The sequence below is a fragment of the Polyergus mexicanus genome, unplaced genomic scaffold, assembly GCF_030449975.1.
Source record: "Polyergus mexicanus isolate NDT 795.1 unplaced genomic scaffold, iyPolMexi1.0 SCAF_12, whole genome shotgun sequence".
Classification (NCBI taxonomy): domain Eukaryota; kingdom Metazoa; phylum Arthropoda; class Insecta; order Hymenoptera; family Formicidae; genus Polyergus; species Polyergus mexicanus.
The window spans coordinates 4,076,212-4,220,390 of NW_027223332.1; the positions used below are offsets into that span (position 1 = coordinate 4,076,212).

Below are 144,179 nucleotides of genomic sequence, written 5' to 3' on the forward strand. Positions count from 1 at the left end.
AGCGATCTCAGCTTTGTGGGCATAAAAACGTATATCCTCAATTTCCTTAACGTTGTACAAGAATTTTCGACTGAACTCACTTACTGACACGTAACTAAGACGTTCCGAACGAACAAAACTTGCGTACATAGCGATTTTAACAATGTATGCCGTGAAGCGGTTCTTCTCAATTTCCTTAATGTTGCACAAGAATTTTAGACAAATCTCACTTACTGACACGTAACTAAGACTTTCCGAACGAACAAAACTTGCGTACATAGCGATTTTAACATTGTATGCCGTGAAGCGGTTCTTCTCAATTTCCTTGATGTTGCATAAGAATTTTAGACAAATCTCACTTACTGACACGTAACTAAGACGTTCCGTACGAACAAAACTTGCGTACATAGCGATTTTAACAGTGTATGCCGTGAAGCGGTTCTTCTCAATTTCCTTGATGTTGCACAAGAATTTTCGACTAAACTCACTTACTGACACGTAACTAAGACGTTCCGAACAATCAAGACTTGCGTACATAGCGATCTCAGCTTTGTGCGCAGATCAACGTATATCCTCAATTTCTTTAACGTTGTACAAGAATTTTCGACTAAACTCACTTACTGACACGTAACTAAGACATTCCGAACGAACAAAACTTGCGTACATAGCGATTTTAACAGTGTATGCCGTGAAGCGGTTCTTATCAATTTCCTTGATGTTGCACAAGAATTTTCGACTAAACTCACTTACTGACACGTAACTAAGACGTTCCGAACAACCAAAACTTGCGTACATAGCGATTTTAACAATGTATGCCGTGAAGCGGTTCTTCTCAATTTCCTTAATGTTGCACAAGAATTTTAGACAAATCTCACTTACTGACACGTAACTAAGACTTTCCGAACGAACAAAACTTGCGTACATAGCGATTTTAACATTGTATGCCGTGAAGCGATTCTTCTCAATTTCCTTGATGTTGCATAAGAATTTTAGACAAATCTCACTTACTGACACGTGACTAAGACGTTCCGTACGAACAAAACTTGCGTACATATCGATTTTAACAGTGTATGCCGTGAAGCGGTTCTTCTCAATTTCCTTGATGTTGCACAAGAATTTTCGACTAAACTCACTTACTGACACGTAACTAAGACGTTCCGAACAACCAAAACTTGCGTACATAGCGATCTCAGCTTTGTGCGGAGATCAGCGTATATCCTCAATTTCTTTAACGTTGTACAAGAATTTTCGACTAAACTCACTTACTGACACGTAACTAAGACGTTCCGAACGAACAAAACTTGCGTACATAGCGATTTTAACAATGTATGCCGTGAAGCGGTTCTTCTCAATTTCCTTAATGTTGCACAAGAATTTTCGACTAAACTCACTTACTGTCACGTAACTAAGACGTTCCGAACGACCAAAACTTGCGTACATTGCGATCTCAGCTATGTGCGCAGAAAAACGTATATCCTCAATTTCTTTAACGTTGCACAAGAATTTTAGACAAATCTCACTTACTGACACGTAACTAAGACTTTCCGAACGAACAAAACTTGCGTACATAGCGATTTTAACATTGTATGCCGTGAAGCGGTTCTTCTCAATTTCCTTGATGTTGCATAAGAATTTTAGACAAATCTCACTTACTGACACGTAACTAAGACGTTCCGTACGAACAAAACTTGCGTACATAGCGATTTTAACAGTGTATGCCGTGAAGCGGTTCTTCTCAATTTCCTTGATGTTGCACAAGAATTTTCGACTAAACTCACTTACTGACACGTAACTAAGACGTTCCGAACAATCAAGACTTGCGTACATAGCGATCTCAGCTTTGTGCGCAGATCAACGTATATCCTCAATTTCTTTAACGTTGTACAAGAATTTTCGACTAAACTCACTTACTGACACGTAACTAAGACATTCCGAACGAACAAAACTTGCGTACATAGCGATTTTAACAGTGTATGCCGTGAAGCGGTTCTTATCAATTTCCTTGATGTTGCACAAGAATTTTCGACTAAACTCACTTACTGACACGTAACTAAGACGTTCCGAACAACCAAAACTTGCGTACATAGCGATTTTAACAATGTATGCCGTGAAGCGGTTCTTCTCAATTTCCTTAATGTTGCACAAGAATTTTAGACAAATCTCACTTACTGACACGTAACTAAGACTTTCCGAACGAACAAAACTTGCGTACATAGCGATTTTAACATTGTATGCCGTGAAGCGATTCTTCTCAATTTCCTTGATGTTGCATAAGAATTTTAGACAAATCTCACTTACTGACACGTGACTAAGACGTTCCGTACGAACAAAACTTGCGTACATATCGATTTTAACAGTGTATGCCGTGAAGCGGTTCTTCTCAATTTCCTTGATGTTGCACAAGAATTTTCGACTAAACTCACTTACTGACACGTAACTAAGACGTTCCGAACAACCAAAACTTGCGTACATAGCGATCTCAGCTTTGTGCGGAGATCAGCGTATATCCTCAATTTCTTTAACGTTGTACAAGAATTTTCGACTAAACTCACTTACTGACACGTAACTAAGACGTTCCGAACGAACAAAACTTGCGTACATAGCGATTTTAACAATGTATGCCGTGAAGCGGTTCTTCTCAATTTCCTTAATGTTGCACAAGAATTTTCGACTAAACTCACTTACTGTCACGTAACTAAGACGTTCCGAACGACCAAAACTTGCGTACATTGCGATCTCAGCTTTGTGCGCAGAAAAACGTATATCCTCAATTTCTTTAACGTTGTACAAGAATTTTCGACTAAACTCACTTACTGACACGTAACTAAGACGTTCCGAACGAACAAAACTCGCGTACAAAGCGATTTTAACAATGTATGCCCTGAAGCGGTTCTTCTCAATTTCCTTGATGTTGCACAAGGATTTTAGACAAATCTCACTTACTTACACGTAACTAAGACGTTCCGAACGAACAAAACTTGCGTACATAGCTATTTTAACAATGTATGCCGTGAAGCGGTTCTTCTTAATTTCCTTGATGTTGCACAAGAATTTTCGACTAAACTCACTTACTGACACGTAACTAAGACGTTCCGAACGAACAAAACTTGCGTACATAGCGATTTTAACAATGTATGCCGTGAAGCGGTTCTTCTTAATTTCATTGATGTTGCACAAGAATTTTAGACAAATCTCACTTACTGACACGTAACTAAGACGTTCCGAACGACCAAAACTTGCGTACATAGCGACCTCAGCTTTGTGGGCAGAAAAACGTATATCCTCAATTTCTTTAACGTTGCACAAGAATTTTAGACAAATCTCACTTACTGACACGTAACTAAGACGTTCCGTACGAACAAAACTTGCATACATAGCGATTTTAACAGTGTATGCCGTGATGCGGTTATTCTCAATTTCCTTAATGTTGCACAAGAATTTTCGACTAAACTCACTTACTGTCACGTAACTAAGACGTTCCGAACGACCAAAACTTGCGTGCATTGCGATCTCAGCTTTGTGCGCAGAAACACGTATATCCTCAATTTCTTTAACGTTGTACAAGAATTTTCGACTAAACTCACTTACTGACACGTAACTAAGACGTTCCGAACGAACAAAACTTGCGTACATAGCGATTTTAACAATGTATGCCGTGAAGCGGTTCTTCTCAATTTCCTTAATGTTGCACAAGAATTTTAGACAAATCTCACTTACTGACACGTAACTAAGACTTTCCGAACGAACAAAACTTGCGTACATAGCGATTTTAACATTGTATGCCGTGAAGCGATTCTTCTCAATTTCCTTGATGTTGCATAAGAATTTTAGACAAATCTCACTTACTGACACGTAACTAAGACGTTCCGTACGAACAAAAATTGCGTACATAGTGATTTTAACAGTGTATGCCGTGAAGCGGTTCTTCTCAATTTCCTTGATGTTGCACAAGAATTTCCGACTAAACTCACTTACTGACACGTAACTAAGACGTTCCGAACGACCAAAACTTGCGTACATAGCGATCTCAGCTTTGTGGGCATAAAAACGTATATCCTCAATTTCCTTAACGTTGTACAAGAATTTTCGACTGAACTCACTTACTGACACGTAACTAAGACGTTCCGAACGAACAAAACTTGCGTACATAGCGATTTTAACAATGTATGCCGTGAAGCGGTTCTTCTCAATTTCCTTAATGTTGCACAAGAATTTTAGACAAATCTCACTTACTGACACGTAACTAAGACTTTCCGAACGAACAAAACTTGCGTACATAGCGATTTTAACATTGTATGCCGTGTAGCGGTTCTTCTCAATTTCCTTGATGTTGCATAAGAATTTTAGACAAATCTCACTTACTGACACGTAACTAAGACGTTCCGTACGAACAAAACTTGCGTACATAGCGATTTTAACAGTGTATGCCGTGAAGCGGTTCTTCTCAATTTCCTTGATGTTGCACAAGAATTTTCGACTAAACTCACTTACTGACACGTAACTAAGACGTTCCGAACAATCAAGACTTGCGTACATAGCGATCTCAGCTTTGTGCGCAGATCAACGTATATCCTCAATTTCTTTAACGTTGTACAAGAATTTTCGACTAAACTCACTTACTGACACGTAACTAAGACATTCCGAACGAACAAAACTTGCGTACATAGCGATTTTAACAATGTATGCCGTGAAGCGGTTCTTCTCAATTTCCTTGATGTTGCACAAGAATTTTCGACTAAACTCACTTACTGACACGTAACTAAGACGTTCCGAACAACCAAAACTTGCGTACATAGCGATCTCAGCTTTGTGCGGAGATCAGCGTATATCCTCAATTTCTTTAACGTTGTACAAGAATTTTCGACTAAACTCACTTACTGACACGTAACTAAGACGTTCCGAACGAACAAAACTTGCGTACATAGCGATTTTAACAATGTATGCCGTGAAGCGGTTCTTCTCAATTTCCTTAATGTTGCACAAGAATTTTCGACTAAACTCACTTACTGTCACGTAACTAAGACGTTCCGAACGACCAAAACTTGCGTACATTGCGATCTCAGCTATGTGCGCAGAAAAACGTATATCCTCAATTTCTTTAACGTTGCACAAGAATTTTAGACAAATCTCACTTACTGACACGTAACTAAGACTTTCCGAACGAACAAAACTTGCGTACATAGCGATTTTAACATTGTATGCCGTGAAGCGGTTCTTCTCAATTTCCTTGATGTTGCATAAGAATTTTAGACAAATCTCACTTACTGACACGTAACTAAGACGTTCCGTACGAACAAAACTTGCGTACATAGCGATTTTAACAGTGTATGCCGTGAAGCGGTTCTTCTCAATTTCCTTGATGTTGCACAAGAATTTTCGACTAAACTCACTTACTGACACGTAACTAAGACGTTCCGAACAATCAAGACTTGCGTACATAGCGATCTCAGCTTTGTGCGCAGATCAACGTATATCCTCAATTTCTTTAACGTTGTACAAGAATTTTCGACTAAACTCACTTACTGACACGTAACTAAGACATTCCGAACGAACAAAACTTGCGTACATAGCGATTTTAACAGTGTATGCCGTGAAGCGGTTCTTATCAATTTCCTTGATGTTGCACAAGAATTTTCGACTAAACTCACTTACTGACACGTAACTAAGACGTTCCGAACAACCAAAACTTGCGTACATAGCGATTTTAACAATGTATGCCGTGAAGCGGTTCTTCTCAATTTCCTTAATGTTGCACAAGAATTTTAGACAAATCTCACTTACTGACACGTAACTAAGACTTTCCGAACGAACAAAACTTGCGTACATAGCGATTTTAACATTGTATGCCGTGAAGCGATTCTTCTCAATTTCCTTGATGTTGCATAAGAATTTTAGACAAATCTCACTTACTGACACGTGACTAAGACGTTCCGTACGAACAAAACTTGCGTACATATCGATTTTAACAGTGTATGCCGTGAAGCGGTTCTTCTCAATTTCCTTGATGTTGCACAAGAATTTTCGACTAAACTCACTTACTGACACGTAACTAAGACGTTCCGAACAACCAAAACTTGCGTACATAGCGATCTCAGCTTTGTGCGGAGATCAGCGTATATCCTCAATTTCTTTAACGTTGTACAAGAATTTTCGACTAAACTCACTTACTGACACGTAACTAAGACGTTCCGAACGAACAAAACTTGCGTACATAGCGATTTTAACAATGTATGCCGTGAAGCGGTTCTTCTCAATTTCCTTAATGTTGCACAAGAATTTTCGACTAAACTCACTTACTGTCACGTAACTAAGACGTTCCGAACGACCAAAACTTGCGTACATTGCGATCTCAGCTTTGTGCGCAGAAAAACGTATATCCTCAATTTCTTTAACGTTGTACAAGAATTTTCGACTAAACTCACTTACTGACACGTAACTAAGACGTTCCGAACGAACAAAACTCGCGTACAAAGCGATTTTAACAATGTATGCCCTGAAGCGGTTCTTCTCAATTTCCTTGATGTTGCACAAGGATTTTAGACAAATCTCACTTACTTACACGTAACTAAGACGTTCCGAACGAACAAAACTTGCGTACATAGCTATTTTAACAATGTATGCCGTGAAGCGGTTCTTCTTAATTTCCTTGATGTTGCACAAGAATTTTCGACTAAACTCACTTACTGACACGTAACTAAGACGTTCCGAACGAACAAAACTTGCGTACATAGCGATTTTAACAATGTATGCCGTGAAGCGGTTCTTCTTAATTTCATTGATGTTGCACAAGAATTTTAGACAAATCTCACTTACTGACACGTAACTAAGACGTTCCGAACGACCAAAACTTGCGTACATAGCGACCTCAGCTTTGTGGGCAGAAAAACGTATATCCTCAATTTCTTTAACGTTGCACAAGAATTTTAGACAAATCTCACTTACTGACACGTAACTAAGACGTTCCGTACGAACAAAACTTGCATACATAGCGATTTTAACAGTGTATGCCGTGATGCGGTTATTCTCAATTTCCTTAATGTTGCACAAGAATTTTCGACTAAACTCACTTACTGTCACGTAACTAAGACGTTCCGAACGACCAAAACTTGCGTGCATTGCGATCTCAGCTTTGTGCGCAGAAACACGTATATCCTCAATTTCTTTAACGTTGTACAAGAATTTTCGACTAAACTCACTTACTGACACGTAACTAAGACGTTCCGAACGAACAAAACTTGCGTACATAGCGATTTTAACAATGTATGCCGTGAAGCGGTTCTTCTCAATTTCCTTAATGTTGCACAAGAATTTTAGACAAATCTCACTTACTGACACGTAACTAAGACTTTCCGAACGAACAAAACTTGCGTACATAGCGATTTTAACATTGTATGCCGTGAAGCGATTCTTCTCAATTTCCTTGATGTTGCATAAGAATTTTAGACAAATCTCACTTACTGACACGTAACTAAGACGTTCCGTACGAACAAAAATTGCGTACATAGTGATTTTAACAGTGTATGCCGTGAAGCGGTTCTTCTCAATTTCCTTGATGTTGCACAAGAATTTCCGACTAAACTCACTTACTGACACGTAACTAAGACGTTCCGAACGACCAAAACTTGCGTACATAGCGATCTCAGCTTTGTGGGCATAAAAACGTATATCCTCAATTTCCTTAACGTTGTACAAGAATTTTCGACTGAACTCACTTACTGACACGTAACTAAGACGTTCCGAACGAACAAAACTTGCGTACATAGCGATTTTAACAATGTATGCCGTGAAGCGGTTCTTCTCAATTTCCTTAATGTTGCACAAGAATTTTAGACAAATCTCACTTACTGACACGTAACTAAGACTTTCCGAACGAACAAAACTTGCGTACATAGCGATTTTAACATTGTATGCCGTGTAGCGGTTCTTCTCAATTTCCTTGATGTTGCATAAGAATTTTAGACAAATCTCACTTACTGACACGTAACTAAGACGTTCCGTACGAACAAAACTTGCGTACATAGCGATTTTAACAGTGTATGCCGTGAAGCGGTTCTTCTCAATTTCCTTGATGTTGCACAAGAATTTTCGACTAAACTCACTTACTGACACGTAACTAAGACGTTCCGAACAATCAAGACTTGCGTACATAGCGATCTCAGCTTTGTGCGCAGATCAACGTATATCCTCAATTTCTTTAACGTTGTACAAGAATTTTCGACTAAACTCACTTACTGACACGTAACTAAGACATTCCGAACGAACAAAACTTGCGTACATAGCGATTTTAACAATGTATGCCGTGAAGCGGTTCTTCTCAATTTCCTTAATGTTGCACAAGAATTTTCGACTAAACTCACTTACTGACATGTAACTAAGACATTCCGAACGAACAAAACTTGCGTACATAGCGATTTTAACATTGTATGCCGTGAAGCGGTTCTTCTCAATTTCCTTGATGTTGCACAAGAATTTTAGACAAATCTCACTTACTGTCACGTAACTAAGACGTTCCGTGTGAACAGAACTTGCGTACATAGCGATTTTAACAGTGTATGCCGTGAAGCGATTCTTATCAATTTCCTTGATGTTGCACAAGAATTTTCGACTAAACTCACTTACTGACACGTAACTAAGACGTTCCGAACGACCAAAACTTGCGTACATAGCGATCTCAGCTTTGTGCGCAGAAAAACGTATATCCCCAATTTCTTTAACGTTTTACAAGAATTTTCGACTAAACTCACTTACTGACACGTAACTAAGACGTTCCGAACGAACAAAACTTGCGTACATAGAGATTTTAACAATGTATGCCGTGAAGCGGTTCTTCTCAATTTCCTTAATGTTGCACAAGAATTTTCGACTAAACTCACTTACTGACACGTAACTAAGACGTTCCGAACGACCAAAACTTGCGTACATAGCGATCTCAGCATTGTGGGCAGAAAAACGTATATCCTCAATTTCTTTAACGTTGTACAAGAATTTTCGACTAAACTCACTTACTGACACGTAACTAAGACGTTCCGAACGAACAAAACTTGCGTACATAGCGATATTAACAATGTATGCCGTGAAGCGGTTCTTCTCAATTTCCTTAATGTTGCACAAGAATTTTCGACTAAACTCACTTACTGACACGTAACTAAGACGTTCCGAACGACCAAAACTTGCGTACATAGCGATCTCAGCTTTGTGCGCAGATCAACGTATATCCTCAATTTCGTTAATGTTGTACAAAAATTTTCGACTAAACTCACTTACTGACACGTAACTAAGACGTTCCGAATGACCAAAACTTGCGTACATTGCGATCTCAGCTTTGTGCGCAGAAAAACGTATATCCTCAATTTCTTTAACGTTGTACAAGAATTTTCGACTAAACTCACTTACTGACACGTAACTAAGACGTTCCGAACGAACAAAACTTGCGTACATAGCGATTTTAACAATGTATGCCGTGAAGCGGTTCTTCTCAATTTCCTTAATGTTGCACAAGAATTTTAGACAAATCTCACTTACTGACACGTAACTAAGACTTTCCGAACGAACAAAACTTGCGTACATAGCGATTATAACATTGTATGCCGTGAAGCGGTTCTTCTCAATTTCCTTGATGTTGCATAAGAATTTTAGACAAATCTCACTTACTGACACGTAACTAAGACGTTCCGTACGAACAAAACTTGCGTACATAGCGATTTTAACAGTGTATGCCGTGAAGCGGTTCTTCTCAATTTCCTTGATGTTGCACAAGAATTTTAAACAAATCTCACTTACTGACACGTAACCAAGACGTTCCGAACGACCAAAACTTGCGTACATAGCGATCTAAGCTTTGTGCGCAGATAAACATATATCCTCAATTTCTTTAACATTGTACAAGAATTTTCGACTAAACTCTCTTACTGACACGTAACTAAGACGTTCCGAACGAACAAAACTCGCGTACATAGCGATTTTAACAATGTATGCCCTGAAGCGGTTCTTCTCAATTTCCTTTATGTTGCACAAGAATTTTAGACAAATCTCACTTACTTACACGTAACTAAGACGTTCCGAACGAACAAACTTGCGTACATAGCTATTTTAACAATGTATGCCGTGAAGCGGTTCTTCTTAATTTCCTTGATGTTGCACAAGAATTTTCGACTAAACTCACTTACTGACACGTAACTAAGACGTTCCGAACGAACAAAACTTGCGTAAATAGCGATTTTAACAATGTATGCCGTGAAGCGGTTCTTCTTAATTTCCTTGATGTTGCACAAGAATTTTAGACAAATCTCACTTACTGACACGTAACTAAGACGTTCCGAACGACCAAAACTTGCGTACATAGCGACCTCAGCTTTGTGGGCAGAAAAACGTATATCTTCAATTTCTTTAACGTTGTACAAGAATTTTCGACTAAACTCACTTACTGACACGTAACTAAGACGTTCCGAACGAACAAAACTTGCGTACATAGCTATTTTAACTATGTATGCCGTGAAGCGGTTCTTCTTAATTTCCTTGATGTTGCACAAGAATTTTAGACAAATCTCACTTACTGACACGTAACTAAGATGTTCCGAACAACCAAAACTTGCGTACATAGCGATCTCAGCTTTGTGGGCAGAAAAACGTATATCCTCAATTTCCTTAACGTTGTACAAGAATTTTCGACTGAACTCACTTACTGACACGTAACTAAGACGTTCCGAACGAACAAAACTTGCGTACATAGCGATTTTAACAATGTATGCCGTGAAGCGTTTCTTCTCAATTTCCTTAATGTTGCATAAGAATTTTAGACAAATCTCACTTACTGACACGTAACTAAGACGTTCCGAACGAACAAAACTTGCGTACATAGCGATTTTAACAATGTATGCCGTGAAGCGGTTCTTCTCAATTTCCTTAATGTTGCATAAGAATTTTAAACAAATCTCACTTACTGACACGTAACTAAGACTTTCCGAACGAACAAAACTTGCGTACATAGCGATTTTAACATTGTATGCCGTGAAGCGGTTCTTCTCAATTTCCTTGATGTTGCATAAGAATTTTAGACAAATCTCACTTACTGACACGTAACTAAGACGTTCCGTACGAACAAAACTTGCGTACATAGCGATTTTAACAGTGTATGCCGTGAAGCGGTTCTTCTCAATTTCCTTGATGTTGCACAAGAATTTTCGACTAAACTCACTTACTGACACGTAACTAAGACGTTCCGAACAATCAAGACTTGCGTACATTGCGATCTCAGCTTTGTGCGCAGATCAACGTATATCCTCAATTTCTTTAACGTTGTACAAGAATTTTCGACTAAACTCACTTACTGACACGTAACTAAGACATTCCGAACGAACAAAACTTGCGTACATAGCGATTTTAACAATGTATGCCGTGAAGCGGTTCTTCTCAATTTCCTTAATGTTGCACAAGAATTTTCGACTAAACTCACTTACTGACATGTAACTAAGACATTCCGAACGAACAAAACTTGCGTACATAGCGATTTTAACAATGTATGCCGTGAAGCGGTTCTTCTCAATTTCCTTAATGTTGCACAAGAATTTTCGACTAAACTCACTTACTGACACGTAACTAAGACGTTCCGAACGACCAAAACTTGCGTACATAGCGATCTCAGCATTGTGGGCAGAAAAACGTATATCCTCAATTTCTTTAACGTTGTACAAGAATTTTCGACTAAACTCACTTACTGACACGTAACTAAGACGTTCCGAACGAACAAAACTTGCGTACATAGCGATATTAACAATGTATGCCGTGAAGCGGTTCTTCTCAATTTCCTTAATGTTGCACAAGAATTTTCGACTAAACTCACTTACTGACACGTAACTAAGACGTTCCGAACGACCAAAACTTGCGTACATAGCGATCTCAGCTTTGTGCGCAGATCAACGTATATCCTCAATTTCGTTAATGTTGTACAAAAATTTTCGACTAAACTCACTTACTGACACGTAACTAAGACGTTCCGAATGACCAAAACTTGCGTACATTGCGATCTCAGCTTTGTGCGCAGAAAAACGTATATCCTCAATTTCTTTAACGTTGTACAAGAATTTTCGACTAAACTCACTTACTGACACGTAACTAAGACGTTCCGAACGAACAAAACTTGCGTACATAGCGATTTTAACAATGTATGCCGTGAAGCGGTTCTTCTCAATTTCCTTAATGTTGCACAAGAATTTTAGACAAATCTCACTTACTGACACGTAACTAAGACTTTCCGAACGAACAAAACTTGCGTACATAGCGATTATAACATTGTATGCCGTGAAGCGGTTCTTCTCAATTTCCTTGATGTTGCATAAGAATTTTAGACAAATCTCACTTACTGACACGTAACTAAGACGTTCCGTACGAACAAAACTTGCGTACATAGCGATTTTAACAGTGTATGCCGTGAAGCGGTTCTTCTCAATTTCCTTGATGTTGCACAAGAATTTTAAACAAATCTCACTTACTGACACGTAACCAAGACGTTCCGAACGACCAAAACTTGCGTACATAGCGATCTAAGCTTTGTGCGCAGATAAACATATATCCTCAATTTCTTTAACATTGTACAAGAATTTTCGACTAAACTCTCTTACTGACACGTAACTAAGACGTTCCGAACGAACAAAACTCGCGTACATAGCGATTTTAACAATGTATGCCCTGAAGCGGTTCTTCTCAATTTCCTTTATGTTGCACAAGAATTTTAGACAAATCTCACTTACTTACACGTAACTAAGACGTTCCGAACGAACAAACTTGCGTACATAGCTATTTTAACAATGTATGCCGTGAAGCGGTTCTTCTTAATTTCCTTGATGTTGCACAAGAATTTTCGACTAAACTCACTTACTGACACGTAACTAAGACGTTCCGAACGAACAAAACTTGCGTAAATAGCGATTTTAACAATGTATGCCGTGAAGCGGTTCTTCTTAATTTCCTTGATGTTGCACAAGAATTTTAGACAAATCTCACTTACTGACACGTAACTAAGACGTTCCGAACGACCAAAACTTGCGTACATAGCGACCTCAGCTTTGTGGGCAGAAAAACGTATATCTTCAATTTCTTTAACGTTGTACAAGAATTTTCGACTAAACTCACTTACTGACACGTAACTAAGACGTTCCGAACGAACAAAACTTGCGTACATAGCTATTTTAACTATGTATGCCGTGAAGCGGTTCTTCTTAATTTCCTTGATGTTGCACAAGAATTTTAGACAAATCTCACTTACTGACACGTAACTAAGATGTTCCGAACAACCAAAACTTGCGTACATAGCGATCTCAGCTTTGTGGGCAGAAAAACGTATATCCTCAATTTCCTTAACGTTGTACAAGAATTTTCGACTGAACTCACTTACTGACACGTAACTAAGACGTTCCGAACGAACAAAACTTGCGTACATAGCGATTTTAACAATGTATGCCGTGAAGCGTTTCTTCTCAATTTCCTTAATGTTGCATAAGAATTTTAGACAAATCTCACTTACTGACACGTAACTAAGACGTTCCGAACGAACAAAACTTGCGTACATAGCGATTTTAACAATGTATGCCGTGAAGCGGTTCTTCTCAATTTCCTTAATGTTGCATAAGAATTTTAAACAAATCTCACTTACTGACACGTAACTAAGACTTTCCGAACGAACAAAACTTGCGTACATAGCGATTTTAACATTGTATGCCGTGAAGCGGTTCTTCTCAATTTCCTTGATGTTGCATAAGAATTTTAGACAAATCTCACTTACTGACACGTAACTAAGACGTTCCGTACGAACAAAACTTGCGTACATAGCGATTTTAACAGTGTATGCCGTGAAGCGGTTCTTCTCAATTTCCTTGATGTTGCACAAGAATTTTCGACTAAACTCACTTACTGACACGTAACTAAGACGTTCCGAACAATCAAGACTTGCGTACATTGCGATCTCAGCTTTGTGCGCAGATCAACGTATATCCTCAATTTCTTTAACGTTGTACAAGAATTTTCGACTAAACTCACTTACTGACACGTAACTAAGACATTCCGAACGAACAAAACTTGCGTACATAGCGATTTTAACAATGTATGCCGTGAAGCGGTTCTTCTCAATTTCCTTAATGTTGCACAAGAATTTTCGACTAAACTCACTTACTGACATGTAACTAAGACATTCCGAACGAACAAAACTTGCGTACATAGCGATTTTAACATTGTATGCCGTGAAGCGGTTCTTCTCAATTTCCTTGATGTTGCACAAGAATTTTAGACAAATCTCACTTACTGTCACGTAACTAAGACGTTCCGTGTGAACAGAACTTGCGTACATAGCGATTTTAACAGTGTATGCCGTGAAGCGGTTCTTATCAATTTCCTTGATGTTGCACAAGAATTTTCGACTAAACTCACTTACTGACACGTAACTAAGACGTTCCGAACGACCAAAACTTGCGTACATAGCGATCTCAGCTTTGTGCGCAGAAAAACGTATATCCCCAATTTCTTTAACGTTTTACAAGAATTTTCGACTAAACTCACTTACTGACACGTAACTAAGACGTTCCGAACGAACAAAACTTGCGTACATAGAGATTTTAACAATGTATGCCGTGAAGCGGTTCTTCTCAATTTCCTTAATGTTGCACAAGAATTTTCGACTAAACTCACTTACTGACACGTAACTAAGACGTTCCGAACGACCAAAACTTGCGTACATAGCGATATTAACAATGTATGCCGTGAAGCGGTTCTTCTCAATTTCCTTAATGTTGCACAAGAATTTTCGACTAAACTCACTTACTGACACGTAACTAAGACGTTCCGAACGACCAAAACTTGCGTACATAGCGATCTCAGCTTTGTGCGCAGATCAACGTATATCCTCAATTTCTTTAACGTTGTACAAGAATTTTCGACTAAACTCACTTACTGACACGTAACTAAGACATTCCGAACGAACAAAACTTGCGTACATAGCGATTTTAACAGTGTATGCCGTGAAGCGGTTCTTATCAATTTCCTTGATGTTGCACAAGAATTTTCGACTAAACTCACTTACTGACACGTAACTAAGACGTTCCGAACAACCAAAACTTGCGTACATAGCGATTTTAACAATGTATGCCGTGAAGCGGTTCTTCTCAATTTCCTTAATGTTGCACAAGAATTTTAGACAAATCTCACTTACTGACACGTAACTAAGACTTTCCGAACGAACAAAACTTGCGTACATAGCGATTTTAACATTGTATGCCGTGAAGCGATTCTTCTCAATTTCCTTGATGTTGCATAAGAATTTTAGACAAATCTCACTTACTGACACGTGACTAAGACGTTCCGTACGAACAAAACTTGCGTACATATCGATTTTAACAGTGTATGCCGTGAAGCGGTTCTTCTCAATTTCCTTGATGTTGCACAAGAATTTTCGACTAAACTCACTTACTGACACGTAACTAAGACGTTCCGAACAACCAAAACTTGCGTACATAGCGATCTCAGCTTTGTGCGGAGATCAGCGTATATCCTCAATTTCTTTAACGTTGTACAAGAATTTTCGACTAAACTCACTTACTGACACGTAACTAAGACGTTCCGAACGAACAAAACTTGCGTACATAGCGATTTTAACAATGTATGCCGTGAAGCGGTTCTTCTCAATTTCCTTAATGTTGCACAAGAATTTTCGACTAAACTCACTTACTGTCACGTAACTAAGACGTTCCGAACGACCAAAACTTGCGTACATTGCGATCTCAGCTTTGTGCGCAGAAAAACGTATATCCTCAATTTCTTTAACGTTGTACAAGAATTTTCGACTAAACTCACTTACTGACACGTAACTAAGACGTTCCGAACGAACAAAACTCGCGTACAAAGCGATTTTAACAATGTATGCCCTGAAACGGTTCTTCTCAATTTCCTTGATGTTGCACAAGGATTTTAGACAAATCTCACTTACTTACACGTAACTAAGACGTTCCGAACGAACAAAACTTGCGTACATAGCTATTTTAACAATGTATGCCGTGAAGCGGTTCTTCTTAATTTCCTTGATGTTGCACAAGAATTTTCGACTAAACTCACTTACTGACACGTAACTAAGACGTTCCGAACGAACAAAACTTGCGTACATAGCGATTTTAACAATGTATGCCGTGAAGCGGTTCTTCTTAATTTCATTGATGTTGCACAAGAATTTTAGACAAATCTCACTTACTGACACGTAACTAAGACGTTCCGAACGACCAAAACTTGCGTACATAGCGACCTCAGCTTTGTGGGCAGAAAAACGTATATCCTCAATTTCTTTAACGTTGCACAAGAATTTTAGACAAATCTCACTTACTGACACGTAACTAAGACGTTCCGTACGAACAAAACTTGCATACATAGCGATTTTAACAGTGTATGCCGTGATGCGGTTATTCTCAATTTCCTTAATGTTGCACAAGAATTTTCGACTAAACTCACTTACTGTCACGTAACTAAGACGTTCCGAACGACCAAAACTTGCGTGCATTGCGATCTCAGCTTTGTGCGCAGAAACACGTATATCCTCAATTTCTTTAACGTTGTACAAGAATTTTCGACTAAACTCACTTACTGACACGTAACTAAGACGTTCCGAACGAACAAAACTTGCGTACATAGCGATTTTAACAATGTATGCCGTGAAGCGGTTCTTCTCAATTTCCTTAATGTTGCACAAGAATTTTAGACAAATCTCACTTACTGACACGTAACTAAGACTTTCCGAACGAACAAAACTTGCGTACATAGCGATTTTAACATTGTATGCCGTGAAGCGATTCTTCTCAATTTCCTTGATGTTGCATAAGAATTTTAGACAAATCTCACTTACTGACACGTAACTAAGACGTTCCGTACGAACAAAAATTGCGTACATAGTGATTTTAACAGTGTATGCCGTGAAGCGGTTCTTCTCAATTTCCTTGATGTTGCACAAGAATTTCCGACTAAACTCACTTACTGACACGTAACTAAGACGTTCCGAACGACCAAAACTTGCGTACATAGCGATCTCAGCTTTGTGGGCATAAAAACGTATATCCTCAATTTCCTTAACGTTGTACAAGAATTTTCGACTGAACTCACTTACTGACACGTAACTAAGACGTTCCGAACGAACAAAACTTGCGTACATAGCGATTTTAACAATGTATGCCGTGAAGCGGTTCTTCTCAATTTCCTTAATGTTGCACAAGAATTTTAGACAAATCTCACTTACTGACACGTAACTAAGACTTTCCGAACGAACAAAACTTGCGTACATAGCGATTTTAACATTGTATGCCGTGTAGCGGTTCTTCTCAATTTCCTTGATGTTGCATAAGAATTTTAGACAAATCTCACTTACTGACACGTAACTAAGACGTTCCGTACGAACAAAACTTGCGTACATAGCGATTTTAACAGTGTATGCCGTGAAGCGGTTCTTCTCAATTTCCTTGATGTTGCACAAGAATTTTCGACTAAACTCACTTACTGACACGTAACTAAGACGTTCCGAACAATCAAGACTTGCGTACATAGCGATCTCAGCTTTGTGCGCAGATCAACGTATATCCTCAATTTCTTTAACGTTGTACAAGAATTTTCGACTAAACTCACTTACTGACACGTAACTAAGACATTCCGAACGAACAAAACTTGCGTACATAGCGATTTTAACAATGTATGCCGTGAAGCGGTTCTTCTCAATTTCCTTAATGTTGCACAAGAATTTTCGACTAAACTCACTTACTGACATGTAACTAAGACATTCCGAACGAACAAAACTTGCGTACATAGCGATTTTAACATTGTATGCCGTGAAGCGGTTCTTCTCAATTTCCTTGATGTTGCACAAGAATTTTAGACAAATCTCACTTACTGTCACGTAACTAAGACGTTCCGTGTGAACAGAACTTGCGTACATAGCGATTTTAACAGTGTATGCCGTGAAGCGATTCTTATCAATTTCCTTGATGTTGCACAAGAATTTTCGACTAAACTCACTTACTGACACGTAACTAAGACGTTCCGAACGACCAAAACTTGCGTACATAGCGATCTCAGCTTTGTGCGCAGAAAAACGTATATCCCCAATTTCTTTAACGTTTTACAAGAATTTTCGACTAAACTCACTTACTGACACGTAACTAAGACGTTCCGAACGAACAAAACTTGCGTAAATAGCGATTTTAACAATGTATGCCGTGAAGCGGTTCTTCTTAATTTCCTTGATGTTGCACAAGAATTTTAGACAAATCTCACTTACTGACACGTAACTAAGACGTTCCGAACGACCAAAACTTGCGTACATAGCGACCTCAGCTTTGTGGGCAGAAAAACGTATATCTTCAATTTCTTTAACGTTGTACAAGAATTTTCGACTAAACTCACTTACTGACACGTAACTAAGACGTTCCGAACGAACAAAACTTGCGTACATAGCTATTTTAACTATGTATGCCGTGAAGCGGTTCTTCTTAATTTCCTTGATGTTGCACAAGAATTTTAGACAAATCTCACTTACTGACACGTAACTAAGATGTTCCGAACAACCAAAACTTGCGTACATAGCGATCTCAGCTTTGTGGGCAGAAAAACGTATATCCTCAATTTCCTTAACGTTGTACAAGAATTTTCGACTGAACTCACTTACTGACACGTAACTAAGACGTTCCGAACGAACAAAACTTGCGTACATAGCGATTTTAACAATGTATGCCGTGAAGCGTTTCTTCTCAATTTCCTTAATGTTGCATAAGAATTTTAGACAAATCTCACTTACTGACACGTAACTAAGACGTTCCGAACGAACAAAACTTGCGTACATAGCGATTTTAACAATGTATGCCGTGAAGCGGTTCTTCTCAATTTCCTTAATGTTGCATAAGAATTTTAAACAAATCTCACTTACTGACACGTAACTAAGACTTTCCGAACGAACAAAACTTGCGTACATAGCGATTTTAACATTGTATGCCGTGAAGCGGTTCTTCTCAATTTCCTTGATGTTGCATAAGAATTTTAGACAAATCTCACTTACTGACACGTAACTAAGACGTTCCGTACGAACAAAACTTGCGTACATAGCGATTTTAACAGTGTATGCCGTGAAGCGGTTCTTCTCAATTTCCTTGATGTTGCACAAGAATTTTCGACTAAACTCACTTACTGACACGTAACTAAGACGTTCCGAACAATCAAGACTTGCGTACATTGCGATCTCAGCTTTGTGCGCAGATCAACGTATATCCTCAATTTCTTTAACGTTGTACAAGAATTTTCGACTAAACTCACTTACTGACACGTAACTAAGACATTCCGAACGAACAAAACTTGCGTACATAGCGATTTTAACAATGTATGCCGTGAAGCGGTTCTTCTCAATTTCCTTAATGTTGCACAAGAATTTTCGACTAAACTCACTTACTGACATGTAACTAAGACATTCCGAACGAACAAAACTTGCGTACATAGCGATTTTAACATTGTATGCCGTGAAGCGGTTCTTCTCAATTTCCTTGATGTTGCACAAGAATTTTAGACAAATCTCACTTACTGTCACGTAACTAAGACGTTCCGTGTGAACAGAACTTGCGTACATAGCGATTTTAACAGTGTATGCCGTGAAGCGGTTCTTATCAATTTCCTTGATGTTGCACAAGAATTTTCGACTAAACTCACTTACTGACACGTAACTAAGACGTTCCGAACGACCAAAACTTGCGTACATAGCGATCTCAGCTTTGTGCGCAGAAAAACGTATATCCCCAATTTCTTTAACGTTTTACAAGAATTTTCGACTAAACTCACTTACTGACACGTAACTAAGACGTTCCGAACGAACAAAACTTGCGTACATAGAGATTTTAACAATGTATGCCGTGAAGCGGTTCTTCTCAATTTCCTTAATGTTGCACAAGAATTTTCGACTAAACTCACTTACTGACACGTAACTAAGACGTTCCGAACGACCAAAACTTGCGTACATAGCGATATTAACAATGTATGCCGTGAAGCGGTTCTTCTCAATTTCCTTAATGTTGCACAAGAATTTTCGACTAAACTCACTTACTGACACGTAACTAAGACGTTCCGAACGACCAAAACTTGCGTACATAGCGATCTCAGCTTTGTGCGCAGATCAACGTATATCCTCAATTTCTTTAACGTTGTACAAGAATTTTCGACTAAACTCACTTACTGACACGTAACTAAGACATTCCGAACGAACAAAACTTGCGTACATAGCGATTTTAACAGTGTATGCCGTGAAGCGGTTCTTATCAATTTCCTTGATGTTGCACAAGAATTTTCGACTAAACTCACTTACTGACACGTAACTAAGACGTTCCGAACAACCAAAACTTGCGTACATAGCGATTTTAACAATGTATGCCGTGAAGCGGTTCTTCTCAATTTCCTTAATGTTGCACAAGAATTTTAGACAAATCTCACTTACTGACACGTAACTAAGACTTTCCGAACGAACAAAACTTGCGTACATAGCGATTTTAACATTGTATGCCGTGAAGCGATTCTTCTCAATTTCCTTGATGTTGCATAAGAATTTTAGACAAATCTCACTTACTGACACGTGACTAAGACGTTCCGTACGAACAAAACTTGCGTACATATCGATTTTAACAGTGTATGCCGTGAAGCGGTTCTTCTCAATTTCCTTGATGTTGCACAAGAATTTTCGACTAAACTCACTTACTGACACGTAACTAAGACGTTCCGAACAACCAAAACTTGCGTACATAGCGATCTCAGCTTTGTGCGGAGATCAGCGTATATCCTCAATTTCTTTAACGTTGTACAAGAATTTTCGACTAAACTCACTTACTGACACGTAACTAAGACGTTCCGAACGAACAAAACTTGCGTACATAGCGATTTTAACAATGTATGCCGTGAAGCGGTTCTTCTCAATTTCCTTAATGTTGCACAAGAATTTTCGACTAAACTCACTTACTGTCACGTAACTAAGACGTTCCGAACGACCAAAACTTGCGTACATTGCGATCTCAGCTTTGTGCGCAGAAAAACGTATATCCTCAATTTCTTTAACGTTGTACAAGAATTTTCGACTAAACTCACTTACTGACACGTAACTAAGACGTTCCGAACGAACAAAACTCGCGTACAAAGCGATTTTAACAATGTATGCCCTGAAACGGTTCTTCTCAATTTCCTTGATGTTGCACAAGGATTTTAGACAAATCTCACTTACTTACACGTAACTAAGACGTTCCGAACGAACAAAACTTGCGTACATAGCTATTTTAACAATGTATGCCGTGAAGCGGTTCTTCTTAATTTCCTTGATGTTGCACAAGAATTTTCGACTAAACTCACTTACTGACACGTAACTAAGACGTTCCGAACGAACAAAACTTGCGTACATAGCGATTTTAACAATGTATGCCGTGAAGCGGTTCTTCTTAATTTCATTGATGTTGCACAAGAATTTTAGACAAATCTCACTTACTGACACGTAACTAAGACGTTCCGAACGACCAAAACTTGCGTACATAGCGACCTCAGCTTTGTGGGCAGAAAAACGTATATCCTCAATTTCTTTAACGTTGCACAAGAATTTTAGACAAATCTCACTTACTGACACGTAACTAAGACGTTCCGTACGAACAAAACTTGCATACATAGCGATTTTAACAGTGTATGCCGTGATGCGGTTATTCTCAATTTCCTTAATGTTGCACAAGAATTTTCGACTAAACTCACTTACTGTCACGTAACTAAGACGTTCCGAACGACCAAAACTTGCGTGCATTGCGATCTCAGCTTTGTGCGCAGAAACACGTATATCCTCAATTTCTTTAACGTTGTACAAGAATTTTCGACTAAACTCACTTACTGACACGTAACTAAGACGTTCCGAACGAACAAAACTTGCGTACATAGCGATTTTAACAATGTATGCCGTGAAGCGGTTCTTCTCAATTTCCTTAATGTTGCACAAGAATTTTAGACAAATCTCACTTACTGACACGTAACTAAGACTTTCCGAACGAACAAAACTTGCGTACATAGCGATTTTAACATTGTATGCCGTGAAGCGATTCTTCTCAATTTCCTTGATGTTGCATAAGAATTTTAGACAAATCTCACTTACTGACACGTAACTAAGACGTTCCGTACGAACAAAAATTGCGTACATAGTGATTTTAACAGTGTATGCCGTGAAGCGGTTCTTCTCAATTTCCTTGATGTTGCACAAGAATTTCCGACTAAACTCACTTACTGACACGTAACTAAGACGTTCCGAACGACCAAAACTTGCGTACATAGCGATCTCAGCTTTGTGGGCATAAAAACGTATATCCTCAATTTCCTTAACGTTGTACAAGAATTTTCGACTGAACTCACTTACTGACACGTAACTAAGACGTTCCGAACGAACAAAACTTGCGTACATAGCGATTTTAACAATGTATGCCGTGAAGCGGTTCTTCTCAATTTCCTTAATGTTGCACAAGAATTTTAGACAAATCTCACTTACTGACACGTAACTAAGACTTTCCGAACGAACAAAACTTGCGTACATAGCGATTTTAACATTGTATGCCGTGTAGCGGTTCTTCTCAATTTCCTTGATGTTGCATAAGAATTTTAGACAAATCTCACTTACTGACACGTAACTAAGACGTTCCGTACGAACAAAACTTGCGTACATAGCGATTTTAACAGTGTATGCCGTGAAGCGGTTCTTCTCAATTTCCTTGATGTTGCACAAGAATTTTCGACTAAACTCACTTACTGACACGTAACTAAGACGTTCCGAACAATCAAGACTTGCGTACATAGCGATCTCAGCTTTGTGCGCAGATCAACGTATATCCTCAATTTCTTTAACGTTGTACAAGAATTTTCGACTAAACTCACTTACTGACACGTAACTAAGACATTCCGAACGAACAAAACTTGCGTACATAGCGATTTTAACAATGTATGCCGTGAAGCGGTTCTTCTCAATTTCCTTAATGTTGCACAAGAATTTTCGACTAAACTCACTTACTGACATGTAACTAAGACATTCCGAACGAACAAAACTTGCGTACATAGCGATTTTAACATTGTATGCCGTGAAGCGGTTCTTCTCAATTTCCTTGATGTTGCACAAGAATTTTAGACAAATCTCACTTACTGTCACGTAACTAAGACGTTCCGTGTGAACAGAACTTGCGTACATAGCGATTTTAACAGTGTATGCCGTGAAGCGATTCTTATCAATTTCCTTGATGTTGCACAAGAATTTTCGACTAAACTCACTTACTGACACGTAACTAAGACGTTCCGAACGACCAAAACTTGCGTACATAGCGATCTCAGCTTTGTGCGCAGAAAAACGTATATCCCCAATTTCTTTAACGTTTTACAAGAATTTTCGACTAAACTCACTTACTGACACGTAACTAAGACGTTCCGAACGAACAAAACTTGCGTACATAGAGATTTTAACAATGTATGCCGTGAAGCGGTTCTTCTCAATTTCCTTAATGTTGCACAAGAATTTTCGACTAAACTCACTTACTGACACGTAACTAAGACGTTCCGAACGACCAAAACTTGCGTACATAGCGATCTCAGCATTGTGGGCAGAAAAACGTATATCCTCAATTTCTTTAACGTTGTACAAGAATTTTCGACTAAACTCACTTACTGACACGTAACTAAGACGTTCCGAACGAACAAAACTTGCGTACATAGCGATATTAACAATGTATGCCGTGAAGCGGTTCTTCTCAATTTCCTTAATGTTGCACAAGAATTTTCGACTAAACTCACTTACTGACACGTAACTAAGACGTTCCGAACGACCAAAACTTGCGCACATAGCGATCTCAGCTTTGTGCGCAGATCAACGTATATCCTCAATTTCGTTAATGTTGTACAAAAATTTTCGACTAAACTCACTTACTGACACGTAACTAAGACGTTCCGAATGACCAAAACTTGCGTACATTGCGATCTCAGCTTTGTGCGCAGAAAAACGTATATCCTCAATTTCTTTAACGTTGTACAAGAATTTTCGACTAAACTCACTTACTGACACGTAACTAAGACGTTCCGAACGAACAAAACTTGCGTACATAGCGATTTTAACAATGTATGCCGTGAAGCGGTTCTTCTCAATTTCCTTAATGTTGCACAAGAATTTTAGACAAATCTCACTTACTGACACGTAACTAAGACTTTCCGAACGAACAAAACTTGCGTACATAGCGATTATAACATTGTATGCCGTGAAGCGGTTCTTCTCAATTTCCTTGATGTTGCATAAGAATTTTAGACAAATCTCACTTACTGACACGTAACTAAGACGTTCCGTACGAACAAAACTTGCGTACATAGCGATTTTAACAGTGTATGCCGTGAAGCGGTTCTTCTCAATTTCCTTGATGTTGCACAAGAATTTTAAACAAATCTCACTTACTGACACGTAACCAAGACGTTCCGAACGACCAAAACTTGCGTACATAGCGATCTAAGCTTTGTGCGCAGATAAACATATATCCTCAATTTCTTTAACATTGTACAAGAATTTTCGACTAAACTCTCTTACTGACACGTAACTAAGACGTTCCGAACGAACAAAACTCGCGTACATAGCGATTTTAACAATGTATGCCCTGAAGCGGTTCTTCTCAATTTCCTTTATGTTGCACAAGAATTTTAGACAAATCTCACTTACTTACACGTAACTAAGACGTTCCGAACGAACAAACTTGCGTACATAGCTATTTTAACAATTTATGCCGTGAAGCGGTTCTTCTTAATTTCCTTGATGTTGCACAAGAATTTTCGACTAAACTCACTTACTGACACGTAACTAAGACGTTCCGAACGAACAAAACTTGCGTAAATAGCGATTTTAACAATGTATGCCGTGAAGCGGTTCTTCTTAATTTCCTTGATGTTGCACAAGAATTTTAGACAAATCTCACTTACTGACACGTAACTAAGACGTTCCGAACGACCAAAACTTGCGTACATAGCGACCTCAGCTTTGTGGGCAGAAAAACGTATATCTTCAATTTCTTTAACGTTGTACAAGAATTTTCGACTAAACTCACTTACTGACACGTAACTAAGACGTTCCGAACGAACAAAACTTGCGTACATAGCTATTTTAACTATGTATGCCGTGAAGCGGTTCTTCTTAATTTCCTTGATGTTGCACAAGAATTTTAGACAAATCTCACTTACTGACACGTAACTAAGATGTTCCGAACAACCAAAACTTGCGTACATAGCGATCTCAGCTTTGTGGGCAGAAAAACGTATATCCTCAATTTCGTTAACGTTGTACAAGAATTTTCGACTGAACTCACTTACTGACACGTAACTAAGACGTTCCGAACGAACAAAACTTGCGTACATAGCGATTTTAACAATGTATGCCGTGAAGCGTTTCTTCTCAATTTCCTTAATGTTGCATAAGAATTTTAGACAAATCTCACTTACTGACACGTAACTAAGACGTTCCGAACGAACAAAACTTGCGTACATAGCGATTTTAACAATGTATGCCGTGAAGCGGTTCTTCTCAATTTCCTTAATGTTGCATAAGAATTTTAAACAAATCTCACTTACTGACACGTAACTAAGACTTTCCGAACGAACAAAACTTGCGTACATAGCGATTTTAACATTGTATGCCGTGAAGCGGTTCTTCTCAATTTCCTTGATGTTGCATAAGAATTTTAGACAAATCTCACTTACTGACACGTAACTAAGACGTTCCGTACGAACAAAACTTGCGTACATAGCGATTTTAACAGTGTATGCCGTGAAGCGGTTCTTCTCAATTTCCTTGATGTTGCACAAGAATTTTCGACTAAACTCACTTACTGACACGTAACTAAGACGTTCCGAACAATCAAGACTTGCGTACATAGCGATCTCAGCTTTGTGCGCAGATCAACGTATATCCTCAATTTCTTTAACGTTGTACAAGAATTTTCGACTAAACTCACTTACTGACACGTAACTAAGACATTCCGAACGAACAAAACTTGCGTACATAGCGATTTTAACAATGTATGCCGTGAAGCGGTTCTTCTCAATTTCCTTAATGTTGCACAAGAATTTTCGACTAAACTCACTTACTGACATGTAACTAAGACATTCCGAACGAACAAAACTTGCGTACATAGCGATTTTAACATTGTATGCCGTGAAGCGGTTCTTCTCAATTTCCTTGATGTTGCACAAGAATTTTAGACAAATCTCACTTACTGTCACGTAACTAAGACGTTCCGTGTGAACAGAACTTGCGTACATAGCGATTTTAACAGTGTATGCCGTGAAGCGGTTCTTATCAATTTCCTTGATGTTGCACAAGAATTTTCGACTAAACTCACTTACTGACACGTAACTAAGACGTTCCGAACGACCAAAACTTGCGTACATAGCGATCTCAGCTTTGTGCGCAGAAAAACGTATATCCCCAATTTCTTTAACGTTTTACAAGAATTTTCGACTAAACTCACTTACTGACACGTAACTAAGACGTTCCGAACGAACAAAACTTGCGTACATAGAGATTTTAACAATGTATGCCGTGAAGCGGTTCTTCTCAATTTCCTTAATGTTGCACAAGAATTTTCGACTAAACTCACTTACTGACACGTAACTAAGACGTTCCGAACGACCAAAACTTGCGTACATAGCGATCTCAGCATTGTGGGCAGAAAAACGTATATCCTCAATTTCTTTAACGTTGTACAAGAATTTTCGACTAAACTCACTTACTGACACGTAACTAAGACGTTCCGAACGAACAAAACTTGCGTACATAGCGATATTAACAATGTATGCCGTGAAGCGGTTCTTCTCAATTTCCTTAATGTTGCACAAGAATTTTCGACTAAACTCACTTACTGACACGTAACTAAGACGTTCCGAACGACCAAAACTTGCGTACATAGCGATCTCAGCTTTGTGCGCAGATCAACGTATATCCTCAATTTCGTTAATGTTGTACAAAAATTTTCGACTAAACTCACTTACTGACACGTAACTAAGACGTTCCGAATGACCAAAACTTGCGTACATTGCGATCTCAGCTTTGTGCGCAGAAAAACGTATATCCTCAATTTCTTTAACGTTGTACAAGAATTTTCGACTAAACTCACTTACTGACACGTAACTAAGACGTTCCGAACGAACAAAACTTGCGTACATAGCGATTTTAACAATGTATGCCGTGAAGCGGTTCTTCTCAATTTCCTTAATGTTGCACAAGAATTTTAGACAAATCTCACTTACTGACACGTAACTAAGACTTTCCGAACGAACAAAACTTGCGTACATAGCGATTTTAACATTGTATGCCGTGAAGCGGTTCTTCTCAATTTCCTTGATGTTGCATAAGAATTTTAGACAAATCTCACTTACTGACACGTAACTAAGACGTTCCGTACGAACAAAACTTGCGTACATAGCGATTTTAACAGTGTATGCCGTGAAGCGGTTCTTCTCAATTTCCTTGATGTTGCACAAGAATTTTAAACAAATCTCACTTACTGACACGTAACCAAGACGTTCCGAACGACCAAAACTTGCGTACATAGCGATCTAAGCTTTGTGCGCAGATAAACATATATCCTCAATTTCTTTAACATTGTACAAGAATTTTCGACTAAACTCTCTTACTGACACGTAACTAAGACGTTCCGAACGAACAAAACTCGCGTACATAGCGATTTTAACAATGTATGCCCTGAAGCGGTTCTTCTCAATTTCCTTTATGTTGTACAAGAATTTTAGACAAATCTCACTTACTTACACGTAACTAAGACGTTCCGAACGAACAAACTTGCGTACATAGCTATTTTAACAATGTATGCCGTGAAGCGGTTCTTCTTAATTTCCTTGATATTGCACAAGAATTTTCGACTAAACTCACTTACTGACACGTAACTAAGACGTTCCGAAAGAACAAAACTTGCGTAAATAGCGATTTTAACAATGTATGCCGTGAAGCGGTTCTTTTTAATTTCCTTGATGTTGCACAAGAATTTTAGACAAATCTCACTTACTGACACGTAACTAAGACGTTCCGAACGACCAAAACTTGCGTACATAGCGACCTCAGCTTTGTGGGCAGAAAAACGTATATCTTCAATTTCTTTAACGTTGTACAAGAATTTTCGACTAAACTCACTTACTGACACGTAACTAAGACGTTCCGAACGAACAAAACTTGCGTACATAGCTATTTTAACAATGTATGCCGTGAAGCGGTTCTTCTTAATTTCCTTGATGTTGCACAAGAATTTTAGACAAATCTCACTTACTGACACGTAACTAAGATGTTCCGAACAACCAAAACTTGCGTACATAGCGATCTCAGCTTTGTGGGCAGAAAAACGTATATCCTCAATTTCCTTAACGTTGTACAAGAATTTTCGACTGAACTCACTTACTGACACGTAACTAAGACGTTCCGAACGAACAAAACTTGCGTACATAGCGATTTTAACAATGTATGCCGTGAAGCAGTTCTTCTCAATTTCCTTAATGTTGCATAAGAATTTTAGACAAATCTCACTTACTGACACGTAACTAAGACGTTCCGAACAAACAAAACTTGCGTACATAGCGATTTTAACAATGTATGCCGTGAAGCGGTTCTTCTCAATTTCCTTAATGTTGCATAAGAATTTTAGACAAATCTCACTTACTGACACGTAACTAAGACTTTCCGAACGAACAAAACTTGCGTACATAGCGATTTTAACATTGTATGCCGTGAAGCGGTTCTTCTCAATTTCCTTGATGTTGCATAAGAATTTTAGACAAATCTCACTTACTGACACGTAACTAAGACGTTCCGTACGAACAAAACTTGCGTACATAGCGATTTTAACAGTGTATGCCGTGAAGCGGTTCTTCTCAATTTCCTTGATGTTGCACAAGAATTTTCGACTAAACTCACTTACTGACACGTAACTAAGACGTTCCGAACAATCAAGACTTGCGTACATAGCGATCTCAGCTTTGTGCGCAGATCAACGTATATCCTCAATTTCTTTAACGTTGTACAAGAATTTTCGACTAAACTCACTTACTGACACGTAACTAAGACATTCCGAACGAACAAAACTTGCGTACATAGCGATTTTAACAATGTATGCCGTGAAGCGGTTCTTCTCAATTTCCTTAATGTTGCACAAGAATTTTCGACTAAACTCACTTACTGACATGTAACTAAGACATTCCGAACGAACAAAACTTGCGTACATAGCGATTTTAACATTGTATGCCGTGAAGCGGTTCTTCTCAATTTCCTTGATGTTGCACAAGAATTTTAGACAAATCTCACTTACTGTCACGTAACTAAGACGTTCCGTGTGAACAGAACTTGCGTACATAGCGATTTTAACAGTGTATGCCGTGAAGCGGTTCTTATCAATTTCCTTGATGTTGCACAAGAATTTTCGACTAAACTCACTTACTGACACGTAACTAAGACGTTCCGAACGACCAAAACTTGCGTACATAGCGATCTCAGCTTTGTGCGCAGAAAAACGTATATCCCCAATTTCTTTAACGTTTTACAAGAATTTTCGACTAAACTCACTTACTGACACGTAACTAAGACGTTCCGAACGAACAAAACTTGCGTACATAGAGATTTTAACAATGTATGCCGTGAAGCGGTTCTTCTCAATTTCCTTAATGTTGCACAAGAATTTTCGACTAAACTCACTTACTGACACGTAACTAAGACGTTCCGAACGACCAAAACTTGCGTACATAGCGATCTCAGCATTGTGGGCAGAAAAACGTATATCCTCAATTTCTTTAACGTTGTACAAGAATTTTCGACTAAACTCACTTACTGACACGTAACTAAGACGTTCCGAACGAACAAAACTTGCGTACATAGCGATATTAACAATGTATGCCGTGAAGCGGTTCTTCTCAATTTCCTTAATGTTGCACAAGAATTTTCGACTAAACTCACTTACTGACACGTAACTAAGACGTTCCGAACGACCTAAACTTGCGTACATAGCGATCTCAGCTTTGTGCGCAGATCAACGTATATCCTCAATTTCGTTAATGTTGTACAAAAATTTTCGACTAAACTCACTTACTGACACGTAACTAAGACGTTCCGAATGACCAAAACTTGCGTACATTGCGATCTCAGCTTTGTGCGCAGAAAAACGTATATCCTCAATTTCTTTAACGTTGTACAAGAATTTTCGACTAAACTCACTTACTGACACGTAACTAAGACGTTCCGAACGAACAAAACTTGCGTACATAGCGATTTTAACAATGTATGCTGTGAAGCGGTTCTTCTCAATTTCCTTAATGTTGCACAAGAATTTTAGACAAATCTCACTTACTGACACGTAACTAAGACTTTCCGAACGAACAAAACTTGCGTACATAGCGATTTTAACATTGTATGCCGTGAAGCGGTTCTTCTCAATTTCCTTGATGTTGCATAAGAATTTTAGACAAATCTCACTTACTGACACGTAACTAAGACGTTCCGTACGAACAAAACTTGCGTACATAGCGATTTTAACAGTGTATGCCGTGAAGCGGTTCTTCTCAATTTCCTTGATGTTGCACAAGAATTTTAAACAAATCTCACTTACTGACACGTAACCAAGACGTTCCGAACGACCAAAACTTGCGTACATAGCGATCTAAGCTTTGTGCGCAGATAAACATATATCCTCAATTTCTTTAACATTGTACAAGAATTTTCGACTAAACTCTTTTACTGACACGTAACTAAGACGTTCCGAACGAACAAAACTCGCGTACATAGCGATTTTAACAATGTATGCCCTGAAGCGGTTCTTCTCAATTTCCTTTATGTTGCACAAGAATTTTAGACAAATCTCACTTACTTACACGTAACTAAGACGTTCCGAACGAACAAAATTGCGTACATAGCTATTTTAACAATGTATGCCGTGAAGCGGTTCTTCATAATTTCCTTGATGTTGCACAAGAATTTTCGACTAAACTCACTTACTGACACGTAACTAAGACGTTCCGAACGAACAAAACTTGCGTAAATAGCGATTGTAACAATGTATGCCGTGAAGCGGTTCTTCTTAATTTCCTTGATGTTGCACAAGAATTTTAGACAAATCTCACTTACTGACACGTAACTAAGACGTTCCGAACGACCAAAACTTGCGTACATAGCGACCTCAGCTTTGTGGGCAGAAAAACGTATATCTTCAATTTCTTTAACGTTGTACAAGAATTTTCGACTAAACTCACTTACTGACACGTAACTAAGACGTTCCGAACGAACAAAACTTGCGTACATAGCTATTTTAACAATGTATGCCGTGAAGCGGTTCTTCTTAATTTCCATGATGTTGCACAAGAATTTTAGACAAATCTCACTTACTGACACGTAACTAAGATGTTCCGAACAACCAAAACTTGCGTACATAGCGATCTCAGCTTTGTGGGCGGAAAAACGTATATCCTCAATTTCCTTAACGTTGTTCAAGAATTTTCGACTGAACTCACTTACTGACACGTAACTAAGACGTTCCGAACGAACAAAACTTGCGTACATAGCGATTTTAACAATGTATGCCGTGAAGCGGTTCTTCTCAATTTCCTTAATGTTGCATAAGAATTTTAGACAAATCTCACTTACTGACACGTAACTAAGACGTTCCGTACGAACAAAACTTGCGTACATAGCGATTTTAACAGTGTATGCCGTGAAGCGTTTCTTCTCAATTTCCTTGATGTTGCACAAGAATTTTCGACTAAACTCACTTACTGACACGTAACTAAGACGTTCCGAACAACCAAAACTTGCGTACATAGCGATCTCAGCTTTGTGCGCAGATCAACGTATATCCTCAATTTCGTTAATGTTGTACAAGAATTTTCGACTAAACTCACTTACTGACACGTAACTAAGACGTTCCGATCGACCAAAACTTGCGTACATTGCGATCTCAGCTTTGTGCGCTGAAAAACGTATATCCTCAATTTCTTTAACGTTGTACAAGAATTTTCGACTAAACTCACTTACTGACACTTAACTAAGACGTTCCGAACGACCAAAACTTGCGTACATAGTGATCTCAGCTTTGTGCGCAGATAAACGTATATCCTCAATTTCGTTAACGTTGTACAAGAATTTCCGACTAAACTCACTTACTGTCACGTAACTAAGACGTTCCGAACGACCAAAACTTGCGTGCATTGCGATCTCAGCTTTGTGCGCAGAAAAACGTATATCCTCAATTTATTTAACGTTGTACAAGAATTTTCGACTAAACTCACTTACTGACACGTAACTAAGACGTTCCGAACGACCAAAACTTGCGTACATAGCGATCTCAGCTTTGTGCGCAGAAAAACGTATATCCTCAATTTCTTTAACGTTGTACAAGAATTTTCGACTATACTCACTTACTGACACGTAACTAAGACGTTCCGAACGAACAAAACTTGCGTACATAGCGATTTTAACAATGTATGCCGTGAAGCGGTTCTTCTTAATTTCCTTGATGTTGCACAAGAATTTTAGACAAATCTCACTTACTGACACGTAACTAAGACGTTCCGTACGAACAAAACTTGCGTACATAGCGATTTAAACAGTGTATGCCGTGAAGTGGTTCTTCTCAATTTCCTTGATGCTGCACAAGAATTTTAGACAAATCTCACTTACTGACACGTAACTAAGACGTTCCGAACGAGCAAAACTTGCGTACATAGCTATTTTAACAATGTATGCCGTGAAGCGGTTCTTCTTAATTTCCTTGACGTTGCACAAGAATTTTCGACTAAACTCACTTACTGACACGTAAATAAGACGTTCCGAACGAACAAAACTTGCGTACATAGCGATTTTAACAATGTATGCCGTGAAGCGGTTCTTCTCAATTTCCTTGATGTTGCACAAGAATTTTCGACTAAACTCACTTACTGACACGTAACTAAGACGGTCCGAACAACCAAAACTTGCGTACATAGCGATCTCAGCTTTGTGCGCAGATCAACGTATATCCTCAATTTCGTTAATGTTGTACAAGAATTTTCGACTAAACTCACTTACTGACACGTAACTAAGACGTTCCGAACGACCAAAACTTGCGTACATTGCGATCTCAGCTTTGTGCGCAGAAAAACGTATATCCTCAATTTCTTTAACGTTGTACAAGAATTTTCGACTAAACTCACTTACTGACACGTAACTAAGGCGTTCCGAACGAACAAAACTTGCGTACATAGCGATTTTAACAATGTATGCCGTGAAGCGGTTCTTCTCAATTTCCTTAATGTTGCACAAGAATTTTAGACAAATCTCACTTACTGACACGTAACTAAGACTTTCCGAACGAACAAAACTTGCGTACATAGCGATTTTAACATTGTATGCCGTGAAGCGATTCTTCTCAATTTTTTTGATGTTGCATAAGAATTTTAGACAAATCTCTCACTTACTGACACGTAACTAAGACGTTCCGTACGAACAAAACTTGCGTACATAGCGATTTTAACATTGTATGCCGTGAAGCGATTCTTCTCAATTTCCTTGATGTTGCATAAGAATTTTAGTCAAATCTCTCACTTACTGACACGTAACTGAGACGTTCCGTACAAACAAAACTTGCGTACATAGCGATTTTAACAGTGTATGCCGTGAAGCGGTTCTTCTCAATTTCCTTGATGTTGCACAAGAATTTTCGACTAAACTCACTTACTGACACGTAACTAAGACGTTCCGAACGAACAAAACTTGCGTACATAGCGATTTTAACAATGTATGCCGTGAAGCGGTTCTTCTCAATTTCCTTAATGTTGCACAAGAATTTTAGACAAATCTCACTTACTGACACGTAACTAAGACTTTCCGAACGAACAAAACTTGCGTACATAGCGATTTTAACATTGTATGCCGTGAAGCGGTTCTTCTCAATTTCCTTGATGTTGCATAAAAATTTTAGACAAATCTCACTTACTGACACGTAACTAAGACGTTCCGTACGAACAAAACTTGCGTAAATAGCGATTTTAACAGTGTATGCCGTGAAGCGGTTCTTCTCAATTTCCTTGATGTTGCACAAGAATTTTAAACAAATCTCACTCACTGACACGTAACCAAGACGTTCCGAACGACCAAAACTTACGTACATAGCGATTTTAACAATGTATGCCGTGAAGCGGTTCTTCTCAATTTCCTTGATGTTGCATAAGAATTTTAGACAAATCTCATTTACTGACACGTAACTAAGACGTTCCGTACGAACAAAACTTGCGTACATAGCGATTTTAACAGTGTATGCCGTGAAGCGGTTCTTCTCAATTTCCTCGATGTTGCACAAGAATTTTAAACAAATCTCACTTACTGACACGTAACCAAGACGTTCCAAACGACCAAAACTTGCGTACATAGCGATTTTAACAATGTATGCCGTGAAGCGGTGCTTCTCAATTTCCTTAATGTTGCACAAGAATTTTCGACTAAACTCCCTTACTGACACGTAACTAAGACGTTCCGAACGAACAAAACTCGCGTACATAGCGATTTTAACAATGTATGCCCTGAAGCGGTTCTTCTCAATTTCCTTGATGTTGCACAAGAATTTTAAACAAATCTCACTTACTGACACGTAACTAAGGCGTTCCGAACGACCAAAACTTGCGTACATAACGATCTCAGCTTTGTGCGCAGATAAACGTATATCCTCAATTTCGTTAACGTTGTACAAGAATTTTCGACTAAACTCACTTACTGACACGTAACTAAGACGTTCCGAACGACCAAAACTTGCGTACATTGCGATCTCAGCTTTGTGCGCAGAAAAACGTATATCCTCAATTTCTTTAACGTTGTACAAGAATTTTCGACTAAACTCACTTACTGACACGTAACTAAGACTTTCCGAACGAACAAAACTTGCGTACATAGCGATTTTAACAATGTATGCCGTGAAGCGGTTCTTCTCAATTTCCTTAATGTTGCACAAGAATTTTAGACAAATCTCACTTACTGACACGTAACTAAGACGTTCCGAACGAACAAAACTTGCGTACATAGCGATTTTAACAATGTATGCCGTGAAGCGGTTCTTCTTAATTTCCTTGATGTTGCACAAGAATTTTAGCCAAATCTCACTTACTGACACGTAACTAAGACGTTCCGAACGACCAAAACTTGCGTACATAGCGACCTCAGCTTTGTGGGCAGAAAAACGTATATCCTCAATTTCTTTAACGTTGTACAAGAATTTTCGACTAAACTCACTTACTGACACGTAACTAAGACGTTCCGAACGACCAAAACTTGCGTACATAGCGATCTCAGCTTTGTGCGCAGAAAACGTATATCCTCAATTTCTTTAACGTTGTACTAGAATTTTCGACTAAACTCACTTACTGACACGTAACTAAGACGTTCCGAACGAACAAAACTTGCGTACATAGCGATTTTAACAATGTATGCCGTGAAGCGGTTCTTCTCAATTTCCTTAATGTTGCACAAGAATTTTCGACTAAACTCACTTACTGACACGTAACTAAGACGTTCCGAACGAACAAAACTTGCGTACATAGCGATTTTAACAATGTATGCCGTGAAGCGGTTCTTCTCAATTTCCTTAATGTTGCACAAGAATTTTAGACAAATCTCACTTACTGACACGTAACTAAGACGTTCCGAACGAACAAAACTTGCGTACATAGCGATCTCAGCTTTGTGCGCTGAAAAACATATATCCTCAATTTCCTTAATGTTGTACAAGAAATTTTGACTAAACTCACTTACTGACACGTAACTAAGACGTTCCGAACGAACAAGACTTGCGTACATAGCGATTTTAACATTGTATGCCGTGAAGCGGTTCTTCTCAATTTCCTTGATGTTGCACAAGAATTTTAGACAAATCTCACTTACAGTCACGTAACTAAGACGTTCCGTACGAACAAAACTTGCGTACATAGCGATTTTAACAGTGTATGCCGTGAAGCGGTTCTTCTCAATTTCCTTGATGTTGCACAAGAATTTTCGACTAAACTCACTTACTGACACGTAACTAAGACGTTCCGAACGAACAAAACTTGCGTACATAGCGATTTTAACATTGTATGCCGTGAAACGGTTCTTCTCAATTTCCTTGATGTTGCACAAGAATTTTAGACAAATCTCTCACTTACTGACACGTAACTGAGACGTTCCGTACGAACAAAACTTGCGTACATAGCGATTTTAACAGTGTATGCCGTGAAGCGGTTCTTCTCAATTTCCTTAATGTTGCACAAGAATTTTAGACAAATCTCACTTACTGACACGTAACTAAGACTTTCCGAACGAACAAAACTTGCGTACATAGCGATTTTAACATTGTATGCCGTGAAACGATTCTTCTCAATTTCCTTGATGTTGCATAAGAATTTTAGACAAATCTCTCACTTACTGACACGTAACTGAGACGTTCCGTACAAACAAAACTTGCGTACATAGCGATTTTAACAGTGTATGCCGTGAAGCGGTTCTTCTCAATTTCCTTGATGTTGCACAAGAATTTTCGACTAAACTCACTTACTGACACGTAACTAAGACGTTCCGAACGACCAAAACTTGCGTACATTGCGATCTCAGCTTTGTGCGCAGAAAAACGTATATCCTCAATTTCGTTAACGTTGTACAAGAATTTCCGACTAAACTCACTTACTGACACGTAACTAAGACGTTCCGAACGAACAAAACTTGCGTACATAGCGATTTTAACAATGTATGCCGTGAAGCGGTTCTTCTCAATTTCCTTAATGTTGCACAAGAATTTTCGACTAAACTCACTTACTGTCACGTAACTAAGACGTTCCGAACGACCAAAACTTGCGTGCATTGCGATCTCAGCATTGTGCGCAGAAAAACGTATATCCTCAACTTCTTTAACGTTGTACAAGAATTTTCGACTAAACTCACTTACTGACACGTAACTAAGACGTTCCGAACGAACAAAACTTGCGTACATAGCGATTTTAACAATGTATGCCGTGAAGCGGTTCTTCTCAATTTCCTTAATGTTGCACAAGAATTTTAGACAAATCTCACTTACTGACACGTAACTAAGACTTTCCGAACGAACAAAACTTGCGTACATAGCGATTTTAACATTGTATGCCGTGAAGCGATTCTTCTCAATTTCCTTGATGTTGCACAAGAATTTTAGACAAATCTCACTTACTGACACGTAACTAAGACTTTCCGAACGAACAAAACTTGCGTACATAGCGATTTTAACATTGTATGCCGTGAAGCGATTCTTCTCAATTTCCTTGATGTTGCATAAGAATTTTAGACAAATCTCTCACTTACTGACACGTAACTGAGACGTTCCGTACAAACAAAACTTGCGTACATAGCGATTTTAACAGTGTATGCCGTGAAGCGGTTCTTCTCAATTTCCTTGATGTTGCACAAGAATTTTCGACTAAACTCACTTACTGACACGTAACTAAGACGTTCCGAACGACCAAAACTTGCGTACATTGCGATCTCAGCTTTGTGCGCAGAAAAACGTATATCCTCAATTTCTTTAACATTGTACAAGAATTTTCGACTAAACTCTCTTACTGACACGTAACTAAGACGTTCCGAACGAACAAAACTCGCGGACATAGCGATTTTAACATTGTATGCCGTGAAGCGATTCTTCTCAATTTCCTTGATGTTGCATAAGAATTTTAGTCAAATCTCTCACTTACTGACACGTAACTGAGACGTTCCGTACAAACAAAACTTGCGTACATAGCGATTTTAACAGTGTATGCCGTGAAGCGGTTCTTCTCAATTTCCTTGATGTTGCACAAGAATTTTCGACTAAACTCACTTACTGACACGTAACTAAGACGTTCCGAACGACCAAAACTTGCGTACATTGCGATCTCAGCTTTGTGCGCAGAAAAACGTATATCCTCAATTTCGTTAACGTTGTACAAGAATTTCCGACTAAACTCACTTACTGTCACGTAACTAAGACGTTCCGAACGACCAAAACTTGCGTGCATTGCGATCTCAGCTTTGTGCGCAGAAAAACGTATATCCTCAATTTATTTAACGTTGTACAAGAATTTTCGACTAAACTCACTTACTGACACGTAACTAAGACGTTCCGAACGACCAAAACTTGCGTACATAGCGATCTCAGCTTTGTGCGCAGAAAAACGTATATCCTCAATTTCTTTAACGTTGTACAAGAATTTTCGACTATACTCACTTACTGACACGTAACTAAGACGTTCCGAACGAACAAAACTTGCGTACATAGCGATTTTAACAATGTATGCCGTGAAGCGGTTCTTCTTAATTTCCTTGATGTTGCACAAGAATTTTAGACAAATCTCACTTACTGACACGTAACTAAGACGTTCCGTACGAACAAAACTTGCGTACATAGCGATTTAAACAGTGTATGCCGTGAAGTGGTTCTTCTCAATTTCCTTGATGCTGCACAAGAATTTTAGACAAATCTCACTTACTGACACGTAACTAAGACGTTCCGAACGAGCAAAACTTGCGTACATAGCTATTTTAACAATGTATGCCGTGAAGCGGTTCTTCTTAATTTCCTTGACGTTGCACAAGAATTTTCGACTAAACTCACTTACTGACACGTAAATAAGACGTTCCGAACGAACAAAACTTGCGTACATAGCGATTTTAACAATGTATGCCGTGAAGCGGTTCTTCTCAATTTCCTTGATGTTGCACAAGAATTTTCGACTAAACTCACTTACTGACACGTAACTAAGACGGTCCGAACAACCAAAACTTGCGTACATAGCGATCTCAGCTTTGTGCGCAGATCAACGTATATCCTCAATTTCGTTAATGTTGTACAAGAATTTTCGACTAAACTCACTTACTGACACGTAACTAAGACGTTCCGAACGACCAAAACTTGCGTACATTGCGATCTCAGCTTTGTGCGCAGAAAAACGTATATCCTCAATTTCTTTAACGTTGTACAAGAATTTTCGACTAAACTCACTTACTGACACGTAACTAAGGCGTTCCGAACGAACAAAACTTGCGTACATAGCGATTTTAACAATGTATGCCGTGAAGCGGTTCTTCTCAATTTCCTTAATGTTGCACAAGAATTTTAGACAAATCTCACTTACTGACACGTAACTAAGACTTTCCGAACGAACAAAACTTGCGTACATAGCGATTTTAACATTGTATGCCGTGAAGCGATTCTTCTCAATTTTTTTGATGTTGCATAAGAATTTTAGACAAATCTCTCACTTACTGACACGTAACTAAGACGTTCCGTACGAACAAAACTTGCGTACATAGCGATTTTAACAGTGTATGCCGTGAAGGGGTTCTTCTCAATTTCCTTGATGTTGCACAAGAATTTTCGACTAAACTCACTTACTGACACGTAACTAAGACGTTCCGAACGACCAAAACTTGCGTACATAGCGATCTCAGCTTTGTGCGCAGAAAAACGTATATCCTCAATTTCTTTAACGTTGTACAAGAATTTTCGACTATACTCACTTACTGACACGTAACTAAGACGTTCCGAACGAACAAAACTTGCGTACATTGCGATCTCAGCTTTGTGCGCAGAAAAACGTATATCCTCAATTTCTTTAACGTTGTACAAGAATTTTCGACTAAACTCACTTACTGACACGTAACTAAGACTTTCCGAACGAACAAAACTTGCGTACATAGCGATTTTAACAATGTATGCCGTGAAGCGGTTCTTCTCAATTTCCTTAATGTTGCACAAGAATTTTAGACAAATCTCACTTACTGACACGTAACTAAGACGTTCCGAACGAACAAAACTTGCGTACATAGCGATTTTAACAATGTATGCCGTGAAGCGGTTCTTCTTAATTTCCTTGATGTTGCACAAGAATTTTAGCCAAATCTCACTTACTGACACGTAACTAAGACGTTCCGAACGACCAAAACTTGCGTACATAGCGACCTCAGCTTTGTGGGCAGAAAAACGTATATCCTCAATTTCTTTAACGTTGTACAAGAATTTTCGACTAAACTCACTTATTGACACGTAACTAAGACGTACCGAACGAACAAAACTTGCGTACATAGCGATTTTAACAATGTATGCCGTGAAACGGTTCTTCTCAATTTCCTTGATGTTGCGCAAGAATTTTAAACAAATCTCACTTACTGACACGTAACTAAGACGTTCCGAACGACCAAAACTTGCGTACATAGCGATCTCAGCTTTGTGCGCAGATAAACGTATATCCTCAATTTCGTTAACGTTGTACAAGAATTTTCGACTAAACTCACTTACTAACACGTAACTAAGACGTTCCGAACGACCAAAACTTGCGTACATAGCGATCTCAGCTTTGTGCGCAGAAAACGTATATCCTCAATTTCTTTAACGTTGTACTAGAATTTTCGACTAAACTCACTTACTGACACGTAACTAAGACGTTCCGAACGAACAAAACTTGCGTACATAGCGATTTTAACAATGTATGCCGTGAAGCGGTTCTTCTCAATTTCCTTAATGTTGCACAAGAATTTTCGACTAAACTCACTTACTGACACGTAACTAAGACGTTCCGAACGAACAAAACTTGCGTACATAGCGATTTTAACAATGTATGCCGTGAAGCGGTTCTTCTCAATTTCCTTAATGTTGCACAAGAATTTTAGACAAATCTCACTTACTGACACGTAACTAAGACGTTCCGAACGAACAAAACTTGCGTACATAGCGATCTCAGCTTTGTGCGCTGAAAAACATATATCCTCAATTTCCTTAATGTTGTACAAGAAATTTTGACTAAACTCACTTACTGACACGTAACTAAGACGTTCCGAACGAACAAGACTTGCGTACATAGCGATTTTAACATTGTATGCCGTGAAGCGGTTCTTCTCAATTTCCTTGATGTTGCACAAGAATTTTAGACAAATCTCACTTACAGTCACGTAACTAAGACGTTCCGTACGAACAAAACTTGCGTACATAGCGATTTTAACAGTGTATGCCGTGAAGCGGTTCTTCTCAATTTCCTTGATGTTGCACAAGAATTTTCGACTAAACTCACTTACTGACACGTAACTAAGACGTTCCGAACGAACAAAACTTGCGTACATAGCGATTTTAACATTGTATGCCGTGAAACGGTTCTTCTCAATTTCCTTGATGTTGCACAAGAATTTTAGACAAATCTCACTTACTGTCACGTAACTAAGACGTTCCGTACGAACAAAACTTGCGTACATAGCGATCTCAGCTTTGTGCGCAGATAAACATATATCCACAATTTCTTTAACATTGTACAAGAATTTTCGACTAAACTCTCTACTGACACGTAACTAAGACTTTCCGAACGAACAAAACTTGCGTACATAGCGATTTTAACATTGTATGCCGTGAAGCGATTCTTCTCAATTTTTTTGATGTTGCATAAGAATTTTAGACAAATCTCTCACTTACTGACACGTAACTAAGACGTTCCGTACGAACAAAACTTGCGTACATAGCGATTTTAACAGTGTATGCCGTGAAGGGGTTCTTCTCAATTTCCTTGATGTTGCACAAGAATTTTCGACTAAACTCACTTACTGACACGTAACTAAGACGTTCCGAACGACCAAAACTTGCGTACATAGCGATCTCAGCTTTGTGCGCAGAAAAACGTATATCCTCAATTTCTTTAACGTTGTACAAGAATTTTCGACTATACTCACTTACTGACACGTAACTAAGACGTTCCGAACGAACAAAACTTGCGTACATTGCGATCTCAGCTTTGTGCGCAGAAAAACGTATATCCTCAATTTCTTTAACGTTGTACAAGAATTTTCGACTAAACTCACTTACTGACACGTAACTAAGACTTTCCGAACGAACAAAACTTGCGTACATAGCGATTTTAACAATGTATGCCGTGAAGCGGTTCTTCTCAATTTCCTTAATGTTGCACAAGAATTTTAGACAAATCTCACTTACTGACACGTAACTAAGACGTTCCGAACGAACAAAACTTGCGTACATAGCGATTTTAACAATGTATGCCGTGAAGCGGTTCTTCTTAATTTCCTTGATGTTGCACAAGAATTTTAGCCAAATCTCACTTACTGACACGTAACTAAGACGTTCCGAACGACCAAAACTTGCGTACATAGCGACCTCAGCTTTGTGGGCAGAAAAACGTATATCCTCAATTTCTTTAACGTTGTACAAGAATTTTCGACTAAACTCACTTACTGACACGTAACTAAGACGTACCGAACGAACAAAACTTGCGTACATAGCGATTTTAACAATGTATGCCGTGAAACGGTTCTTCTCAATTTCCTTGATGTTGCGCAAGAATTTTAAACAAATCTCACTTACTGACACGTAACTAAGACGTTCCGAACGACCAAAACTTGCGTACATAGCGATCTCAGCTTTGTGCGCAGATAAACGTATATCCTCAATTTCGTTAACGTTGTACAAGAATTTTCGACTAAACTCACTTACTAACACGTAACTAAGACGTTCCGAACGACCAAAACTTGCGTACATAGCGATCTCAGCTTTGTGCGCAGAAAACGTATATCCTCAATTTCTTTAACGTTGTACTAGAATTTTCGACTAAACTCACTTACTGACACGTAACTAAGACGTTCCGAACGAACAAAACTTGCGTACATAGCGATTTTAACAATGTATGCCGTGAAGCGGTTCTTCTCAATTTCCTTAATGTTGCACAAGAATTTTCGACTAAACTCACTTACTGACACGTAACTAAGACGTTCCGAACGAACAAAACTTGCGTACATAGCGATTTTAACAATGTATGCCGTGAAGCGGTTCTTCTCAATTTCCTTAATGTTGCACAAGAATTTTAGACAAATCTCACTTACTGACACGTAACTAAGACGTTCCGAACGAACAAAACTTGCGTACATAGCGATCTCAGCTTTGTGCGCTGAAAAACATATATCCTCAATTTCCTTAATGTTGTACAAGAAATTTTGACTAAACTCACTTACTGACACGTAACTAAGACGTTCCGAACGAACAAGACTTGCGTACATAGCGATTTTAACATTGTATGCCGTGAAGCGGTTCTTCTCAATTTCCTTGATGTTGCACAAGAATTTTAGACAAATCTCACTTACAGTCACGTAACTAAGACGTTCCGTACGAACAAAACTTGCGTACATAGCGATTTTAACAGTGTATGCCGTGAAGCGGTTCTTCTCAATTTCCTTGATGTTGCACAAGAATTTTCGACTAAACTCACTTACTGACACGTAACTAAGACGTTCCGAACGAACAAAACTTGCGTACATAGCGATTTTAACATTGTATGCCGTGAAACGGTTCTTCTCAATTTCCTTGATGTTGCACAAGAATTTTAGACAAATCTCACTTACTGTCACGTAACTAAGACGTTCCGTACGAACAAAACTTGCGTACATAGCGATCTCAGCTTTGTGCGCAGATAAACATATATCCACAATTTCTTTAACATTGTACAAGAATTTTCGACTAAACTCTCTACTGACACGTAACTAAGACGTTCCGAACGAACAAAACTCGCGTACATAGCGATTTTAACAATGTATGCCGTGAAGCGGTTCTTCTTAATTTCCTTGATGTTGCACAAGAATTTTCGACTAAACTCACTTTCCGACACGTAACTAAGACGTTCCGAAAGAACAAAACTTACGTACATAGCGATTTTAACAATGTATGCCGTGAAGCGGTTCTTCTTAATTTCCTTGATGTTGCACAAGAATTTTAGCCAAATCTCACTTACTGACACGTAACTAAGACGTTCCGAACGACCAAAACTTGCGTACATAGCGACCTCAGCTTTGTGGGCAGAAAAACGTATATCCTCAATTTCTTTAACGTTGTACAATAATTTTCGACTAAACTCACTTACTGACACGTAACTAAGACGTACCGAACGAACAAAACTTGCGTACATAGCGATTTTAACAATGTAAGCCGTGAAGCGGTTCTTCTCAATTTCCTTGATGTTGCACAAGAATTTTCGACTAAACTCACTTACTGACACGTAACTAAGACGGTCCGAACAACCAAAACTTGCGTACATAGCGATCTCAGCTTTGTGCGCAGATCAACGTATATCCTCAATTTCGTTAATGTTGTACAAGAATTTTCGACTAAACTCACTTACTGACACGTAACTAAGACGTTCCGAACGACCAAAACTTGCGTACATTGCGATCTCAGCTTTGTGCGCAGAAAAACGTATATCCTCAATTTCTTTAACGTTGTACAAGAATTTTCGACTAAACTCACTTACTGACACGTAACTAAGGCGTTCCGAACGAACAAAACTTGCGTACATAGCGATTTTAACAATGTATGCCGTGAAGCGGTTCTTCTCAATTTCCTTAATGTTGCACAAGAATTTTAGACAAATCTCACTTACTGACACGTAACTAAGACTTTCCGAACGAACAAAACTTGCGTACATAGCGATTTTAACATTGTATGCCGTGAAGCGATTCTTCTCAATTTTTTTGATGTTGCATAAGAATTTTAGACAAATCTCTCACTTACTGACACGTAACTAAGACGTTCCGTACGAACAAAACTTGCGTACATAGCGATTTTAACAGTGTATGCCGTGAAGGGGTTCTTCTCAATTTCCTTGATGTTGCACAAGTATTTTCGACTAAACTCACTTACTGACACGTAACTAAGACGTTCCGAACAACCAAAACTTGCGTACATAGCGATCTCAGCTTTGTGCGCAGATAAACGTATATCCTCAATTTCGTTAACGTTGTACAAGAATTTCCGACTAAACTCACTTACTGACACGTAACTAAGACGTTCCGAACGAACAAAACTTGCGTACATAGCGATTTTAACAATGTATGCCGTGAAGCGGTTCTTCTCAATTTCCTTAATGTTGCACAAGAATTTTAGACAAATCTCACTTACTGACACGTAACTAAGACTTTCCGAACGAACAAAACTTGCGTACATAGCGATTTTAACATTGTATGCCGTGAAGCGATTCTTCTCAATTTCCTTGATGTTGCATAAGAATTTTAGACAAATCTCTCACTTACTGACACGTAACTGAGACGTTCCGTACGAACAAAACTTGCGTACATAGCGATTTTAACAGTGTATGCCGTGAAGCGGTTCTTCTCAATTTCCTTAAAGTTGCACAAGAATTTTAGACAAATCTCACTTACTGACACGTAACTAAGACTTTCCGAACGAACAAAACTTGCGTACATAGCGATTTTAACATTGTATGCCGTGAAACGATTCTTCTCAATTTCCTTGATGTTGCATAAGAATTTTAGACAAATCTCTCACTTACTGACACGTAACTGAGACGTTCCGTACAAACAAAACTTGCGTACATAGCGATTTTAACAGTGTATGCCGTGAAGCGGTTCTTCTCAATTTCCTTGATGTTGCACAAGAATTTTCGACTAAACTCACTTACTGACACGTAACTAAGACGTTCCGAACGACCAAAACTTGCGTACATTGCGATCTCAGCTTTGTGCGCAGAAAAACGTATATCCTCAATTTCGTTAACGTTGTACAAGAATTTCCGACTAAACTCACTTACTGACACGTAACTAAGACGTTCCGAACGAACAAAACTTGCGTACATAGCGATTTTAACAATGTATGCCGTGAAGCGGTTCTTCTCAATTTCCTTAATGTTGCACAAGAATTTTCGACTAAACTCACTTACTGTCGCGTAACTAAGACGTTCCGAACGACCAAAACTTGCGTACATTGCGATCTCAGCTTTGTGCGCAGAAAAACGTATATCCTCAATTTCTTTAACGTTGTACAAGAATTTTCGACTAAACTCACTTACTGACACGTAACTAAGACGTTCCGAACGAACAAAACTTGCGTACATAGCGATTTTAACAATGTATGCCGTGAAGCGGTTCTTCTCAATTTCCTTAATGTTGCACAAGAATTTTAGACAAATCTCACTTACTGACACGTAACTAAGACTTTCCGAACGAACAAAACTTGCGTACATAGCGATTTTAACATTGTATGCCGTGAAGCGGTTCTTCTCAATTTCCTTGATGTTGCACAAGAATTTTAGACAAATCTCACTTACTGTCACGTAACTAAGACGTTCCGTGCGAACAAAACTTGCGTACATAGCGATTTTAACAATGTATGCCGTGAAGCGGTTCTTCTTAATTTCCTTGATGTGGCACAAGAATTTTAGACAAATCTCACTTACTGACACGTAACTAAGACGTTCCGAACGACCAAAACTTGCGTACATAGCGATCTCAGCTTTGTGCGCAGATAAACGTATATCCTCAATTTCGTTAACGTTGTACAAGAATTTCCGACTAAACTCACTTACTGACACGTAACTAAGACGTTCCGAACGAACAAAACTTGCGTACATAGCGATTTTAACAATGTATGCCGTGAAGCGGTTCTTCTCAATTTCCTTAATGTTGCACAAGAATTTTCGACTAAACTCACTTACTGTCACGTAACTAAGACGTTCCGAACGACCAAAACTTGCGTACATTGCGATCTCAGCTTTGTGCGCAGAAAAACGTATATCCTCAATTTCTTTAACGTTGTACAAGAATTTTCGACTAAACTCACTTACTGACACGTAACTAAGACGTTCCGAACGAACAAAACTTGCGTACATAGCGATTTTAACAATGTATGCCGTGAAGCGGTTCTTCTCAATTTCCTTGATGTTGCACAAGAATTTTAGACAAATCTCACTTACTGTCACGTAACTAAGACGTTCCGTGCGAACAAAACTTGCGTACATAGCGATTTTAACAATGTATGCCGTGAAGCGGTTCTTCTTAATTTCCTTGATGTGGCACAAGAATTTTAGACAAATCTCACTTACTGACACGTAACTAAGACGTTCCGAACGACCAAAACTTGCGTACATAGCGATCTCAGCTTTGTGCGCAGATAAACGTATATCCTCAATTTCGTTAACGTTGTACAAGAATTTCCGACTAAACTCACTTACTGACACGTAACTAAGACGTTCCGAACGAACAAAACTTGCGTACATAGCGATTTTAACAATGTATGCCGTGAAGCGGTTCTTCTCAATTTCCTTAATGTTGCACAAGAATTTTCGACTAAACTCACTTACTGTCACGTAACTAAGACGTTCCGAACGACCAAAACTTGCGTACATTGCGATCTCAGCTTTGTGCGCAGAAAAACGTATATCCTCAATTTCTTTAACGTTGTACAAGAATTTTCGACTAAACTCACTTACTGACACGTAACTAAGACGTTCCGAACGAACAAAACTTGCGTACATAGCGATTTTAACAATGTATGCCGTGAAGCGGTTCTTCTCAATTTCCTTAATGTTGCACAAGAATTTTAGACAAATCTCACTTACTGACACGTAACTAAGACTTTCCGAACGAACAAAACTTGCGTACATAGCGATTTTAACATTGTATGCCGTGAAGCGGTTCTTCTCAATTTCCTTGATGTTGCACAAGAATTTTAGACAAATCTCACTTACTGTCACGTAACTAAGACGTTCCGTGCGAACAAAACTTGCGTACATAGCGATTTTAACAATGTATGCCGTGAAGCGGTTCTTCTTAATTTCCTTGATGTGGCACAAGAATTTTAGACAAATCTCACTTACTGACACGTAACTAAGACGTTCCGAACGACCAAAACTTGCGTACATAGCGATCTCAGCTTTGTGCGCAGATAAACGTATATCCTCAATTTCGTTAACGTTGTACAAGAATTTCCGACTAAACTCACTTACTGACACGTAACTAAGACGTTCCGAACGAACAAAACTTGCGTACATAGCGATTTTAACAATGTATGCCGTGAAGCGGTTCTTCTCAATTTCCTTAATGTTGCACAAGAATTTTCGACTAAACTCACTTACTGTCACGTAACTAAGACGTTCCGAACGACCAAAACTTGCGTACATTGCGATCTCAGCTTTGTGCGCAGAAAAATGTATATCCTCAATTTCTTTAACGTTGTACAAGAATTTTCGACTAAACTCACTTACTGACACGTAACTAAGACGTTCCGAACGAACAAAACTTGCGTACATAGCGATTTTAACAATGTATGCCGTGAAGCGGTTCTTCTCAATTTCCTTAATGTTGCACAAGAATTTTAGACAAATCTCACTTACTGACACGTAACTAAGACTTTCCGAACGAACAAAACTTGCGTACATAGCGATTTTAACATTGTATGCCGTGAAGCGGTTCTTCTCAATTTCCTTGATGTTGCACAAGAATTTTAGACAAATCTCACTTACTGTCACGTAACTAAGACGTTCCGTGCGAACAAAACTTGCGTACATAGCGATTTTAACAATGTATGCCGTGAAGCGGTTCTTCTTAATTTCCTTGATGTGGCACAAGAATTTTAGACAAATCTCACTTACTGACACGTAACTAAGACGTTCCGAACGACCAAAACTTGCGTACATAGCGATCTCAGCTTTGTGCGCAGAAAAACGTATATCCTCAATTTCTTTAACGTTGTACAAGAATTTTCGACTATACTCACTTACTGACACGTAACTAAGACGTTCCGAACGACCAAAACTTGCGTACATAGCGATCTCAGCTTTGTGCGCAGAAAAACGTATATCCTCAATTTCTTTAACGTTGTACAAGAATTTTCGACTATACTCACTTACTGACACGTAACTAAGACGTTCCGAACGAACAAAACTTGCGTACATAGCGATTTTAACAATGTATGCCGTGAAGCGGTTCTTCTCAATTTCCTTAATGTTGCACAAGAATTTTAGACAAATCTCACTTACTGACACGTAACTAAGACTTTCCGAACGAACAAAACTTGCGTACATAGCGATCTCAGCTTTGTGCGCAGATAAACGTATATCCTCAATTTCGTTAACGTTGTACAAGAATTTCTGACTAAACTCACTTACTGACACGTAACTAAGACGTTCCGAACGAACAAAACTTGCGTACATAGCGATTTTAACAATGTATGCCGTGAAGCGGTTCTTATCAATTTCCTTAATGTTGCACAAGAATTTTTGACTAAACTCACTTACTGTCACGTAACTAAGACGTTCCGAACGACCAAAACTTGCGTGCATTGCGATCTCAGCATTGTGCGCAGAAAAACGTATATCCTCAATTTCTTTAACGTTGTACAAGAATTTTCGACTAAACTCACTTACTGACACGTAACTAAGACGTTCCGAACGAACAAAACTTGCGTACATAGCGATTTTAACAATGTATGCCGTGAAGCGGTTCTTCTCAATTTCCTTAATGTTGCACAAGAATTTTTGACTAAACTCACTTACTGTCACGTAACTAAGACGTTCCGAACGACCAAAACTTGCGTGCATTGCGATCTCAGCTTTGTGCGCAGAAAAACGTATATCCTCAATTTATTTAACGTTGTACAAGAATTTTCGACTAAACTCACTTACTGACACGTAACTAAGACGTTCCAAACGACCAAAACTTGCGTACATAGCGATCTCAGCTTTGTGCGCAGAAAAACGTATATCCTCAATTTCTTTAACGTTGTACAAGAATTTTCGACTATACTCACTTACTGACACGTAACTAAGACGTTCCGAACGAACAAAACTTGCGTACATAGCGATTTTAACAATGTATGCCGTGAAGCGGTTCTTCTCAATTTCCTTAATGTTGCACAAGAATTTTAGACAAATCTCACTTACTGACACGTAACTAAGACTTTCCGAACGAACAAAACTTGCGTACATAGCGATTTTAACATTGTATGCCGTGAAGCGATTCTTCTCAATTTCCTTGATGTTGCATAAGAATTTTAGACAAATCTCTCACTTACTGACACGTAACTAAGACGTTCCGTACGAACAAAAGTTGCGTACATAGCGATTTTAACAGTGTATGCCGTGAAGCGGTTCTTCTCAATTTCCTTGATGTTGCACAAGAATTTTCGACTAAACTCACTTACTGACACGTAACTAAGACGTTCCGAACGAACAAAACTTGCGTACATAGCGATTTTAACAATGTATGCCGTGAAGCGGTTCTTCTCAATTTCCTTAATGTTGCACAAGAATTTTAGACAAATCTCACTTACTGACACGCAACTAAGACTTTCCGAACGAACAAAACTTGCGTACATAGCGATTTTAACATTGTATGCCGTGAAGCGGTTCTTCTCAATTTCCTTGATGTTGCATAAGAATTTTAGACAAATCTCACTTACTGACACTTAACTAAGACGTTCCGTACGAACAAAACTTGCGTACATAGCGATTTTAACAGTGTATGCCGTGAAGCGGTTCTTCTCAATTTCCTTGATGTTGCACAAGAATTTTCGACTAAACTCACTTACTGACACGTAACTAAGACGTTCCGAACGACCAAAACTTGCGTACATTGCGATCTCAGCTTTGTGCGCAGAAAAACGTATATCCTCAATTTCGTTAACGTTGTACAAGAATTTCCGACTAAACTCACTTACTGACACGTAATTAAGACGTTCCGAACGAACAAAACTTGCGTACATAGCGATTTTAACAATGTATGCCGTGAAGCGGTTCTTCTCAATTTCCTTAATGTTGCATAAGAATTTTCGACTAAACTCACTTACTGCCACGTAACTAAGACGTTCCGAACGACCAAAACTTGCGTACATTGCGATCTCAGCTTTGTGCGCAGAAAAACGTATATCCTCAATTTCTTTAACGTTGTACAAGAATTTTCGACTAAACTCACTTACTGACACGTAACTAAGACGTTCCGAACGAACAAAACTTGCGTACATAGCGATTTTAACAATGTATGCCGTGAAGCGGTTCTTCTCAATTTCCTTAATGTTGCACAAGAATTTTAGACAAATCTCACTTACTGACACGTAACTAAGACTTTCCGAACGAACAAAACTTGCGTACATAGCGATTTTAACATTGTATGCCGTGAAGCGGTTCTTCTCAATTTCCTTGATGTTGCACAAGAATTTTAGACAAATCTCACTTACTGTCACGTAACTAAGACGTTCCGTGCGAACAAAACTTGCGTACATAGCGATTTTAACAATGTATGCCGTGAAGCGGTTCTTCTTAATTTCCTTGATGTGGCACAAGAATTTTAGACAAATCTCACTTACTGACACGTAACTAAGACGTTCCGAACGACCAAAACTTGCGTACATAGCGATCTCAGCTTTGTGCGCAGAAAAACGTATATCCTCAATTTCTTTAACGTTGTACAAGAATTTTCGACTATACTCACTTACTGACACGTAACTAAGACGTTCCGAACGAACAAAACTTGCGTACATAGCGATTTTAACAATGTATGCCGTGAAGCGGTTCTTCTTAATTTCCTTGATGTTGCACAAGAATTTTAGACAAATCTCACTTACTGTCACGTAACTAAGACGTTCCGTGCGAACAAAACTTGCGTACATAGCGATTTTAACAATGTATGCCGTGAAGCGGTTCTTCTTAATTTCCTTGATGTGGCACAAGAATTTTAGACAAATCTCACTTACTGACACGTAACTAAGACGTTCCGAACGACCAAAACTTGCGTACATAGCGATCTCAGCTTTGTGCGCAGATAAACGTATATCCTCAATTTCGTTAACGTTGTACAAGAATTTCCGACTAAACTCACTTACTGACACGTAACTAAGACGTTCCGAACGAACAAAACTTGCGTACATAGCGATTTTAACAATGTATGCCGTGAAGCGGTTCTTCTCAATTTCCTTAATGTTGCACAAGAATTTTCGACTAAACTCACTTACTGTCACGTAACTAAGACGTTCCGAACGACCAAAACTTGCGTGCATTGCGATCTCAGCATTGTGCGCAGAAAAACATATATCCTCAACTTCTTTAACGTTGTACAAGAATTTTCGACTAAACTCACTTACTGACACGTAACTAAGACGTTCCGAACGAACAAAACTTGCGTACATAGCGATTTTAACAATGTATGCCGTGAAGCGGTTCTTCTCAATTTCCTTAATGTTGCACAAGAATTTTAGACAAATCTCACTTACTGACACGTAACTAAGACTTTCCGAACTAACAAAACTTGCGTACATAGCGATCTCAGCTTTGTGCGCAGATAAACGTATATCCTCAATTTCGTTAACGTTGTACAAGAATTTCCGACTAAACTCACTTACTGACACGTAACTAAGACGTTCCGAACGAACAAAACTCGCGGACATAGCGATTTTAACAATGTATGCCCTGAAGCGGTTCTTCTCAATTTCCTTTATGTTGCACAAGAATTTTAGACAAATCTCACTTACTTACACGTAACTAAGACGTTCCGAACGAACAAAACTTGCGTACATAGCTATTTTAACAATGTATGCCGTGAAGCGGTTCTTCTTAATTTCCTTGACGTTGCACAAGAATTTTCGACTAAACTCACTTACTGACACGTAACTAAGACGTTCCGAACGAACAAAACTTGCGTACATAGCGATTTTAACAATGTATGCCGTGAAGCGGTTCTTCTTAATTTCCTTGATGTGGCACAAGAATTTTAGACAAATCTCACTTACTGACACGTAACTAAGACGTTCCGAACGAACAAAACTTGCGTACATAGCTATTTTAACAATGTATGCCGTGAAGCGGTTCTTCTTAATTTCCTTGATGTTGCACAAGAATTTTCGACTAAACTCACTTACTGACACGTAACTAAGACGTTCCGTACGAACAAAACTTGCGTACATAGCGATTTAAACAGTGTATGCCGTGAAGTGGTTCTTCTCAATTTCCTTGATGCTGCACAAGAATTTTAGACAAATCTCACTTACTGACACGTAACTAAGACGTTCCGAACGAACAAAACTTGCGTACATAGCTATTTTAACAATGTATGCCGTGAAGCGGTTCTTCTTAATTTCCTTGACGTTGCACAAGAATTTTCGACTAAACTCACTTACTGACACGTAAATAAGACGTTCCGAACGAACAAAACTTGCGTACATAGCGATTTTAACAATGTATGCCGTGAAGCGGTTCTTCTTAATTTCCTTGATGTGGCACAAGAATTTTAGACAAATCTCACTTACTGACACGTAACTAAGACGTTCCGAACGACCAAAACTTGCGTACATAGCGATCTCAGCTTTGTGCGCAGAAAAACGTATATCCTCAATTTCTTTAACGTTGTACAAGAATTTTCGACTATACTCACTTACTGACACGTAACTAAGACGTTCCGAACGAACAAAACTTGCGTACATAGCGATTTTAACAATGTATGCCGTGAAGCGGTTCTTCTCAATTTCCTTAATGTTGCACAAGAATTTTAGACAAATCTCACTTACTGACACGTAACTAAGACTTTCCGAACGAACAAAACTTGCGTACATAGCGATCTCAGCTTTGTGCGCAGATAAACGTATATCCTCAATTTCGTTAACGTTGTACAAGAATTTCTGACTAAACTCACTTACTGACACGTAACTAAGACGTTCCGAACGAACAAAACTTGCGTACATAGCGATTTTAACAATGTATGCCGTGAAGCGGTTCTTATCAATTTCCTTAATGTTGCACAAGAATTTTTGACTAAACTCACTTACTGTCACGTAACTAAGACGTTCCGAACGACCAAAACTTGCGTGCATTGCGATCTCAGCATTGTGCGCAGAAAAACGTATATCCTCAATTTCGTTAACGTTGTACAAGAATTTTCGACTAAACTCACTTACTGACACGTAACTAAGACGTTCCGAACGAACAAAACTTGCGTACATAGCGATTTTAACAATGTATGCCGTGAAGCGGTTCTTCTCAATTTCCTTAATGTTGCACAAGAATTTTCGACTAAACTCACTTACTGTCACGTAACTAAGACGTTCCGAACGACCAAAACTTGCGTGCATTGCGATCTCAGCTTTGTGCGCAGAAAAACGTATATCCTCAATTTATTTAACGTTGTACAAGAATTTTCGACTAAACTCACTTACTGACACGTAACTAAGACGTTCCAAACGACCAAAACTTGCGTACATAGCGATCTCAGCTTTGTGCGCAGAAAAACGTATATCCTCAATTTCTTTAACGTTGTACAAGAATTTTCGACTATACTCACTTACTGACACGTAACTAAGACGTTCCGAACGAACAAAACTTGCGTACATAGCGATTTTAACAATGTATGCCGTGAAGCGGTTCTTCTCAATTTCCTTAATGTTGCACAAGAATTTTAGACAAATCTCACTTACTGACACGTAACTAAGACTTTCCGAACGAACAAAACTTGCGTACATAGCGATTTTAACATTGTATGCCGTGAAGCGATTCTTCTCAATTTCCTTGATGTTGCATAAGAATTTTAGACAAATCTCTCACTTACTGACACGTAACTAAGACGTTCCGTACGAACAAAACTTGCGTACATAGCGATTTTAACAGTGTATGCCGTGAAGCGGTTCTTCTCAATTTCCTTGATGTTGCACAAGAATTTTCGACTAAACTCACTTACTGACACGTAACTAAGACGTTCCGAACGAACAAAACTTGCGTACATAGCGATTTTAACAATGTATGCCGTGAAGCGGTTCTTCTCAATTTCCTTAATGTTGCACAAGAATTTTAGACAAATCTCACTTACTGACACGCAACTAAGACTTTCCGAACGAACAAAACTTGCGTACATAGCGATTTTAACACTGTATGCCGTGAAGCGGTTCTTCTCAATTTCCTTGATGTTGCATAAGAATTTTAGACAAATCTCACTTACTGACACGTAACTAAGACGTTCCGTACGAACAAAACTTGCGTACATAGCGATTTAAACAGTGTATGCCGTGAAGCGGTTCTTCTCAATTTCCTTGATGTTGCACAAGAATTTTAAACAAATCTCACTTACTGACACGTAACCAAGACGTTCCGAACGAACAAAACTTGCGTACATAGCGATTTTAACAATGTATGCCGTGAAGCGGTTCTTCTCAATTTCCTTAATGTTGCACAAGAATTTTAGACAAATCTCACTTACTGACACGTAACTAAGACTTTCCGAACGAACAAAACTTGCGTACATAGCGATTTTAACATTGTATGCCGTGAAGCGATTCTTCTCAATTTCCTTGATGTTGCATAAGAATTTTAGACAAATCTCTCACTTACTGACACGTAACTGAGACGTTCCGTACAAACAAAACTTGCGTACATAGCGATTTTAACAGTGTATGCCGTGAAGCGGTTCTTCTCAATTTCCTTGATGTTGCACAAGAATTTTCGACTAAACTCACTTACTGACACGTAACTAAGACGTTCCGAACGAACAAAACTTGCGTACATAGCGATTTTAACAATGTATGCCGTGAAGCGGTTCTTCTCAATTTCCTTAATGTTGCACAAGAATTTTAGACAAATCTCACTTACTGACACGTAACTAAGACTTTCCGAACGAACAAAACTTGCGTACATAGCGATTTTAACATTGTATGCCGTGAAGCGGTTCTTCTCAATTTCCTTGATGTTGCATAAGAATTTTAGACAAATCTCACTTACTGACACGTAACTAAGACGTTCCGTACGAACAAAACTTGCGTACATAGCGATTTAAACAGTGTATGCCGTGAAGCGGTCCTTCTCAATTTCCTTGATGTTGCACAAGAATTTTAAACAAATCTCACTTACTGACACGTAACCAAGACGTTCCGAACGAACAAAACTTGCGTACATAGCGATTTTAACATTGTATGCCGTGAAGCGGTTCTTCTCAATTTCCTTGATGTTGCATAAGAATTTTAGACAAATCTCACTTACTGACACGTAACTAAGACGTTCCGTACGAACAAAACTTGCGTACATAGCGATTTAAACAGTGTATGCCGTGAAGCGGTCCTTCTCAATTTCCTTGATGTTGCACAAGAATTTTAAACAAATCTCACTTACTGACACGTAACCAAGACGTTCCGAACGAACAAAACTTGCGTACATAGCGATTTTAACAATGTATGCCGTGAAGCGGTTCTTCTCAATTTCCTTAATGTTGCACAAGAATTTTAGACAAATCTCACTTACTGACACGTAACTAAGACGTTCCGTACGAACAAAACTTGCGTACATAGCGATTTAAACAGTGTATGCCGTGAAGCGGTCCTTCTCAATTTCCTTGATGTTGCACAAGAATTTTAAACAAATCTCACTTACTGACACGTAACCAAGACTTTCCGAACGAACAAAACTTGCGTACATAGCGATTTAAACAGTGTATGCCGTGAAGCGGTCCTTCTCAATTTCCTTGATGTTGCACAAGAATTTTAAACAAATCTCACTTACTGACACGTAACCAAGACGTTCCGAACGAACAAAACTTGCGTACATAGCGATTTTAACAATGTATGCCGTGAAGCGGTTCTTCTCAATTTCCTTAATGTTGCACAAGAATTTTAGACAAATCTCACTTACTGACACGTAACTAAGACTTTCCGAACGAACAAAACTTGCGTACATAGCGATCTCAGCTTTGTGCGCAGATAAACGTATATCCTCAATTTCGTTAACGTTGTACAAGAATTTCCGACTAAACTCACTTACTGTCACGTAACTAAGACGTTCCGAACGACCAAAACTTGCGTGCATTGCGATCTCAGCTTTGTGCGCAGAAAAACGTATATCCTCAATTTATTTAACGTTGTACAAGATTTTTCAACTAAACTCACTTACTGACACGTAACTAAGACGTTCCGAACGACCAAAACTTGCGTACATAGCGATCTCAGCTTTGTGCGCAGAAAAACGTATATCCTCAATTTCTTTAACGTTGTACAAGAATTTTCGACTATACTTACTTACTGACACGTAACTAAGACGTTCCGAACGAACAAAACTTGCGGACATAGCGATTTTAACAATGTATGCCGTGAAGCGGTTCTTCTCAATTTCCTTAATGTTGCACAAGAATTTTAGACAAATCTCACTTACTGACACGTAACTAAGACTTTCCGAACGAACAAAACTTGCGTACATAGCGATCTCAGCTTTGTGCGCAGATAAACGTATATCCTCAATTTCGTTAACGTTGTACAAGAATTTCCGACTAAACTCACTTACTGACACGTAACTAAGACGTTCCGAACGAACAATACTTGCGTACATAACGATTTTAACAATGTATGCCGTGAAGCGGTTCTTCTCAATTTCCTTGATGTTGCACAAGAATTTTAAACAAATCTCTCACTTACTGACACGTAACTGAGACGTTCCGTACAAACAAAACTTGCGTACATAGCGATTTTAACAGTGTATGCCGTGAAGCGGTTCTTCTCAATTTCCTTGATGTTGCACAAGAATTTTCGACTAAACTCACTTACTGACACGTAACTAAGACGTTCCGAACGACCAAAACTTGCGTACATTGCGATCTCAGCTTTGTGCGCAGAAAAACGTATATCCTCAATTTCGTTAACGTTGTACAAGAATTTCCGACTAAACTCACTTACTGACACGTAACTAAGACGTTCCGAACGAACAAAACTCGCGGACATAGCGATTTTAACAATGTATGCCCTGAAGCGGTTCTTCTCAATTTCCTTTATGTTGCACAAGAATTTTAGACAAATCTCACTTACTTACACGTAACTAAGACGTTCCGAACGAACAAAACTTGCGTACATAGCTATTTTAACAATGTATGCCGTGAAGCGGTTCTTCTTAATTTCCTTGACGTTGCACAAGAATTTTCGACTAAACTCACTTACTGACACGTAACTAAGACGTTCCGAACGAACAAAACTTGCGTACATAGCGATTTTAACAATGTATGCCGTGAAGCGGTTCTTCTTAATTTCCTTGATGTGGCACAAGAATTTTAGACAAATCTCACTTACTGACACGTAACTAAGACGTTCCGAACGACCAAAACTTGCGTACATAGCGATCTCAGCTTTGTGCGCAGAAAAACGTATATCCTCAATTTCTTTAACGTTGTACAAGAATTTTCGACTATACTCACTTACTGACACGTAACTAAGACGTTCCGAACGAACAAAACTTGCGTACATAGCGATTTTAACAATGTATGCCGTGAAGCGGTTCTTCTCAATTTCCTTAATGTTGCACAAGAATTTTAGACAAATCTCACTTACTGACACGTAACTAAGACTTTCCGAACGAACAAAACTTGCGTACATAGCGATTTTAACATTGTATGCCGTGAAGCGATTCTTCTCAATTTCCTTGATGTTGCATAAGAATTTTAGACAAATCTCACTTACTGACACGTAACTAAGACGTTCCGTACGAACAAAACTTGCGTACATAGCGATTTTAACAGTGTATGCCATGAAGCGGTTCTTCTCAATTTCCTTAATGTTGCACAAGAATTTTAAACAAATCTCACTTACTGACACGTAACCAAGACGTTCCGAACGACCAAAACTTGCGTACATAGCGATCTCAGCTTTGTGCGCAGATAAACATATATCCTCAATTTCTTTAACATTGTACACGAATTTTCGACTAAACTCTCTTACTTACACGTAACTAAGACGTTCCGAACGAACAAAACTCGCGTACATAGCGATTTTAACAATGTATGCCGTGAAGCGGTTCTTCTTAATTTCCTTGATGTTGCACAAGAATTTTCAACTAAACTCACTTACTGACACGTAACTAAGACGTTCCGAACGAACAAAACTTGCGTACATAGCGATTTTAACAATGTATGCCGTGAAGCGGTTCTTCTTAATTTCCTTGATGTTGCACAAGAATTTTAGACAAATCTCACTTACTGACACGTAACTAAGACGTTCCGTACGAACAAAACTTGCGTACATAGCGATTTAAACAGTGTATGCCGTGAAGTGGTTCTTCTCAATTTCCTTGATGTTGCACAAGAATTTTAGACAAATCTCACTTACTGACACGTAACTAAGACATTCCGAACGAACAAAACTTGCGTACTTAGCGATTTTAACATTGTATGCCGTGAAGCGATTCTTCTCAATTTCCTTGATGTTGCATAAGAATTTTAGACAAATCTCACTTACTGACACGTAACTAAGACGTTCCGTACGAACAAAACTTGCGTACATAGCGATTTTAACAGTGTATGCCATGAAGCGGTTCTTCTCAATTTCCTTAATGTTGCACAAGAATTTTAAACAAATCTCACTTACTGACACGTAACCAAGACGTTCCGAACGACCAAAACTTGCGTACATAGCGATCTCAGCTTTGTGCGCAGATAAACATATATCCTCAATTTCTTTAACATTGTACACGAATTTTCGACTAAACTCTCTTACTTACACGTAACTAAGACGTTCCGAACGAACAAAACTTGCGTACATAGCTATTTTAACAATGTATGCCGTGAAGCGGTTCTTCTTAATTTCCTTGACGTTGCACAAGAATTTTCGACTAAACTCACTTACTGACACGTAACTAAGACGTTCCGAACGAACAAAACTTGCGTACATAGCGATTTTAACAATGTATGCCGTGAAGCGGTTCTTCTTAATTTCCTTGATGTGGCACAAGAATTTTAGACAAATCTCACTTACTGACACGTAACTAAGACGTTCCGAACGACCAAAACTTGCGTACATAGCGATCTCAGCTTTGTGCGCAGAAAAACGTATATCCTCAATTTCTTTAACGTTGTACAAGAATTTTCGACTATACTCACTTACTGACACGTAACTAAGACGTTCCGAACGAACAAAACTTGCGTACATAGCGATTTTAACAATGTATGCCGTGAAGCGGTTCTTCTCAATTTCCTTAATGTTGCACAAGAATTTTCGACTAAACTCACTTACTGACACGTAACTAAGACATTCCGAACGAACAAAACTTGCGTACATAGCGATTTTAAAAGTGTATGAAGTGAAGCGGTTCTTATCAATTTTCTTGATGTTGCACAAGAATTTTAAACAAATCTCACTTACTGACACATAACTAAGACGTTCCGAACGACCAAAACTTGCGTACATAGCGATCTCAGCTTTGTGCGCAGATAAACGTATATCCTCAATATCGTTAACGTTGTACAAGAATTTCCGACTAAACTCACTTACTGACACGTACCTAAGACGTTCCGAACGAACAAAACTTGCGTACATAGCGATTTTAACAATGTATGCCGTGAAGCGGTTCTTCTCAATTTCCTTAATGTTGCACAAGAATTTTCGACTAAACACACTTACTGACACGTAACTAAGACATTCCGAACGAACAAAACTTGCGTACATAGCGATTTTAACAATGTATGCCATGAAGCGGTTCTTCTCAATTTCCTTAGGTTGCACAAGAATTTTCGACTAAACTCACTTACTGTCACGTAACTAAGACGTTCCGAACGACCAAAACTTGCGTGCATTGCGATCTCAGCTTTGTGCGCAGAAAAACGTATATCCTCAATTTATTTAACGTTGTACAAGAATTTTCGACTAAACTCACTTATTGACACGTAACTAAGACGTTCCGAACGACCAAAACTTGCGTACATAGCGATCTCAGCTTTGTGCGCAGAAAAACGTATATCCTCAATTTCTTTAACTTTGTACAAGAATTTTCGACTATACTCACTTACTGACACGTAACTAAGACGTTCCGAACGAACAAAACTTGCGTACATAGCGATTTTAACAATGTATGCCGTGAAGCGGTTCTTCTCAATTTCCTTAATGTTGCACAAGAATTTTAGACAAATCTCACTTACTGACACGTAACTAAGACTTTCCGAACGAACAAAACTTGCGTACATAGCGATTTTAACATTGTATGCCGTGAAGCGGTTCTTCTCAATTTCCTTGATGTTGCATAAGAATTTTAGACAAATCTCACTTACTGACACGTAACTAAGACGTTCCGTACGAACAAAACTTGCGTACATAGCGATTTAAACAGTGTATGCCGTGAAGCGGTTCTTCTCAATTTCCTTGATGTTGCACAAGAATTTTAAACAAATCTCACTTACTGACACATAACTATGACGTTCCGAACGACCAAAACTTTGCGTACATAGCGATCTCAGCTTTGTGCGCAGATAAACGTATATCCTCAATTTCGTTAACGTTGTACAAGAATTTCCGACTAAACTCACTTACTGACACGTAACTAAGACGTTCCAAACGAACAAAACTTGCGTACATAGCGATTTTAACAATGTATGCCGTGAAGCGGTTCTTCTCAATTTCCTTAATGTTGCACAAGAATTTTAGACAAATCTCACTTACTGACACGTAACTAAGACTTTCCGAACGAACAAAACTTGCGTACATAGCGATTTTAACATTGTAAGCCGTGAAGCGATTCTTCTCAATTTCCTTGATGTTGCATAAGAATTTTAGACAAATCTCACTTACTGACACGTAACTAAGACGTTCCGTACGAACAAAACTTGCGTACATAGCGATTTAAACAGTGTATGCCGTGAAGTGGTTCTTCTCAATTTCCTTGATGTTGCACAAGAATTTTAGACAAATCTCACTTACTGACACGTAACTAAGACATTCCGAACGAACAAAACTTGCGTACTTAGCGATTTTAACATTGTATGCCGTGAAGCGATTCTTCTCAATTTCCTTGATGTTGCATAAGAATTTTAGACAAATCTCACTTACTGACACGTAACTAAGACGTTCCGTACGAACAAAACTTGCGTACATAGCGATTTTAACAGTGTATGCCATGAAGCGGTTCTTCTCAATTTCCTTGATGTTGCACAAGAATTTTAAACAAATCTCACTTACTGACACGTAACCAAGACGTTCCGAACGACCAAAACTTGCGTACATAGCGATCTCAGCTTTGTGCGCAGATAAACATATATCCTCAATTTCTTTAACATTGTACACGAATTTTCGACTAAACTCTCTTACTTACACGTAACTAAGACGTTCCGAACGAACAAAACTCGCGTACATAGCGATTTTAACAATGTATGCCGTGAAGCGGTTCTTATCAATTTCCTTGATGTTGCACAAGAATTTTAAACAAATCTCACTTACTGACACATAACTAAGACGTTCCGAACGACCAAAACTTGCGTACATAGCGATCTCAGCTTTGTGCGCAGATAAACGTATATCCTCAATTTCGTTAACGTTGTACAAGAATTTCCGACTAAACTCACTTACTGACACGTAACTAAGACGTTCCGAACGAACAAAACTTGCGTACATAGCGATTTTAACAATGTATGCCGTGAAGCGGTTCTTCTCAATTTCCTTAATGTTGCACAAGAATTTTCGACTAAACTCACTTACTGTCACGTAACTAAGACGTTCCGAAAGACCAAAACTTGCGTGCATTGCGATCTCAGCATTGTGCGCAGAAAAACGTATATCCTCAATTTCTTTAACGTTGTACAAGAATTTTCGACTAAACTCACTTACTGACACGTAACTAAGACGTTCCGAACGAACAAAACTCGCGTACATAGCGATTTTAACAATGTATGCCGTGAAGCGGTTCTTCTTAATTTCCTTGATGTGGCACAAGAATTTTAGACAAATCTCACTTACTGACACGTAACTAAGACGTTCCGAACGACCAAAACTTGCGTACATAGCGATCTCAGCTTTGTGCGCAGAAAAACGTATATCCTCAATTTCTTTAACGTTGTACAAGAATTTTCGACTATACTCACTTACTGACACGTAACTAAGACGTTCCGAACGAACAAAACTTGCGTACATAGCGATTTTAACAATGTATGCCGTGAAGCGGTTCTTCTCAATTTCCTTAATGTTGCACAAGAATTTTAGACAAATCTCACTTACTGACACGTAACTAAGACTTTCCGAACGAACAAAACTTGCGTACATAGCGATTTTAACAGTGTATGCCGTGAAGCGGTTCTTCTCAATTTCCTTGATGTTGCACAAGAATTTTCGACTAAACTCACTTACTGACACGTAACTAAGACGTTCCGAACAACCAAAACCTGCGTACATAGCGATCTCAGCTTTGTGCGCAGATAAACGTATATCCTCAATTTCGTTAACGTTGTACAAGAATTTTCGACTAAACTCACTTACTGACACGTAACTAAGACGTTCCGAACGAACAAAACTTGCGTACATAGCGATTTTAACAATGTATGCCGTGAAGCGGTTCTTCTCAATTTCCTTAATGTTGCACAAGAATTTTCGACTAAACTCACTTACTGTCATGTAACTAAGACGTTCCGAACGACCAAAACTTGCGTACATAGCGATCTCAGCTTTGTGCGCAGATCAACGTATATCCTCAATTTCGTTAATGTTGTACAAGAATTTTCGACTAAACTCACTTACTGACACGTAACTAAGACGTTCCGAACGACCAAAACTTGCGTACATTGCGATCTCAGCTTTGTGCGCAGAAAAACGTATATCCTCAATTTCTTTAACGTTGTACAATAATTTTCGACTAAACTCACTTACTGACACGTAACTAAGACGTTCCGAACGAACAAAACTTGCGTACATAGCGATTTTAACAATGTATGCCGTGAAGCGGTTCTTCTCAATTTCCTTAATGTTGCACAAGAATTTTCGACTAAACTCACTTACTGACACGTAACTAAGACATTCCGAACGAACAAAACTTGCGTACATAGCGATTTTAAAAGTGTATGAAGTGAAGCGGTTCTTATCAATTTCCTTGATGTTGCACAAGAATTTTAAACAAATCTCACTTACTGACACATAACTAAGACGTTCCGAACGACCAAAACTTGCGTACATAGCGATCTCAGCTTTGTGCGCAGATAAACGTATATCCTCAATATCGTTAACGTTGTACAAGAATTTCCGACTAAACTCACTTACTGACACGTACCTAAGACGTTCCGAACGTACAAAACTTGCGTACATAGCGATTTTAACAATGTATGCCGTGAAGCGGTTCTTCTCAATTTCCTTAATGTTGCACAAGAATTTTCGACTAAACACACTTACTGACACGTAACTAAGACATTCCGAACGAACAAAACTTGCGTACATAGCGATTTTAACAATGTATGCCGTGAAGCGGTTCTTCTCAATTTCCTTAGGTTGCACAAGAATTTTCGACTAAACTCACTTACTGTCACGTAACTAAGACGTTCCGAACGACCAAAACTTGCGTGCATTGCGATCTCAGCTTTGTGCGCAGAAAAACGTATATCCTCAATTTATTTAACGTTGTACAAGAATTTTCGACTAAACTCACTTATTGACACGTAACTAAGACGTTCCGAACGACCAAAACTTGCGTACATAGCGATCTCAGCTTTGTGCGCAGAAAAACGTATATCCTCAATTTCTTTAACGTTGTACAAGAATTTTCGACTATACTCACTTACTGACACGTAACTAAGACGTTCCGAACGAACAAAACTTGCGTACATAGCGATTTTAACAAAGTATGCCGTGAAGCGGTTCTTCTCAATTTCCTTAATGTTGCACAAGAATTTTAGACAAATCTCACTTACTGACACGTAACTAAGACTTTCCGAACGAACAAAACTTGCGTACATAGCGATTTTAACATTGTATGCCGTGAAGCGGTTCTTCTCAATTTCCTTGATGTTGCATAAGAATTTTAGACAAATCTCACTTACTGACACGTAACTAAGACGTTCCGTACGAACAAAACTTGCGTACATAGCGATTTAAACAGTGTATACCGTGAAGTGGTTCTTCTCAATTTCCTTGATGTTGCACAAGAATTTTAAACAAATCTCACTTACTGACACATAACTATGACGTTCCGAACGACCAAAACTTTGCGTACATAGCGATCTCAGCTTTGTGCGCAGATAAACGTATATCCTCAATTTCGTTAACGTTGTACAAGAATTTCCGACTAAACTCACTTACTGACACGTAACTAAGACGTTCCAAACGAACAAAACTTGCGTACATAGCGATTTTAACAATGTATGCCGTGAAGCGGTTCTTCTCAATTTCCTTAATGTTGCACAAGAATTTTAAACAAATCTCACTTACTGACACGTAACCAAGACGTTCCGAACGACCAAAACTTGCGTACATAGCGATCTCAGCTTTGTGCGCAGATAAACATATATCCTCAATTTCTTTAACATTGTACACGAATTTTCGACTAAACTCTCTTACTTACACGTAACTAAGACGTTCCGAACGAACAAAACTCGCGTACATAGCGATTTTAACAATGTATGCCGTGAAGCGGTTCTTATCAATTTCCTTGATGTTGCACAAGAATTTTAAACAAATCTCACTTACTGACACATAACTAAGACGTTCCGAACGACCAAAACTTGCGTACATAGCGATCTCAGCTTTGTGCGCAGATAAACGTATATCCTCAATTTCGTTAACGTTGTACAAGAATTTCCGACTAAACTCACTTACTGACACGTAACTAAGACGTTCCGAACGAACAAAACTTGCGTACATAGCGATTTTAACAATGTATGCCGTGAAGCGGTTCTTCTCAATTTCCTTAATGTTGCACAAGAATTTTCGACTAAACTCACTTACTGTCACGTAACTAAGACGTTCCGAAAGACCAAAACTTGCGTGCATTGCGATCTCAGCATTGTGCGCAGAAAAACGTATATCCTCAATTTCTTTAACGTTGTACAAGAATTTTCGACTAAACTCACTTACTGACACGTAACTAAGACGTTCCGAACGAACAAAACTCGCGTACATAGCGATTTTAACAATGTATGCCGTGAAGCGGTTCTTCTTAATTTCCTTGATGTGGCACAAGAATTTTAGACAAATCTCACTTACTGACACGTAACTAAGACGTTCCGAACGACCAAAACTTGCGTACATAGCGATCTCAGCTTTGTGCGCAGAAAAACGTATATCCTCAATTTCTTTAACGTTGTACAAGAATTTTCGACTATACTCACTTACTGACACGTAACTAAGACGTTCCGAACGAACAAAACTTGCGTACATAGCGATTTTAACAATGTATGCCGTGAAGCGGTTCTTCTCAATTTCCTTAATGTTGCACAAGAATTTTAGACAAATCTCACTTACTGACACGTAACTAAGACTTTCCGAACGAACAAAACTTGCGTACATAGCGATTTTAACAGTGTATGCCGTGAAGCGGTTCTTCTCAATTTCCTTGATGTTGCACAAGAATTTTCGACTAAACTCACTTACTGACACGTAACTAAGACGTTCCGAACAACCAAAACTTGCGTACATAGCGATCTCAGCTTTGTGCGCAGATAAACGTATATCCTCAATTTCGTTAACGTTGTACAAGAATTTTCGACTAAACTCACTTACTGACACGTAACTAAGACGTTCCGAACGAACAAAACTTGCGTACATAGCGATTTTAACAATGTATGCCGTGAAGCGGTTCTTCTCAATTTCCTTAATGTTGCACAAGAATTTTCGACTAAACTCACTTACTGTCACGTAACTAAGACGTTCCGAACGACCAAAACTTGCGTACATAGCGATCTCAGCTTTGTGCGCAGATCAACGTATATCCTCAATTTCGTTAATGTTGTACAAGAATTTTCGACTAAACTCACTTACTGACACGTAACTAAGACGTTCCGAACGACCAAAACTTGCGTACATTGCGATCTCAGCTTTGTGCGCAGAAAAACGTATATCCTCAATTTCTTTAACGTTGTACAATAATTTTCGACTAAACTCACTTACTGACACGTAACTAAGACGTTCCGAACGAACAAAACTTGCGTACATAGCGATTTTAACAATGTATGCCGTGAAGCGGTTCTTCTCAATTTCCTTAATGTTGCACAAGAATTTTCGACTAAACTCACTTACTGACACGTAACTAAGACATTCCGAACGAACAAAACTTGCGTACATAGCGATTTTAAAAGTGTATGAAGTGAAGCGGTTCTTATCAATTTCCTTGATGTTGCACAAGAATTTTAAACAAATCTCACTTACTGACACATAACTAAGACGTTCCGAACGACCAAAACTTGCGTACATAGCGATCTCAGCTTTGTGCGCAGATAAACGTATATCCTCAATATCGTTAACGTTGTACAAGAATTTCCGACTAAACTCACTTACTGACACGTACCTAAGACGTTCCGAACGAACAAAACTTGCGTACATAGCGATTTTAACAATGTATGCCGTGAAGCGGTTCTTCTCAATTTCCTTAATGTTGCACAAGAATTTTCGACTAAACACACTTACTGACACGTAACTAAGACATTCCGAACGAACAAAACTTGCGTACATAGCGATTTTAACAATGTATGCCGTGAAGCGGTTCTTCTCAATTTCCTTAGGTTGCACAAGAATTTTCGACTAAACTCACTTACTGTCACGTAACTAAGACGTTCCGAACGACCAAAACTTGCGTGCATTGCGATCTCAGCTTTGTGCGCAGAAAAACGTATATCCTCAATTTATTTAACGTTGTACAAGAATTTTCGACTAAACTCACTTATTGACACGTAACTAAGACGTTCCGAACGACCAAAACTTGCGTACATAGCGATCTCAGCTTTGTGCGCAGAAAAACGTATATCCTCAATTTCTTTAACGTTGTACAAGAATTTTCGACTATACTCACTTACTGACACGTAACTAAGACGTTCCGAACGAACAAAACTTGCGTACATAGCGATTTTAACAATGTATGCCGTGAAGCGGTTCTTCTCAATTTCCTTAATGTTGCACAAGAATTTTAGACAAATCTCACTTACTGACACGTAACTAAGACTTTCCGAACGAACAAAACTTGCGTACATAGCGATTTTAACATTGTATGCCGTGAAGCGGTTCTTCTCAATTTCCTTGATGTTGCATAAGAATTTTAGACAAATCTCACTTACTGACACGTAACTAAGACGTTCCGTACGAACAAAACTTGCGTACATAGCGATTTAAACAGTGTATACCGTGAAGTGGTTCTTCTCAATTTCCTTGATGTTGCACAAGAATTTTAAACAAATCTCACTTACTGACACATAACTATGACGTTCCGAACGACCAAAACTTTGCGTACATAGCGATCTCAGCTTTGTGCGCAGATAAACGTATATCCTCAATTTCGTTAACGTTGTACAAGAATTTCCGACTAAACTCACTTACTGACACGTAACTAAGACGTTCCAAACGAACAAAACTTGCGTACATAGCGATTTTAACAATGTATGCCGTGAAGCGGTTCTTCTCAATTTCCTTGATGTTGCACAAGAATTTTAGACAAATCTCACTTACTGACACGTAACTAAGACTTTCCGAACGAACAAAACTTGCGTACATAGCGATTTTAACATTGTAAGCCGTGAAGCGATTCTTCTCAATTTCCTTGATGTTGCATAAGAATTTTAGACAAATCTCACTTACTGACACGTAACTAAGACGTTCCGTACGAACAAAACTTGCGTACATAGCGATTTAAACAGTGTATGCCGTGAAGTGGTTCTTCTCAATTTCCTTGATGTTGCACAAGAATTTTAGACAAATCTCACTTACTGACACGTAACTAAGACATTCCGAACGAACAAAACTTGCGTACTTAGCGATTTTAACATTGTATGCCGTGAAGCGATTCTTCTCAATTTCCTTGATGTTGCATAAGAATTTTAGACAAATCTCACTTACTGACACGTAACTAAGACGTTCCGTACGAACAAAACTTGCGTACATAGCGATTTTAACAGTGTATGCCATGAAGCGGTTCTTCTCAATTTCCTTGATGTTGCACAAGAATTTTAAACAAATCTCACTTACTGACACGTAACCAAGACGTTCCGAACGACCAAAACTTGCGTACATAGCGATCTCAGCTTTGTGCGCAGATAAACATATATCCTCAATTTCTTTAACATTGTACACGAATTTTCGACTAAACTCTCTTACTTACACGTAACTAAGACGTTCCGAACGAACAAAACTCGCGTACATAGCGATTTTAACAATGTATGCCGTGAAGCGGTTCTTATCAATTTCCTTGATGTTGCACAAGAATTTTAAACAAATCTCACTTACTGACACATAACTAAGACGTTCCGAACGACCAAAACTTGCGTACATAGCGATCTCAGCTTTGTGCGCAGATAAACGTATATCCTCAATTTCGTTAACGTTGTACAAGAATTTCCGACTAAACTCACTTACTGACACGTAACTAAGACGTTCCGAACGAACAAAACTTGCGTACATAGCGATTTTAACAATGTATGCCGTGAAGCGGTTCTTCTCAATTTCCTTGATGTTGCACAAGAATTTTCGACTAAACTCACTTACTGACACGTAACTAAGACGTTCCGAACAACCAAAACTTGCGTACATAGCGATCTCAGCTTTGTGCGCAGATAAACGTATATCCTCAATTTCGTTAACGTTGTACAAGAATTTCCGACTAAACTCACTTACTGACACGTAACTAAGACGTTCCGAACGAACAAAACTTGCGTACATAGCGATTTTAACAATGTATGCCGTGAAGCGGTTCTTCTCAATTTCCTTAATGTTGCACAAGAATTTTCGACTAAACTCACTTACTGTCACGTAACTAAGACGTTCCGAACGACCAAAACTTGCGTACATAGCGATCTCAGCTTTGTGCGCAGATCAACGTATATCCTCAATTTCGTTAATGTTGTACAAGAATTTTCGACTAAACTCACTTACTGACACGTAACTAAGACGTTCCGAACGACCAAAACTTGCGTACATTGCGATCTCAGCTTTGTGCGCAGAAAAACGTATATCCTCAATTTCTTTAACGTTGTACAATAATTTTCGACTAAACTCACTTACTGACACGTAACTAAGACGTTCCGAACGAACAAAACTTGCGTACATAGCGATTTTAACAATGTATGCCGTGAAGCGGTTCTTCTCAATTTCCTTAATGTTGCACAAGAATTTTCGACTAAACTCACTTACTGACACGTAACTAAGACATTCCGAACGAACAAAACTTGCGTACATAGCGATTTTAAAAGTGTATGAGGTGAAGCGGTTCTTATCAATTTTCTTGATGTTGCACAAGAATTTTAAACAAATCTCACTTACTGACACATAACTAAGACGTTCCGAACGACCAAAACTTGCGTAGATAGCGATCTCAGCTTTGTGCGCAGATAAACGTATATCCTCAATATCGTTAACGTTGTACAAGAATTTCCGACTAAACTCACTTACTGACACGTAACTAAGACGTTCCGAACGAACAAAACTTGCGTACATAGCGATTTTAACAATGTATGCCGTGAAGCGGTTCTTCTCAATTTCCTTAATGTTGCACAAGAATTTTCGACTAAACTCACTTACTGTCACGTAACTAAGACGTTCCGAACGACCAAAACTTGCATACATAGCGATCTCAGCTTTGTGCGCAGATAAACGTATATCCTCAATTTCGTTAACGTTGTACAAGAATTTCCGACTAAACTCACTTACTGACACGTAACTAAGACGTTCCGAACGAACAAAACTTGCGTACATAGCGATTTTAACAATGTATGCCGTGAAGCGGTTCTTCTCAATTTCCTTAATGTTGCACAAGAATTTTCGACTAAACTCACTTACTGTCACGTAACTAAGACGTTCCGAACGACCAAAACTTGCGTGCATTGCGATCTCAGCATTGTGCGCAGAAAAACGTATATCCTCAATTTCTTTAACGTTGTACAAGAATTTTCGACTAAACTCACTTACTGACACGTAACTAAGACGTTCCGAACGAACAAAACTTGCGTACATAGCGATTTTAACAATGTATGCCGTGAAGCGGTTCTTCTCAATTTCCTTAATGTTGCACAAGAATTTTCGATTAAACTCACTTACTGTCACGTAACTAAGACGTTCCGAACGACCAAAACTTGCGTGCATTGCGATCTCAGCTTTGTGCGCAGAAAAACGTATATCCTCAATTTATTTAACGTTGTACAAGAATTTTCGACTAAACTCACTTACTGACACGTAACTAAGACGTTCCGAACGACCAAAACTTGCGTACATAGCGATCTCAGCTTTGTGCGCAGAAAAACGTATATCCTCAATTTCTTTAACGTTGTACAAGAATTTTCGACTATACTCACTTACTGACACGTAACTAAGACGTTCCGAACGAACAAAACTTGCGTACATAGCGATTTTAACAATGTATGCCGTGAAGCGGTTCTTCTCAATTTCCTTAATGTTGCACAAGAATTTTAGACAAATCTCACTTACTGACACGTAACTAAGACTTTCCGAACGAACAAATCTTGCGTACATAGCGATTTTAACATTGTATGCCGTGAAGCGATTCTTCTCAATTTCCTTGATGTTGCATAAGAATTTTAGACAAATCTCTCACTTACTGACACGTAACTAAGACGTTCCGTACGAACAAAACTTGCGTACATAGCGATTTTAACAGTGTATGCCGTGAAGCGGTTCTTCTCAATTTCCTTGATGTTGCACAAGAATTTTCGACTAAACTCACTTACTGACACGTAACTAAGACGTTCCGAACGAACAAAACTTGCGTACATAGCGATTTTAACAATGTATGCCGTGAAGCGGTTCTTCTCAATTTCCTTAATGTTGCACAAGAATTTTAGACAATTCTCACTTACTGACACGTAACTAAGACTTTCCGAACGACCAAAACTTGCGTACATAGCGATCTCAGCTTTGTGCGCAGATAAACGTATATCCTCAATTTCGTTAACGTTGTACAAGAATTTCCGACTAAACTCACTTACTGACACGTAACTAAGACGTTCCGAAAGACCAAAACTAGCGTGCATTGCGATCTCAGCATTGTGCGCAGAAAAACGTATATCCTCAATTTCTTTAACGTTGTACAAGAATTTTCGACTAAACTCACTTACTGACACGTAACTAAGACGTTCCGAACGAACAAAACTCGCGTACATAGCGATTTTAACAATGTATGCCGTGAAGCGGTTCTTCTTAATTTCCTTGATGTGGCACAAGAATTTTAGACAAATCTCACTTACTGACACGTAACTAAGACGTTCCGAACGACCAAAACTTGCGTACATAGCGATCTCAGCTTTGTGCGCAGAAAAACGTGTATCCTCAATTTCTTTAACGTTGTACAAGAATTTTCGACTATACTCACTTACTGACACGTAACTAAGACATTCCGAACGAACAAAACTTGCGTACATAGCGATTTTAACATTGTATGCCGTGAAGCGGTTCTCCGCAATTTCCTTGATGTTGCACAAGAATTTTAGACAAATCTCACTTACTGTCACATAACTAAGACGTTCCGTGCGAACAAAACTTGCGTACATAGCGATTTTAACAGTGTATGCCGTGAAGCGGTTCTTATCAATTTCCTTGATGTTGCACAAGAATTTTCGACTAAACTCACTTAATGTCACGTAACTAAGACGTTCCGAACGACCAAAACTTGCGTACATTGCGATCTCAGCTTTGTCGCAGAAAAACGTATATCCTCAATTTCTTTAACATTGTACAAGAATTTTCGACTAAACTCTCTTACTGACACGTAACTAAGACGTTCCGAACGAACAAAACTTGCGTACATAGCGATTTTAACAATGTATGCCGTGAAGCGGTTCTTCTCAATTTCCTTAATGTTGCACAAGAATTTTCGACTAAACTCACTTACTGACACGTAACTAAGACATTCCGAACGAACAAAACTTGCGTACATAGCGATTTTAAAAGTGTATGAGGTGAAGCGGTTCTTATCAATTTTCTTGATGTTGCACAAGAATTTTAAACAAATCTCACTTACTGACACATAACTAAGACGTTCCGAACGACCAAAACTTGCGTAGATAGCGATCTCAGCTTTGTGCGCAGATAAACGTATATCCTCAATATCGTTAACGTTGTACAAGAATTTCCGACTAAACTCACTTACTGACACGTAACTAAGACGTTCCGAACGAACAAAACTTGCGTACATAGCGATTTTAACAATGTATGCCGTGAAGCGGTTCTTCTCAATTTCCTTAATGTTGCACAAGAATTTTCGACTAAACTCACTTACTGTCACGTAACTAAGACGTTGCGAACGACCAAAACTTGCATACATAGCGATCTCAGCTTTGTGCGCAGATAAACGTATATCCTCAATTTCGTTAACGTTGTACAAGAATTTCCGACTAAACTCACTTACTGACACGTAACTAAGACGTTCCGAACGAACAAAACTTGCGTACATAGCGATTTTAACAATGTATGCCGTGAAGCGGTTCTTCTCAATTTCCTTAATGTTGCACAAAAATTTTCGACTAAACTCACTTACTGTCACGTAACTAAGACGTTCCGAACGACCAAAACTTGCGTGCATTGCGATCTCAGCATTGTGCGCAGAAAAACGTATATCCTCAATTTCTTTAACGTTGTACAAGAATTTTCGACTAAACTCACTTACTGACACGTAACTAAGACGTTCCGAACGAGCAAAACTTGCGTACATAGCGATTTTAACAATGTATGCCGTGAAGCGGTTCTTCTCAATTTCCTTAATGTTGCACAAGAATTTTCGATTAAACTCACTTACTGTCACGTAACTAAGACGTTCCGAACGACCAAAACTTGCGTGCATTGCGATCTCAGCTTTGTGCGCAGAAAAACGTATATCCTCAATTTATTTAACGTTGTACAAGAATTTTCGACTAAACTCACTTACTGACACGTAACTAAGACGTTCCGAACGACCAAAACTTGCGTACATAGCGATCTCAGCTTTGTGCGCAGAAAAACGTATATCCTCAATTTCTTTAACGTTGTACAAGAATTTTCGACTATACTCACTTACTGACACGTAACTAAGACGTTCCGAACGAACAAAACTTGCGTACATAGCGATTTTAACAATGTATGCCGTGAAGCGGTTCTTCTCAATTTCCTTAATGTTGCACAAGAATTTTAGACAAATCTCACTTACTGACACGTAACTAAGACTTTCCGAACGAACAAATCTTGCGTACATAGCGATTTTAACATTGTATGCCGTGAAGCGATTCTTCTCAATTTCCTTGATGTTGCATAAGAATTTTAGACAAATCTCTCACTTACTGACACGTAACTAAGACGTTCCGTACGAACAAAACTTGCGTACATAGCGATTTTAACAGTGTATGCCGTGAAGCGGTTCTTCTCAATTTCCTTGATGTTGCACAAGAATTTTCGACTAAACTCACTTACTGACACGTAACTAAGACGTTCCGAACGAACAAAACTTGCGTACATAGCGATTTTAACAATGTATGCCGTGAAGCGGTTCTTCTCAATTTCCTTAATGTTGCACAAGAATTTTAGACAATTCTCACTTACTGACACGTAACTAAGACTTTCCGAACGACCAAAACTTGCGTACATAGCGATCTCAGCTTTGTGCGCAGATAAACGTATATCCTCAATTTCGTTAACGTTGTACAAGAATTTCCGACTAAACTCACTTACTGACACGTAACTAAGACGTTCCGAAAGACCAAAACTAGCGTGCATTGCGATCTCAGCATTGTGCGCAGAAAAACGTATATCCTCAATTTCTTTAACGTTGTACAAGAATTTTCGACTAAACTCACTTACTGACACGTAACTAAGACGTTCCGAACGAACAAAACTCGCGTACATAGCGATTTTAACAATGTATGCCGTGAAGCGGTTCTTCTTAATTTCCTTGATGTGGCACAAGAATTTTAGACAAATCTCACTTACTGACACGTAACTAAGACGTTCCGAACGACCAAAACTTGCGTACATAGCGATCTCAGCTTTGTGCGCAGAAAAACGTGTATCCTCAATTTCTTTAACGTTGTACAAGAATTTTCGACTATACTCACTTACTGACACGTAACTAAGACATTCCGAACGAACAAAACTTGCGTACATAGCGATTTTAACATTGTATGCCGTGAAGCGGTTCTCCTCAATTTCCTTGATGTTGCACAAGAATTTTAGACAAATCTCACTTACTGTCACATAACTAAGACGTTCCGTGCGAACAAAACTTGCGTACATAGCGATTTTAACAGTGTATGCCGTGAAGCGGTTCTTATCAATTTCCTTGATGTTGCACAAGAATTTTCGACTAAACTCACTTAATGTCACGTAACTAAGACGTTCCGAACGACCAAAACTTGCGTACATTGCGATCTCAGCTTTGTCGCAGAAAAACGTATATCCTCAATTTCTTTAACATTGTACAAGAATTTTCGACTAAACTCTCTTACTGACACGTAACTAAGACGTTCCGAACGAACAAAACTTGCGTACATAGCGATTTTAACAATGTATGCCGTGAAGCGGTTCTTCTCAATTTCCTTAATGTTGCACAAGAATTTTCGACTAAACTCACTTACTGACACGTAACTAAGACATTCCGAACGAACAAAACTTGCGTACATAGCGATTTTAAAAGTGTATGAGGTGAAGCGGTTCTTATCAATTTTCTTGATGTTGCACAAGAATTTTAAACAAATCTCACTTACTGACACATAACTAAGACGTTCCGAACGACCAAAACTTGCGTAGATAGCGATCTCAGCTTTGTGCGCAGATAAACGTATATCCTCAATATCGTTAACGTTGTACAAGAATTTCCGACTAAACTCACTTACTGACACGTAACTAAGACGTTCTGAACGAACAAAACTTGCGTACATAGCGATTTTAACAATGTATGCCGTGAAGCGGTTCTTCTCAATTTCCTTAATGTTGCACAAGAATTTTCGACTAAACTCACTTACTGTCACGTAACTAAGACGTTGCGAACGACCAAAACTTGCATACATAGCGATCTCAGCTTTGTGCGCAGATAAACGTATATCCTCAATTTCGTTAACGTTGTACAAGAATTTCCGACTAAACTCACTTACTGACACGTAACTAAGACGTTCCGAACGAACAAAACTTGCGTACATAGCGATTTTAACAATGTATGCCGTGAAGCGGTTCTTCTCAATTTCCTTAATGTTGCACAAAAATTTTCGACTAAACTCACTTACTGTCACGTAACTAAGACGTTCCGAACGACCAAAACTTGCGTGCATTGCGATCTCAGCATTGTGCGCAGAAAAACGTATATCCTCAATTTCTTTAACGTTGTACAAGAATTTTCGACTAAACTCACTTACTGACACGTAACTAAGACGTTCCGAACGAGCAAAACTTGCGTACATAGCGATTTTAACAATGTATGCCGTGAAGCGGTTCTTCTCAATTTCCTTAATGTTGCACAAGAATTTTCGATTAAACTCACTTACTGTCACGTAACTAAGACGTTCCGAACGACCAAAACTTGCGTACATAGCGATCTCAGCTTTGTGCGCAGAAAAACGTATATCCTCAATTTCTTTAACGTTGTACAAGAATTTTCGACTATACTCACTTACTGACACGTAACTAAGACGTTCCGAACGAACAAAACTTGCGTACATAGCGATTTTAACAATGTATGCCGTGAAGCGATTCTTCTCAATTTCCTTGATGTTGCATAAGAATTTTAGACAAATCTCTCACTTACTGACACGTAACTAAGACGTTCCGTACGAACAAAACTTGCGTACATAGCGATTTTAACAGTGTATGCCGTGAAGCGGTTCTTCTCAATTTCCTTGATGTTGCACAAGAATTTTCGACTAAACTCACTTACTGACACGTAACTAAGACTTTCCGAACGAACAAATCTTGCGTACATAGCGATTTTAACATTGTATGCCGTGAAGCGATTCTTCTCAATTTCCTTGATGTTGCATAAGAATTTTAGACAAATCTCTCACTTACTGACACGTAACTAAGACGTTCCGTACGAACAAAACTTGCGTACATAGCGATTTTAACAGTGTATGCCGTGAAGCGGTTCTTCTCAATTTCCTTGATGTTGCACAAGAATTTTCGACTAAACTCACTTACTGACACGTAACTAAGACGTTCCGAACGAACAAAACTTGCGTACATAGCGATTTTAACAATGTATGCCGTGAAGCGGTTCTTCTCAATTTCCTTAATGTTGCACAAGAATTTTAGACAATTCTCACTTACTGACACGTAACTAAGACTTTCCGAACGAACAAAACTTGCGTACATAGCGATTTTAACATTGTATGCCGTGAAGCGGTTCTTCTCAATTTCCTTGATGTTGCATAAGAATTTTAGACAAATCTCACTTACTGACACGTAACTAAGACGTTCCGTACGAACAAAACTTGCGTACATAGCGATTTAAACAGTGTATGCCGTGAAGCGGTTCTTCTCAATTTCCTTAATGTTGCACAAGAATTTTCGACTAAACTCACTTACTGTCACGTAACTAAGACGTTCCGAACGACCAAAACTTGCGTACATTGCGATCTCAGCTTTGTGCGCAGAAAAACGTATATCCTCAATTTCTTTAACGTTGTACAAGAATTTTCGACTATACTCACTTACTGACACGTAACTAAGACGTTCGGAACGAACAAAACTTGCGTACATAGCGATTTTAACAATGTATGCCGTGAAGCGGTTCTTCTCAATTTCCTTGATGTTGCATAAGAATTTTAGACAAATCTCACTTACTGACACGTAACTAAGACGTTCCGTACGAACAAAACATGCGTACATAGCGATTTTAACAGTGTATGCCGTGAAGCGGTTCTTATCAATTTCCTTGATGTTGCACAAGAATTTTAAACAAATCTCACTTACTGACACATAACTAAGACGTTCCGAACGACCAAAACTTGCGTACATAGCGATCTCAGCTTTGTGCGCAGATAAACGTATATCCTCAATTTCGTTAACGTTGTACAAGAATTTCCGACTAAACTCACTTACTGACACGTAACTAAGACGTTCCGAACGACCAAAACTTGCGTACATAGCGATCTCAGCTTTGTGCGCAGATAAACATATATCCTCAATTTCTTTAACATTGTACACGAATTTTCGACTAAACTCTCTTACTTACACGTAACTAAGACGTTCCGAACGAACAAAACTCGCGGACATAGCGATTTTAACAATGTATGCCCTGAAGCGGTTCTTCTCAATTTCCTATATGTTGCACAAGAATTTTAGACAAATCTCACTTACTGACACGTAACTAAGACGTTCCGTACGAACAAAACTTGCGTACATAGCGATTTAAACAGTGTATGCCGTGAAGTGGTTCTTCTCAATTTCCTTGATGTTGCACAAGAATTTTAGACAAATCTCACTTACTGACACGTAACTAAGACATTCCGAACGAACAAAACTTGCGTACTTAGCGATTTTAACATTGTATGCCGTGAAGCGATTCTTCTCAATTTCCTTGATGTTGCATAAGAATTTTAGACAAATCTCACTTACTGACACGTAACTAAGACGTTCCGTACGAACAAAACTTGCGTACATAGCGATTTTAACAGTGTATGCCATGAAGCGGTTCTTCTCAATTTCCTTGATGTTGCACAAGAATTTTAAACAAATCTCACTTACTGACACATAACTAAGACGTTCCGAACGACCAAAACTTGCGTACATAGCGATCTCAGCTTTGTGCGCAGATAAACGTATATCCTCAATTTCGTTAACGTTGTACAAGAATTTCCGACTAAACTCACTTACTGACACGTAACTAAGACGTTCCGAACGAACAAAACTTGCGTACATAGCGATTTTAACAATGTATGCCGTGAAGCGGTTCTTCTCAATTTCCTTAATGTTGCACAAGAATTTTCGACTAAACTCACTTACTGTCACGAAACTAAGACGTTCCGAAAGACCAAAACTAGCGTGCATTGCGATCTCAGCATTGTGCGCAGAAAAACGTATATCCTCAATTTCTTTAACGTTGTACAAGAATTTTCGACTAAACTCACTTACTGACACGTAACTAAGACGTTCCGAACGAACAAAACTCGCGTACATAGCGATTTTAACAATGTATGCCGTGAAGCGGTTCTTCTTAATTTCCTTGATGTGGCACAAGAATTTTAGACAAATCTCACTTACTGACACGTAACTAAGACGTTCCGAACGACCAAAACTTGCGTACATAGCGATCTCAGCTTTGTGCGCAGAAAAACGTGTATCCTCAATTTCTTTAACGTTGTACAAGAATTTTCGACTATACTCACTTACTGACACGTAACTAAGACATTCCGAACGAACAAAACTTGCGTACATAGCGATTTTAACATTGTATGCCGTGAAGCGGTTCTCCTCAATTTCCTTGATGTTGCACAAGAATTTTAGACAAATCTCACTTACTGTCACATAACTAAGACGTTCCGTGCGAACAAAACTTGCGTACATAGCGATTTTAACAGTGTATGCCGTGAAGCGGTTCTTATCAATTTCCTTGATGTTGCACAAGAATTTTCGACTAAACTCACTTAATGTCACGTAACTAAGACGTTCCGAACGACCAAAACTTGCGTACATTGCGATCTCAGCTTTGTCGCAGGAAAACGTATATCCTCAATTTCTTTAACATTGTACAAGAATTTTCGACTAAACTCTCTTACTGACACGTAACTAACACGTTCAGAACGAACAAAACTCGCGTACATAGCGATTTTAACAATGTATGCCGTGAAGCGGTTCTTCTCAATTTCCTTGATGTTGCACAAGAATTTTAGACAAATCTCACTTACTGACACGTAACTAAGACGTTCCGTACGAACAAAACTTGCGTACATAGCGATTTTAACAGTGTATGCCATGAAGCGGTTCTTCTCAATTTCCTTGATGTTGCACAAGAATTTTAAACAAATCTCACTTACTGACACATAACTAAGACGTTCCGAACGACCAAAACTTGCGTACATAGCGATCTCAGCTTTGTGCGCAGATAAACGTATATCCTCAATTTCGTTAACGTTGTACAAGAATTTCCGACTAAACTCACTTACTGACACGTAACTAAGACGTTCCGAACGAACAAAACTTGCGTACATAGCGATTTTAACAATGTATGCCGTGAAGCGGTTCTTCTCAATTTCCTTAATGTTGCACAAGAATTTTCGACTAAACTCACTTACTGTCACGTAACTAAGACGTTCCGAAAGACCAAAACTAGCGTGCATTGCGATCTCAGCATTGTGCGCAGAAAAACGTATATCCTCAATTTCTTTAACGTTGTACAAGAATTTTCGACTAAACTCACTTACTGACACGTAACTAAGACGTTCCGAACGAACAAAACTCGCGTACATAGCGATTTTAACAATGTATGCCGTGAAGCGGTTCTTCTTAATTTCCTTGATGTGGCACAAGAATTTTAGACAAATCTCACTTACTGACACGTAACTAAGACGTTCCGAACGACCAAAACTTGCGTACATAGCGATCTCAGCTTTGTGCGCAGAAAAACGTGTATCCTCAATTTCTTTAACGTTGTACAAGAATTTTCGACTAAACTCACTTACTGACACGTAACTAAGACGTTCCGAACGAACAAAACTTGCGTACATAGCGATTTTAACAATGTATGCCGTGAAGCTGTTCTTCTTAATTTCCTTGATGTTGCACAAGAATTTTAGACAAATCTCACTTACTGACACGTAACTAAGACTTTCCGATCGAACAAAACTTGCGTACATAGCGATTTTAATATTGTATGCCGTGAAGCGGTTCTTCTCAATTTCCTTGATGTTGCATAAGAATTTTAGACAAATCTCACTTACTGACACGTAACTAAGACGTTCCGTACGAACAAAACTTGCGTACATAGCGATTTTAACAGTGTATGCCGTGAAGCGGTTCTTATCAATTTCCTTGTTGTTGCACAAGAATTTTCGACTAAACTCACTTACTGACACGTAACTAAGATGTTCCGAACAACCAAAACTTGCGTACATAGCGATTTTAACAATGTATGCCGTGAAGCGGTTCTTCTCAATTTCCTTAATGTTGCACAAGAATTTTCGACTAAACTCACTTACTGACACGTAACTAAGACATTCCGAACGAACAAAACTTGCGTACATAACGATTTTAACATTGTATGCCGTGAAGCGGTTCTCCTCAATTTCCTTGATGTTGCACAAGAATTTTAGACAAATCTCACTTACTGTCACATAACTAAGACGTTCCGTGCGAACAAAACTTGCGTACATAGCGATTTTAACAGTGTATGCCGTGAAGAGGTTCTTATCAATTTCCTTGATGTTGCACAAGAATTTTAAACAAATCTCACTTACTGACACATAACTATGACGTTCCGAACGACCAAAACTTGCGTACATAGCGATCTCAGCTTTGTGCGCAGATAAACGTATATCCTCAATTTCGTTAACGTTGTACAAGAATTTCCGACTAAACTCACTTACTGACACGTAACTAAGACGTTCCGAACGAACAAAACTTGCGTACATAGCCATTTTAACAATGTATGCCGTGAAGCGGTTCTTCTCAATTTCCTTAATGTTGCACAAGAATTTTCGACTAAACTCACTTAATGTCACGTAACTAAGACGTTCCGCACGACCAAAACTTGCGTACATTGCGATCTCAGCTTTGTCGCAGAAAAACGTATATCCTCAATTTCTTTAACATTGTACAAGAATTTTCGACTAAACTCTCTTACTGACACGTAACTAACACGTTCGGAACGAACAAAACTCGCGTACATAGCGATTTTAACAATGTATGCCGTGAAGCGGTTCTTCTTAATTTCCTTGATGTTGCACAAGAATTTTAGGCAAATCTCACTTACTGACACGTAACTAAGACGTTCCGTACGAACAAAACTTGCGTACATAGCGATTTTAACATTGTATGCCGTGAAGCGGTTCTTCTCAATTTCCTTGATGTTGCACAAGAATTTTAAACAAATCTCACTTACTGACACGTAACCAAGACGTTCCGAACGACCAAAACTTGCGTACATAGCGATCTCAGCTTTGTGCGCAGATAAACATATATCCTCAATTTCTTTAACATGGAACAAGAATTTTCGACTAAACTCTCTTACTGACACGTAACTAAGACGTTCCGAACGACCAAAACTTGCGTACATTGCGATCTCAGCTTTGTGCGCAGAAAAACGTATATCCTCAATTTCTTTAACGTTGTACAAGAATTTTCGACTAAACTCACTTACTGACACGTAACTAAAACGTTCCGAACGACCAAAACTTGCGTGCATTGCGATCTCAGCATTGTGCGCAGAAAAACGTATATCCTCAATTTCTTTAACGTTGTACAAGAATTTTCGACTAAACTCACTTACTGACACGTAACTAAGACGTTCCGAAAGAACAAAACTTGCGTACATAGCGATTTTAACAATGTATGCCTTGAAGCGGTTTTTCTTAATTTCCTTGATGTGGCACAATAATTTTAGACAAATCTCACTTACTGACACGTAACTAAGACGTTCCGAACGACCAAAACTTGCGTACATGGCGATCTCAGCTTTGTGCGCAGAAAATCGTATATCCTCAATTTCTTTAACGTTGTACAAGAATTTTCGACTAAACTCACTTACTGACACGTAACTAAGACGTTCCGAAAGAACAAAACTTGCGTACATAGCGATTTTAACAATGTATGCCTTGAAGCGGTTTTTCTTAATTTCCTTGATGTGGCACAATAATTTTAGACAAATCTCACTTACTGACACGTAACTAAGACGTTCCGAACGACCAAAACTTGCGTACATGGCGATCTCAGCTTTGTGCGCAGAAAAACGTATATCCTCAATTTCTTTAACGTTGTACAAGAATTTTCGACTAAACTCACTTACTGACACGTAACTAAGGCGTTCCGAACGACCAAAACTTGTGTACATTGCGATCTCAGCTTTGTGCGCAGAAAAACGTATATCCTCAATTTCTTTAACGTTGTACAAGAATTTTCGACTAAACTCACTTACTGACACGTAACTAAGACGTTCCGAACAACCAAAACTTGCGTACATAGCGATCTCAGCTTTGTGCGCAGATCAACGTATATCCTCAATTTCGTTAATGTTGTACAAGAATTTTCGATTAAACTCACTTACTGACACGTAACTAAGACGTTCCGAACGAACAAAACTTGCGTACATAGCGATTTTAACAATGTATGCCGTGAAGCGGTTCTTCTCAATTTCCTTAATGTTGCACAAGAATTTTCGACTAAACTCACTTACTGACACGTAACTAAGACATTCCGATCGAACAAAACTTGCGTACATAGCGATTTTAACAGTGTATGCCGTGAAGCGGTTCTTATCAATTTCCTTGATGTTGCACAAGAATTTTAAACAAATCTCACTTACTGACACATAACTAAGACGTTCCGAACGACCAAAACTTGCGTACATAGCGATCTCAGCTTTGTGCGCAGATAAACGTATATCCTCAATTTCGTTAACGTTGTACAAGAATTTCCGACTAAACTCACTTACTGACACGTAACTAAGACGTTCCGAACGACCAAAACTTGCGTACATAGCGACCTCAGCTTTGTGGGCAGAAAAACGTATATGCTCAATTTCTTTAACGTTGTACAAGAATTTTCGACTAAACTCACTTACTGACACGTAACTAAGACTTTCCGATCGAACAAAACTTGCGTACATAGCGATTTTAACATTGTATGCCGTGAAGCGGTTCTTCTCAATTTCCTTGATGTTGCATAAGAATTTTAGACAAATCTCACTTACTGACACGTAACTAAGACGTTCCGTACGAACAAAACTTGCGTACATAGCGATTTTAACAGTGTATGCCGTGAAGCGGTTCTTATCAATTTCCTTGATGTTGCACAAGAATTTTCGACTAAACTCACCTACTGACACGTAACTAAGACGTTCCGAACAACCAAAACTTGCGGACATAGCGATTTTAACAATGTATGCCGTGAAGCGGTTCTTCTCAATTTCCTTGATGTTGCATAAGAATTTTAGACAAATCTCACTTACTGACACGTAACTAAGACGTTCCGTACGAACAAAACTTGCGTACATAGCGATTTTAACAGTGTATGCCGTGAAGCGGTTCTTATCAATTTCCTTGATGTTGCACAAGAATTTTCGTCTAAACTCACTTACTGACACGTAACTAAGACGTTCCGAACAACCAAAACTTGCGTACATAGCGATCTCAGCTTTGTGCGCAGATCAACGTATATCCTCAATTTCGTTAATGTTGTACAAGAATTTTCGATTAAACTCACTTACTGACACGTAACTAAGACGTTCCGAACGAACAAAACTTGCGTACATAGCGATTTTAACAATGTATGCCGTGAAGCGGTTCTTCTCAATTTCCTTAATGTTGCACAAGAATTTTCGACTAAACTCACTTACTGACACGTAACTAAGACGTTCCGTACGACCAAAACTTGCGTACATAGCGACCTCAGCTTTGTGGGCAGAAAAACGTATATGCTCAATTTCTTTAACGTTGTACAAGAATTTTCGACTAAACTCACTTACTGACACGTAACTAAGACGTTCCGAACGAACAAAGCTTGCGTACATAGCGATTTTAACAATGTATGCCGTGAAGCTGTTCTTCTTAATTTCCTTGATGTTGCACAAGAATTTTAGACAAATCTCACTTACTGACACGTAACTAAGACTTTCCGATCGAACAAAACTTGCGTACATAGCGATTTTAACATTGTATGCCGTGAAGCGGTTCTTCTCAATTTCCTTGATGTTGCATAAGTATTTTAGACAAATCTCACTTACTGACACGTAACTAAGACGTTCCGTACGAACAAAACTTGCGTACATAGCGATTTTAACAGTGTATGCCGTGAAGCGGTTCTTATCAATTTCCTTGATGTTGCACAAGAATTTTCGACTAAACTCACTTACTGACACGTAACTAAGACGTTCCGAACAACCAAAACTTGCGTACATAGCGATTTTAACAATGTATGCCGTGAAGCGGTTCTTCTCAATTTCCTTAATGTTGCACAAGAATTTTCGACTAAACTCACTTACTGACACGTAACTAAGACATTCCGAACGAACAAAACTTGCGTACATAGCGATTTTAACATTGTATGCCGTGAAGCGGTTCTCCTCAATTTCCTTGATGTTGCACAAGAATTTTAGACAAATATCACTTACTGTCACATAACTAAGACGTTCCGTGCGAACAAAACTTGCGTACATAGCGATTTTAACAGTGTATGCCGTGAAGAGGTTCTTATCAATTTCCTTGATGTTGCACAAGAATTTTAAACAAATCTCACTTACTGACACATAACTATGACGTTCCGAACGACCAAAACTTGCGTACATAGCGATCTCAGCTTTGTGCGCAGATAAACGTATATCCTCAATTTCGTTAACGTTGTACAAGAATTTCCGACTAAACTCACTTACTGACACGTAACTAAGACTTTCCGAACGAACAAAACTTGCGTACATAGCGATTTTAACATTGTAAGCCGTGAAGCGATTCTTCTCAATTTCCTTGATGTTGCATAAGAATTTTAGACAAATCTCACTTACTGACACGTAACTAAGACGTTCCGAACGACCAAAACTTGCGTACATAGCGATCTCAGCTTTGTGCGGAGATCAGCGTATATCCTCAATTTCTTTAACGTTGTACAAGAATTTTCGACTAAACTCACTTACTGACACGTAACTAAGACGTTCCAAACGAACAAAACTTGCGTACATAGCGATTTTAACAATGTATGCCGTGAAGCGGTTCTTCTCAATTTCCTTAATGTCGCACAAGAATTTTCGACTAAACTCACTTACTGACACGTAACTAAGACGTTCCGAACGAACAAAACTTGCGTACATAGCGATTTTAACAATGTATGCCGTGAAGCGGTTCTTCTCAATTTCCATAATGTTGCACAAGAATTTCCGACTAATCTCACTTAGTGACACGTAACTAAGACGTTCCGAACGAACAAAACTTGCGTACATAGCGATTTTAACAATGTATGCCGTAAAGCGGTTCTTCTCAATTTCCTTAATGTTGCACAAGAATTATCGACTAAACTCACTTACTGTCACGTAACTAAGACGTTCCGAACGACCAAAACTTGCGTACATTGCGATCTCAGCTTTGTGCGCAGAAAAACGTATATCCTCAATTTCCTTAATGTTGCACAAGAATTTTCGACTAAACTCACTTACTGACACGTAACTAAGACGTTCCGTACGAACAAAACTTGCGTACATAGCGATTTTAACAGTGTATGCCTGAAGCGGTTCTTCACAGTTTCCTTGATGTTGCACAAGAATTTTCGACTAAACTCACTTACTGACACGTAACTAAGACGTTCCGAACAACCAAAACTTGCGTACATAGCGATCTCAGCTTTGTGCGCAGATCAACGTATATCCTCAATTTCGTTAATGTTGTACAAGAATTTTCGACTAAACACACTTACTGACACGTAATTAAAACGTTCCGAACGACCAAAACTTGCGTACATTGCGATCTCAGCTTTGTGCGCAGAAAAACGTATATCCTCAATTTCTTTAACGTTGTACAAGAAATTTCGACTAAACTCACTTACTGACACGTAACTAAGACGTTCCGAACGAACAAAACTTGCGTACATAGCGATTTTAACATTGTATGCCGTGAAGCGGTTCTCCTCAATTTCCTTGATGTTGCACAAGAATTTTAGACAAATCTCACTTACTGTCACATAACTAAGACGTTCCGTGCGAACAAAACTTGCGTACATAGCGATTTTAACAGTGTATGCCGTGAAGCGGTTCTCCTCAATTTCCTTGATGTTGCACAAGAATTTTAGACAAATATCACTTACTGTCACATAACTAAGACGTTCCGTGCGAACAAAACTTGCGTACATAGCGATTTTAACAGTGTATGCCGTGAAGAGGTTCTTATCAATTTCCTTGATGTTGCACAAGAATTTTAAACAAATCTCACTTACTGACACATAACTAAGACGTTCCGAACGACCAAAACTTGCGTACATAGCGATCTCAGCTTTGTGCGCAGATAAACGTATATCCTCAATTTCGTTAACGTTGTACAAGAATTTTCGACTAAACTCACTTACTGACACGTAACTAAGACGTTCCGAACGAACAAAACTTGCGTACATAGCGATTTTAACAATGTATGCCGTGAAGCGGTTCTTCTCAATTTCCTTAATGTTGCACAAGAATTTTCGACTAAACTCACTTACTGACACGTAACTAAGACATTCCGAACGAACAAAACTTGCGTACATAGCGATTTTAACATTGTATGCCGTGAAGCGGTTCTCCTCAATTTCCTTGATGTTGCACAAGAATTTTAGACAAATCTCACTTACTGTCACATAACTAAGACGTTCCGTGCGAACAAAACTTGCGTACATAGCGATTTTAACAGTGTATGCCGTGAAGCGGTTCTCCTTAATTTCCTTGATGTTGCACAAGAATTTTAGACAAATATCACTTACTGTCACATAACTAAGACGTTCCGTGCGAACAAAACTTGCGTACATAGCGATTTTAACAGTGTATGCCCTGAAGAAGTTCTTATCAATTTCCTTGATGTTGCACAAGAATTTTAAACAAATCTCACTTACTGACACATAACTATGACGTTCCGAACGACCAAAACTTGCGTACATAGCAATCTCAGCTTTGTGCGCAGATAAACGTATATCCTCAATTTCGTTAACGTTGTACAAGAATTTCCGACTAAACTCACTTACTGACACGTAACTAAGACGTTCCGAACGAACAAAACTTGCGTACATAGCGATTTTAACAATGTATGCCGTGAAGCGGTTCTTCTCAATTTCCTTAATGTTGCACAAGAATTTTAGACAAATCTCACTTACTGACACGTAACTAAGACTTTCCGAACGAACAAAACTTGCGTACATAGCGATTTTAACATTGTAAGCCGTGAAGCGATTCTTCTCAATTTCCTTGATGTTGCATAAGAATTTTAGACAAATCTCACTTACTGACACGTAACTAAGACGTTCCGTACGAACAAAACTTGCGTACATAGCGATCTCAGCTTTGTGCGCAGATAAACGTATATCCTCAATTTCGTTAACGTTGTACAAGAATTTCCGACTAAACTCACTTACTGACACGTAACTAAGACGTTCCGAACGAACAAAACTTGCGTACATAGCGATTTTAACAATGTATGCCGTGAAGCGGTTCTTCTCAATTTCCTTAATGTTGCACAAGAATTTTCGACTAAACTCACTTAATGTCACGTAACTAAGACGTTCCGAACGACCAAAACTTGCGTGCATTGCGATCTCAGCATTGTGCGCAGAAAAACGTATATCCTCAATTTCTTTAACGTTGTACAAGAATTCTCGACTAAACTCACTTACTGACACGTAACTAAGACGTTCCAAACGAACAAAACTTGCGTACATAGCGATTTTAACAATGTATGCCGTGAAGCGGTTCTTCTCAATTTCCTTAATGTTGCACAAGAATTTTCGACTAAACTCACTTACTGTCACGTAACTAAGACGTTCCGAACGACCAAAACTTGCGTACATAGCGATTTTAACAATGTATGCCGTGAAGCGGTTCTTCTCAATTTCCTTAATGTTGCACAAGAATTTTCGACTAAACTCACTTACTGACACGTAACTAAGACATTCCGAACGAACAAAACTTGCGTACATAGCGATTTTAACATTGTATGCCGTGAAGCGGTTCTCCTCAATTTCCTTGATGTTGCACAAGAATTTTAGACAAATATCACTTACTGTCACATAACTAAGACGTTCCGTGCGAACAAAACTTGCGTACATAGCGATTTTAACAGTGTATGCCGTGAAGAGGTTCTTATCAATTTCCTTGATGTTGCACAAGAATTTTAAACAAATCTCACTTACTGACACATAACTATGACGTTCCGAACGACCAAAACTTGCGTACATAGCGATCTCAGCTTTGTGCGCAGATAAACGTATATCCTCAATTTCGTTAACGTTGTACAAGAATTTCCGACTAAACTCACTTACTGACACGTAACTAAGACGTTCCGAACGAACAAAACTTGCGTACATAGCGATTTTAACAATGTATGCCGTGAAGCGGTTCTTCTCAATTTCCTTAATGTTGCACAAGAATTTTAGACAAATCTCACTTACTGACACGTAACTAAGACTTTCCGAACGAACAAAACTTGCGTACATAGCGATTTTAACATTGTAAGCCGTGAAGCGATTCTTCTCAATTTCCTTGATGTTGCATAAGAATTTTAGACAAATCTCACTTACTGACACGTAACTAAGACGTTCCGTACGAACAAAACTTGCGTACATAGCGATCTCATCTTTGTGCGCAGATAAACGTATATCCTCAATTTCGTTAACGTTGTACAAGAATTTCCGACTAAACTCACTTACTGACACGTAACTAAGACGTTCCGAACGAACAAAACTTGCGTACATAGCGATTTTAACAATGTATGCCGTGAAGCGGTTCTTCTCAATTTTCTTAATGTTGTACAAGAATTTTCGACTAAACTCACTTACTGACACGTAACTAAGACGTTCCGAACGAACAAAACTTGCGTACATAGCGATTTTAACAATGTATGCCGTGAAGCTGTTCTTCTTAATTTCCTTGATGTTGCACAAGAATTTTAGACAAATCTCACTTACTGTCACATAACTAAGACGTTCCGTGCGAACAAAACTTGCGTACATAGCGATTTTAACAGTGTATGCCGTGAAGAGGTTCTTATCAATTTCCTTGATGTTGCACAAGAATTTTAAACAAATCTCACTTACTGACACATAACTATGACGTTCCGAACGACCAAAACTTGCGTACATAGCGATCTCAGCTTTGTGCGCAGATAAACGTATATCCTCAATTTCGTTAACGTTGTACAAGAATTTCCGACTAAACTCACTTACTGACACGTAACTAAGACGTTCCGAACGAACAAAACTTGCGTACATAGCGATTTTAACAATGTATGCCGTGAAGCGGTTCTTCTCAATTTCCTTAATGTTGCACAAGAATTTTAGACAAATCTCACTTACTGACACGTAACTAAGACGTTCCGAACGAACAAAACTTGCGTACATAGCGATTTTAACAATGTATGCCGTGAAGCGGTTCTTCTCAATTTCCTTAATGTTGCACAAGAATTTTCGACTAAACTCACTTAATGTCACGTAACTAAGACGTTCCGAACGACCAAAACTTGCGTGCATTGCGATCTCAGCATTGTGCGCAGAAAAACGTATATCCTCAATTTCTTTAACGTTGTACAAGAATTCTCGACTAAACTCACTTACTGACACGTAACTAAGACGTTCCAAACGAACAAAACTTGCGTACATAGCGATTTTAACAATGTATGCCGTGAAGCGGTTCTTCTCAATTTCCTTAATGTTGCACAAGAATTTTCGACTAAACTCACTTACTGTCACGTAACTAAGACGTTCCGAACGACCAAAACTTGCGTACATAGCGATTTTAACAATGTATGCCGTGAAGCGGTTCTTCTCAATTTCCTTAATGTTGCACAAGAATTTTCGACTAAACTCACTTACTGACACGTAACTAAGACATTCCGAACGAACAAAACTTGCGTACATAGCGATTTTAACATTGTATGCCGTGAAGCGGTTCTCCTCAATTTCCTTGATGTTGCACAAGAATTTTAGACAAATATCACTTACTGTCACATAACTAAGACGTTCCGTGCGAACAAAACTTGCGTACATAGCGATTTTAACAGTGTATGCCGTGAAGAGGTTCTTATCAATTTCCTTGATGTTGCACAAGAATTTTAAACAAATCTCACTTACTGACACATAACTATGACGTTCCGAACGACCAAAACTTGCGTACATAGCGATCTCAGCTTTGTGCGCAGATAAACGTATATCCTCAATTTCGTTAACGTTGTACAAGAATTTCCGACTAAACTCACTTACTGACACGTAACTAAGACGTTCCGAACGAACAAAACTTGCGTACATAGCGATTTTAACAATGTATGCCGTGAAGCGGTTCTTCTCAATTTCCTTAATGTTGCACAAGAATTTTAGACAAATCTCACTTACTGACACGTAACTAAGACTTTCCGAACGAACAAAACTTGCGTACATAGCGATTTTAACATTGTAAGCCGTGAAGCGATTCTTCTCAATTTCCTTGATGTTGCATAAGAATTTTAGACAAATCTCACTTACTGACACGTAACTAAGACGTTCCGTACGAACAAAACTTGCGTACATAGCGATCTCATCTTTGTGCGCAGATAAACGTATATCCTCAATTTCGTTAACGTTGTACAAGAATTTCCGACTAAACTCACTTACTGACACGTAACTAAGACGTTCCGAACGAACAAAACTTGCGTACATAGCGATTTTAACAATGTATGCCGTGAAGCGGTTCTTCTCAATTTTCTTAATGTTGTACAAGAATTTTCGACTAAACTCACTTACTGACACGTAACTAAGACGTTCCGAACGAACAAAACTTGCGTACATAGCGATTTTAACAATGTATGCCGTGAAGCTGTTCTTCTTAATTTCCTTGATGTTGCACAAGAATTTTAGACAAATCTCACTTACTGTCACATAACTAAGACGTTCCGTGCGAACAAAACTTGCGTACATAGCGATTTTAACAGTGTATGCCGTGAAGAGGTTCTTATCAATTTCCTTGATGTTGCACAAGAATTTTAAACAAATCTCACTTACTGACACATAACTATGACGTTCCGAACGACCAAAACTTGCGTACATAGCGATCTCAGCTTTGTGCGCAGATAAACGTATATCCTCAATTTCGTTAACGTTGTACAAGAATTTCCGACTAAACTCACTTACTGACACGTAACTAAGACGTTCCGAACGAACAAAACTTGCGTACATAGCGATTTTAACAATGTATGCCGTGAAGCGGTTCTTCTCAATTTCCTTAATGTTGCACAAGAATTTTAGACAAATCTCACTTACTGACACGTAACTAAGACTTTCCGAACGAACAAAACTTGCGTACATAGCGATTTTAACAATGTATGCCTTGAAGCGGTTCTTCTTAATTTCCTTGATGTTGCACAAGAATTTTAGACAAATCTCACTTACTGACACGTAACTAAGACGTTCCGAACAACCAAGACTTGCGTACATAGCGATCTCAGCTTTGTGGGCAGAAAAACGTATATCCTCAATTTCCTTAACGTTGTACAAGAATTTCCGACTGAACTCACTTACTGACACGTAACTAAGACATTCCGAACGAACAAAACTTGCGTACATAGCTATTTTAAAAGTGTATGCCGTGAAGTGGTTCTTATCAATTTCCTTGATGTTGCACAAGAATTTTAAACAAATCTCACTTACTGACACATAACTAAGACGTTCCGAACGACCAAAACTTGCGTACATAGCGATCTCAGCTTTGTGCGCAGATAAACGTATATCCTCAATTTCGTTAACGTTGTACAAGAATTTTCGACTAAACTCACTTACTGACACGTAACTAAGACGTTCCGAACGAACAAAACTTGCGTACATAGTGATTTTAACAATGTATGCCGTGAAGCGGTTCTTCTCAATTTCCTTAATGTTGCACAAGAATTTTAGACAAATCTCACTTACTGACACGTAACTAAGACTTTCCGAACGAACAAAACTTGCGTACATAGCGATTTTAACATTGTATGCCGTGAAGCGGTTCTTCTCAATTTCCTTGATGTTGCATAAGAATTTTAGACAAATCTCACTTACTGACACGTAACTAAGACGTTCCATACGAACAAAACTTGCGTACATAGCGATTTTATCAGTGTATGCCGTGAAGCGGTTCTTCTCAATTTCCTTGATGTTGCACAAGAATTTTCGACTAAACTCACTTACTGACACGTAACTAAGACGTTCCGAACAACCAAAACTTGCGTACATAGCGATCTCAGCTTTGTGCGCAGATAAACGTATATCCTCAATTTCGTTAACGTTGTACAAGAATTTCCGACTAAACTCACTTACTGACACGTAACTAAGACGTTCCGAACGAACAAAACTTGCGTACATAGCGATTTTAACAATGTATGCCGTGAAGCGGTTCTTCTCAATTTCCTTAATGTTGCACAAGAATTTTCGACTAAACTCACTTACTGACACGTAACTAAGACGTTCCGAACAACCAAAACTTGCGTACATAGCGATCTCAGCTTTGTGCGCAGATAAACGTATATCCTCAATTTCGTTAACGTTGTACAAGAATTTCCGACTAAACTCACTTACTGACACGTAACTAAGACGTTCCGAACGAACAAAACTTGCGTACATAGCGATTTTAACAATGTATGCCGTGAAGCGGTTCTTCTCAATTTCCTTAATGTTGCACAAGAATTTTCGACTAAACTCACTTACTGTCACGTAACTAAGACGTTCCGAACGACCAAAACTTGCGTGCATTGCGAACTCAGCATTGTGCGCAGAAAAACGTATATCCTCAATTTCTTTAACGTTGTACAAGAATTTTCGACTAAACTCACTTACTGACACGTAACTAAGACGTTCCGAACGAACAAAACTTGCGTACATAGCGATTTTAACAATGTATGCCGTGAAGCGGTTCTTCTCAATTTCCTTAATGTTGCACAAGAATTTTAGACAAATCTCACTTACTGACACGTAACTAAGACTTTCCGAACGAACAAAACTTGCGTACATAGCGATTTTAACATTGTATGCCGTGAAGCGATTCTTCTCAATTTCCTTGATGTTGCATAAGAATTTTAGACAAATCTCACTTACTGACACGTAACTAAGACGTTCCGTACGAACAAAACTTGCGTACATAGCGATCTCAGCTTTGTGCGCAGATAAACGTATATCCTCAATTTCGTTAACGTTGTACAAGAATTTCCGACTAAACTCACTTACTGACACGTAACTAAGACGTTCCGAACGAACAAAACTTGCGTACATAGCGATTTTAACAATGTATGCCGTGAAGCGGTTCTTCTCAATTTCCTTAATGTTGCACAAGAATTTTCGACTAAACTCACTTAATGTCACGAAACTAAGACGTTCCGAACGACCAAAACTTGCGTACATTGCGATCTCAGCTTTGTGCGCAGAAAAACGTATATCCTCAATTTCTTTAACGTTGTACAAGAATTTTCGACTAAACTCACTTACTGACACGTAACTAAGACGTTCCGAACGAACAAAACTTGCGTACATAGCGATTTTAACAATGTATGCCGTGAAGCGGTTCTTCTCAATTTCCTTAATGTTGCACAAGAATTTTCGACTAAACTCACTTAATGTCACGAAACTAAGACGTTCCGAACAACCAAAACTTGCGTACATAGCGATCTCAGCTTTGTGCGCAGATCAACGTATATCCTCAATTTCGTTAATGTTGTACAAGAATTTTCGATTAAACTCACTTACTGACACGTAACTAAGACGTTCCGAACGAACAAAACTTGCGTACATAGCGATTTTAACAATGTATGCCGTGAAGCGGTTCTTCTCAATTTCCTTAATGTTGCACAAGAATTTTCGACTAAACTCACTTAATGTCACGAAACTAAGACGTTCCGAACGACCAAAACTTGCGTACATTGCGATCTCAGCTTTGTGCGCAGAAAAACGTATATCCTCAATTTCTTTAACGTTGTACAAGAATTTTCGACTAAACTCACTTACTGACACGTAACTAAGACGTTCCGAAAGAACAAAACTTGCGTACATAGCGATTTTAACAATGTATGCCTTGAAGCGGTTTTTCTTAATTTCCTTGATGTGGCACAATAATTTTAGACAAATCTCACTTACTGACACGTAACTAAGACGTTCCGAACGACAAAAACTTGCGTACATGGCGATCTCAGCTTTGTGCGCAGAAAAGCGTATATCCTCAATTTCTTTAACGTTGTACAAGAATTTTCGACTAAACTCACTTACTGACACGTAACTAAGACGTTCCGAACGACCAAAACTTGCGTGCATTGCGGTCTCAGCATTGTGCGCAGAAAAACGTATATCCTCAATTTCTTTAACGTTGTACAAGAATTTTCGACTAAACTCACTTACTGACACGTAACTAAGACGTTCCGAACGACCAAAACTTGTGTACATTGCGATCTCAGCTTTGTGCGCAGAAAAACGTATATCCTCAATTTCTTTAACGTTGTACAAGAATTTTCGACTATACTCACTTACTGACACGTAACTAAGACGTTCCGAACGAACAAAACTTGCGTACATAGCGATTTTAACAATGTATGCCGTGAAGCGGTTCTTCTCAATTTCCTTAATGTTGCACAAGAATTTTAGACAAATCTCACTTACTGACACGTAACTAAGACGTTCCGAACGACAAAAACTTGCGTACATGGCGATCTCAGCTTTGTGCGCAGAAAAGCGTATATCCTCAATTTCTTTAACGTTGCACAAGAATTTTAGACAAATCTCACTTACTGACACGTAACTAAGACTTTCCGAACGAACAAAACTTGCGTACATAGCGATTTTAACATTGTATGCCGTGAAGCGGTTCTTCTCAATTTCCTTGATGTTGCATAAGAATTTTAGACAAATCTCACTTACTGACACGTAACTAAGACGTTCCGTACGAACAAAACTTGCGTACATAGCGATTTTAACAGTGTATGCCGTGAAGCGGTTCTTCTCAATTTCCTTGATGTTGCACAAGAATTTTCGACTAAACTCACTTACTGACACGTAACTAAGACGTTCCGAACAACCAAAACTTGCGTACAAAGCGATTTCAGCTTTGTGCGCAGATAAACGTATATCCTCAATTTCGTTAACGTTGTACAAGAATTTCCGACTAAACTCACTTACTGACACGTAACTAAGACGTTCCGAACGAACAAAACTTGCGTACATAGCGATTTTAACAATGTATGCCGTGAAGCGGTTCTTCTCAATTTCCTTAATGTTGCACAAGAATTTTCGACTAAACTCACTTACTGTCACGTAACTAAGACGTTCCGAACGACCAAAACTTGCGTGCATTGCGATCTCAGCATTGTGCGCAGAAAAACGTATATCCTCAATTTCTTTAACGTTGTACAAGAATTTTCGACTAAACTCACTTACTGACACGTAACTAAGACGTTCCGAACGAACAAAACTTGCGTACATAGCGATTTTAACAATGTATGCCGTGAAGCGGTTCTTCTCAATTTCCTTAATGTTGCACAAGAATTTTAGACAAATCTCACTTACTGACACGTAACTAAGACTTTCCGAACGAACAAAACTTGCGTACATAGCGATTTTAACATTGTATGCCGTGAAGCGATTCTTCTCAATTTCCTTGACGTTGCATAAGAATTTTAGACAAATCTCACTTACTGACACGTAACTAAGACGTTCCGTACGAACAAAACTTGCGTACATAGCGATTTTAACAGTGTATGCCGTGAAGCGGTTCTTATCAATTTCCTTGATGTTGCACAAGCATTTTAAACAAATCTCACTTACTGACACATAACTAAGACGTTCCGAACGACCAAAACTTGCGTACATAGCGATCTCAGCTTTGTGCGCAGATAAACGTATATCCTCAATTTCGTTAACGTTGTACAAGAATTTCCGACTAAACTCACTTACTGACACGTAACTAAGACGTTCCGAACAACCAAAACTTGCGTACATAGCGACCTCAGCTTTGTGGGCAGAAAAACGTATATGCTCAATTTCTTTAACGTTGTACAAGAATTTTCGACTAAACTCACTTACTGACACGTAACTAAGACGTTCCGGACGAACAAAACTTGCGTACATAGCGATTTTAACAATGTATGCCGTGAAGCTGTTCTTCTTAATTTCCTTGATGTTGCATAAGAATTTTAGGCAAATCTCACTTACTGACACGTAACTAAGACGTTCCGTACGAACAAAACTTGCGTACATAGCGATTTTAACAGTGTATGCCGTGAAGCAGTTCTTATCAATTTCCTTGATGTTGCACAAGAATTTTCGACTAAACTCACTTACTGACACGTAACTAAGACGTTCCGAACAACCAAAACTTGCGTACATAGCGATTTTAACAATGTACGCCGTGAAGCGGTTCTTCTCAATTTCCTTAATGTTGCACAAGAATTTTCGACTAAACTCACTTACTGACACGTAACTAAGACATTCCGAACGAACAAAACTTGCGTACATAGCGATTTTAACATTGTATGCCGTGAAGCGGTTCTCCTCAATTTCCTTGATGTTGCACAAGAATTTTAGACAAATCTCACTTACTGTCACATAACTAAGACGTTCCGTGCGAACAAAACTTGCGTACATAGCGATTTTAACAGTGTATGCCGTGAAGAGGTTCTTATCAATTTCCTTGATGTTGCACAAGAATTTTAAACAAATCTCACTTACTGACACATAACTATGACGTTCCGAACGAACAAAACTTGCGTACTGTGACGTCTTTGCCGCACGTCAAATTTTATTTAAATAATATATTTATTGTTAACTCACCCATAGGAGGTGAAAGAAGTAAAAATCCGGAGAAAGTTATTCGTCCAAGACAAAGTTCTAACTTATAAAATAGTATTCATAGTTAAGAGTCACCCCGTATATAGCCAACGCTCGAACGCGCCAGCGGGTGACGCAAAAATAACTACCATATGAATAAACTATAGAAATAACTAAAACCTTATATTTGCATTGTACAATCAAACAGACGATTCAAACGCTTTAAAAATTGTAATAAATATTATATATATATATACATATATATATATATATATGAAAGATCTTTTAATAAGGCATTAAATTCAATTGAGAAATATAAGCGAAAAAGAATGAAACAGTTAAATGCAAATGTAACGCTTTAATATAATAATTTTAAGTACACAAACATATATATATTCGTTTTAACTTTATATTCATATAGCTTTAAAAACTTTATATTCGCATACACATATTCCACGTAGCATAAGACTTTATTATTAACCGTATAGGTAGCAATAAGGAATTAGGCATATAAGAATATTCATTATAAAATATTTTATTCACTACAGTATTATAAGAGTTTTATAAGAGCCTTATACTGTACATGGTATGCGGACTGGCCGTCGATCGATATTCTTATCCGCCCGCTCGATAAGATTAGGCCGGACAAATAAGTTGGAATGTTGCGAGAGAACGATATAGCTGTCCTTCTCGCACAGAGATCCCTACCAGCGGCTCTTCCACTTGCCATTGCTCCCGCCCATGGGTCTCCCTCCAACATCAGGAAGTCTTAGGCGAAGCATAGGAAGAATATCCCACCATCTACCAAAGGCGATCCCACTGCAGCATCTCTCCCACCAACACCCGAAGACCGGAGGAGCTCAGTGCAGGTCCGACATCCAGCATTACTACTCGCGACGGCAAACTGTTAACACGTTACTACTTTCGAGCTCTGAATACCTTTGTCAAGCGTCAGTAATCCGGCGTTACGCGTCGTCAAACTTCTGTACAAGTCTTTAAGACTCTTAGATACACTCTGAAACGGAGTTTACCAGCCGCTAGTCTAGCGACTGTAATAATAATACAATTTAAACGTTGAATATAAAATAAAGTGTTATATACTACTATATTCGACTCTACAATTATTACTACGTTCCGGCTACCTATTAATCCAACATCAGCCTACATTATTTTAATTAAGAAGAACATATATAAATATTCAATCTCGAGGGATCGTCGCAGGAGGAATCCAACCCAACGACGTATATTCCTAAGTAAGTTAACGCCTTATACGGACAAGTTGTCAGTCTTCTGATCCCCGGTAGACCCGGTGAATGCAGGGTGACCGAAAAAGAAATAAAATATCTAAAAGGCGTACATATCTTATTCAATTAATTGAGTAAATTCTAATTTACTATTATCATAAAATTTAGTATAGTCACGATCAGAAAATAGCTTTGTATTAATAATTTAGATTTAATTTTTTTTTATCAACTTCGAATATCGAGACGTGACATATTGAAAATTTGGTGGCAGCGGTGGGATCGCAGAAGCTAACTTGTCATTTTTTTGTGTTAATAATCATATTTTATTTCAGAAAGTGAATTGTGCGCGATATAACGTTCGATTTGAGTCTCGGTTAATACCATTCAGATCTTCTTGAATTATTTCGCGAGTTACAGTGCCGTTATAATTTTATTCGATTATTATGCACCGCGTTATTTAGATTTTGCCAATTCATTTAATTTACACGTCATATTCGTGTTAGATTTTATTTCCATTAACGCTGTTAGAATTTTGTGATTATTCTCGACTGCGTGTGCTTCGATTGCAATATTAAGACAGCATAACGACATTCTGACGTTGTGATTTAGAGCGAATATATTTTGCTCATCACTACGAAGGAATTATTGAGCAATACCTGGTTCTGTGACAGTGTCCTGGTAGCTGGTATATACGCCGCTCGTCACTCGTAACAGGAGCGTTCTCTTCGGTGAGGCAGGATTCCGCACGTTGAGAACGCGAATGTAACACAGACATCAGTGTTTAAATATTTTTATAAAGCCAATAAGACACGCCACGCAGTAGAGAAGTGATTGATTTTAGTAAAAGTGGAAGTTGACTCTTCGAAGTGCCGCAAACTCGGAGCGACGGCTCTGGGCGGATAAGCCGTTCGTCGTTGCGTTAAGCTTTTTTGTGTACATACGATAAACGAAGAGTGGTGAGGCAGGATTCCGCACGCTCTTTCTTGTTCCTTCTCTTTGGTGAGGCAGGATTCCGCACACTGAGATTGGAATAGGATGACGGATATCGTTATGTGGGTAAAATAAGAGCCTCAGAGAGTCACTACACGAAACTAAAGTTGAATCCTTAAGACATGCCAAAAACGCGTCGCGCAGGAAAGAAATACCAGCTCCGACGCCTACTAAGAGCGCAATTTAGAGAAGCAGCGAATTGTTCCGACGAGTTAAATATTACAGACAATTCGAATGCCCCATGTCGCGAACGGCTAACTGAGAAAAGAACCTTCGTTTACAAATTAATTCCGATCACGGTCGAACAGTCTCCGTTGCCATATCCAGAAATTCCGGAGAACGACCCGCGTCGCGAATTTTACGCACAGACTCAAATTCAAAGCGTTAGCGCCAGCGACGAATAAAGAAACATATATACCATTATTGTTTCATATTATACTATTTTGTGTGTTTTATTATACCTTACCCTATAATCACATTGTCTTATTTTCAGGATATTCTTATATTTTATTATTGCAAAATATATATATACCACAATTACTAGCTTTGACACTATATTTATCATTTGCTTGAGCTTTCTATTTACAATTTGCTACGAGAATTATAAAGTAACTTGAAAAAAAAAAAAGAAAAACCATAAAAACATTCTTGTTTTATTATCATAGTATTACATGCACATATACATATTTCTTTTATTATACTGCTATTATATTCTTACAATTTTGTTTAACCACTATATAATTTTTGTTATTATCTATGTACTAATTTATCACACTGTCTTTATTTTATTGTACTATATCACATTCTTGCAGGATTAAGGAACCATAGCATATATATGCTATTTAACCGTATGTATTACCATAAATTTTCACATTACTAAAGTTACTACTTTTACAATTGTTGTGTTAAGAACAAATAGAGCCAATAATTATTTCAAAATTTCGTATACCAAGTTATGGCTCAGTTTACGCGATCGCACGGTACAGTAAGCGTTGACCCGGAAGTCGAAAAGAAACAAAAATATATAGAAGACCGTGAAAAACCCTCGCATTCCAAAATGTCGCTTAAAGAGCGAGAAGAAACAACCAAACGCCCCAATGAATCAATAGACGCAAATTCATTATTCCACGTCCTTTCGCAAATACAATCAGAGCTATCGCAGTTACGAAAATTACCTGAGCAAGTTAATAACTTAGAACAAAGGGTGAGTGAAGCATCCCGCGCCGCGTCCGCGTACGACGAATGCGCCGATAATTTAGTACCCGAAGACGTACCACCCGTGACAATGCCAGCTTTGAAAATAAAAGACGTAGTTGCAAACATTCCCCCGTTTAACGGTTATAGAATTTCTATTTTCCAATTCGCTCGAGCATGTGAACGAGCACGAGATTTATTATCCCCAGTACAAGAACCGCAATTAGTGCAGTTCATTATGAACAAAATTGAAGGCGACGCGTATCAAGTAGTTGAGGGAAATATATATATGCGCGTCGTAGATCTTCTGGATAAATTAAAAACTATTTTTGCCCCAAATAAATCAGTTGCACAATATCGCGGAGAATTGGCCAACGCGTATAAATTACCCAATGAAACAATTCTGAAATACGCCGGGAGGATCAAAGATTTAAGAACCGCAATATTGGATGGGAACAGACGTCAAGGGAAGAACCATCGCGGGTTCCATAACGAAGTCGAGGAGGAAGTCCTCGAAGCATTTATTAATGGCTTACCTTCCAACGTTATCACCCGCATGGAATATAGAAATATTGCTACATTAGATGAGGCCATAGAATGGGCCGTCAAAATTTCGAAGAATTTAGAAGTTGAAAAGCAACGCGAACGGCAGAATTTGCCACGACAATTCCCCGTAACGCGTTCGGATTTAAGTAACCAAAGACCTCCGGAAGTAGAGCAACCTAGGTCAATATTAAAAAATCCTAACAATAATTTCGTTCCGCGACCATGGATCCGCCCTTTAATACCCGGTCAACCAGGCCCAAATGCACCTAATGTGTGCAACTATTGCAAACGCCCAGGGCATAAAGTAGCGGAATGCCGAAAATTAGCATACCGAAACGTAGTCCAACCGTCGGGAAACGCGGAGGGCCGTCCGTCGGTAAGCGCGACCAGGGAACCGGCCCAAGCAACCGCGCACCCCATTACGACGCTGGAGGATCCAACAACAAGCAAAACCTGAAGAATATAAGAAACAAAAATCAGGATCCAGCGTACGTCGAAAAATTGCCAATAAAACAAAATGACCCAGCGCCGGTCATTGAACCCATAAACGAAGTTAAAGAAGAAGCAATTATCGGAATCGCGAATTTAGAGACAAAAACTTGTCAACCTAGAGTCGCCATCACCTGTACAAATTTCAAAGGATATTGCTTTTTCATGGTAGACTCAGGGTCTTCTGTAAATCTTGTGAAAATGGGAATCTTGAAAAACACTACAATAAATACACAAGATAGGCTGAAATTAAAAGGAATTTCGAGTAAACCAATTACAACATTGGGATCAGCCACTTTTAAAATTATGGGAAAAAGTGCCAAATTCTACATCGTTAAAGACGATTTTGGGATACCCGCCGACGGCATAATAGGCGCAAATTTCCTAAAGAGTAATAATGCCGTCGTCGACTATCAACATGAATGTTTAGCGTTTGGAAACATTCAGGTACCATTCTACAAGAGTAAAGACATCGTGGTACCTTCACGCTCTATTGTTGTCACATTCAACATTACGAATCCGGAAAAGGAGGAAGGCTATATTCCACGGAATGAGCCAGTTAAAGGGTTATTCCTAGGTGAAGCGCTCGTCAAGAACTCCCGAGGGAAAGGCCATATTAAGGCTTACAACTTGACAGAGTACAATTACACCATTGAGGTATACCCGATGCCTCTTGAGGATTATTTCGTACCAAGTGACTTCAAGGAGCACCTTAGATTAAATTCTAATTCCATGAGCAATGAAGAGCTCGCCAATAATGGGAAATCTTCATCTACTAAATCCATGAGCAATGAAGAGCTCGCCAACAATGGGAAATCTTCATCTTCTAAATCCAGGAGCCAAAAGGAGCTCTCCGAAAACGGGAAATCCTCAGATCTTAATACTCTTCCGGTGCCGCAACACCAGGAAGATGCTTCTACACAAGATGCAACGCCTGCATCTTCGTGCCTCAAGGATCCTATTAGCACGCCTTTAGACCTTGAGGGTTCTATTTTCAGTGACACGCTTCCAGTGTCTACAAGCCTCAAGAATTCTGCCGACTCACGTACAGGGTCGACGGATCTAGAGGACCTTCTAAATCCGAGCGATACGTTCGCTATATCCCCAGACTCGAGGGTCTGTCCCGAAATTTTGAGTACATCTAACCGCGTACAACAACTTCAAGCTCTTATAAACATCGAACATTTGAACGACGAAGAAGCAGATCATGTAAGAGACATACTTGAAGAATACGTAGATTGTTTTCATCTACCCGGTGAAAGTCTTGGATGTACAACTTCTGTTAAGCATACCATTCCAACCACGGACAACTTGCCTATCCATGTGAAACAATATAGGTATCCACCGGTCCATAAAGAAGAAATCGATAAACAAGTAGCGAAATTGCTAAAAGATGAAATAATTGTGCCATCAGCATCTCCTTATAATGCCCCTTTATGGATTGTTCCGAAGAAGTCCGCGCCAGACGGACAAAGGAAATGGAGGATGGTCATCGATTTCAGGAAATTAAACGAGAAGACAGTTGGAGACGCGTATCCATTGCCTAATATCGCAGAGATATTAGACCAATTGGGCAGCGCTAAATATTTTTCTATTTTCGATCTCGCCCAAGGATTTCATCAAATACCTATGGCTGCTGAAGATCAAGGAAAGACAGCGTTTTCTACACCCTATGGCCACTACGAATATCAAAGGATGCCATTTGGATTAAGGAATGCACCAGCGACGTTCCAACGTTTGATGGATAATGTATTGACGGGCCTGCAAGGAAACGAACTCTTTGTTTACCTGGATGACATTGTCGTGTATGCAAGATCTTTAGAGGAACACAAGATAAAAATTAAAGAATTGATGCGCCGGTTAGAAAGGGCAAATTTACAGTTGCAACCGGACAAATGTCAGTTCCTGAGGCACGAAGTGGCTTATTTAGGTCACGTAATTGGAAACGACGGAGTAAGACCGGACCCAAATAAGATTAGTGCCGTAAAACATTTCCCAACCCCAAAGAATCATAAAAATATAAAACAATTTTTAGGACTAGTAGGGTATTATCGCCGATTCATTAGAGACTTTTCAAAAATTGCAAAACCATTGACAGATTTATTAAAGAAAGATAAACCTTTTATATGGACATTTTTACAAGAGGAAACTTTTAAAAAGCTAATAAACGAATTACTAAAAGAACCCGTTTTACAATATCCAGATTTTACGAAACCATTTTTATTAACTACTGACGCCAGCGGATACGCTATAGGAGGCGTATTAAGTCAAGAACAGGCAGGGAAGGACTTACCTATCTCATATATTTCCAGAACATTGAATGAGGCAGAAGGGAGATATTCCACCATAGAGAAGGAGTGCTTAGCCGTAGTCTACTGCACCACATACTTTAGGCACTACCTGTACGGTAGGAAATTCACAATCCTCACGGACCACAAGCCTTTAGTTTGGCTGCATTCAGTTAAGGATCCCAGCTCCCGATTGTGGAAATGGAGGTTGAAACTCTCAGAGTATGATTACGAAATACAATACAAAACTGGGAAAACTAACGTGGTAGCAGACGCACTCTCCAGAAATCCGCAACCTCCTGACGCTTCTTTACTTCCCTTAATGGAATTTGACGATGATTCCAACGACTCCCTGTTCTCGTATCAAACAGCGACGCAACAATCTAGACCGTCTATCACTATTCCTTCCAATAATACTAACCCCACACTTACCCTTAACCCCCAGCAACAGATATTCACAGAAAATTTAATTGAAGATGCTTTACTAACTCCACCTGCAGTAGCAAGAACTTCGTCCCAACCTTTCTTCCCGAACACCGAAAACTTAGACGAAGATCCAGAAGGACAACCACAAGAATTTTTCGATAATGAATCGAATGAATCGGAAATATCAGAAGAAGATTCGCAGGATGAAAGTGAGCTTAATATATCAGTATCTCCACAACCCCGCTCTTCAGATGAAGGAATTAATTTCAAAATTATCGAAACGCGTGATTCGCTACTTTCTCGAAGGGATAATCACATTATTTTTACCACACTCGGAGGACAACCTTACGACAAGGGCGCTAAAGATTACTTAAAAGAAAACAAACTCCCCGCGTATAAGGATCTAACATTCACAAGAGTAAAAATTACAAACCTAAGTAGCAAGAAACATTTGATAACCATCCCTATTAAACAAAACGAAAGGACGCCCATAGAACAAAATGATATTTTAAACGGAGTAAGATCCCTAAGAGACGCCATAATTGAATTAAATCTAAAAACAGTAAGCATAGCTCAAAACGACCTCTACGATACAGTCCCCTGGAATTTTATGCATAAAAATTTAAGAAGATTTCTTTCGGACCTACCAATCATTATAACTATCTGTAAATCTTTAATTCGCTGTCCCGACCCGCAAGAAAGACAAAATATCATTTACGAAAAACACGCAACTAAAATTGGAGGACATAAAGGCGTGAATAAAACTTACCATAGAATCAGGCAAAATTACTATTGGTCAACGATGAAAAAAGATATACAGGATTACATAAAAAATTGCCGAAACTGCCAAATCAAGAAATTAACCAGAGTGAAAACAAAACAGCCAATGATGATCACTGATACACCCGGAGCAGCTTTTGATAAAATATCCATGGACGTCGTAGGACCATTGCCCACGACCAGCCGAAACAACTCCTACATTTTAACTATCCAAGATCTCCTAACAAAATATTCAATTGCTACCCCTATGCAAACTGCTGACTCCCTTTCCATTGCCGACGCCTTTATAAAAGATTTCATTTGCATATACGGAGCACCGAAAGCCTTACTAACTGACCAAGCTCCAACCTTTTTCACCTCCCTAATGAAAACCATCGCTAGTTATTTTAAAATAAAACAATGTCGAACCACTGCTTACTACCCACAATCGAATGGATCCATTGAACGCTCACATCATGTCCTGACAGAGTACCTAAAAATGTACACTAACCAGAACAACGAATGGGATGAACACCTCAGACCCGCTATGTTCGCTTACAATACATCCGTGCATGAGGGTACTAATTATACACCATACGCTTTAGTTTTTGGACATCTCCCCAGAACACCCTCATCCTTTGTAACTCCTGAAGAGATAACCGAAACCCCTTATCAAGACTATCTTACTAACCTTTTTGATACGATAAAATCATCCCAAGATTTGGCAAGGCAAAATTTAGTAAAATCTAAAGAAATAAGTAAAAGATATTATGACAGAAAACTTAACGTTCAAAGATTTAAAGTCAATGATGAAGTCTATCTATTAAAAGAGCCAATGAAAGGAAAGTTAGATGACCAGTATAGCGGTCCCTATAAAATTCTTGAACTATTACCGATGAACAACGCTAGAATAGATTTCCGAGGTAAACCACGCGTTGTTCATGTCAATAAATTAAAGCTGTGCAAAAGCACATGCTATATCGATCCGGGTTGAAGGAAAACGAAAAATCAGAGCTTGTAATCGTGGCCTGGACCCCCGGATCCAGTATTATTAAGAAAAGATACAGTACTATTAAGAAATATCCACTATTACTCCTCTTCTATCTTACACATTTTGTAACACAAAACAACACAAACAACCAACACTAATTACAATTTTTAAAATTAATTATAATATTTCTATTTTAAGGCATACAGAGCGATACTATTCTCGCTGACCATCGCAACTATACTCTATGGCACCCAATCTATTATCGCATACGACTGCGGAGGAACATACTTAAATGTAACAACCGTGTCATTGCTACGATCTGGCGAATGCGACCTGAATATAGAGACGCCAGCGACAACCAATACGTACATGCAACTGTTACAACTATCCAACTACGCGCAGACACAAGTTATACAGTGTAAAATAGAGATTATGCGTACCATATATCATTGCGGCATGCACTCGCATATTTCGGCAGTTCAGAACGGCTATGCGAGTTACCTCCAAGAAACATCCCGAAATAAGTGTATGCAAATTCATAGAGAAGGTCTTTTGAGAATAGGAACCGCGGAAATAATAGATGAACTAAAGTCAAACCATACTTATTATAGAAGCGTTACTTTAGCCGGAAAGGTAAACGTCGACGGTACATGTAAAGGCATTCAGTATTCAGATTATTATGGAACATGGGACGATGTAATTGTACAAGCTACTGTAAAAATATCTCTAAAAGACTCGTACGTACCCATAAAACTAAGCACGGGAAAAATAATTTTAAAATCCGGAACCGTCTGCGATTTAGGAGACGAAACATGTATAGATTCTGACGACGGATATTCTTTTTGGGAGAGTCTCCCCATCACCGCGTGTGGTTTTGAAAATTACGATATACTGTACGAGGGAAACGCTGTTAAATTTCAAGGATTTCAAGATTCGCACAATACTACCATATTCTCCTTAGAGACACGAGACACCACCTTTGCCCTCACACTTACCCGCAGACACACCATCTGTGGATATACACTATACGGGACTGAACATCCTAAATTATTCATTTTTGAGACACAAAAGGGAAACGTCTTTAAAACAAAATCAAAAACCGATATTACAAACCTTGACATGTTTACATATGCAAACTCAAAATTCGTTTACGTTGAAAAATACGTAAGAAGCCAAGTAACAGCATTATATCAAGACGTAATTTTACAGAAATGTGAGCTAGAGAAACAAGTGATACAGAACACACTGTCGCTTGCCTCTATTCTACCAGACGAATTTGCATATCGGCTTATGAAATCACCGGGTTACATGGCAGTAACTGCAGGAGAAGTAATTCATGTCATAAAATGTATACCTATAGACGTTATACTTAGAAAAACAAATACCTGTCACACAGAATTACCGGTCACGTTCCGGAACGCTTCATTATACATGACACCTAAATCACGAATATTAACAAGACAAAACACACTTAGAGACTGTAACCCCTTATTACCTATCCTCTACAATATAGACGAAACATGGATACAGTTCAATCCCACACCTTCCATAGCGAATTCCCCACATCTCCTTAAACCCCTGACAAAATTAACATGGAAGTATTTGGCGCCGAAATCCTTGGCAACGAGCGGTATTTACACTCAAGACGATTTAGATAATCTAAGAGATCACATTATGTTCCCAGCAGAAAAGAGCGCTGTGTTACACACTATTGCTAGAGGCTTCACTGGCCAAACGATACCGTCGGATACCATCTCATTGCGAAATTTATTAGACGAAGATTCCTTAAACAAAATTTATAATAATACTTTAACAAAAATATGGGACGGTTTTACTACATTCGGCGCAGCGACCGCCGGTGTATTCGGAATATTTATCATTATAAGAATAATAAAAATTGTATTCGACACGTTAATACACGGCTATGCGCTACACGCAGCTTATGGCTGTAGCTTACACTTACTCGGAGCCATTTGGAGCTCTTTCACACACTTGTTATTGTATTTGGCGAACAGACCACGACCGCAACCGGAAGTGATCCCTGAAAATCCACCGGAACACACAGATACAAACACAGTACCCAATGCGCCAGCCGAAAATACAGAACCACCCACTATACCTATTGTATATACATTCAGGGACCTACGTGCCAGATTGGACGAATAAATTTCATCATAACTCGTTACTCCGAAATTTAAACTAAGGGGGGTGGTGTGACGTCTTTGCCGCACGTCAAATTTTATTTAAATAATATATTTATTGTTAACTCACCCATAGGAGGTGAAAGAAGTAAAAATCCGGAGAAAGTTATTCGTCCAAGACAAAGTTCTAACTTATAAAATAGTATTCATAGTTAAGAGTCACCCCGTATATAGCCAACGCTCGAACGCGCCAGCGGGTGACGCAAAAATAACTACCATATGAATAAACTATAGAAATAACTAAAACCTTATATTTGCATTGTACAATCAAACAGACGATTCAAACGCTTTAAAAATTGTAATAAATATTATATATATATATACATATATATATATATATATGAAAGATCTTTTAATAAGGCATTAAATTCAATTGAGAAATATAAGCGAAAAAGAATGAAACAGTTAAATGCAAATGTAACGCTTTAATATAATAATTTTAAGTACACAAACATATATATATTCGTTTTAACTTTATATTCATATAGCTTTAAAAACTTTATATTCGCATACACATATTCCACGTAGCATAAGACTTTATTATTAACCGTATAGGTAGCAATAAGGAATTAGGCATATAAGAATATTCATTATAAAATATTTTATTCACTACAGTATTATAAGAGTTTTATAAGAGCCTTATACTGTACATGGTATGCGGACTGGCCGTCGATCGATATTCTTATCCGCCCGCTCGATAAGATTAGGCCGGACAAATAAGTTGGAATGTTGCGAGAGAACGATATAGCTGTCCTTCTCGCACAGAGATCCCTACCAGCGGCTCTTCCACTTGCCATTGCTCCCGCCCATGGGTCTCCCTCCAACATCAGGAAGTCTTAGGCGAAGCATAGGAAGAATATCCCACCATCTACCAAAGGCGATCCCACTGCAGCATCTCTCCCACCAACACCCGAAGACCGGAGGAGCTCAGTGCAGGTCCGACATCCAGCATTACTACTCGCGACGGCAAACTGTTAACACGTTACTACTTTCGAGCTCTGAATACCTTTGTCAAGCGTCAGTAATCCGGCGTTACGCGTCGTCAAACTTCTGTACAAGTCTTTAAGACTCTTAGATACACTCTGAAACGGAGTTTACCAGCCGCTAGTCTAGCGACTGTAATAATAATACAATTTAAACGTTGAATATAAAATAAAGTGTTATATACTACTATATTCGACTCTACAATTATTACTACGTTCCGGCTACCTATTAATCCAACATCAGCCTACATTATTTTAATTAAGAAGAACATATATAAATATTCAATCTCGAGGGATCGTCGCAGGAGGAATCCAACCCAACGACGTATATTCCTAAGTAAGTTAACGCCTTATACGGACAAGTTGTCAGTCTTCTGATCCCCGGTAGACCCGGTGAATGCAGGGTGACCGAAAAAGAAATAAAATATCTAAAAGGCGTACATATCTTATTCAATTAATTGAGTAAATTCTAATTTACTATTATCATAAAATTTAGTATAGTCACGATCAGAAAATAGCTTTGTATTAATAATTTAGATTTAATTTTTTTTTATCAACTTCGAATATCGAGACGTGACAGTACATAGCGATTTTAACAATGTATGCCGTGAAGCGGTTCTTCTCAATTTCCTTCATGTTGCACAAGAATTTTCGACTAAACTCACTTACTGTCACGTAACTAAGACGTTCCGAACGACCAAAACTTGCGTGCATTGCGATCTCAGCATTGTGCGCAGAAAAACGTATATCCTCAATTTCTTTAACGTTGTACAAGAATTTTCGACTAAACTCACTTACTGACACGTAACTAAGACGTTCCGAACGAACAAAACTTGCGTACATAGCGATTTTAACAATGTATGCCGTGAAGCGGTTCTTCTCAATTTCCTTAATGTTGCACAAGAATTTTAGACAAATCTCACTTACTGACACGTAACTAAGACTTTCCGAACGAACAAAACTTGCGTACATAGCGATTTTAACATTGTATGCCGTGAAGCGATTCTTCTCAATTTCCTTGACGTTGCATAAGAATTTTAGACAAATCTCACTTACTGACACGTAACTAAGACGTTCCGTACGAACAAAACTTGCGTACATAGCGATTTTAACAGTGTATGCCGTGAAGCGGTTCTTATCAATTTCCTTGATGTTGCACAAGCATTTTAAACAAATCTCACTTACTGACACATAACTAAGACGTTCCGAACGACCAAAACTTGCGTACATAGCGATCTCAGCTTTGTGCGCAGATAAACGTATATCCTCAATTTCGTTAACGTTGTACAAGAATTTCCGACTAAACTCACTTACTGACACGTAACTAAGACGTTCCGAACAACCAAAACTTGCGTACATAGCGACCTCAGCTTTGTGGGCAGAAAAACGTATATGCTCAATTTCTTTAACGTTGTACAAGAATTTTCGACTAAACTCACTTACTGACACGTAACTAAGACGTTCCGGACGAACAAAACTTGCGTACATAGCGATTTTAACAATGTATGCCGTGAAGCTGTTCTTCTTAATTTCCTTGATGTTGCATAAGAATTTTAGGCAAATCTCACTTACTGACACGTAACTAAGACGTTCCGTACGAACAAAACTTGCGTACATAGCGATTTTAACAGTGTATGCCGTGAAGCAGTTCTTATCAATTTCCTTGATGTTGCACAAGAATTTTCGACTAAACTCACTTACTGACACGTAACTAAGACGTTCCGAACAACCAAAACTTGCGTACATAGCGATTTTAACAATGTACGCCGTGAAGCGGTTCTTCTCAATTTCCTTAATGTTGCACAAGAATTTTCGACTAAACTCACTTACTGACACGTAACTAAGACATTCCGAACGAACAAAACTTGCGTACATAGCGATTTTAACATTGTATGCCGTGAAGCGGTTCTCCTCAATTTCCTTGATGTTGCACAAGAATTTTAGACAAATCTCACTTACTGTCACATAACTAAGACGTTCCGTGCGAACAAAACTTGCGTACATAGCGATTTTAACAGTGTATGCCGTGAAGAGGTTCTTATCAATTTCCTTGATGTTGCACAAGAATTTTAAACAAATCTCACTTACTGACACATAACTATGACGTTCCGAACGACCAAAACTTGCGTACATAGCGATCTCAGCTTTGTGCGCAGATAAACGTATATCCTCAATTTCGTTAACGTTGTACAAGAATTTCCGACTAAACTCACTTACTGACACGTAACTAAGACGTTCCGAACGAACAAAACTTGCGTACATAGCGATTTTAACATTGTATGCCGTGAAGCGGTTCTTCTCAATTTCCTTGATGTTGCACAAGAATTTTAGACAAATCTCACTTACTGTCACGTAACTAAGACGTTTCGTGCGAACAAAACTTGCGTACATAGCGATTTTAACAGTGTATGCCGTGAAGCGGTTTTTCTTAATTTCCTTGATGTGGCACAATAATTTTAGACAAATCTCACTTACTGACACGTAACTAAGACGTTCCGAACGACCAAAACTTGCGTACATGGCGATCTCAGCTTTGTGCGCAGAAAAACGTATATCCTCAATTTCTTTAACGTTGTACAAGAATTTTCGACTAAACTCACTTACTGACACGTAACTAAGACGTTCCGGACGACCAAAACTTGCGTGCATTGCGGTCTCAGCATTGTGCGCAGAAAAACGTATATCCTCAATTTCTTTAACGTTGTACAAGAATTTTCGACTAAACTCACTTACTGACACGTAACTAAGACGTTCCGAACGACCAAAACTTGTGTACATTGCGATCTCAGCTTTGTGCGCAGAAAAACGTATATCCTCAATTTCTTTAACGTTGTACAAGAATTTTCGACTATACTCACTTACTGACACGTAACTAAGACGTTCCGAACGAACAAAACTTGCGTACATAGTGATTTTAACAATGTATGCCGTGAAGCGGTTCTTCTCAATTTCCTTGATGTTGCACAAGAATTTTAGACAAATCTCACTTACTGACACGTAACTAAGACGTTCCGAACAACCAAAACTTGCGTACATAGCGATCTCAGCTTTGTGCGCAGATAAACGTATATCCTCAATTTCGTTAACGTTGTACAAGAATTTCCGACTAAACTCACTTACTGACACGTAACTAAGACGTTCCGAACGAACAAAACTTGCGTACATAGCGATTTTAACAATGTATGCCGTGAAGCGGTTCTTCTCAATTTCCTTAATGTTGCACAAGAATTTTCGACTAAACTCACTTACTGTCACGTAACTAAGACGTTCCGAACGACCAAAACTTGCGTACATAGCGATCTCAGCTTTGTGCGCAGATCAACGTATATCCTCAATTTCGTTAATGTTGTACAAGAATTTTCGATTAAACTCACTTACTGACACGTAACTAAGACGTTCCGAACGAACAAAACTTGCGTACATAGCGATTTTAACAATGTATGCCGTGAAGCGGTTCTTCTCAATTTCCTTAATGTTGCACAAGAATTTTCGACTAAACTCACTTACTGACACGTAACTAAGACATTCCGAACGAACAAAACTTGCGTACATAGCGATTTTAACATTGTATGCCGTGAAGCGGTTCTCCTCAATTTCCTTGATGTTGCACAAGAATTTTTGACAAATCTCACTTACTGTCACATAACTAAGACGTTCCGTGCGAACAAAACTTGCGTACATAGCGATTTTAACAGTGTATGCCGTGAAGCGGTTCTTATCAATTTCCTTGATGTTGCACAAGAATTTTAAACAAATCTCACTTACTGACACATAACTAAGACGTTCCGAACGACCAAAACTTGCGTACATAGCGATCTCAGCTTTGTGCGCAGATAAACGTATATCCTCAATTTCGTTAACGTTGTACAAGAATTTCCGACTAAACTCACTTACTGACACGTAACTAAGACGTTCCGAACGACCAAAACTTGCGTACATAGCGACCTCAGCTTTGTGGGCAGAAAAACGTATATGCTCAATTTCTTTAACGTTGTACAAGAATTTTCGACTAAACTCATATACTGACACGTAACTAAGACGTTCCGAACGAACAAAACTTGCGTACATAGCGATTTTAACAATGTATGCCGTGAAGCGGTTCTTCTCAATTTCCTTAATGTTGCACAAGAATTTTAGACAAATCTCACTTACTGACACGTAACTAAGACTTTCCGAACGAACAAAACTTGCGTACATAGCGATTTTAACATTGTATGCCGTGAAGCGATTCTTCTCAATTTCCTTGACGTTGCATAAGAATTTTAGACAAATCTCACTTACTGACACGTAACTAAGACGTTCCGTACGAACAAAACTTGCGTACATAGCGATTTTAACAGTGTATGCCGTGAAGCGGTTCTTATCAATTTCCTTGATGTTGCACAAGAATTTTAAACAAATCTCACTTACTGACACATAACTAAGACGTTCCGAACGACCAAAACTTGCGTACATAGCGATCTCAGTTTTGTGCGCAGATAAACGTATATCCTCAATTTCGTTAACGTTGTACAAGAATTTCCGACTAAACTCACTTACTGACACGTAACTAAGACGTTCCGAACGACCAAAACTTGCGTACATAGCGACCTCAGCTTTGTGGGCAGAAAAACGTATATGCTCAATTTCTTTAACGTTGTACAAGAATTTTCGACTAAACTCACTTACTGACACGTAACTAAGACGTTCCGGACGAACAAAACTTGCGTACATAGCGATTTTAACAATGTATGCCGTGAAGCTGTTCTTCTTAATTTCCTTGATGTTGCATAAGAATTTTAGGCAAATCTCACTTACTGACACGTAACTAAGACGTTCCGTACGAACAAAACTTGCGTACATAGCGATTTTAACAGTGTATGCCGTGAAGCAGTTCTTATCAATTTCCTTGATGTTGCACAAGAATTTTCGACTAAACTCACTTACTGACACGTAACTAAGACGTTCCGAACAACCAAAACTTGCGTACATAGCGATTTTAACAATGTACGCCGTGAAGCGGTTCTTCTCAATTTCCTTAATGTTGCACAAGAATTTTCGACTAAACTCACTTACTGACACGTAACTAAGACATTCCGAACGAACAAAACTTGCGTACATAGCGATTTTAACATTGTATGCCGTGAAGCGGTTCTCCTCAATTTCCTTGATGTTGCACAAGAATTTTAGACAAATCTCACTTACTGTCACATAACTAAGACGTTCCGTGCGAACAAAACTTGCGTACATAGCGATTTTAACAGTGTATGCCGTGAAGAGGTTCTTATCAATTTCCTTGATGTTGCACAAGAATTTTAAACAAATCTCACTTACTGACACATAACTATGACGTTCCGAACGACCAAAACTTGCGTACATAGCGATCTCAGCTTTGTGCGCAGATAAACGTATATCCTCAATTTCGTTAACGTTGTACAAGAATTTCCGACTAAACTCACTTACTGACACGTAACTAAGACGTTCCGAACGAACAAAACTTGCGTACATAGCGATTTTAACATTGTATGCCGTGAAGCGGTTCTTCTCAATTTCCTTGATGTTGCACAAGAATTTTAGACAAATCTCACTTACTGTCACGTAACTAAGACGTTCCGTGCGAACAAAACTTGCGTACATAGCGATTTTAACAGTGTATGCCGTGAAGCGGTTTTTCTTAATTTCCTTGATGTGGCACAATAATTTTAGACAAATCTCACTTACTGACACGTAACTAAGACGTTCCGAACGACCAAAACTTGCGTACATGGCGATCTCAGCTTTGTGCGCAGAAAAACGTATATCCTCAATTTCTTTAACGTTGTACAAGAATTTTCGACTAAACTCACTTACTGACACGTAACTAAGACGTTCCGAACGACCAAAACTTGCGTGCATTGCGGTCTCAGCATTGTGCGCAGAAAAACGTATATCCTCAATTTCTTTAACGTTGTACAAGAATTTTCGACTAAACTCACTTACTGACACGTAACTAAGACGTTCCGAACGACCAAAACTTGTGTACATTGCGATCTCAGCTTTGTGCGCAGAAAAACGTATATCCTCAATTTCCTTAACGTTGTACAAGAATTTCCGACTGAACTCACTTACTGACACGTAACTAAGACATTCCGAACGAACAAAACTTGCGTACATAGCTATTTTAAAAGTGTATGCCGTGAAGTGGTTCTTATCAATTTCCTTGATGTTGCACAAGAATTTTAAACAAATCTCACTTACTGACACATAACTAAGACGTTCCGAACGACCAAAACTTGCGTACATAGCGATCTCAGCTTTGTGCGCAGATAAACGTATATCCTCAATTTCGTTAACGTTGTACAAGAATTTTCGACTAAACTCACTTACTGACACGTAACTAAGACGTTCCGAACGAACAAAACTTGCGTACATAGTGATTTTAACAATGTATGCCGTGAAGCGGTTCTTCTCAATTTCCTTAATGTTGCACAAGAATTTTAGACTGTGACGTCTCAGTCGCACAATTTTATTTTTTATAAACAATAAATTCTCATCAGACTTACTCAAGGGATGCTAATAGAGCAAGATCAATTATAAAATTCATTATAATAACTTGGGAAGAACATATACGTATTTATTAGACACCCTATATAAAACTATACGAGTCAATCATTATGCGAGTATCAGTATATAGGAAGAAAATTGCTCATTTAGTAAAAAGAGCAATTAGAAATTAGCATTAGTACTTATGTCCACCCTGTATATGGACTACATACATAGAACACACGTACAAGTATCCATACATATAATCACAAGGTAAAAATTGTATATCGTAACGGAAAACAACGTATAAATATTCCATATCAATATTTCTTGAACACCCGGTATATCAAAAAGTCATGTATCAGAATAGAAGTACGATTTACATATTGCGAAAACTTCAATATCCCCAAGATTTTATACTCACACTCTAGTTTAAGTAGCGTAAGATTATATATATTATTAGAATAATTCAGTATTAATAGAATATTCAGTAGGGAATATTTTATTCCTAAGCATTATAAGAGTTTTAGACTGCGCGCGGAAATGCAAGTCCGCCGTCAATCGATAATCTTATCCGCCCGCCCGATAAAGAAATGCATGCTGGAAGCTTAAGGCAAGGAGCAATGCAAATGTAATATTATTAACTAAGAACGGCGCATTCCGTGACACGCTTTAATTATTAAGTACACAAGCATTTATATATCCACACATTAATATTAAGAATTTTATACCTTTTACACATTATTATTACATCTTTATAACTTTATACGAAATTATACCCGTACTAATACGCTATGCAACGCATACATGTATTCTATATAACGTAGCATTTTGTAATCGCATTATAGGTAGTAATAAGGAATTAAGCATATAAGAAATAATATTTTATTCAATGCAATATTTTATAAGAGCCTTATACTGTACAAGGTATGCGGACCGGCCGTCGATCGATATTCTTATCCGCCCGCTCGATAAGATTAAGCCGGACAAACAAGTTGGAATGTTGCGAGGGAACGATATAGCTGTCCTTCTCGCACAGAGATCCCTACCAGCGGCTCTTCCACTTGCCATTGCTCCCGCCCATGGGTCTCCCACCAACATCAGGAAGTCTTAGGCGAAGCATAGGAAGAATATCCCACCATCTACCAAGGGCGATCCCACTGCAGCATCTCTCCCACCAACACCCGAAGACCGGAGGAGCTCAGTGAGAGCCGAACATCCAGCATTACTATTTCAAACTTCGAACAGCTAACACCACTAGCTCTTTAACATAGTAGTCCGGTGTACGCATCGACAAGCTCCGAATTCACAGTCATAAGACTCCTATTCTTGTACTTAGTTTCTCTAGCGTTAGCAGACGCTAGTAATATTAACTGCTTAACTCAACTTAAATATAAAATAAAGTGCTTTTATTCTACATAATTCTACCAATTATTTCAACATCTGGTTACCAATTCATCCTGAATTAGCCGTCATTACAATAATTAAGAGCGCTTATCAGTAATCAATTTGGAGGACCAGCTACAGGGAGAATCCATCATATCAATCATTAACACATATAATCATAAAGGGTAAGAGGAAATATTACTTATTAATTTTACACAATCGTTGACGGGTTATTAGTCTTATGGTCCCCGGTAGACCCGGTGAACTGCAGGGTGACCGAAAAAGAAAATAAAATATCTCATTTATAAAGGAAAATTATACTAAAAATAATTAATAAATACTACTCAGATTTATTACTACAATTAGTATTATATGTTCATGTTCTTAAAATAGAGAATAGTTTTTTTTTGTAAACTTCGAATACTGGGACGTGACATATTTTTGGTGGCAGCGGTGGGATAGCATAAGCCTACCTGTAAATTGATTGTGTCTAACCATTTTCTTTCAGAAGTGAATTGTGCGCGATATAACGTTCAATTTGAGTCTCGGTTGATATCTTTCAGATTTTAATGATTCTTCCGCGAGTTATAGTGCCGCTATAATTTTATTTGACTATTACACGCCGTGTTATTTAGATTTTTGCTTAATCCATTTAATCCATACTCTGTATCCGTATTTGATTTTATTTTCATTACGCTGTTAAAACTTAGCAGATATCTCAACTGCGTGTGCAAAATTGCAAAACTAAAACTGCATAGTGACATCCTGACGTTGTGAGTTAGAGCGAATATACTTCGCTCCTCGCTGCGACAGAATTATTAAACAATACCTGATTTTGGTGACAGTGTCCTGGTAGCTGGTGTATATGCCGCTCGTCACTGTAGCGAGGGTAGTTCTCTCCGGTGAGGCAGGATTCCGCACGTTGAGAACTGCAAACGTCACGCAAACATCAGTGTCTAAATATTTTCTAAATCATGGAGGCACGCCACGCAGAGGAGATACATTGATTTTAGTCAAAGTGAAAGCTGGTTCTTTGAGGTGCCGCGAATTTGAGGCGACGGCTCCGAGCGGATAGGCCGCTCGTCGCTGCTTCGAGTTTTCTTGTACGCATGCAATAAACGTGAGAGTGGTGAGGCAGGATTCCGCACGCTCTTTCTTGTTCCGTCTCTCTGGTGAGGCAGGATTCCGCACATTGAGATTGGAGCGAGAACACGGATATTGTTATGTGGGCAAAATAAGTGCCCCCGGAGAATCGCTGCACGAAACTAGAATCGAATTTTATTCAAATTTCATGTTTCTATAGTTGGCCAAATTGTTGCAGAAAACTTGTGCATACTCCTTGTGAAAGGAATCGAGAGCAGCGACTTCGAGCGGATAGGCCGCTCGTTGTTGCTCCGCAATCCTACACAGCCAATAGACGTTGAGAGTGGTGAGGAAACGCCGCACGCTCTCGCCCTGTTCGTTCCTTCTGGTGAGGCAGGATTCCGCACATTTGGAACGAAGCAAGGGACGGATATTGGAAAGAAGAATAAGACATGCCAAAAACGCGCCGCGCAGGACGAAAATTCCAGCTCCGACGCTTAATGCGAATACATTTTCAAGAGTTAGCAAATCGTTCCGTCGGATCCGATAATATAGATGATTCTAGCGTTTCGGCTCAAGAGCAGTCAAATGAGAAAGAAAGCTTTGTGTATAAACTAATTCCGATTACGGTCGAAAAGTCTCCTTTACTAAATACAGATATTCCGGAAAACGACCCGCGTCGCGAATACATAAAGACTCAGATTGAGAGCGTTAGCGCTAGCAGCAAATAAAGAAATATGCATATCGTTATTATTTCTATATCGTACTATTATTGTGTGTTTTATTACCCTACCTTATAATCATATTTTACTTTCCAGCATATTATCTTTCATTGCAATATATATATATATATATATATATATATATCTTAATCGCTTGCTCTAGTTTATACATTCCATTATTTCGTTATATTGCTTGAGTACTATTAAAAGTTATTCAGGACCCTCATGTGCCCGCATAAATTTTCGAGACCCCTTACGCCGAACTACGAAGTAGCACCTCCTCCTCCCCCGCCGATACGGCTGTACGTTTGTCAGAAAACGGCACTTTGCAATAGAAAGAACAGCGACATAACGTTTTGCGAACCATGTCTAAATAAAAAGTTTAGCCAAGCCGAAAAACTAAATTGGCGCAGGATTTATAAGCATACTTTGACCATCGACGGTGTCTCCACTCAACATTTTTGTCAAAATTGTCAAAAGCTGTTAACAGAGCTTCGATTCGGGGAGGAATGCTACGAGTGCCTTACTAAATTTAATGAGTATCAGGAAGACCCTGATTTAGCCGAAGCAGTATATTACGAAGACGACGACACCGTAGTAATAAATATCGAAATCCACGGTGAGGACGTGGAATAATTGCAAAATAGATATATATGTGTATTCTCTAGAAGTTAAGAACATTTTATTATAAAATATATATATATCATTTACTATATTCAATATTAACTTGAGTTTTATTATTTATAATTTTATTACGAGCATTTATAAGAAAAATCTCAGAAAATTCACAAAATATTATCGTTCCATTTATATCTTACTATATGCAAATATACATATTTTCCCTATTATATTACTATTACATTCTTATAACTTTGTTAAATCATTACGTAGTTTTCATTGTACCAAAGTTTGTATTATTGCGCATTGTATCTACAGGCTAGTCAAGTCATTATTTTGACCTCTAATATAATTCCGGTATTACGCATGACTCCGAGAATACCAAGAAATTACGAAACGCCAATTAATGCACAAGAGGGCTCCGCAATAGAACCAATGTTTATTTGTCAAAGGGGCACCGGTTATATTCACCATATAACTACTGCCGCTCTCTGCTATAATTGCCATCAGAATTTACCCCCGATTGAACAAGTAAAATGGCATAAGATATTTAGACACACCCTCACGGTAAACGGAACGCCGCTCGGAATTAGTTGTCAACGGTGTCGCGTACGTCTGACCGTCGCGCGACCCGGATTTATGTGCATTGAGTGCTTTGAAAAGTATAGCCTGTTTTCATTAAACCCCGAGTTAATGAATTCCCGTAATAACAACGACGGTTCAACGACCATTAATATATACACATACATCCAGTCAACCGAAACAGGAGCAGAAATAAGTCCTGAAACTGGAGCAGAAGTAAACTTTAAAAAAAAAAAAAAAAAAAAAAAAAAAATTTTATTTTACCATGGCTCATAATACGAGATCGCACAGCTCAGTAAGCGCTGACTCAGATACCGATAAAAAGCAAAAAACCATAGGTGATCGCGAGAAACCAACCGAACATATAGACGCGAATTCCCTATTCGACGTCCTATCAAAAATTCAAACGGAACTATCGCGACTACGCGGATTACCAGAGCAAGTGAGCAATCTCGAACAGCGCGTGAATGAAGCTTCCCGCGCCGCGTCCGCATACGACGAATGCGCCGACAATTTAGTACCCGAAGACGTACCACCCGTGACAATGCCAGCTCTGAAAATAAAAGACGTAGTCGCAAACATTCCCCCGTTTAACGGTTATAGAATTTCTATTTTCCAATTCGCTCGAGCATGCGAACGAGCACGAGACTTACTATCCCCAGCGCAAGAACCGCAATTAGTGCAGTTCATTATGAACAAAATCGAAGGCGACGCGTACCAGGTGGTCGAAGGAAGCGTATACGTGCGCGTCGTAGATCTCTTAGATAAGTTAAAAACTATTTTTGCCCCAAATAAATCAGTTGCACAATATCGCGGAGAATTGGCCAATGTGTATAAATTACCCAATGAAACGATTTTAAAATATGCCGGGAAAATTAAAGATTTGAGAACGGCAATATTAGATGGAAATAGGCGACAAGGAAAGAACCATCGCGGGTTCCATAACGAGGTCGAGGAGGAAGTCCTCGAAGCATTTATTAATGGCCTACCTTCCAACGTTATCACCCGCATGGAATATAGAAATATTGCTACATTAGATGAGGCCATAGAATGGGCCGTCAAAATTTCAAAGAATTTAGAAGTTGAAAAGCAACGCGAACGGCAGAATTTGCCACGACAATTCCCCGTAACGCGTTCGGACTTAGGTAACCAGAAACCTCCGGAAGTAGAGCAACCTAGGTCAATATTAAAAAATCCTAACAATAATTTCGTTCCGCGACCGTGGATCCGCCCCTTAATACCCGGTCAACCAGGACCGAATTCCCCTGGCAGTTGCAATTATTGCAAACTTCCAGGACATAAAGTAGCAGAGTGCCGGAAACTGGCATACCGAAATGCTATGCAGGCGTCGGGAAACGCGGAAGGCCGCCCGACGGTGAGCGCGACCAAGGAACCGGCCCAAGCGACCGCGCATCCCATAACGATACAAGCGGAGCCATCAACGAGCCAAACTTGAGCATTAACGATAAAAATCAAGGCTCTACTTTTTCTAAAATTCCATTAAAGGAATACGATGACCCAGCGTCGGTCATCAGACCAGTGAACGAGGAACCCCTAGATGAAAAAGCCAGTATCGGAATGGCGAACCTAGGACCCAACACGTGTCAACCAAGGATCGCCCTCACTTGCAAAAACTTTAAAGGATACTGCTTTTTTATGATAGACTCGGGATCCTCCGTAAATTTAGTTAAAATAAAAATATTAAAGAATACCCCCATAAACTCAAAAGACACGCTAAGATTAAAAGGCATTTCCGAAAAGCCAATAAGGACATTAGGTTCAGTGGTATTCGAAATTATGGGGAAAGAAACAAAATTTTATGTCGTCAGAGACAATTTCGGTATACCCGCTGACGGCATAATAGGTGCCAGTTTTTTGAAAGATAATAATGCTATCATCAATTACCAACGAAAATGTCTTACTTTTGATAGCATACAAGTACCGTTTTACAAAAGAGAAAAGATCATGGTGCCCTCGCGCACTATAGTGGACATTGCGTTCAATATAACAAACCCGGAAAGAAGGGAAGGTTATATTCCTCGAAACGAGCCAACGAAGGGATTATTTCTGGGTGAAGCTCTTGTTAAAAATTCCCGAGGGAAGGGGCATATCAAAGCTTATAATTTAACAGAGCAGAACTACACCATAGAAGTCTATCCCATGCCTCTTGAGGACTATCTTATACCCAGTGACTCCGAGGAGCACCTAACTTCGCTGAATTCTTCTATTTTTGTGAATCCTATGAGCAACGAAGAGCTCGCCAAAAATGGGAAATCTTCGCCTACTAAATTCAGGAGCCAAGGAGAGCTATCCGAAGACGGGAAATCTTCTAAATCAACCTTGATTCATACTCTTCCAGTTTCACGAGACCAAGAAGGTCCCTTCATTGAACAAGCTGCGCAGCCAGCATTTTCTAGATTTAAAGATACAACTGATATGCTTCTAGCATCTCCTGTATCTCTCAGTCGTATGGAACGACTTAAACCCATCATAAATACTGAATATTTGAACGAAGAAGAAAAAGACCACGTTGATGCAATACTTAAAGAATACGGAGATTGTTTCCATCTTCCGGGAGAAAGACTCAAGTTCACCCCCGCGGTTAAACATACCATTCCAACTACAGACAATCTACCGATACATGTGAAGCAGTATAGGTACCCGCCTGTTCACAAGGAGGAGATAGACAGGCAGGTAACAAAACTTTTGAAGGATGAAATAATAACGCCTTCAGCATCACCGTATAACGCTCCTCTATGGATCGTCCCCAAGAAATCAACGGCCGATGGACAAAAGAAATGGAGGATGGTAATAGACTTCCGAAAGCTGAATGAAAAAACGATAGGAGATGCGTACCCACTGCCTAATATAGTAGAAATATTAGACCAGTTGGGTAGTGCAAAATACTTCTCCATTTTTGACCTCGCACAGGGATTTCACCAGATTCCTATGGCCCCAGAGGATAAAGAGAAGACAGCTTTCTCCACACCGTATGGACATTACGAGTACCAGCGGATGCCTTTCGGTCTGAAAAATGCACCCGCAACATTCCAACGGTTGATGGACAACGTCCTCACCGGATTGCAAGGAAACGAACTATTCGTTTACCTGGACGACATAGTTGTTTATGCAAGATCTCTAGAAGAACACGATATAAAAATTAAAGAATTAATGCAAAGACTAAGAGAAGCAAATCTGCAATTACAGCCCGACAAATGCCAATTTTTAAGGCACGAAGTAGTTTACTTAGGGCATATTATCGGATCAGATGGAGTAAAACCAGATCCAAATAAGATTATCGCAGTCCAACATTTTCCAAAACCAAGAAATCATAAAAACATTAAGCAATTCTTGGGTCTTGTGGGATACTACCGCCGATTCATTAGGGACTTTTCAAAAATCGCAAAACCTCTCACGGATTTATTAAAGAAAGATAAGCCTTTTGTATGGACACCGTCGCAAGAAGCAGCATTCGACGAACTAACGCATGAATTATTAAAAGAACCTGTTTTGCAATATCCGAACTTTAGAGAGCCATTTTTATTAACTACCGACGCCAGTGGATACGCTATAGGAGGCGTGCTGAGCCAAGGACAGATGGGGAAAGACTTACCTATTTCATATATTTCTAGGACTTTGAATGAAACGGAAGGAAGATATTCCACCATAGAAAAAGAGTGCCTAGCCGTAGTCTACTGTGTGACATACTTCCGGCATTATTTATACGGCAGGAAATTTACAATCCTCACAGATCATAAACCACTAGTTTGGCTACATTCGGTCAAGGATCCCAGCTCCCGATTGTGGAAATGGAGACTAAAATTATCAGAGTACGAATATGAAATACAATATAAAACAGGAAAGACTAACGTAGTAGCAGATGCACTTTCTAGGAATCCACCTATTCCTGACGTTTCAATACTCCCCCTAGTAGAGCCAGACGATAATTCAAACGAATCCCTTTTCTCATACCAGACAGCTACACAACAGTCTAGACCGTCAATCATTTTCTCTTCTAATGATACTAACCACACATTAAATCCTGTTGACCAACAACAAACAATTATCAGAGACTTAAACGACAATGCTTTATTAACTCCACCGGTAACCACAAAAATCCCATCCCAAATCTTCTTCCCTGAAAATCTAAACGAAGATCTAGACGAACGAGAGCAAGAGTTCGACCAAAGCAATTCAGAGACGTCGGAAGAAGATCCAGAAAACGAGAGCGAGAGTGATGAATCTGCATCTCCACAACCCCGCTCTTCAGGTGAAGAGAACGATTTTAAAATTAATGAAACGCGAGATTCACTGCTTTCCCGAAAGGATAACCATGTCGTTTTTACCACACTCCAAGGACATCCCTACGATAAGGGCGCAAAGGATTATTCAGCAGAAAATAAACTTCCCACGTACAAAGACTTAACTTTCACAAGAGTAAAAATAACGAATTTAAATAGTGGGAAATATTTAATAAACATCCCTATTAAACAAAATGAAAGAGTGCAAATAGAACACAATGACATTATAGACGGAATAAAATCGTTGAGGGATGCCATAACAGAACTAAATCTAAAAACCATCAGTATAGCGCAACACGACCTATACGATACAGTTCCATGGATTTTTGTATATAAAAATTTAAAAAGATTCCTTTCAGACTTACCAATAATAGTAACAGTTTGCAAATCTTTAATAAGATGTCCTGGCCTAGGAGAGAGAGCTAACATCATCTATGAAAAACATGCTACGAAGATTGGAGGACACAAAGGTGTGAATAAAACTTACCATCGAATTAGACAAAACTACTATTGGCCCACAATGAAGAAAGACATACAAGATTACATAAAGAATTGCAGGAATTGCCAAATCAAGAAATTAACAAGAGTAAAAACGAAACAACCCATGATGATCACTGACACCCCAGGAACTGCATTTGATAAAGTATCTATAGACGTAGTAGGACCATTGCCAGTAACGAGCCGAAACAATTCTTATATTTTAACTATACAAGACCTTTTAACGAAATATTCAGTTGCCATTCCTATGGAAACAGCAGACTCCTTCTCAATAGCTAACGCCTTTATAAAAGATTTCATATGCATATATGGAGCACCAAGAGCATTATTAACGGACCAAGCTCCGACCTTTTTTACTTCTCTGATGAAAACAATAGCTAGCTACTTTAAAATAAAGCAATGCCGTACGACAGCTTACTACCCGCAATCAAATGGTTCAATTGAACGCTCACATCACGTATTGACAGAATACTTGAAGATGTACACTAACCGGAATGAGGAGTGGGACGAGCACATTAAGCCTGCCATGTTTGCTTACAATACATCAGTCCACGAAGGAACCAGCTATACTCCTTATTCCCTAATTTTTGGACATCTTCCCAGAACTCCATCTTCCTCCGTAGTTCCCGAGGACGTCACTGAACAGCCTTATCAGGATTATCTCACTAACCTTTTTGAAACTTTGAAAAACTCACAGGGTCTAGCAAAACAAAACTTGATACAATCAAAAGAAAAGAGTAAAACATATTATGATAGAAAAATCAATATTCAAAATTTTAAAGCTAACGATAAAGTTTATTTATTAAAGGAGCCCACAAAGGGAAAGCTAGATGATCAATATACTGGGCCATATAGAATTTTAGAATTATTACCAATGAACAACGCGAGAATAGACTTCCGTGGAAAACCACGCGTAGTTCACGTGAATAAACTGAAGTTGTGCAAGGGCACATATTTTATAGATCCGGGTTGAAGGAAAACGCAAGGAAGAGAAATTTTGTGAGCGCGGCCTGGACCCCCGGATCCAGTAATTTTAAAATATTTTCATATTAATATTAAATTTTGTTCTAACGACACATACACACATACTTGACACATTTTGTAACATAAAACAACACAAACAACCCATATTACTCTCGTATTTTATACTTAAATATCATATTTCTATTTTTAAGGGTTTCCACGTTTTGATACTTACCACATTGCTCTCTGGCACATCGGCAATCATAGCGTACGATTGTGGAGGAGCCTATTTGAACGTGACCACTGTGTCCTTGCTTCGATCAGGCGAATGTGACATCGAAGTCGAAACACCTGCGACCGTAAATACATATATACAGCTGTTGCAATTATCAAGTTATGCGCAGACACATATAACGCAATGTAAAATAGAAATCTTAAGAACCATATCTCACTGCGGAATGCACTCGCATATCTCAGCCGTTCATAACGGTTACGCTAGCTACTTGCAGGAAACATCTCGCGCTAGGTGCATTCAGATGCATAAAGAGGGCCTCTTAAAGATAGGAACCGCAGAAATTATTGACGGACTTAAATCGAATCGCACGTATTATAGAAGCGTCACGCTCGCGGGTAAAGTAAATGTAGATGGAACCTGTAAAGGCATCCAATACTCGGACTATTACGGCACATGGGATGACGTGATAGTCCAAGCGACAGTAAAAATTTCTCTAAAAGACTCATACGTACCAGTAAAATTAAACGCGGGAAAAGTAATGTTAAAATCCGGAACTGTTTGCGAACTATCGGACGAATCCTGCATAGACTCGGACGATGGTTACACTTTTTGGGAAGGAATACCCAATACCGCTTGCGGGTTTGAAGCATACGACGTCTTATATGAAGGCACCTCTATTAAATTTCAAGGCATATTAGATCACCAAAATACCACAATATTCACACTAGAATCTCAAGACATCACTTTTGCACTGACACTAACACGAAGGCACACGATATGCGGTTATACACTGTATGGCACAGAACATCCGAAACTGTTTATTTCTGAAACACAAAAGGGAAACATTTTCAAAGTAAGATCTAAAACCTCTGTGACGAACCTAGACTTATTCACGTACGCAAATTCAAAATTTGTATACGTTGAGAAGTATATGAGGAACCAGATTACCTCTTTATACAAGGATATAATTATGCAAAAATGCGAACTAGAGAAACAGGTTATACAAAATACCCTATCTCTTGCTGCTGTTTTACCAGATGAATTCGCCTACCGGGTGATGAAAGCTCCAGGTTACATGGCAGTCACAGCCGGGGAGGGAATTCACATAGTTAAATGTATACCCATAGAGGTTACACTACGGAAAACAAATACGTGCCATACTGAATTGCCCGTTATGTTTCGGAACGCTTCGTTATACATGACACCAAAATCACATATAGTCATAAAACACAGTACACTTAGAGATTGTAATCCTTTACTTCCAGTAATATACAATATCGAAGGAACTTGGCTACAATTCAACCCTACTCCTTCCATGATAAATTCTCCTCATGAAATCAAACCATTAACGAAACTCTCTTGGAAATACCTTGCGCCAAAATCACTAGCCACCAGTGGCATTTACTCCCAACAAGACCTTGACGAATTAAGAGACCACATTATGTTCCCCGCGGAAAAGAACGCGGTTCTGCATACCATCGCTCGAGGCTTTACAGGTCAAACAATACAATCCGATACCGTTTCATTGCAAAATTTATTAGACGAAAATGCGCTGAATAAAATTTATAACAACACGCTAACTAAAATATGGAACGGTTTTACAACTTTTGGTGCGGCAACTGCCGGCGTATTCGGCATTTTTATAATAATAAGAATAATAAAGATTGTATTTGACACACTGATTCACGGTTATGCTTTGCATACGGCATATGGCTGTAGCTTGCATTTACTCGGAGCCATCTGGAGTTCCTTTACACATTTATTGCTATATTTGGCCAATAGGCCACAGCCACAACCAAATGTAATTCCACAGAACCCGCCAGAACAACCGAACATAGAAACTGTACCTAACGCACCAGCCGTCAATGACACACATCCGATACCTATCGTTTATACATTTAGAGACATGCGTGCCAGACTGGATGAGCAAAATTCTCCATGAAATATTTCCACTCCGAAATTTGCACTTAAGGGGGGTGGTGTGACGTCTCAGTCGCACAATTTTATTTTTTATAAACAATAAATTCTCATCAGACTTACTCAAGGGATGCTAATAGAGCAAGATCAATTATAAAATTCATTATAATAACTTGGGAAGAACATATACGTATTTATTAGACACCCTATATAAAACTATACGAGTCAATCATTATGCGAGTATCAGTATATAGGAAGAAAATTGCTCATTTAGTAAAAAGAGCAATTAGAAATTAGCATTAGTACTTATGTCCACCCTGTATATGGACTACATACATAGAACACACGTACAAGTATCCATACATATAATCACAAGGTAAAAATTGTATATCGTAACGGAAAACAACGTATAAATATTCCACATCAATATTTCTTGAACACCCGGTATATCAAAAAGTCATGTATCAGAATAGAAGTACGATTTACATATTGCGAAAACTTCAATATCCCCAAGATTTTATACTCACACTCTAGTTTAAGTAGCGTAAGATTATATATAATATTAGAATAATTCAGTATTAATAGAATATTCAGTAGGGAATATTTTATTCCTAAGCATTATAAGAGTTTTAGACTGCGCGCGGAAATGCAAGTCCGCCGTCAATCGATAATCTTATCCGCCCGCCCGATAAAGAAATGCATGCTGGAAGCTTAAGGCAAAGAGCAATGCAAATGTAATATTATTAACTAAGAACGGCGCATTCCGTGACACGCTTTAATTATTAAGTACACAAGCATTTATATATCCACACATTAATATTAAGAATTTTATACCTTCTACACATTATTATTACATCTTTATAACTTTATACGAAATTATACCCGTACTAATACGCTATGCAACGCGTACATGTATTCTATATAACGTAGCATTTTGTAATCGCATTATAGGTAGTAATAAGGAATTAAGCATATAAGAAATAATATTTTATTCAATGCAATATTTTATAAGAGCCTTATACTGTACAAGGTATGCGGATCGGCCGTCGATCGATATTCTTATCCGCCCGCTCGATAAGATTAAGCCGGACAAACAAGTTGGAATGTTGCGAGGGAACGATATAGCTGTCCTTCTCGCACAGAGATCCCTACCAGCGGCTCTTCCACTTGCCATTGCTCCCGCCCATGGGTCTCCCACCAACATCAGGAAGTCTTAGGCGAAGCATAGGAAGAATATCCCACCATCTACCAAGGGCGATCCCACTGCAGCATCTCTCCCACCAACACCCGAAGACCGGAGGAGCTCAGTGAGAGCCGAACATCCAGCATTACTATTTCAAACTTCGAACAGCTAACACCACTAGCTCTTTAACATAGTAGTCCGGTGTACGCATCGACAAGCTCCGAATTCACAGTCATAAGACTCCTATTCTTGTACTTAGTTTCTCTAGCGTTAGCAGACGCTAGTAATATTAACTGCTTAACTCAACTTAAATATAAAATAAAGTGCTTTTATTCTACATAATTCTACCAATTATTTCAACATCTGGTTACCAATTCATCCTGAATTAGCCGTCATTACAATAATTAAGAGCGCTTATCAGTAATCAATTTGGAGGACCAGCTACAGGGAGAATCCATCATATCAATCATTAACACATATAATCATAAAGGGTAAGAGGAAATATTACTTATTAATTTTACACAATCGTTGACGGGTTATTAGTCTTATGGTCCCCGGTAGACCCGGTGAACTGCAGGGTGACCGAAAAAGAAAATAAAATATCTCATTTATAAAGGAAAATTATACTAAAAATAATTAATAAATACTACTCAGATTTATTACTACAATTAGTATTATATGTTCATGTTCTTAAAATAGAGAATAGTTTTTTTTTGTAAACTTCGAATACTGGGACGTGACAGTACAAGAATTTCCGACTAAACTCACTTACTGACACGTAACTAAGACGTTCCGAACGAACAAAACTTGCGTACATAGCGATTTTAACATTGTATGCCGTGAAGCGGTTCTTCTCAATTTCCTTGATGTTGCACAAGAATTTTAGACAAATCTCACTTACTGTCACGTAACTAAGACGTTCCGTGCGAACAAAACTTGCGTACATAGCGATTTTAACAGTGTATGCCGTGAAGCGGTTTTTCTTAATTTCCTTGATGTGGCACAATAATTTTAGACAAATCTCACTTACTGACACGTAACTAAGACGTTCCGAACGACCAAAACTTGCGTACATGGCGATCTCAGCTTTGTGCGCAGAAAAACGTATATCCTCAATTTCTTTAACGTTGTACAAGAATTTTCGACTAAACTCACTTACTGACACGTAACTAAGACGTTCCGAACGACCAAAACTTGCGTGCATTGCGGTCTCAGCATTGTGCGCAGAAAAACGTATATCCTCAATTTCTTTAACGTTGTACAAGAATTTTCGACTAAACTCACTTACTGACACGTAACTAAGACGTTCCGAACGACCAAAACTTGTGTACATTGCGATCTCAGCTTTGTGCGCAGAAAAACGTATATCCTCAATTTCCTTAACGTTGTACAAGAATTTCCGACTGAACTCACTTACTGACACGTAACTAAGACATTCCGAACGAACAAAACTTGCGTACATAGCTATTTTAAAAGTGTATGCCGTGAAGTGGTTCTTATCAATTTCCTTGATGTTGCACAAGAATTTTAAACAAATCTCACTTACTGACACATAACTAAGACGTTCCGAACGACCAAAACTTGCGTACATAGCGATCTCAGCTTTGTGCGCAGATAAACGTATATCCTCAATTTCGTTAACGTTGTACAAGAATTTTCGACTAAACTCACTTACTGACACGTAACTAAGACGTTCCGAACGAACAAAACTTGCGTACATAGTGATTTTAACAATGTATGCCGTGAAGCGGTTCTTCTCAATTTCCTTAATGTTGCACAAGAATTTTAGACAAATCTCACTTACTGACACGTAACTAAGACTTTCCGAACGAACAAAACTTGCGTACATAGCGATTTTAACATTGTATGCCGTGAAGCGGTTCTTCTCAATTTCCTTGATGTTGCATAAGAATTTTAGACAAATCTCACTTACTGACACGTAACTAAGACGTTCCATACGAACAAAACTTGCGTACATAGCGATTTTATCAGTGTATGCCGTGAAGCGGTTCTTCTCAATTTCCTTGATGTTGCACAAGAATTTTCGACTAAACTCACTTACTGACACGTAACTAAGACGTTCCGAACAACCAAAACTTGCGTACATAGCGATTTTAACATTGTATGCCGTGAAGCGGTTCTCCTCAATTTCCTTGATGTTGCACAAGAATTTTAGACAAATCTCACTTACTGTCACATAACTAAGACGTTCCGTGCGAACAAAACTTGCGTACATAGCGATTTTAACAGTGTATGCCGTGAAGAGGTTCTTATCAATTTCCTTGATGTTGCACAAGAATTTTAAACAAATCTCACTTACTGACACATAACTATGACGTTCCGAACGACCAAAACTTGCGTACATAGCGATCTCAGCTTTGTGCGCAGATAAACGTATATCCTCAATTTCGTTAACGTTGTACAAGAATTTCCGACTAAACTCACTTACTGACACGTAACTAAGACGTTCCGAACGAACAAAACTTGCGTACATAGCGATTTTAACATTGTATGCCGTGAAGCGGTTCTTCTCAATTTCCTTGATGTTGCACAAGAATTTTAGACAAATCTCACTTACTGTCACGTAACTAAGACGTTCCGTGCGAACAAAACTTGCGTACATAGCGATTTTAACAGTGTATGCCGTGAAGCGGTTTTTCTTAATTTCCTTGATGTGGCACAATAATTTTAGACAAATCTCACTTACTGACACGTAACTAAGACGTTCCGAACGACCAAAACTTGCGTACATGGCGATCTCAGCTTTGTGCGCAGAAAAACGTATATCCTCAATTTCTTTAACGTTGTACAAGAATTTTCGACTAAACTCACTTACTGACACGTAACTAAGACGTTCCGAACGACCAAAACTTGCGTGCATTGCGGTCTCAGCATTGTGCGCAGAAAAACGTATATCCTCAATTTCTTTAACGTTGTACAAGAATTTTCGACTAAACTCACTTACTGACACGTAACTAAGACGTTCCGAACGACCAAAACTTGTGTACATTGCGATCTCAGCTTTGTGCGCAGAAAAACGTATATCCTCAATTTCCTTAACGTTGTACAAGAATTTCCGACTGAACTCACTTACTGACACGTAACTAAGACATTCCGAACGAACAAAACTTGCGTACATAGCTATTTTAAAAGTGTATGCCGTGAAGTGGTTCTTATCAATTTCCTTGATGTTGCACAAGAATTTTAAACAAATCTCACTTACTGACACATAACTAAGACGTTCCGAACGACCAAAACTTGCGTACATAGCGATCTCAGCTTTGTGCGCAGATAAACGTATATCCTCAATTTCGTTAACGTTGTACAAGAATTTTCGACTAAACTCACTTACTGACACGTAACTAAGACGTTCCGAACGAACAAAACTTGCGTACATAGTGATTTTAACAATGTATGCCGTGAAGCGGTTCTTCTCAATTTCCTTAATGTTGCACAAGAATTTTAGACTGTGACGTCTCAGTCGCACAATTTTATTTTTTATAAACAATAAATTCTCATCAGACTTACTCAAGGGATGCTAATAGAGCAAGATCAATTATAAAATTCATTATAATAACTTGGGAAGAACATATACGTATTTATTAGACACCCTATATAAAACTATACGAGTCAATCATTATGCGAGTATCAGTATATAGGAAGAAAATTGCTCATTTAGTAAAAAGAGCAATTAGAAATTAGCATTAGTACTTATGTCCACCCTGTATATGGACTACATACATAGAACACACGTACAAGTATCCATACATATAATCACAAGGTAAAAATTGTATATCGTAACGGAAAACAACGTATAAATATTCCATATCAATATTTCTTGAACACCCGGTATATCAAAAAGTCATGTATCAGAATAGAAGTACGATTTACATATTGCGAAAACTTCAATATCCCCAAGATTTTATACTCACACTCTAGTTTAAGTAGCGTAAGATTATATATATTATTAGAATAATTCAGTATTAATAGAATATTCAGTAGGGAATATTTTATTCCTAAGCATTATAAGAGTTTTAGACTGCGCGCGGAAATGCAAGTCCGCCGTCAATCGATAATCTTATCCGCCCGCCCGATAAAGAAATGCATGCTGGAAGCTTAAGGCAAGGAGCAATGCAAATGTAATATTATTAACTAAGAACGGCGCATTCCGTGACACGCTTTAATTATTAAGTACACAAGCATTTATATATCCACACATTAATATTAAGAATTTTATACCTTTTACACATTATTATTACATCTTTATAACTTTATACGAAATTATACCCGTACTAATACGCTATGCAACGCATACATGTATTCTATATAACGTAGCATTTTGTAATCGCATTATAGGTAGTAATAAGGAATTAAGCATATAAGAAATAATATTTTATTCAATGCAATATTTTATAAGAGCCTTATACTGTACAAGGTATGCGGACCGGCCGTCGATCGATATTCTTATCCGCCCGCTCGATAAGATTAAGCCGGACAAACAAGTTGGAATGTTGCGAGGGAACGATATAGCTGTCCTTCTCGCACAGAGATCCCTACCAGCGGCTCTTCCACTTGCCATTGCTCCCGCCCATGGGTCTCCCACCAACATCAGGAAGTCTTAGGCGAAGCATAGGAAGAATATCCCACCATCTACCAAGGGCGATCCCACTGCAGCATCTCTCCCACCAACACCCGAAGACCGGAGGAGCTCAGTGAGAGCCGAACATCCAGCATTACTATTTCAAACTTCGAACAGCTAACACCACTAGCTCTTTAACATAGTAGTCCGGTGTACGCATCGACAAGCTCCGAATTCACAGTCATAAGACTCCTATTCTTGTACTTAGTTTCTCTAGCGTTAGCAGACGCTAGTAATATTAACTGCTTAACTCAACTTAAATATAAAATAAAGTGCTTTTATTCTACATAATTCTACCAATTATTTCAACATCTGGTTACCAATTCATCCTGAATTAGCCGTCATTACAATAATTAAGAGCGCTTATCAGTAATCAATTTGGAGGACCAGCTACAGGGAGAATCCATCATATCAATCATTAACACATATAATCATAAAGGGTAAGAGGAAATATTACTTATTAATTTTACACAATCGTTGACGGGTTATTAGTCTTATGGTCCCCGGTAGACCCGGTGAACTGCAGGGTGACCGAAAAAGAAAATAAAATATCTCATTTATAAAGGAAAATTATACTAAAAATAATTAATAAATACTACTCAGATTTATTACTACAATTAGTATTATATGTTCATGTTCTTAAAATAGAGAATAGTTTTTTTTTGTAAACTTCGAATACTGGGACGTGACATCAGTAAGTGAGATTTGTTTAAAATTCTTGTGCAACATCAAGGAAATTGATAAGAACCTCTTCACGGCATACACTGTTAAAATCGCTATGTACGCAAGTTTTGTTCGCACGGAACGTCTTAGTTATGTGACAGTAAGTGAGATTTGTCTAAAATTCTTGTGCAACATCAAGGAAATTGAGGAGAACCGCTTCACGGCATACAATGTTAAAATCGCTATGTACGCAAGTTTTGTTCGTTCGGAATGTCTTAGTTACGTGTCAGTAAGTGAGTTTAGTCGAAAATTCTTGTGCAACATTAAGGAAATTGAGAAGAACCGCTTCACGGCGTACATTGTTAAAATCGCTATGTACGCAAGTTTTGGTTGTTCGGAACGTCTTAGTTACGTGTCAGTAAGTGAGTTTAGTCGAAAATTCTTGTGCAACATCAAGGAAATTGATAAGAACTGCTTCACGGCATACACTGTTAAAATCGCTATGTACGCAAGTTTTGTTCGTACGGAACGTCTTAGTTACGTGTCAGTAAGTGAGATTTGCCTAAAATTCTTATGCAACATCAAGGAAATTAAGAAGAACAGCTTCACGGCATACATTGTTAAAATCGCTATGTACGCAAGTTTTGTTCGTCCGGAACGTCTTAGTTACGTGTCAGTAAGTGAGTTTAGTCGAAAATTCTTGTACAACGTTAAAGAAATTGAGCATATACGTTTTTCTGCCCACAAAGCTGAGGTCGCTATGTACGCAAGTTTTGGTCGTTCGGAACGTCTTAGTTACGTGTCAGTAAGTGAGTTTAGTCGGAAATTCTTGTACAACGTTAACGAAATTGAGGATATACGTTTATCTGCGCACAAAGCTGAGATCGCTATGTACGCAAGTTTTGGTCGTTCGGAACGTCTTAGTTATGTGTCAGTAAGTGAGATTTGTTTAAAATTCTTGTGCAACATCAAGGAAATTGATAAGAACCGCTTCACGGCATACACTGTTAAAATCGCTATGTACGCAAGTTTTGTTCGTACGGAACGTCTTAGTTACGTGTCAGTAAGTGAGATTTGTCTAAAATTCTTATGCAACGTCAAGGAAATTGAGAAGAATCGCTTCACGGCATACAATGTTAAAATCGCTATGTACGCAAGTTTTGTTCGTTCGGAAAGTCTTAGTTACGTGTCAGTAAGTGAGATTTGTCTAAAATTCTTGTGCAACATTAAGGAAATTGAGAAGAACCGCTTCACGGCGTACATTGTTAAAATCGCTATGTACGCAAGTTTTGGTTGTTCGGAACGTCTTAGTTACGTGTCAGTAAGTGAGTTTAGTCGAAAATTCTTGTGCAACATCAAGGAAATTGATAAGAACTGCTTCACGGCATACACTGTTAAAATCGCTATGTACGCAAGTTTTGTTCGTACGGAACGTCTTAGTTACGTGTCAGTAAGTGAGATTTGCCTAAAATTCTTATGCAACATCAAGGAAATTAAGAAGAACAGCTTCACGGCATACATTGTTAAAATCGCTATGTACGCAAGTTTTGTTCGTCCGGAACGTCTTAGTTACGTGTCAGTAAGTGAGTTTAGTCGAAAATTCTTGTACAACGTTAAAGAAATTGAGCATATACGTTTTTCTGCCCACAAAGCTGAGGTCGCTATGTACGCAAGTTTTGGTTGTTCGGAACGTCTTAGTTACGTGTCAGTAAGTGAGTTTAGTCGAAAATTCTTGTGCAACATCAAGGAAATTGATAAGAACTGCTTCACGGCATACACTGTTAAAATCGCTATGTACGCAAGTTTTGTTCGTACGGAACGTCTTAGTTACGTGTCAGTAAGTGAGATTTGCCTAAAATTCTTATGCAACATCAAGGAAATTAAGAAGAACAGCTTCACGGCATACATTGTTAAAATCGCTATGTACGCAAGTTTTGTTCGTCCGGAACGTCTTAGTTACGTGTCAGTAAGTGAGTTTAGTCGAAAATTCTTGTACAACGTTAAAGAAATTGAGCATATACGTTTTTCTGCCCACAAAGCTGAGGTCGCTATGTACGCAAGTTTTGGTTGTTCGGAACGTCTTAGTTACGTGTCAGTAAGTGAGTTTAGTCGGAAATTCTTGTACAACGTTAACGAAATTGAGGATATACGTTTATCTGCGCACAAAGCTGAGATCGCTATGTACGCAAGTTTTGGTCGTTCGGAACGTCTTAGTTATGTGTCAGTAAGTGAGATTTGTTTAAAATGCTTGTGCAACATCAAGGAAATTGATAAGAACCGCTTCACGGCATACACTGTTAAAATCGCTATGTACGCAAGTTTTGTTCGTACGGAACGTCTTAGTTACGTGTCAGTAAGTGAGATTTGTCTAAAATTCTTATGCAACGTCAAGGAAATTGAGAAGAATCGCTTCACGGCATACAATGTTAAAATCGCTATGTACGCAAGTTTTGTTCGTTCGGAAAGTCTTAGTTACGTGTCAGTAAGTGAGATTTGTCTAAAATTCTTGTGCAACATTAAGGAAATTGAGAAGAACCGCTTCACGGCATACATTGTTAAAATCGCTATGTACGCAAGTTTTGTTCGTTCGGAACGTCTTAGTTACGTGTCAGTAAGTGAGTTTAGTCGAAAATTCTTGTACAACGTTAAAGAAATTGAGGATATACGTTTTTCTGCGCACAATGCTGAGATCGCAATGCACGCAAGTTTTGGTCGTTCGGAACGTCTTAGTTACGTGACAGTAAGTGAGTTTAGTCGAAAATTCTTGTGCAACATTAAGGAAATTGAGAAGAACCGCTTCACGGCATACATTGTTAAAATCGCTATGTACGCAAGTTTTGTTCGTTCGGAACGTCTTAGTTACGTGTCAGTAAGTGAGTTTAGTCGGAAATTCTTGTACAACGTTAACGAAATTGAGGATATACGTTTATCTGCGCACAAAGCTGAAATCGCTTTGTACGCAAGTTTTGGTTGTTCGGAACGTCTTAGTTACGTGTCAGTAAGTGAGTTTAGTCGAAAATTCTTGTGCAACATCAAGGAAATTGAGAAGAACCGCTTCACGGCATACACTGTTAAAATCGCTATGTACGCAAGTTTTGTTCGTACGGAACGTCTTAGTTACGTGTCAGTAAGTGAGATTTGTCTAAAATTCTTATGCAACATCAAGGAAATTGAGAAGAACCGCTTCACGGCATACAATGTTAAAATCGCTATGTACGCAAGTTTTGTTCGTTCGGAAAGTCTTAGTTACGTGTCAGTAAGTGAGATTTGTCTAAAATTCTTGTGCAACGTTAAAGAAATTGAGGATATACGCTTTTCTGCGCACAAAGCTGAGATCGCCATGTACGCAAGTTTTTGTCGTTCGGAACGTCTTAGTTACGTGTCAGTAAGTGAGATTTGTCTAAAATTCTTGTGCAACATTAAGGAAATTGAGAAGAACCGCTTCACGGCATTCATTGTTAAAATCGCTATGTACGCAAGTTTTGTTCGTTCGGAACGTCTTAGTTACGTGTCAGTAAGTGAGTATAGTCGAAAATTCTTGTACAACGTTAAAGAAATTGAGGATATACGTTTTTCTGCGCACAAAGCTGAGATCGCAATGTACACAAGTTTTGGTCGTTCGGAACGTCTTAGTTACGTGTCAGTAAGTGAGTTTAGTCGAAAATTCTTGTACAACGTTAAAGAAATTGAGGATATACGTTTTTCTGCGCACAATGCTGAGACCGCAATGCACGCAAGTTTTGGTCGTTCGGAACGTCTTAGTTACGTGTCAGTAAGTGAGTTTAGTCGAAAATTCTTGTACAACGTTAAAGAAATTGAGGATATACGTTTTTCTGCGCACAAAGCTGAGATCGCAATGTACGCAAGTTTTGGTCGTTCGGAACGTCTTAGTTTCGTGACATTAAGTGAGTTTAGTCGAAAATTCTTGTGCAACATTAAGGAAATTGAGAAGAACCGCTTCACGGCATACATTGTTAAAATCGCTATGTACGCAAGTTTTGTTCGTTCGGAACGTCTTAGTTACGTGTCAGTAAGTGAGTTTAGTCGAAAATTCTTGTACAACGTTAAAGAAATTGAGGATATACGTTTTTCTGCGCACAAAGCTGAGATCGCAATGTACGCAAGTTTTGGTCGTTCGGAACGTCTTAGTTTCGTGACATTAAGTGAGTTTAGTCGAAAATTCTTGTGCAACATTAAGGAAATTGAGAAGAACCGCTTCACGGCATACATTGTTAAAATCGCTATGTACGCAAGTTTTGTTCGTTCGGAACGTCTTAGTTACGTGTCAGTAAGTGAGTTTAATCGAAAATTCTTGTACAACATTAACGAAATTGAGGATATACGTTGATCTGCGCACAAAGCTGAGATCGCTATGTACGCAAGTTTTGGTTGTTCGGAACGTCTTAGTTTCGTGACATTAAGTGAGTTTAGTCGAAAATTCTTGTGCAACATTAAGGAAATTGAGAAGAACCGCTTCACGGCATACATTGTTAAAATCGCTATGTACGCAAGTTTTGTTCGTTCGGAACGTCTTAGTTACGTGTCAGTAAGTGAGTTTAGTCGAAAATTCTTGTACAACGTTAAAGAAATTGAGGATATACGTTTTTCTGCGCACAAAGCTGAGATCGCAATGTACGCAAGTTTTGGTCGTTCGGAACGTCTTAGTTTCGTGACATTAAGTGAGTTTAGTCGAAAATTCTTGTGCAACATTAAGGAAATTGAGAAGAACCGCTTCACGGCATACATTGTTAAAATCGCTATGTACGCAAGTTTTGTTCGTTCGGAACGTCTTAGTTACGTGTCAGTAAGTGAGTTTAGTCGGAAATTCTTGTACAACGTTAACGAAATTGAGGATATACGTTTATCTGCGCACAAAGCTGAGATCGCTATGTACGCAAGTTTTGTTCGTACGGAACGTCTTAGTTACGTGTCAGTAAGTGAGATTTGTCTAAAATTCTTATGCAACATCAAGGAAATTGAGAAGAATCGCTTCACGGCATACAATGTTAAAATCGCTATGTACGCAAGTTTTGTTCGTTCGGAAAGTCTTAGTTACGTGTCAGTAAGTGAGATTTGTCTAAAATTCTTGTGCAACATTAAGGAAATTGAGAAGAACCGCTTCACGGCATACATTGTTAAAATCGCTATGTACGCAAGTTTTGTTCGTTCGGAACGTCTTAGTTACGTGTCAGTAAGTGAGTTTAATCGAAAATTCTTGTACAACATTAACGAAATTGAGGATATACGTTGATCTGCGCACAAAGCTGAGATCGCTATGTACGCAAGTTTTGGTTGTTCGGAACGTCTTAGTTACGTGTCAGTAAGTGAGTTTAGACGAAAATTCTTGTGCAACATCAAGGAAATTGATAAGAACCGCTTCACGGCATACACTGTTAAAATCGCTATGTACGCAAGTTTTGTTCGTACGGAACGTCTTAGTTACGTGTCAGTAAGTGAGATTTGTCTAAAATTCTTATGCAACATCAAGGAAATTGAGAAGAATCGCTTCACGGCATACAATGTTAAAATCGCTATGTACGCAAGTTTTGTTCGTTCGGAAAGTCTTAGTTACGTGTCAGTAAGTGAGATTTGTCTAAAATTCTTGTGCAACATTAAGGAAATTGAGAAGAACCGCTTCACGGCATACATTGTTAAAATCGCTATGTACGCAAGTTTTGTTCGTTCGGAACGTCTTAGTTACGTGTCAGTAAGTGAGTTTAGTCGAAAATTCTTGTACAACGTTAAAGAAATTGAGGATATACGTTTTTCTGCGCACAATGCTGAGTTCGCAATGCACGCAAGTTTTGGTCGTTCGGAACGTCTTAGTTACGTGACAGTAAGTGAGTTTAGTCGAAAATTCTTGTGCAACATTAAGGAAATTGAGAAGAACCGCTTCACGGCATACATTGTTAAAATCGCTATGTACGCAAGTTTTGTTCGTTCGGAACGTCTTAGTTACGTGTCAGTAAGTGAGTTTAGTCGGAAATTCTTGTACAACGTTAACGAAATTGAGGATATACGTTTATCTGCGCACAAAGCTGAGATCGCTATGTACGCAAGTTTTGGTTGTTCGGAACGTCTTAGTTACGTGTCAGTAAGTGAGTTTAGTCGAAAATTCTTGTGCAACATTAAGGAAATTGAGAAGAACCGCTTCACGGCATACATTGTTAAAATCGCTATGTACGCAAGTTTTGTTCGTTCGGAACGTCTTAGTTACGTGTCAGTAAGTGAGTTTAGTCGGAAATTCTTGTACAACGTTAACGAAATTGAGGATATACGTTTATCTGCGCACAAAGCTGAGATCGCTATGTACGCAAGTTTTGGTTGTTCGGAACGTCTTAGTTACGTGTCAGTAAGTGAGTTTAGTCGAAAATTCTTGTGCAACATCAAGGAAATTGAGAAGAACCGCTTCACGGCATACACTGATAAAATCGCTATGTACGCAAGTTTTGTTCGTATGGAACGTCTTAGTTACGTGTCAGTAAGTGAGATTTGTCTAAAATTCTTATGCAACATCAAGGAAATTGAGAAGAACCGCTTCACGGCATACAATGTTAAAATCGCTATGTACGCAAGTTTTGTTCGTTCGGAAAGTCTTAGTTACGTGTCAGTAAGTGAGATTTGTCTAAAATTCTTGTGCAACATTAAGGAAATTGAGAAGAACCGCTTCACGGCATACATTGTTAAAATCACTATGTACGCAAGTTTTGTTCGTTCGGAACGTCTTAGTTACGTGTCAGTAAGTGAGTTTAGTCGAAAATTCTTGTACAACGTTAACGAAATTGAGGATATACGTTTATCTGCGCACAAAGCTGAGATCGCTATGTACGCAAGTTTTGGTCGTTCGGAACGTCTTAGTTATGTGTCAGTAAGTGAGATTTGTTTAAAATTCTTGTGCAACATCAAGGAAATTGATAAGAACCACTTCACGGCATACACTTTTAAAATAGCTATGTACGCAAGTTTTGTTCGTTCGGAATGTCTTAGTTACGTGTCAGTAAGTGAGTTCAGTCGGAAATTCTTGTACAACGTTAAGGAAATTGAGGATATACGTTTTTCTGCGCACAAAGCTGAGATCGCAATGTACACAAGTTTTGGTCGTTCGGAACGTCTTAGTTACGTGTCAGTAAGTGAGTTTAGTCGAAAATTCTTGTACAACGTTAAAGAAATTGAGGATATACGTTTTTCTGCGCACAATGCTGAGACCGCAATGCACGCAAGTTTTGGTCGTTCGGAACGTCTTAGTTACGTGTCAGTAAGTGAGTTTAGTCGAAAATTCTTGTACAACGTTAAAGAAATTGAGGATATACGTTTTTCTGCGCACAAAGCTGAGATCGCAATGTACACAAGTTTTGGTCGTTCGGAACGTCTTAGTTACGTGTCAGTAAGTGAGTTTAGTCGAAAATTCTTGTACAACGTTAAAGAAATTGAGGATATACGTTTTTCTGCGCACAATGCTGAGACCGCAATGCACGCAAGTTTTGGTCGTTCGGAACGTCTTAGTTACGTGTCAGTAAGTGAGTTTAGTCGAAAATTCTTGTACAACGTTAAAGAAATTGAGGATATACGTTTTTCTGCGCACAAAGCTGAGATCGCCATGTACGCAAGTTTTGGTCGTTCGGAACGTCTTAGTTACGTGTCAGTAAGTGAGATTTGTCTAAAATTATTGTGCCACATCAAGGAAATTAAGAAAAACCGCTTCACGGCATACACTGTTAAAATCGCTATGTACGCAAGTTTTGTTCGCACGGAACGTCTTAGTTACGTGACAGTAAGTGAGATTTGTCTAAAATTCTTGTGCAACATCAAGGAAATTGAGAAGAACCGCTTCACGGCATACAATGTTAAAATCGCTATGTACGCAAGTTTTGTTCGTTCGGAACGTCTTAGTTACGTGTCAGTAAGTGAGTTTAGTCGGAAATTCTTGTACAACGTTAACGAAATTGAGGATATACGTTTATCTGCGCACAAAGCTGAGATCGCTATGTACGCAAGTTTTGGTCGTTCGGAACGTCATAGTTATGTGTCAGTAAGTGAGATTTGTTTAAAATTCTTGTGCAACATCAAGGAAATTGATAAGAACCTCTTCACGGCATACACTGTTAAAATAGCTATGTACGCAAGTTTTGTTCGTTCGGAATGTCTTAGTTACGTGTCAGTAAGTGAGTTCAGTCGGAAATTCTTGTACAACGTTAAGGAAATTGAGGATATACGTTTTTCTGCGCACAAAGCTGAGATCGCAATGTACACAAGTTTTGGTCGTTCGGAACGTCTTAGTTACGTGTCAGTAAGTGAGTTTAGTCGAAAATTCTTGTACAACGTTAAAGAAATTGAGGATATACGTTTTTCTGCGCACAATGCTGAGACCGCAATGCACGCAAGTTTTGGTCGTTCGGAACGTCTTAGTTACGTGTCAGTAAGTGAGTTTAGTCGAAAATTCTTGTACAACGTTAAAGAAATTGAGGATATACGTTTTTCTGCGCACAAAGCTGAGATCGCCATGTACGCAAGTTTTGGTCGTTCGGAACGTCTTAGTTACGTGTCAGTAAGTGAGATTTGTCTAAAATTATTGTGCCACATCAAGGAAATTAAGAAAAACCGCTTCACGGCATACACTGTTAAAATCGCTATGTACGCAAGTTTTGTTCGCACGGAACGTCTTAGTTACGTGACAGTAAGTGAGATTTGTCTAAAATTCTTGTGCAACATCAAGGAAATTGAGAAGAACCGCTTCACGGCATACAATGTTAAAATCGCTATGTACGCAAGTTTTGTTCGTTCGGAACGTCTTAGTTACGTGTCAGTAAGTGAGTTTAGTCGGAAATTCTTGTACAACGTTAACGAAATTGAGGATATACGTTTATCTGCGCACAAAGCTGAGATCGCTATGTACGCAAGTTTTGGTCGTTCGGAACGTCATAGTTATGTGTCAGTAAGTGAGATTTGTTTAAAATTCTTGTGCAACATCAAGGAAATTGATAAGAACCTCTTCACGGCATACACTGTTAAAATCGCTATGTACGCAAGTTTTGTTCGCACGGAACGTCTTAGTTATGTGACAGTAAGTGAGATTTGTCTAAAATTCTTGTGCAACATCAAGGAAATTGAGGAGAACCGCTTCACGGCATACAATGTTAAAATCGCTATGTACGCAAGTTTTGTTCGTTCGGAATGTCTTAGTTACGTGTCAGTAAGTGAGTTTAGTCGAAAATTCTTGTGCAACATTAAGGAAATTGAGAAGAACCGCTTCACGGCGTACATTGTTAAAATCGCTATGTACGCAAGTTTTGGTTGTTCGGAACGTCTTAGTTACGTGTCAGTAAGTGAGTTTAGTCGAAAATTCTTGTGCAACATCAAGGAAATTGATAAGAACTGCTTCACGGCATACACTGTTAAAATCGCTATGTACGCAAGTTTTGTTCGTACGGAACGTC

General features: G+C 38.7%; 1 protein-coding gene across 1 annotated transcript; it reads left to right on the forward strand.

Annotated features, from left to right (window-relative positions):
* The first annotated feature begins 126,566 nt into the window (after window positions 1–126,566).
* On the forward strand, window positions 126,567–128,285 carry LOC138938372 (uncharacterized). Its single transcript, XM_070305286.1, has one exon. The coding sequence runs from the start codon at window positions 126,567–126,569 to the stop codon at window positions 128,283–128,285; it is 1,719 nt and encodes a 572-aa protein (XP_070161387.1).
* Window positions 128,286–144,179: the final 15,894 nt, after the last annotated feature.

Bases quoted from the DNA above. Each gene is read 5' to 3' on its own strand.
- LOC138938372 (XM_070305286.1), top strand. From the start codon at position 126,567: ATGCACTCGCATATCTCAGCCGTTCATAACGGTTACGCTAGCTACTTG.